The sequence below is a fragment of the Myxine glutinosa genome, chromosome 4, assembly GCF_964187855.1.
Source record: "Myxine glutinosa chromosome 4, kmMyxGlut1.1, whole genome shotgun sequence".
In the NCBI taxonomy this organism is placed as follows: domain Eukaryota; kingdom Metazoa; phylum Chordata; class Myxini; order Myxiniformes; family Myxinidae; genus Myxine; species Myxine glutinosa.
This window is the reverse complement of record NC_136264.1, coordinates 128,999,555-129,130,213: the sequence shown is the minus strand read 5'-3', so window position 1 is coordinate 129,130,213 and position 130,659 is coordinate 128,999,555. Positions and strand designations below refer to the sequence as shown.

Below are 130,659 nucleotides of genomic sequence, written 5' to 3'. Positions count from 1 at the left end.
TACCACTCCTTCCTCCAGGTCATTAAAACAGCTGTTCACCACCATCTCTTATCTTCCCCCATCCAACACCTTGATCTTTTCTACCCCCGTTAATTCACCCCTGATCCACTTTTCTGAAATACCGACTTCTTTCCTGGAAGTCCTAGCAATGTCCATGTGTTTTTTTTTTTCCCTCTCCCACCTTTTTTTACATCTTTTTTTTTTTTTTACCTCCCTCACCCCCCGCCCCCCTTCCCACGCCTCATCCCTCCAAGCCCTCTCCCTCCCACAGATCTCCCGATGTCCCTGCTCTCAAATGTACTTGTGTGTGTTTCCCCCTCTCCCCATCTGGTCTCCCGCTCCCTTTATTTTGTCTTGTGTCCGTTTGTTTGTTTTTTGGTCATTGACGTTAGCTCTTACACGAGCCTCGATCTTGTATCCCAAAAAAAAAAATTCCCTCCAGAACTACTGCTTGGAAGGCAATGGCAAGAAACTGCTTCGACAGCTCCGACATTCTGTAACGAAATACGTTACATCAAACTCGACTATTGCTCGACGACAGAAACAGAAGTAAAGCTTGGTTCAGACGATGTAGTATCATGGTAGCTGTCCCAGGGAAGTCTTCCATACTGCATGACCATCTTTGCACAAAGGAATTCTCAAGGCAACTTGGATGTTACCTGGAAGCTTCAGAAGAAATTGAGTAAAAGGTGTTTGCCCGAGGAAGAAGTTGGAGCAAGAAGCAGATGTTTCTCATGAGCTCTACCTTTGTAAAGTGACCATGAGCATCAAAATCAAGGAAATTAAACGATTTTGTGAAACTGCTATCAAACAAATTAGAAGTGCCCGTGTGGAGATACTTGACAAAGTAGAAAAAATGGTGAGTAATGGGTATCCTGCGATGCTTGCTGGTATCCTTTGGCAATGGTATCCTGCGATGCTTGCTGGTATCCTTTGGCAATGGTATCCTTTTTTCTTTTTCTTTTTCTTCTTTTTTTTGTATACAGAATCGAGGCTCGTGAAAGAGCTAACATTTATCACACAAACAAATCAAACAGACAAACAAACAAAGTATATAAAAAGGGGAGCAGTAGACAAGATGGGGAGAGAAGGGGAAGCACATAAACACAACATTTGAGAGCAGGGACATCGGGAATGTATGGGAGGGAGAGGGCTTGGGGGGAGGCGGCGTGGGAAGGGGGGTGGGGGGGGGGTGCGAGAAGTATAAAACACAAGTACACCATGGACTTCCAGGAAAGAAGTTGGTATTTAAAAAAAGTGGATTTGGGGTGAAATTAGTGGGGGTAGAAAAGATCAAGGTTTTGGATGGGGGAAGATAAGAGATAGTGGTGAACAGCTGTTTTAAAGACCTGGAGGGAGGAGTGGGATTGAAGAGAGTGAGTGAGTTTGTTCCAGAGGCGGGAGAAAAGAGGAATGAAGGAGTGAAGGTGAGCAGAGAGTCTTGATTTTGGCAGTTTAACCATTAGAGGGTTGCAGGCAGTTCTTGTGCGACCTGTAGGAATATTTGGGGGACAGAGCCCAGAGAGAGCTGGAGGAGCAAGGCCGGAGAGGAGTCGGTAGAAGACAGAAAGACCACCAACCTGCCTGCGGTGAGTAAGTGAAAGGCCCTCGGAGTTAGCTTCATCGCGGGAGATTCCAATGATTCTGAACGCTTTAGTTTCAACAGCGTGAAGACAAGCTAGGTGTGAGGCAGGAGCACCAGCCCAGAGGGGAGAGCAGTATTCCATTGAGCTGCGGATGAAAGCCTTGTATGTGGTGAGGAGCTCAGCTGTGCCAAGGAAGGACTTCGCACGACGGAGGATGCCCAGTCGGCGACTGGCTTTGGAGGCCAGATTTGAAATGTGGTTTTCCCAGGAAAGATCATGGCAGATAGTGAGACCCAAAAGCTTGAGTGACAGAACTTCTTGGAGAAGATTTTTCAGAAAGTAGATGGGAGGGTTGTCCAGTCGGTCTTTTCGGAGAGACATCGTAAGAGTGTGAGATTTGTCAGGATTGAAAGACATGTTCCACTTGTTTGCCCAGTCTGTGATTTTGTCCAGGTGTGCAGAGAGTGAGGAGGCTGCAGACTGCCGATCTGAGGGATGAGGGATGGAGCAGCAGAGAGTGGAGTCATCAGCAAAGAGATAGAGGATTTTCAAGAGAGTCAGAGAGATCATTGATGAAGACCAGAAAAAGCACAGGGCCCAGAACACTGCCTTGGGGAACTCCAGCCTGAACAGGAAGAGGAGATGAGAGAAATCCATTCAGGGCCACACGTTGACTACGACTAGAGAGGAAGTCCGCAAGCCAGGCGTGGAGATTTCCATGGATGCCATAGGAGGAGAGTTTGGTAAGCAGAGCTGGGTGCCAGACTGTATAAATGCTGGTATCCTTTGGCAATGGTATCCTTCTTTGCTTGCTGGTATCCTTTGGCAATGGTATCCTTCTTTGCTTGCTGGTATCCTTTGGCAATGGTATCCTTCTATGCATCCTGGTATCCTTTGGCAATGGTATCCTTCTATGCTTCCTGGTATCCTTTGGCAATGGTATCCTTCTATGCTTGCTGGTATCCTTTGGCAATGGTATCCTTCTATGCTTCCTGGTATCCTTTGGCAATGGTATCCTTCTTTGCTTGCTGGTATCCTTTGGCAATGGTATCCTTCTTTGCTTGCTGGTATCCTTTGGCAATGGTATCCTGCTATGCTTGCTGGTATCCTTTGGCAATGGTATCCTTCTTTGCTTGCTGGTATCCTTTGGCAAAGGTATCCTTCTTTGCTTGCTGGTATCCTTTGGCAATGGTATCCTTCTTTGCTTGCTGGTATCCTTTGGCAATGGTATCCTGCTATGCTTGCTGGTATCCTTTGGTAATGGTATCCTGCTATGCTTGCTGGTATCCTTTGGCAATGGTATCCTTCTTTGCTTGCTGGTATCCTTTGGTAATGGTATCCTGCTATGCTTGCTGGTATCCTTTGGCAATGGTATCCTGCTATGCTTGCTGGTATCCTTTGGCAATGGTATCCTTCTTTGCTTGCTGGTATCCTTTGGTAATGGTATCCTGCTATGCTTGCTGGTATCCTTTGGCAATGGTATCCTTCTTTGCTTGCTGGTATCCTTTGGCAATGGTATCCTTCTTTGCTTGCTGGTATCCTTTGGCAATGGTATCTTGCTATGCTTGCTGGTATCCTTTGGCAATGGTATCCTTCTTTGCTTGCTGGTATCCTTTGGCAATGGTATCCTTCTATGCTTGCTGGTATCCTTTGGTAATGGTATCCTTCTATGCTTGCTGGTATCCTTTGGCAATGGTATCCTGCTATGTTTGTCGGTATCCTTTGGCAATGGTATCCTGCTATGTTTGCCGGTATCCTTTGGCAATGGTATCCTGCTATGCTTGCTGGTATCCTTTGGCAATGGTATCCTTCTATGCTTGCTGGTATCTTTTGGCAATGGTATCCTGCTATGTTTGTCGGTATCCTTTGGCAATGGTATCCTGCTATGTTTGCCAGTATCCTTTGGTAATGGTATCCTGCTATGCTTGCTGGTATCCTTTGGCAATGGTATCCTTCTTTGCTTGCTGGTATCCTTTGGCAATGGTATCCTTCTTTGCTTGCTGGTATCCTTTGGCAATGGTATCTTGCTATGCTTGCTGGTATCCTTTGGCAATGGTATCCTTCTTTGCTTGCTGGTATCCTTTGGCAATGGTATCCTTCTATGCTTGCTGGTATCCTTTGGCAATGGTATCCTGCTATGTTTGTCGGTATCCTTTGGCAATGGTATCCTGCTATGTTTGCCGGTATCCTTTGGCAATGTTATCCTGCTATGTTTGCCGGTATCCTTTGGCAATGTTATCCTGCTATGCTTGCTGCCTCGAGAATAAAATACTCCTTTCAGACCTGGCCTTCTGACCTCTTGCACAGTAAACATGTTATCAATGGAATCCTTTCTCCTGTCCTTGTGTAGTTGGAGTCGTTCGAGGTAATTCATATAAATGTGGAATTAAAGGAAAGGGGTGAATACCTTTGTAGGAAACTATAAGCACTTTCCCATCTCTGCTCCCTAAATATTTATTTATTTATTTTTTGTGGTTTATGTTATGTTTATATTTATTTATTTGTTATTTAAATGTAAAGCAAAACTTGTCATTTTAAGGGGCAGTTGGGAGCTATGTCCTTGTTGAAGCCTGACATTCTTGTTTTGAACTAAACCTCTTGCTACTGATTGGAGAATAAGGTAATCAAAGAATGTATTACCGACAACCTCAGCTAAAGTAGTTTAACCATCATCTAATATGAATGGATAAATACTTTATCAGTACTAATAGCTGTGATTTAAATGGCATCCATGGTATGGCAATGGTATCTGTGATTGAAATGGCATCCATGGTATGTGGAAAGAATGGTGCTGCCCAGCTGAGTCATCTCCTCACCTGATAATATTGTCAGCCATAGATTTGTTGTAATGGCAAGAGGCACCTATAGGGGGAAAAAACATCAACTCATTGTTACATCAAAAAGTAGAACGACACGCAGTGGAGAGTATACCTCCACCAGGTGAACAGTTTACGTTGTGTATCATCGAGTAGACCAGAAAATCACAATACAGAATCGTATTTAATCAAAATCATCTGTCCACAACTTTTTGAGATATCCTGCTATGTATCGTTTTTGGTCCGATCTACCAATGGTGAAGAATCACTCAAATTTTTAAAATAATCCTCATATCCGAATCCATATTCAGAACTTCAGCAAAATCGAATCTATTTGTCCTTGTCACACACCCAAGCTCTCCACCAAGTTTCGACCAAATCCGTCCACAACTTTTTGAGATATCCTGCTATGTATCGTTTTTGGTCCGATCTACCAATGGTGAAGAATCACTTTAAAAATTCTACTTGCCGGATCCGAATCCGGATCTACACCAAAATCGAATCTATTTGTCCTTGTCACATCCACGACCTCTCTGCCAAATTCCGTCCGATTCCGTCCACAAGGTTTTGAGATATCTTGTTTACAGACAGACAGGGGTGAAAACATAACCTCCATTCGGTGGCTGTCGTAACCAGTACACAGGAAGCTGCTTAAATGTACTGTATTTGTCCGAGATTACACAACATGTCCATGAGGCTCGTCCTGCGTACTTAATGAGACAAAGGTGAGTTATCAAGTCTCTATGTTCAAGTATGTAATATTCACGAGTGGAGTCGTGCAGGTACTGTATTATATTTACTTTGCTTATCTGCGAAGCAGTGTATTATGTTACCATGAAAATAAAATCCTATTGTATGCAAAAACTCTTTCTTCAATAAATGGGGGGTGTTCATTGGACATTTATCCCCAAAGGGGGGACACGCCCTTTTGCTGCTTTCCTGTTCCAAGTTTGGACGCAAGGCCAGGAACCTGAGGGGTTTCACTTCTCACCAACAGCCCATTTCCTGATAATGACGTCTGTTGAAGCTCTCCCTTATTTCATGACTGCACAGTTTGAGGCTTCGCACTCATTTCTGAGAATACCGACCAGAAAGGTCAAACAGAAACCATGAAATGTTTGTAAAGGGTAGTCATTGTTTACCAAGAACCAACCTTTTGAAAAATGATGATATTTACAGGATTGTTCTCTTATTTTAATACCCATCCCATCATCAAGATATTTGAAATAAAACTTTACTTGATGATAAAACTTTTGTACTCCATTTTATGTTTACAATTCAGTCATTTAATTTCTCTCAGTCTCGTAGAATGTTGGCAGGAATAGCCGAAAGATAGATATTCACATTCACTTCTGAGCTGTCTAGCCAAAGTTCGAATCCCTGCCCAGCTATAAACTACCATCCTGGTGTTTCTCAGGCATTGCGTGCGATACAGTTATGTTTGCACCGACTTTAGCACAGACGATCAAGCTAGGTGTCCTATCTGCTATTATTATACTGTAGTTGGTGTGTGTTAAAGTCACCACGATGTCTTTCACCAAGAAAGGTGAGTTTTCACTGGCATACTACTCAAATTACAAATTCCTACCCTGCCAAACTCTTGACAAACCACCCAGGTAGTAGTAGTAGTAGTAGTAGTAGTACTAGTTGTTCGCTCCACAGGTGGATTCGCTTCTGCTATTGTTTCAAGAGTTTCTTGAGAGGCTTTAGTGTAGGCTGCTATGTCTTAAAAATGGCTGTCGTGTTTTTTTTTTGTTAAAAGCAAAATTCCACTTGATTCCTTGTCTTTGGGGTGTCACATGTTCGAAAAAATAGGTTGTTAATTTTTTTAAACGGATTAAGGGTGTCAAATCCAAGATGGCCGCCAAAATATATAAATTCCATTAAAACTGGTATTCTGAACACAGTATGAGGTCCAAATTAATGATAATACCCATAATTTCAATACCAAGGAGTTCAAAAACAATTAATTTCAATATGGCAGTCAAATTCAAATTCAATGGTGAGAGGTAGAAGAGAAAAATATACTGACAACATCAAATGTGTTCTGTGTGCTGAAGACACAAGAGTCAAGCTCCATGATGTTGCAACCAAGAATATGGGATCCCAGTTTATGGAAATTGGCCGAAACACAAATGATGTAAATCTGAAGGCAAGGCTAAGTAATGTTATTGCAGCAACTGATCCCCTAGCAGCAGTTGCTTATGATATCAGATATCATCTACCTTGCTTTGTAAAAGCAAAGAGGGACATTGCAAGAGCGAAGGAACCCAGATCAGCAAAAAAATTTGGCCAAGCCATATCTGACCTTGAGATACTTGAAGTAATAGCAAATGAACTGAAAACTAGAGAAACTGCTTTGAACATGAATGATATTCAAACAACTTACATCAACATATTAGAAGGAAACGGAGTGCCCTTAACTTCCAAACAAATGTACAAACCGTTCCTAAAGCAGCTGATTCTGGATAACATTCCTGATGTGCACTTCAACAGACCACCAGACAAGACTAAACCTGAACAAGTTCTTCCAACTAAAGTAAAAGAAGCAGCTCTGTCAACTGCCCTAGAGACAGAAGATCTCACAGGAGAATTGAAGATCCTGTTGAAAGCAGCCACAATAGTAAAACGAGATATTGCCAATTCACCCAACTGGAAGTTCCGTGGGACATTTCAAGACTATGAACCACCTCCACTGTTGTACACATTTTGCAAACATGCCATCCAGGGACCAAGACCAATTCAAACTGAAAGGAGGAGAACATCTGTAGATCAAAGTGCCTCCGTTTTAGCACAGCACTTTGTTCAAGCTTACAAATCTGACAGACAGGTGTCATTTACACCAAAACACTTAGGGAGTGACTTCAGAAACCTCTGCGAAACTCCTCTTTCAGTGGGCTTGGCCTTAGACGTGCACAAGAATACAAGATCGAAGACCCTTGTATCAAAGTTGGAACAGCTTGACATTGGCATCAGTTATTCCAAAGTTATGGAAATTGAGACTGGCATCGCCAATACTGTCAGAAAGCAAATGGATTCAGTAGGTGGACTTTGCCTACCACCTTGGCTAGTTAAGGATACATTTGAAGAGCTCTTTTCCAAAACGCTATAAATCCATTTGGAGCATTTTGTGTAAAATGAGAATTTCTGCACAGCAAAGGAAATGAAGCAAACTTCCTTTTTTTTCTGTTTCAATGTTTAATATGCAAATATTAGAACATATCAAACAACAAACTGAAAATCTAGTAATCGTTTTTCACAACTAATTAACAAAAATAATGAAGTTTTTTTCCAAAACGCTATATATCCACTGTGTGACAGTTCTTAAAAAACACCACAAGTCCAATGATGGACGTTTCTCAATGTCAGACTTGCATTGGAATGCAGGTCAGCCCTGTCCGGGCTCGTCATCACTGCTGGCTGCATCAGCCTCGCTCACCACTGACAAAGCAGAATCATAGAACGCCCGGACGTCGTCTGACGCTCCTATTTCCACAAGGAGTGAAAACACATCACGCTTCTTCGCCTCTTTTACAGTGGTCTGCATTGGTAATGGATCAGGTCTGAATTCAGCCCATTTCTTGCCCCGTTTCAAAACACTGTGGTGGCAGTATGCAGCACTGTAGGCGGTTTTAAAACCCACTTGGCCATTTGTGAATTCTAGCATGCGGGCCTCACTAATTTTGAAGGTTTTCTTCGTCCTCACATGATGTTTGGTTGCTCATCGGTAATCAAACGACTGCCAGTCCTTTCCATACACGTAGACATTCCCAAATGTTTTCAAAATTGAGCAGTACTCTTCTGGGAGCAGGATGGTGTCCACTTTCCTAACTCTCTGTTCAATTCTCCCAAATACTCTATCTGCTGGTAAAAAGCTGTGCCCCCTAATTGGAAAGGTGTACTCAATCCTGAGACCAGGAATTGTTTGCTGAAGTGCCAAGAGCATGGATGCCATATTCATATTCTTATTTTGTCCAAAACATGAATCGCTGAACAAGCGAAGGCTTTTTTTCTCCCGAAGCGGACCATTGAGTGGGTGGCGGAAGCAATGATCCAGTGGCAATATCGCGGTTTGGAATAAAAGTGGCATGGCGTTTGTCGCACTTTGCAAAAAAGATCTAAACTGGGCTGCGTAAACTAACGGGAGATATCACGTTTTGAGAAAAAACGAATGTGTGATATTGACCGACTATCTGTTCACGAATGTTGGAGCTGGTAATCGCTTTTTTTTTTTTTTGGCGTTTATAGCGTTTTGGAAAAGAGCTCTTCATTTGTTTGGTATGCCTTAGATAACATTGACTTTCTGGAAGCCACGCCTTGCGGTATGAACACGCTCCATGGAACAGCAATAGCTGTTTACCAGTCCACAGACCACAACAAGCCAGCAATGTTGCCCAAAGTCGAAATTGACCGTACATCAAGTTCTCAAACATTGGTTGATGCCGTAGAATGTGAGTATCACACATGCAAGAAGCCGGAGATTATAAAGAAGAAGTTTCCGTGCAAGCTAAGCAGCTCTCATCCCATCACAGATATGAGCAAGAAGACCGATATGGCATGGATAATTGGCTGTTTAGATCTCGAGGAACATAGCGATGAAACGCAATCACAAACTACTTCGTCAGAAACACAACTCAGGGAAAGAGATGACGAACCTCAAGCACAAAACGAGACTCCAGAAACACATCTCGATACAGTTGAAGATCAAACACAAGCAACACAAGCAACACAAGCAAAATCAAAGTCTCAAGGAACATGGGGTGCTTTTAACTCCCTGCTGTCTTCTTCAGCGAGCCGAACCAACAAAGGTGGGCGGTCCGCTTCGAAAGTCCGCTTATCCGCTTATCCGCTGCAGCGGACTAACGTTTTCGAAGCGGATAAGCGAATCGGAACAACCCCCAGAAACCGAAGCGGATAAGCGTAAGCGGACTACCGAAAAATTAAAGCGCATCGCGATTCGCCAAATCAGCTGTTAGCCTGAGCCGTTACTCTAGAATTGTGAATATTTATTTAAGTGAATAATAAGTGAAAACTGAATATTTTATTGGACGCTAGAGTGGCAATAACGTCAAGATGGAGAGATTTCTGACTCTCCAGCCCAGCGGCAGTGCCAGGGACAGGCACACGAGCGACGCAAACCAGCAGTCCCAGCACAGCGACATCCACAACCCGGCGGTCAACAACAACAACAACATTTTGAATAAATTTTATTTAAATAAAAATGTATATTTTTGATCTTAAAAGCTTTGTTTGTCTTTGTAGTAGTTAGAAATGGCTATTTAGGCTTAAAAAGCATTAAATTCCCTTTAGAAACGTCAAAAATCGCTTTAAAAACGTCGAAGCGCTTTAAAAAAATCGAATCGAAGCGGATAAGCGGTAAGCGGACTAAGATTTTCGGCCGCTGAAGCGGATAAGCGAATCGGACTACACGGGCTGGCGGAGCGGATAAGCGGTAAGCGGACTTAAAATTTTCCGAATCGCGCCCACCTTTACGAACCAATGTCTCTTTAGTTCCACCACTGATACGATCACCACCTACAGACTATGGAACCCTTTATACTGGTCTGATGAGAGCACATAATATGACAACTCAGGTTCTTGGAAAAGACAAAATAACAGTGATGACACTTGATCTCCAACTCTATGATATGGCAATGAAACTATGGGTGGAAAGAGATGAAATGAAGAAGCAGTTCCTGTTTCGGCCTGGTGAGTTGCACGTAGTCTTCTGGGCATTGGCGGCATTAGGCAAATACGTGGAAGGAAGCGGCATTGACCAGGCTTGGGTCGAAGCTGGACTATATTCTCCAACAACCGTAATGCAAATCCTAAATGGAAAACATCTCTACAGGTCCCTAGAAGCACATACTGTAACATTGCTTGCTCTATACCATCTCTACTTTGACAGGTTCCTAACAAAAGCACCAGAAGAGAAAGTGTTCCTAAGTGAAGCGTCCATTGATTTGGAAAAAGCATATCAGAAAGATATCAGCATGAACACAGGCAACCGTCAAAACCTCAGAGATGCCGTCAGAGAAACCATGACCATGTTCGAATCTAGAGATATCCTCACAAAGTTGGGACAGTTTGAAAGCAATCCAGCACCAATTCAACACTACATCCGTAACTACTTGAGGCAGTTTGAAACTATCCTTCAGTATATTAGAGCTACCAGACAACGGGACCTGCTGCTGCATATGGAAAGCACTGAAGCTCTTATCAAGTACTTCTTTGCTCACGACCACCTGAACTACGCACGTTTGCTCCCTTTGTACCTGTCAACAATGCAGCAAACAGAACAAGTTTTTCCAGATGTCTGGGCAGAACTCCTGAAAGGAAATTTCTGTGTGACGAAGGGGATTGCTGCATTCACTTCAATAGGTCCAGATCACGGAATTGAGCAGGAGAACCGCAAACTCAAGGTCATTGGAGGCATTACTGGAATAACCCAAATTGAGAGAGCTCGAGACCGTTTCTTCCTGATTGCACCTGACTTGTCTAATCTAGTAGAGGAGTTTCAAAGAGAATATGGCATGGAAGGTGCTGATACCAGAGACCAACACCACGAGATCACAGGGGGAAAGTCCACCCGAGTAATGAGAAATTCCGCTAGATTGACAGAGGTATTTGTTGTTCATGGAGACCCATTCGTAACCGATGAGAGTGACCTGTGTAACCTTCTTACCAAGAAAGTAATTGATGAAAAGGTAACAAAGGCAGGTCAGATATGTGTGGCAGGTTCGCCGGCAGGACAAAGGACTGGTGTATGAAGGTGTTCATGTCCTGCAATAATATGATACTGGATTCACTTGCTTCACTTGGCAAATCTGCTGCTACACTCTCTCCAAACGCAATTGACCAACTGGAAAGGTTCGTTTGCTTGTTGTACAGATCCAAAACACACACCAAAGTAAATGCACTACGATGGTTCTTGTACTCAAATCGACAGGCCGAGGGAGAGAGTCTGCCTCCAACCTCTGGATCATTGACACCACACATTCTGCGAGCACATTATATTGCAATGATATGGATGCAGGCATGCGAAAGTCAACCGTCCCTCCCTTCTCCCACTGACTACGGATGGAAGTCAGAGGAAAATAGATTTCTTCCGGTGATGTGTTTGAACCCTCCAGCACCAGAGGCCGTGACTAAGCTGGTAAAATGTGGCTGCAAATCAGGATGCAAAGGAAACTCCTGTAGTTGCCACAGCAATAAACTCCCATGCACAGAGGTCTGTAGCTGTTTGAACTACGGCTGTAGCAACAATGAACAATCAGCTCAGAACATTGTGGGAGATGAACACGAGGACTTGTAAGGTAAAACGGATGACTGTGAGACAGGAATATTTAAATATGGTCAAACAGGAAATTACATTACGCTATCATTGTTATAGCAATGTGGACCTTTGTGTAAAACAGTGGTAGCCATATTGGATTTTCTCACTATTTCTCACTATGGCTGGCATCCACCGATTTCAACGAATCAGTAACATGTTTCCCCAACGGCCTAGCATTACTTATGTGGGCATTACCACCAAAATGGACCTATTTCATCATTCACAATTTGTGTTATCAAGAACATTAAGTTTTTGTACTGTGGTTATTTAAGAAGTGGCGGCCATCTTGGATTTTTCCACCATTTTGAATTTGACTGCCATATTGAAATTAATTGTTTTTGAACTACTTGGTATTGAAATTATGGGTATTATCATTAATTTGGACCTCATACTGTGTTCAGAATACCAGTTTTAATGGAATTTTTATATTTTGGCGGCCATCTTGGATTTGACACCCTTAATCTGTTTTAAAAAATTAACAACCTATTTTTTCGAACATGTGATACCCCAAAGACAAGGAATCAAGTGGAATTTTGCTTTTAACAAAAAAAAAACACGAAATGACATAACAGCCTACACTACTTCTTGGATTAAAACAATCCTTGCGTAGTTGCCTCAAGGCTTGTGTCGGTCGATGTCTCTCCCGGCTCCTGTCTGCGTGTCGCGAGATGTCTATCAAATACCTCGTTATTGGGCTTTCTATACAGTGCTTGGAGAACGTCGTTGGCAGTGTCGTATGTTTTGCACTCCAGTTAGCCAGCCAACCCCCCAAAAAGTGCCGAAAAACTGGTTTATGGCATCTCTGTTACAAGCAAACTACCCAGATGTATTCGTTAGGTATCCAGGATCATCACCTGGGTGGATGTCAGTTTCGTAAGTTGTCATTTCCGGTATAAAATGACGTCATTCAAAATGGCCGCCATATGGTGATATTATGCTATATGGCAAAGCAATAATCATGAGATTTTGTAATTTTGACTGACAAAAGACGTGTGTTTGTGTTGTATCTATTATCATAACTTGATTATCATTTGCAAACGCCTAGGTAGAAATTAACTGCACAACATTTTTTTTCAAAATGGCTGCCATATGGCATCAATAATGCGTCTCATACGTAACATAACACATCTTCAATTGTACAAACTTGTTTACTCGTGTCCACATTCTGTTAACGATGATGAATATCACAATGGAGTCAGTACACTTGACATATTGTCCGATTAACATTAGAAAGTCACATTTAAAATGTCAATGTTGGGAGGGGTTGGGGGGCGGGGGGGGGGAGCTGACAATTGAGTCTGTGTTTATTTACTTATATTTACTAGCGACAGTGAGAGAATATAACACGCCGAAAGACCAGCATAAGACTAGATTGGATCGAATTACTTGCACAGCACACCATTTTGTCAGTTAATTGTGGCTGTTGTGATAAACAGCTCGATTCACAGTTACTGATTCGTAGCAGGGTTACAGCAACCTTCGGATTCGCACCCACATGCTGGGATGCACATCTGCCTCGACTTGTGGCATTTGCATGCAGCGGTCCTGCATTTTGTTTTGCAACCACGAGTCATCAACTCAATACATGCCACTGGTACAGCTGGAAGAGTAATCCAGACTACATCAAGTTCCCCTTCAGTTTCTTGCCATCCACCGGAAGATGACGGCAAGCCTACTGCCTTTCGATTGTCACACTGTCCAGCGGCCAACCACACTTTCGCCTGGTAGTTTGCTCTTGCCAAGTGTGACTTGAGAGCATTTTCTGTGGGTGGAAGATTTTCAATTTGTTTCTTTCCTTTTCGGAACAGATCAAATCTAGCCTGTTTGACCCCGCCTTTGGGATCTGGGGCCGAGTATAGGCGACACACAAACTCTTCAACTTCTGCCAATGGTCCATCGCGACCAACTCCACAGAGAAGATGCGGATATTCTACAAAGACTTTCCAACACGTCTTCTTGCCACATCCTGTAAATGATGAAGTTGTGTCTGATCCAGTCAGAGCATGAAACCCCAACAGATTATCCTTGACAGGTTTTGACAGCTTTTTACGAGACTTCGTGAACCGGGTAACATCGTCTATCACGAGAGGTCCCACCAATCATCCAAACAAGGCTTTGTTGGAAGAAATACAGCAGAAGAAGGAAGACATCAGTGTCTCTGCAATGAACAATGACTCTCTCAGATCCGGACTTGGTAGCTTCTAGCCCATGGAGAATAATGCGGGTATCCGCTTCTTCGTGATCACAGCTCAAACTGGTCAGAATACCTCTACTTGTTGATGAGGCTTTCTCGAGAGTGGTGAATCCTCCACCGACTATCAACTCGCAACCGTCAGGAACTTCAGCATGACGGCTCATCAGGTCACCTGAAAGGAATGAAGCAAGATCAGCTTCGTTTTCACCCAGGGATACGAACTGAGCCCAAACTTGCGGAAGTGGAATGTTGCCATCGCTGATTATCTTCCGAATAGGCCTCCTTGCCTTTTGGCCTCGTTTCACTCTCGTCTGGCCTTTGATTGACATGGAGCCAAGATATCTGTCAAAGATGACATCTACCCGTGTGGCACCCCAACCGAAGTGAACAAATACAGCACGGGCGAAGGCGTTTGCATAATCTCCAAAGCATTTACAACCAACAGGTTTTCCTAAACTCTGAATAAGAGCGTGCCCATCAATCAGTACGCATGCACCTTTCATCGGGTCGGCCAGACCCAGTTGTTGGTTGGCCAGACCCAGACCCAGTTCCCAGTTCATGGACGACATGGAAGGTCTGGATTGGCGCGATTATCCCTCACACACTTCTCCGGACGTTTCCATGGGATCGATGGTGCCTGTATTTGATTTCTGGCGTAGTCGTTCCAATTTAGTTTCAGTACTAAAACTGCCACAGCAGGATTTATGCCAAACAAATGTACCGTCAGACCAATCGTTGTCATTCAGATCAGCCAACCTTTGCACTATTTCTGATTCTGGCAAGTCCACGTCTTTTAAGCCTACCAGTTCATTAACAACCTCTCGAATTGGCGTCTTTCCCTGCTCTGTACTCTGTCGTAGTTTGGTCTCTCATTTTCGCGACTTTTTCTCACAGAATAGACACGAATTTCCTGATGAAACGGGAGCCTGCCGCTTGTGCTTTAAAACTCCTACGGGTTCCATGTTTCATCGATCCTCATAGAGCAGATTTAAACCTGTGGAAAGACAAAAAATAAAACTGGGGAAGTCATTTAATTAACACGTGTTCGAAACAAATGTTGTATATTTATTTACAAGACTGACGCAAATATATTGTTGCGGTTGTGAGAAATAAAGATAACCCCCCCCCCCCCCCTCTTAGTTAGTTGCACCACAACATGTAGCCTCGCTTAGTTCAGTTATTTCTTATTAAATGTAAGCATAGTCTCCTTTCCTGTGTTAGTATGCGTTGAAGCAGGCAAGTAAGTGTAGGCTTCATTGTTCATTGGGCTGGAATGCCATGTGCTATGCCCAGAACAAGTCTGGGAGGCCCGAGGGAGGAGCTACAGGGGAGTGGCCGGTAAGCGGCAAGCAGCCAGTGGAAGCTCAAGGGGAGTGGCTAACACCGGCAGCCAGGGGAGGGGCTTGGAACATTCTGATGGGACTCTGGGAGGGGCTATAAAACCATGCCCCCCCCCCTAACTCTCTCTGTGTGATCGAGTCTCTTGGTGGTAACGCCCTCCTCTGTGGCCAATCTCCCAGCGCACTGTCTGTCTCTGAGCTCTCTGTCCCGGGATTCTGAAGCGACTGTGTGTGTGATCGAAAGCACGAACTCTCTGTAGTCTGCGTTCTGCCTGTTATAAGCGCTTTCGAGGACGATCTCTCCCAGGGCCCGAGACTCCAATGATCTCCTTGCCTGGGCTCCCTGCACGTGCCGCGAACATCCCAATGGACGCGCCCAATGAGCTGACCAGGGCGGACGGCACCAACGGCCGCGCTTGAGCACGTTCTCTTCTCTTCATTCCTTTCCCCACGTGAGTGAGAGGGCCCTTGTCCGGGGATAAGTTAAGGACGTTAAGTTTCTGCCCTGTGTCTTTTTGCTTTGGCCATTGTAAATTGTACATTATAATAAACCTGTGTTCTTTTGCATCCATTTGGCCGTTCACATCTCTTCCTACCATTGGCTTTGCATTGTACGAATAAAACCGCTCAATTGGGTTCAGTAAGAATTAACGGCACGAGTCACGTGACACGCAAACCGCTCGGGCGTATCAGACTAGCGTGACTCGTGCGAGGTCCAGTCCCCATTCTCGTTGCGGCGTGTGTATAGAAGGTACTTGGGGATTCGACCAGATACCCTTGTGCATGCTCGCTACGGGGGTGGTGGCTGGAATTGCTCCGCAATCCGCCCCACGAGTGTGAAGTGGGTAGCGGCCCCGTGGACCCGAAGGCCCGAGGGGGAAAAGGGTTTAACCCCCCTCTGTACGTCGACGGGCTCGAGATCCGCAACAATATCAAACAATAACCGTTCGGAATATAAACATTTTGGATTTCACAAATTCTTCTAGCAACGTCCAAATGATCTAAATTACCACAATAAGTAATCTAATCAACAGAAATGTTAAGCTCCTATATTTTTGCCATTTCAAATTACCACAAGAAGTAATCTAATCAACAGAAATGTTAAGCTTGTAGCGGCTACCGCTGGGTTTTCACAATCGCCTTGCACCTATCAAGGACGCGGAGCGATCACCATGCCGGGCTCGTCCAGGACGCCCGGGCAGGCTCGCCCTCAACTTGCCAGGCCGCAGCCAGGACGCTGGGCCACGCCCCCTCTCGCCTTTCCTGGGCAAATGCTGCGGGATAATATGTATATATATTGCTGCCCGATAAACGGGCTTTTCAGAGTGCCTGAGTGTTTGGTTTGATTAAAGCAACTCGGATTAATTCCAGCTTTTTGTCGCGTCCATTCTTCCGATCGACGTGGGAGCCCCAGCTCCTTCATTGGTGACCTACCGACATGGACACGGCAGTCGCCCTTAAACTGCCTACCTTCTGGGAGGCTCACGTGGCGGTTTGGTTCGCACAGGCGGATTCCCTGTTCGCCCTGCGAGGCATCACGGCCGACGACACCCGCTTCCACCATGTGGTAGCAGCGCTCGGTTCGGCCACCGCGGCCCGCGCCCTGAGCCTCCTCGAGAGCCCGCCAGCCGCTGACAAATACGGCGCGATTAAGAAGCTTCTCCTCGACGCTTTCGCCCTCCCATTGGCGGAACGCGCACGGCGCCTGCTCGACCTGCCCGAGCTCGGCGACACGCGCCCTTCCGAGCAAATGGACTACATGCTTTCACTGCTCGGCGAGCACTCTCCGGCATTCCTGTTCCGGGAGCTGTTCCTCCGTCAGCTGCCTAACCCGGTACGCCTCGCCCTGGCAAGCACGACGATCACAGATCCCCGGGCCCTTGCCAGAGAAGCCGACAAGATCTCCGCCGCAGGACAGCGCATCGCAGCAGCGACATGGGACCCACCGCCGTCCGACGCAACACCCATGGCGCCCGAGCACCCGGCACGGTCGACGACCGAACTGCCGACGCAATTGGCGGCCGCTACACCGAGCCGACCACCTCCAGCACGACGACCGGGGCCTCCACCTGACCAAGCATGGTGTTACTATCATGCCAGGTTCGGACAGAAGGCCCGGACATGCCGACCCCCGTGCACCTTCGGCAGGCCGGGAAACGGCCGGGCCGGCGTTCATTACCAGCCATGAGCGCCAGCCACACGGGCAACTTACTGTTCATCACGGATAAAGCATCCGGACGGCGCTTCCTGTGCGACACCGGCGCCCAACTGAGCGTCATACCCGCCTCTGACCAGGACAGGCAATCCGCGGTTTGCGGCCCCTCCTTGGTTGCGGCCAACGGATCGACCATCCGCACCTTCGGCCCGCGCAACGTCACCCTCTGCTTCGGCGGCCAACGCTTTGCTTGGACGTTTGTAACCGCAAACGTGCCCATGGCTCTGCTAGGCGCCGACTTCCTCTGCGCACATGGACTGCTGGTGGACGTCCAACGGCGTCGTTTAATCAACGCCGAAACCTTCAGCTCCCTGGTATGCACATTGAGCAGCTCCGCGCCGACCGAGCTGGCATGCGCCGTCCCGGCGGCGAACGAGTTTTCTCGCCTGCTCACGGAGTTCCCGGCCCTCACGCGGCCGACGTTTTCGGCCGTCGCAGTACGGCATGGGATCGAGCACCACATACCAACCACGGGCCCGCCGGTCTACGCCAGGGCCCGCCGCCTCGACCCAGCCAAGCTCGCCATGGCGAAGGCCGAATTCGACGCGTTGGAGCACCTCGGCATCGTGCGGCGCTCCGATAGCGCGTGGGCCTCGCCACTGCACATCGTGCCAAAGCCGGGGGGTGGATGGCGCCCGTGTGGCGACTACCGCCATCTCAATGACGCTACCACCCCCGACAGGTACCCGATCCCGCATATCCAAGACTTCTCCGCCCGTCTGGCGGGACGGGTCATTTTTTCGAAAATTGATCTCATACGGGGATATCACCAAGTACCTGTCAGGGCGGCCGACGTCCCTAAAACGGCAGTCATCACGCTGTTCGGCTTATTCGAATTCTTGCGGATGCCGTTTGGTCTCAAGAACGCGGCTCAGGCGTTCCAGCGCTTGATGGACGGCGTGCTGCGTGACCTGCCGTTCCTTTTCGTTTACCTGGACGACATCCTCGTCGCCAGCACGTCCCGGGCCGAGCACCTCCTCCACCTCCGAACACTGTTCGGGCGCCTCAGCGAGCACGGCCTCATCGTCAACCCGGCTAAATGCCACTTCGGCACGATGGCCGTTGATTTTTTGGGCCACCACATCACCAAGAACGGGGCCGTGCCGCTGCCAACCAAGGTCGAGGCCATCACCACGTTCCCGCGTCCCCGCACCATAAAGGCCCTGCAGGAATTCCTGGGAATGGTGAATTTTTATCACCGCTTCGTGCCCCGCGCTGCTCAACTCATGCGGCCCCTCTACGAAGCCCTCCGGGGCAAGCCGGCCAAGCACGACATCGCCTGGTCCGCAGCAATGGATGCGGCCTTCCAAAGCTCAAAGCGGGCCCTCGCCGACACAACACTGCTCGCTCACCCGGTGCTCAACGCTCCCATCGCCCTCACCACGGATGCCTCCGACTACGCGGTGGGCGCCGTACATGAGCAATGGGTGAACGGGGTTTGGCAGCCACTCGCTTTTTTCAGCCGGCAGCTCCGGCCGAACGAGCTCAAATACAGCACGTTTGACCCGGAGCTCCTCGGTCTACACCTGGCCGTCCGCCATTTCCGCCACCTCCTGGAGGGCCGACCTTTCACGGCGTTCGTCGACCACAAGCCGTTGGTTTACGCCATGGCCAAGGTCACGGAGCCGTGGTCGGCCCGCCAACAGCGCCACCTCTCCGCCGTGTCGGAGTTTACCACGGACATCCGGCACGTCGCCGGCAAAAACAACGCCGTGGCCGACTGTCTTTCCCGGGCCAGCGCGAACGCGGTCCACCTGGGCGTGGACTTTGCGCTTATGGCGGCGGACCAAACCACCGACACCACGGTGCAAGCCCTCCGGGCGGCGGACACGGGCCTCCGCCTGGCCGACATCCCCTTCGCGGACACTGTCCTGCTCTGCGACGTCTCCCAAGGCCAGCCTCGCCCCATCGTGCCCGTCACCTGGCAACGCCGCATCTTCGCCTCCCTCCACGGCCTTTCCCACCCGGGCCGGAAAGCTTCCCAGAAGCTGGTGTCGGCGCGATTCGTCTGGCACGGCCTTCGTCGGGACGTCCGCGATTGGACCAGCACCTGCACGGCCTGCCAACGGGCCAAGGTCCACCGACACACCCAGGCCCCGCTGGCACCTTTCACCGTGCCCGAACGACGTTTCGACCACGTCAACGTGGATCTGGTGGGCCCCCTCCCCCCGTCACGGGGGTTCACACACCTGCTCACCATGGTGGACAGGACCACCAGGTGGCCGGAGGCCGTTCCCCTCGTCTCCACCACCACCGCCGACGTGGCGCAGGCTTTCATCGCCACCTGGGTCGCCCGCTTCGGCGCACCGGCGGACATCTCGTCAGACCGCGGACCACAGTTCACCTCCGAGCTGTGGGGCGCGGTCGCCCGCAACCTGGGGGTCAAGCTCCACTGTACTACGGCCTACCACCCCCAAGCAAACGGGTTGTGCGAGCGATTCCACCGCTCCATGAAGGCCGCGCTCATGGCCGGCCTTCAAGACGGCGGTTGGGCCGACCGGCTGCCGTGGGTCCTTTTGGGCCTCCGCACGGCCCCCAAGGAGGACCTCCAGGCATCCACCGCCGAGCTTGTCTATGGCCAGGCGCTACGCGTCCCGGGCGAATTCGTGCCCGACGCTACCAGTCCCTGGTCCGCAGCTCACCAGCGCTCGGACCTCCAGGAGGCCGCCCAACGGTTTGCCCCCGTGCCAACATCCCACCACGGTGACCCCCAGTCCTACGTCCCCCCAGCACTTCGCACAGCGGAGTATGTTTTTGTGCGTCACGACGCACATCGGGGGCCACTCCGGCCGCCGTACGACGGGCCCTTCCAGGTGCTGCGACGGGACGACAAGTCGTTCGTCATCGACATCGGCGGCAGGTCGGACCGGATTGCGGTGGACCGCCTCAAGCCGGCGCACGTGGACGTCGACCACCCACCACGGGTGGCCCTTCCGCCGCGGCGAGGCCGCCCCCCGTCCACGGTGCCCCCCACTCGACCGCCCACCACCACACCGGACCCCCTCCCACGACCCGCCAGGGGTCGCTTCGGCCGGGTCATCAGGACCCCCCTCAAATTGACCCTGCCGGTGCAAGTCGATTCTGGGGGGACGTGTGTAGCGGCTACTGCTGGGTTTTCACAATCGCCTTGCACCTATCAAGGACGCGGAGCGATCACCATGCCGGGCTCGTCCAGGACGCCCGGGCAGGCCCGCGCTCAACTTGCCAGGCCTCGGTCGGGACGCTGGGCCACGCCCCCTCTCGCCTTTCCTGGGCAAACGCTCCGGGATAATATGTATATATATTGCTGCCCGATAAACGGGCTTTTCAGAGTGCCTGAGTGTTTGGTTTGATTAAAGCAACTCGGATGAATTCCAGCTTTTTGTCGCGTCCATTCTTCCGATCGACGTGGGAGCCCCAGCTCCTTCAAGCTCCTATATTTTTGCCGTTCCCCCCCCCCCGGCCCCCCCCCCCTGCAGGATTAACATACAATCGCAGGGGAGGGGTTTCTTTTGGAGATCCACAACAACACAAGTGCGAAATATTCATACAAAAACATTTTTCCCGATGCCCCTGCTTTTGAGAATTATATTCTGTCCTTTATGCTCACAAAAAAACAATTTTATACTCACAGTAGTGTTGAATTGAAAAAAACTAATGTCAAAAAGATGATTTAATGGCAGTTTTGGCCGCCATTTTGTTTTTTCGATTTTTGACACTTTAACGGCCAAAGCCAAACTGACATCCACCCTGGTGATGTTACATGATAGGACCCATAGAACGTGCCTGGCTAGTTAGTTTGTTTGTAACAAAGAGATGCCATCAAACGACACAATAGCCTGTGTTGGCTGGCTGACTACCCGGCGAACTGCTCATAGACAGGTCAAATGTGATTAATTCGCATGCCCAGCTTGTCCGGGTTATGAGTGGCGACGGCCGATAGAAAGTTCGAGAAGGTGCGGCGCCAATGGAGCCATTGCTTAACTGCCGTGCTTAGTTTGAGTTCAGGTCAGCGACTCAGCATCAAATCGCAATCTCTCTGGTTTGAGGAACTTGTCCATGGTAGATCGAATTTTGTGCATTAATTTATTGTCGAATAAATTGCTGCAACACATTAAAAAAAATCATGACAATGCTCAGCATTTAAAAAGGTTGAGATAAGAACCATAAGTTGTAATACGACTACAAGCTTTCATGGGCCTAATGTACTCCTTCTGCTTCGAAGTTCCTTTTAAAGGAATTAATATATGATGGCAGTGCCAAAAGTAGGTGATGGAACATTATTAGGGGTGTATTACACTTGTCTTGCTAAACGATGCTGGCTGCTCGGTTCTTCCACGTGGATTTTTTTTTCCTGTCGCTAATATGAAGTACAATTTTACCACATCGGTTTAAATACTTTAAATTTTATAAATGTTTATGTATTTAAAATGAAAGACACAATTACCAATTGATTAAGAAGCGTTTTTTTAACCCCGTCCCGTGTCCAGAGTCCAGACCAGAGGCAGAGGACCAGAAGAGAAATTGGTGCCGCCGAGAGAGGTGGTTTGTATATTTAATAAAATATAAATATTTAATAAAATATACAGCAGTCTCGAATACAAGATAGATATTTATATACGTATTATTATTTATTTTAGAAGATACATATTACATGAAAGTTTGTGTTGAAATTGTTAGAACGGTCGCTCTTTATTACTAATACTATTACTATTAGCATGGAAGTGAGAGGTTCGAATCCAGCCCCGGCCGAATCATTGTCAAGCCTTTAAAGAAATGATTGCGCTGCTTCATCGTTTTATTGGTAGTGATGTTTTGGCATTTAAAAGGATAGAGCATGGACAACCGATCACCTCAGCTGGCGATCTCAGCGCAGGCCTTGATGGGCCTACTGTGTACTTGTAGTGTGTGCGCACTGACGGCCTGGCGACTGGCGTCATCCTGCGCTGAAATGATTTGGCAATGAACATGAAAATTAAACGGCACATCGTGACGACTTGGATCGTTCTAAAACGAAAAGTTAGGAAGAAATGCGAACAAAGATGTTTTATTAAATTTGTGCTTGTTTTATAACTTTGTTAAATCCATGATAATTTTTTTAAAAAGGCAAACTGACTGCCGTTCGATCTTGGGATAAATGTAGAAGTTTGATGTTTTAGCAATTACAGCTCAAGAAGGCAGGGATTTTGTTTCTTCTGATTTGAATGGAAGGGAAAAAGCGCGGGCGATATTGGGGATGGTGGGTACTGCGAGGAGGAGGCGGTGGCAGAGGAAGAAGAAGCCGCATCGCGTGACGTAGTTTATGAGAAGCGAAGAGAAAGGAAGTAGAGTAAAGGTGGGTGTTGGTATTTTTTTGTTCTTATACTCGGCGTCATTGCTGGCCGTTCATTCCTGTTTAAGGTCGACTCCGAGGTGTCCATGGCGTTCCCTGCTAGTGCTGGACATCGAATATTCGAACGAACGTAGTGCCTTGCCGTCTTTGTTTCGCTTTGCAGTCGAACATCATGCGATCTAGGTGAGCCATGCCATTGTTTAATTCACCAAATGTATGAGCAATGGCGTTATTGATTACTATACTTTTTTTTATTTTTTTATTTTTTCACTCAATGTGTGTAATGAGGTATGTACTATGTATGAAGTTATGACTTCAAGACTAGTCATAAAAATCTGTCGACGAGCCACCTGTTTGATATATTTAAACATTTTTACCTCTGCCACCAAAGGTTTTTTCACCCCTGTTTGTGAACAGAATATGTAAAAGGTTGTGGATAGATTCGGACGAAATTTGGTGGATTCGTTGGGTATGTGACGAGGACGAAATGATTAGAATTTGGTGAAGATCCGGATCGGGATCGGGATCTGAGAACCTTCCAAGTGATTCTTCACTATTGAGAGGACCAAATATGATGTATTACACGATATTTCAAAAGGTTCTTCATGGATTAGGACAAAACCTGGGGAACTGGTTGGGTGTGTTTATATGGCAGATTTGATTCAATTTTGGTGAAAGTTCAAATCCGGATACAATAATAAAATTTTAATTCCAATTAATTCGTCGTCATTGAGTGACAGGGCCAAAACTTTAGGTAGCATGATATTTCAAAAAGTTGTGGATGGGTTGTGACAAAACTAGGGCATGAGTTGTGTAAGTGACGAGAACAAGCCGATTCGATTTTGGTTCATGTCCGGATCCAGTTCGGGCCTATCAGTGGATACAAAGCCTAAACTGTAGGTATGCTCCCGACTGAGTGCTGTTCTAGTTTCTGCTTGGACAGCAAGCTTAAAGTTTCCTTGCACCTGCTATGGATCACTATCTGCCATTTTGCTATTTAACGCTCTTGGTGTAACTATGCACCTGAACATGACTTCATCTAGTCAATACAGGATGGTGTCAAATGGTCAAATAAATGAACAGAGCAAGTTAAGGAATTCCTTCAGCTCACTGACTGAAGACCATTGTGTAAAAGTGACTTGAATGCAGTTTTATGAAAACAAATGTTTAAACCTACTTTGGAAGTTGTACACTTCAATGGTATGGATCTTTGATGTGCACCTACTATTTGTTGAAGTTGAAACTCACATTTTTCACTTTTGTAGTTTGCAAGTAGCTTTTTGTGGTGTATTTCTTTTAAATGATGTGCATTAAATAGCAGAGCAACTGATCCTGACATTGAAAGGTTCTGTTAAAGTTGCTCAGTTATTGACTTTATTTTTAAAGTATAAGATGATGGTGATAATTTTGCTTGCATTTAAACTGCAGAAACCTCTTTCCATTTGAGCAAATATCTTGTACCGCAAAAAAGATTATTGAGAATGTCGTTATGATGTCCTGCGTTGTAATCTGCATTGGGAATTTAATACCTGTTTTCTTTTTTTTGCAGAATGTCTCACCCTTTGACTTATATGGAATACCTGAAGGAAGAGGCCAAGCGATTCTTCCAGAATGAGCGATATCAATTGGCACTTCAGAAATATGAAGAAGCGCTACAGATATACCTTGCTCCAAAATTTGGATTCCCCAAACAAGGAAGGTTGGCCTTTGACTTTCGTTTTTATTATCTGATGGTGTCAATAAACAAGTGAATCCACTTGGATTCCGCCCAGGTTGGCACATGGAAATTATTATTCATATGGTACTTTCCATGGTGAAGTAGTTCGCAGCAGAACCGGCAGCATAAATATAGATTTGATGACGTCATGTTTACACATCTGAGCGCCAGAAACTGTCTTCACTTTTGAGCGACAGAAATGAGCTTCACTTTTGAGCGACAGAAATTCCCAGGCAAACGCTATAACGCACCAGGTTTACAACCTGTGCGTTAATAAAGTGAATTTTACTGTCACGAATAGTGCATCTGTGTGATGCAATTTTATTGTGTGTGAGTCATTCATTGACCACTTAGTACTTCACTTATCCATGTGTGGCATGAGTAATGCAGAAACAAGACCAAAAGTCTAACAGTGCCCAAGCTGGGCTTGGAAAATATTACAAACCACAAATACATATTTGCTTTTCAAACAGTCGTTAATGCTGTTTATAACATTAAACAAAGAAATTTGGAGGAATCCCGACCATCCATGAGGTAAGTTTTACTTGCAGAACTGACAAAGATCTATTGTAATCTATATACCCCACAAGGGTTGGAGGTGTGCTCATTTACCAAGCAGCTAGCTAGCGCTTGCCAAGCCAGCCGTTCCTTAAGGGTTTTGAATGGAGTGCTTGCTCGAATGCTTTAACCACTTGACGATCTCTCCACAAGAACCTTGGAAAGGTGAACACACACCAAATGTTCTTCAGACCCGACCATAGAGAGACTGTAATCTACATACCCCAAAGAGGAATGACCTTTCCTGACACTCTCGAAGTGAGTGGGTGTTTATGCCGTAATGACCTAGCATGACGGCCAGACACAAAACTTCCGCTACTTTAATACATATAAGATATTGTTGTGGATCCGGGGGTCGGCGCTCCCCTTACCAAGGGGGGGTTAGTCCCCTTGTCTTTTAAACTGGCCGATCCCCCAGTCCTGGAAATTATAACGCTCCTTTGCGGGGGGTTGAGATTGGCCAGGGTGATTGGTCAAGATGGATTCCCAAATACCTGTGTACCAATCTCTCTGCAAAGCAGGGAGATAATTTCCGCTCGAACCATGGACAGATGGAAATTGCCGAGCCGTTAGCAATAAGACTAACCAGATTCTGAGCGGTTCTAATCGTGCCACCGGTACTCAATTGAGGAAAAGACGAAAGCGATCGAATCAGAGGAAATCAGAGGGTAAGAAAGAACAAATATGATTTATTAACCACTAATGAAAGAGGAAACGAAAGAAGGGCATGTACAGGGAGAAGAGCAAAAGGACACAGGGCAAGCTTACACAGTCTTAAATATCACGCCCAGGACAATACAGACAGACTTACACGAAAGGAGAATAGCAGGAAGGAGGAGAAGGTCCAGGCAGATGGCAGGGTAGGAAGGTCCGGCTCCAGGTTCACGCTCCACTCCGGTCCACGCTTTGGTTCCGTGGCGAAACCCGGCAGGCAGCGCTGTTCATTGATCGCTGAACGCGAGCGGACCTTAGTTATCGGGGTTCATAAATCGGGGAGGGAGGCTTTGAACGTTCCTGACGCGCTGATGTTCGGCAGAAGTCCCAGCTAGAAGTTGTTCGTGCACTCAGCTCTCACGCCAGCTCTCTCTCTCTCTCGCTCCCGTCCTCCCGTCTCATCTCTTCACAAGGCGCCGCGCTTGCGCTTATATAGTGTCCCTTTTGAAATCAAGCCGCCCGCTTTTAGAAACACCCACCGGTGAGCTCGCCTCGGCCCTGGTTGGTCGCGAGGGCTCACCGACTCCTCCCTTGGTGACACGTTGACGGGGCCACGCCTTTGTCCTTGGCGCTCCGCCCTGCTTCTCCAACTTGACCGCGTGCGTAATGGCGTTTGATGCAGTGAACGCTGCTGGGCGAGCAGAGGCGCGTAACCCAATTTGGAGAGAGCCAAGCCGCAAAATGAATGGGAATTGACTGGGATTGAAAAAGGACCTATGTTATTTGATTAATGCAACGCAGACTCAAACTATTGGAAACAGAGCCTTACCTGAAACGCATACTAATGAAATAACTGAAGAAGGTTCCTATGGTGTCCTACGTGTTGCAATATGGCCTAACTAGGATGCGACCGTTGGCCTTTGGGAGATGGGGATATTTACAGGGAATTATTTACAAGGCTTATTATTTTACAAAGTGAAGGTTCTAAAAACCGTAACAATATATATTTAACCTCCAGTAACGTTGCAGTCACTACAAAGGGATTAGTGTTACGATTAGATTTACTATAATAATAACGTTACGTTATTATTACGAAAATATATATTTTAAAAAACCGAGGTGAATTCCTTACTTCCACGGTTACACCTCTTCAATCCATCAACTTTCCATTCACGACATTGGGATTAAAGTGTTATGGTTGTATTTACTATAATATTATTATTATTACGAAAATGATACTACCGAAAGGATACCACTGTATTTAGAAACCTGGGCTTAATTTGTCCGAAGCGGAAGGTGAGTCATAACGCCAAGGCCGATACGTACAGTTTTGTTTTGTTGGAAGAGACGTAACCCCGAAGCTTTCGATATTTGATGATCATTTTAATAATCGGTTTGTTTGTGTTTCACACTGAATTAAAAACGTAAATGTAGAGCATGGCGATTGTGATATATGACAGGTTCGATGATATGTTCGGCTTGGAACGACATATAAATCAAAATGGCGGTGCGTGGAGAGTCAGCTGAAGCACCACCACAATGACATCAGACGTAATCACATCACCCTGTCATGCGACTAGATTCTCAGCTCTTTTTGGTATAAGTTTGAGGGGACATACATACCATACATACATACGGACAAACACTGTTCTAGACGGCTCTGCCCGATGGGCTACGCCGTAAAAATGGACATCATTTTCTCTGAAACCGCTCAACGAAAAACATTTAAATTTAGAATATGTCATTACTCATTACCTCCCCATAGGATATATGGAGTGATGATAATGATGTCATCAGTGAAGTGGTATTCCAGTCATAATTGGTTGAATTGAAATCCTTATCAAAAAATCTGAAACCTCATCTATCTGATGACACGATGTGAGTGAAAAAATAAACTGATGCCATCATTTATCACATGGTATGGAAGCCATATTGGATAAAAGGAAAAATTTAGACATCATTTTCTCCAAAACTGCTCAATTTTTATTTTTAACTTGGCATAAGGCATCAACTCTCCATGGGGTATATAGGGTGATAATGAAATTATGACGTCATTGGTGAAGTGGTATTGCAACCAGAATTGGTTCAATTGAAATCTTTATCCAAAAAAATCTGAAACTTCATATATTTGATCTATGACCCAATGTGAGGGAAGAATTAAATTTATGACGTACATAACCCATGCCAACAAATTATGTGACATAATAGGGTGCGTGGATGCTATGGGTATATGAGCCATAATAGTATCGTGTTAAGTTAACGATGGTATTTTTGTTCAGAATGAACGTGTGAGCTGAGACTATGCGCTCTACGAGTGCCATTCTAGTTGGATTAGTTTTGGTACAAATCGGCCTTGTTTAAAGGTATTTCTGCGTGACAAAAATCCAGCAACATGCTATCTGTAGTCTAAGCTTGGGATCTTGTATGTTAAACATATCCACTAAGTTTCATTAGAATCACTTTTGTTTTAAATATTGATTGTGAAAATTGTTGCAGGTACGATTTACCTCTGGCTTCACACACTTGTGCCATCAACCGCAAACTATGTTGTAAAATGAATTGTTTTCTTATATCAAAGGAAGGGAAATACTTAAACTTGCTTCACTTCTCCCTTTCTGTTATTCGTTTGTGCAGAGACCTGGCACAACTCTTTTCCAACATGGCAAACGTCTTCAATAAACTTCGGAGCTATGAAAAGGCCACTCAGACATCAGTTGCTTCTATCAATGCTGATCCTCAGTGGATTAAGGTACAGGTTTGGTTTGAACTCTCATTTGGTTATTTCTCTATTCCACCAAAGTTAGCAGCCTTGATGTTGGTCATCAGTTTTCGATTTTAATTGGAGATATCGGCTTCAGTGCAATTTTATTTGATGAAAATCCTTTAATATAATGAATTGGTCTAACGCCATTATTCAGTTGTAATCCACACAGTGCATATGGCTTAACACTTCCTCAATGCTTTGAAATGAGAAGGAAAAATTAAACTTGGTGTTGCCTTTACGGTTTATTGGATTATTATTACTATTATTATTATTATTATTATTATTATTATTCTTAACAAACTTCCCCCTCTGCTGTCTCTTATTTAAACAGTATGTTTAAAATCTGATATGCTCACAAGTCCTGCAGTTGTGTGCCGTCATCCCAATCATGCAGCTCTACTTTTATTCATGCCTTTAAAAACCATATTTTTGTCCTGGTGGCCATGATTCCTGTCTGTCTGACAGAATTGGGATTCCACATAATAAATACAGTCTGTAGAGAATGTCAGCTCACGACAGTTAACTGCTCCTTGTCTATATTACACAGGCACTTTTGCTGTGCTACCCCACTATGTGAGCCAGATGCGTGACCACGCATTAGTATACCCCAACCCCCTCCCTCACAATGGGATCCACCAATATTCGAGGTCTCTGTTCTGACAATCTTGATCTCTCCATTCAGGTTGTTACTGCAGCTCCGGACATTGTTTAGCAAACCTTTTTCTCACAGGACGTTTCTGATTCCTCTGTGTCCCCCTGGCAATTTTCTGTTCCACTTTAACAGGTGCTCCTCCACTCTAGTGGTGGTGTTGCCATGTCTGTCAAGAACTCTGTTGCTCATTGTCCATTGCCCACATTAAGCCCTTTGAAATACCTCCGGCTAGCTTCGTATGCCTCTCCGCAACAACCTAATGTTTGTTTGTCTGGCACATGGTGAAATTGGTGAAATATATTTCTCTGGTGAATATCCTCCTTCCCTTCCCCTTGCCATCTCTTACCTCAAATGGCATTACCACTGAAAAGACTATCGAAACAACGTGTTTGCCTCTAAATCTCGTGTGCCCAACCCATCCCACTTTGGCACCATCTTAAACCCCCTTGAACCCACTAGCTGCTGGACTTTGTATCTTTCTCACCGAAGAAGGTCGAGAAATCTTTGTCTAGCCTGAAAGCTACTTCCGCAAAGGTCCCGATGGCAGCATTGCCATTTCTCAAATCTTGCTCTCCCATTCCTACTTCCCCTTTGTCTGCCCTCTAGATTCTGCCATTGTCCTTTGGCTCACTCCCATTGACCTGTAAGTCAGTGAACATCACTCCTGCGTTAAAATAAGGATGCAAAAACCAGTCCTCAACTACAGATCAGTTTGCTCGCTTCCAATTACAATCAAAGTAATGGAATCCATCATTGCTGGTGGTTCCAACTCTTTCCTGTTTTCAAACAGCCTGATCTCTGACCATCAGTTTGGATTCCGCCCTAGTCGCTCAACTCTGGGCATGCTGCTGCTCCTCTCTCAGTAATGTTTGGAGCTGTTAAATCTCAATCAAGAGGTCAGGATCGTCTCATATGTATTTTCCTGCATTTGACAGTCTGGTATCCTGCTTTACTTGCAAGTCAAACTTCCTGAGGCATTCAAGGCCACCTTCATATCTGGATTTCTGACTTGATCCACTCACACAGTTAGCATGTTGCTATCAATGGAACCTTGTCCTCCCCTCTCCCATCCGCCATGACATCAATTCCATCCAGTAAGTATGTGGAGATAGAACGCCTCCAGATGTGAGAGCAGTACTCTATACACGGACGAATCAATCCTTTATTTAGTTGAAGCAACTGTTGAGAGGAGAATCTTCAACATCTGAACAGGACTCGTAGTTTCTTCGAGGCAGACTTGGCTATCTGCGTAATGTTCGGATTCCAGGATTAATTCGATGTTAGGGTAATGCCTGGTAGGTTTATTGTATCGCATGGTGTAATTGTTGAGCTTTCAAAGGAGATTGGAGAGTTGAGAGGAATTTTAGAGAGAGAGGTGAGAAGAAATTGAGTTTTAGAAGCTTTGAATTTAAGTTGATTACATTTTCCCCACCTGGAAATCTTGTCCAAATCCGAATTTAAAGAGTTGGCTCTGATGAAATGAGATGTTGATCGACTGAGGGAAGATGGAGCAGATGGGAAAACATGGAGGAATGTAATGTTGTCATTAGCATACGAGTGCATTTGGTTATTTATAAAGAAAGGTCGTGGATAAAAAGAAGGAAGAGTGTTGGAGGCAGGACGGAACCTTGAGGCACATCGCTGTTGATAGGGAAGGAGGGAGGTGTTGAACCATCAACAATTACGGAGATAGAGTGGTTGGGGAGAAAGCTTGATATGAGAGAGCATAGTGAAGGAGGTAAGCTGGTAGAGGGAAGCTCGGATATCAGACCCCAATGCCAAACTCTGTCAAAGGCTTTTGAGATATGAAGGCCGACAACAAAGGATTCCCAAAAGTCTCTTAGAGAAGATGCCCAGGCATTTGTAATGTGAGAAAGGATATCATTGGTAGATATTGTCTTGTGAAAGCCATATTGATGGTCAGATAGAAGACTGAGATTGAAGATGCTTGAGGTAATGGGAATTGAGAAGACATTAATGTCTTGAAGAAGTGTGACTTTGGAAATCGGAGGAGTCAGAGCAATAGGATGGTAGTTGGAAGGGGTTGAACGATCACCCTTCTTTGAAATTGGCTGTACTAAGGCATGTTTCCAGGAAAGAGGAAAATTTTGGGTTTTTAAACAAAAACAAAACGAATGAGCAAGCACGGGTGCAAGTTCTGGAGCACACTCCTTCAAGACACGAGGAGGAATGCCATCTTGTCCGTACGCCTTGCTTGCGTCCAGAGAGATGTACTTTTTTGACTGCACTGAAAGAGATTATAGGATTGGTAAGGGGAGCATCAGAGGGAAATGGAATGGTAGTCATCCATTGTGGAATGATTTCGAGGAGGAAAGAGAACCAAGAAGAGTTGCTTTATTAGTCGGAGAGACAGATATGGTATCATCCGTATGGAAAAGCGAAGGGAAGGTAGAGCGACAGAAGTTGTTGGAGATACTTTTTCGCAAAGAACCAGAAGGATCTATTGGTGGAAGAAGATGAGAGGTTGTCGTATTTCTTTTGGATAAAGGAATGTTTTGCCTCGCAAATAACAAGTAGCTTGCTTGATGTGTACCATTAGCAAACGGCTTGCTATCACTTGCCAAGCTAGATGTTCTGTATCAACCGCTTTTCAAACTGCTCGTCTAGTTGCTCAGCAAACGAAGCAAAACAATTTCTTCAAGGAAAAATGAGGTTTGACTTTAAACAAATTGCAACAGATTTATGAAATAGAGTACAAACCCACGTAACTATTTGGCTATTTAGCTTGTTCTTATGTGGTTTGTTATTGTATGCTACATTGTTCTCAAGGTGCAAATTACATTATTTATATTATCATGATATCACGATAATCTTGATAATGAGGTCCATTAAAGTGATATAAGTTTTTCTATTATTGCCCAGGCCGAGGAGATACATCTCAAGGATGATCAAAGTAAAGTGGATGCACCTGAGCTCAATTTGGAGTCTCATAGCAAAGGGGTTGAATACTTATTGACTCACGACATTCCAGGTTTTCATTTTTAATTATTTTGAAAATTATTATTATTATTATTTTTTTTCATTTTGATATGGGGTATTATGTGTAGATCAGTGACAAAAAAAATCTCAATTTAGCCCATTTAAAATTCAGGCTAATGCAACAAAATGTGAAAAAGTCAACGAGTGTGCACAGTCACGTGAAAAAGTAAGTACTTTAGTACACCCCATGTAAAGTTTGGATTTTTTCAACATATTTCAACATACAGCCATTTGATCTTCATTTCAACAATATTGATAGATAAAGGTGATATAATATAACAAATATCATGAAACGTTTACATTTTGTAGTCCATTGTATAATTTAAATAAACATAAATGCAAATTTTGCATGTGGAAAAAGTAAGTACACCCTTGGCTCTCATAGGTGGTATTGCCCCCTTTGGCAGAAACAACCTCAAGTTGGCGTTTCTTATAACTGTCTACCAGTCTCTGACATCGACTGGGAGAAATTTTTGCCCACTCCTCCATGCAGAATTCTTTCAGCTGTGCGATGTTTGAGGGGTTTCTTGCATGTACAGCTCGTTTCAAATCCCCCCCACAACATCTCGATGGGATTTTGATCCGGGCTTTGACTTGGCCATTCCAGAACCCTCCATTTCTTTCTTTTCAGCCATTCCTTGGTGGATTTACTGGTATGTTTAGGGTCATTGTCATGTTGCAAGGTCCACCTTCGGTTGAGCTTCAACTTTCTGACAGATGGCCTCACATTATCCTCAAGCACCCTCTGGTACAATGAAGAATTCATAGTGGATTCTATGATGGTGAGCTGCCCAGGCCGTGATGCAGCAAAGCTGCCCCAAACCATAATATTTCCACCACCATGCTTTACAGTTAGTATCAGTTTCTTGTGGTCAAATGCTGTCTTTGGTTTTCGCCAAACATGTCTTCTGGTACTGTGGCCAAATAGCTCTACCGTTGACTCATCTGTCCAGAGCACATTGCTCCAGAAGTGCTTGTCTTTGCCGAGGTGTTCATTGGCAAACTTTAGTCTTGCCCTGATGTTCTTTCTGGACAGCAAATGTTTCCTCCTGGCACACCTCCCATGTAGATCAAATTTGTGCAGCCTCTTTCTAATGGTAGACTCATGCACTTTGACATCAACAGTGGCAAGAGCTACCTGTAGGTCCCGTGATGACATTCTGGGGTTCTTAGAGATTTCTTTCAGCATCTTGCGGTCTAATCTCGGGCTGAACCTGCTGGGGCGGCCTGGCCTGAACAAGTTGGCAGTTGTTTGGAATCTTCTCCACTTGTAGATGATCTTCCGGACAGTCGAATGATTGATTTCAAATTGTTTGGAGATCTTTTTAAGTCCTTTCCCAGACTCATAGGCATCTCTAACCTTCTTTCTGAAGGCCTCAGAGAGCTCTTTTGATCTTGGCATGGTGACGCTGCACACTTTAACAACAAAGAGCAAGCCAAACGAAATGTCTGAGGTTTAAATAAGACAGGTTCCTCCAAGATCCTCTCTGACGATGTTCTAATCATTTGCACCTGAGCTGGTGCACCTGATTCTAATTTTAGGTATTTGAAGTAGTGATAAATGTAGGGGTGTACTTACTTTTTCCACATGCGAAATTTGCATTTATGTTTATTTAAATTATACAATGGACGACAAAATGTAAATGTTTCATGATATTTGTTATATTATATCACCTTTATCTATCAATATTGTTGAAATGAAGATCAAATAGCTGTATGTTGAAATATGTTAAAAAAGTCAAAACTTTACATGCGGTGTACTTACTTTTTCACGTGACTGTTTATGAGATGTTTGGCCAGCTGTCCTGTCTGCTTGCACTCACTTTTGTATTTCAAAGGTTCCACATTACCAGTACTTTTCCAGAAGAGTGAGCCATTGTGTTCTGGTACCCTGGTAAAATCTAAAATTACTGGCTGTATCTACAGTCAGCCACAACATCAGTGGCATGGTCCCAACTCCCAAAATGATGCCTATGATTTATCATTGGTATCTCCCATGATGCAGCTGATTCTGAGGGTCTCTCTCTCTGTCTCTGTCTCTCTCTGTCTCTGTCTCTCTCTGTCTCTCTCTCTGTCTGTCTCTGTCTCTCTCTCACCAGGCAGGTTGGTGGTCTTTCTGTCTTCTACTGACTCCTCTCTGGCCTAGCTCCCCTGCTCTGTCTGTGCTCTGTCTCCCACATTTTCCTACAGGACGCACAAGATCTGCCAGCAACAAGATATCTTCTGGTGAAACTTCCAAAATCAAGACTTTCCACTCACCTTCACTCTTTCATTCCTCTTTTCTTACCCCTCTGGAACAAACTCTGACACTCTCTTCAATCCCACTCCTCCCTCCAGGTCTTCGAAACAGCTGTTCACAACCATCTCTTAGCTTCCCCCATCCAAAACCTTGGTCTTTTCTACCCTGGTCAAAACACCCCAAATGCACCTCTTTCAATTTCCAACTTCTTTCCTGAAATTCCTAGTATTGTCAAGTTGTTTTATACTGTGTACCCTTCCCTCCCTCCACCCCTCCCCCCACCTGCCCTCTCTCTTCCACAGGTCTACTGACGTCCCTGTTCTCTACTGTTATTGTTCTTGTATGCTTTCCTCTCTCTCCCCCTCTTGTCTCCCGCTCCTTGCATTTATTGTATGTTTTATGGGTCTGTGCCTGTTCTCGTGTGCAATGTGATAGCTCTTACATGAGCCTTGACTCTGTATACAAACAATTATGACTGGATATTGTATCAATACAGTGGTCTCAACCAACTTACCATAGTGAGTGAGCCACACTTGCAGCTCTTTTGATGTGTTATGTGGAATGCACCCACACAACTTATCTCCTGTGCATCCATTTTCAAATTTTCTGTATCTGTTATCTGACAGTAATGCAATGCAAATCAGTATTCTGTAATACCTCATTTCTACACTGTCAAATGTCTACAATGACATTTAAAATGAGCAAACTAGGTCAAAGTATATGAACTGTTAAAATATATCTGGTTTGACACTTCCATTAGTGGGAGATCTGACAATTCCCTTTGTTTGAAGTATTTTTTAAATTTTAATTATGATGTCACTTGGGCTGTCAGCAGCCTGCTGATTGGGTTGCACATGGCTTGTGGGTTGAGAACCACTATTAATTTTATTTTCCTTTTTGAGATGTTTCTCGATCGAAATGAGGCTAATGTTGGGAAAACATTGTGTATGTTTCTCTGTTTCAGGGATATTATTTCTTGGCAGTTGCTTTAAAAAACAAACAAGAGTACCACCGAGCATTACAAGCACTGTTGGATGGATTGCGGACATGTACTTGTGATGACGACTGTCTTTCGGATGTTGTTGCCGAATTGTTTTCTGTGACGGAAGGTGAGTATATAGGATGAATGTTGCAAAGGTTTTCCTTCATCTCCACATAGTGGGGATAGAAGAGGCAAGATGAGAATAATAACTGGTGAAAAAACGAAGAACCGGTCCATAATTCCCTCAGAATTTTGGACTGGTTAATTCCCTGAGAATTGATGTATTTTAGTATGATTTCTAATACCCACTACCTCTGGGATTGACATACATATTTACATCGAGAGAATTTTGGGTCCTACCCTCCTACCTGAACCCCAGGTACAAATAATTATTTATTTTACCCCCTGAGACCTTCCTGCGCCACCTCCAAGTACAACTGCCAATTTTAAACTCTTATTGTCAATTTTTGTTCAGTGATTGAGTTCCTTTAATGTCCCACCTCCATGAGTGTTTAAAATAAGACTGATAAAATCTAACGGCCTGGGATCTGCTGAGTGCAGGATCTGCTGTGTCCCCCTGTAACGAGACCAGATCTCAGATCTTCAACTCCCATTGGTGGGCGTTTATGAGGGGCATACAGACAAATGCTCTTCCAGACGGCATTGCCCTATGGTCTATGCTGTAAAAATATGGCTGCTAAACCATGTGACCGATGACTGACAATTTTTTTTTTTTTCTTGACCAATTTATCTTAAGCGTGAAATTATTTCATTTTCACATTTCTTGAATTTATTTCTTTAGCGTGATCCCTAGATCACGTTTAAGAAACGTCATACTGATTGGACCAAGCGTTCTACTTGTCCATTTGTGACATCAAAGTGAAAGCACCTATGGACATCATCATTGACATATGTTATTCCCCTGGGGAATACTTCACAATGAGCCACCTTTGAAATTTTTCCATGGAGTGGTTTTGGAGATAGAGGTGCAATTTTTTTCAGTTTTTCCAAGATGGCGTCCGTCCCACGTGACCTATGACGTCATATTTATCATTAAAAAAATTCTACAGGAGGAGGTGCTTATGTGGTGAAAATTCCATGTCAATCGGACCAACGGTTGCAGAGAAAACAAATTTTAAAGGGAATAAGCATCTATATAATAATAGCGTAAGGACTCGACTTTGTTATCCCTTTTACCCAGTGACCCGATGCCCACGGCACTAATGGATTTACGATCTACGAACCGCGCTCTTTGTTTATCACGTACAGCCATACTCGAAAAATCTGAATTAGCCGACGTTGGGGCCCAAAAGCATCCGATTAACTGCCGATACGACGCCATCTTACGACGCCATCGTATTGGCGTCTGCTGGGCGAAGGCGAAGCAAGCCGTCCGCTGATTGGACAATCCAGAGCATGCATTTGTGCCGGTGTCGGCGATCGTTGTTCATATACGCACTCTTCATTCTCATCTTTTTTCCTAACTCTTACTCGGACAAGCAAATCCCCTATGCCATCCATAATGGTACACTCTATCCATACACCACATCCTCCCTTCCATGGATGTTCCACGGGTTTCGGCTAGTTATATAATAAACTCCTTTCAGCAAAATTACTAAAATAGTCAGGTTCACTATGTTTTTTCGTTCAAAATCATGGTAGATTAGCAAACCTATACATTTTTGGAAACGTTATTACATGGAAAATCTGAAAATCGATGTTTACATTTGCCAATTCCGACCAATTCGATTCGACCAATTCGACCAATCGACCAATTCCATTAGATCCAATTCGACCATTCGATCGACTATTCGACCAATTCGATTTGCCGATCAATTTGACCGACCTTTGCTTGTGTGGAACGGACTGTGAAAACGATGCGGACTATATTGTCTGATACGACACACAGGACAGTGATGACGAACTCTAAATGGCATATTCTGTAATCGTGTACGCTTGATGCCATTGACTGCCTGTGTATATTTTGTCATTGACTGCCTGTGTAGATGTGAAGTTATACTGACTGCATGTGTATATATGATTTTGCTGACTGCCTGTGTATGTTTAGATTGTTTGGTGATATGAATTATTGTGACACATTTTGATGTTATTAACTGCCTGTACAAAATGATAACATGTATTTGATTATGCAACTTATCGCGAATATAAAGACAGTATTTTGCAATTCAAAACCTTTGATTCGTGTCTTACCATTCCCCATAGCACTAATTTGATACTTTGATTGGATTCCTTGTCCCTGAAAATATAGGTTTAGTATATTTAAAAAAGTTTTTAGGGTAATTAGAGGCAGAAATAGAACAAAATGATAACATTTGCCAATTCTGGTCTTCATCAATTCATCAATTTCTGGTCTTCATCAATGATCTCTCTGACTCTCTTGAAAATCCTCTTTCTCTTTGCTGACGACTCTACTCTCTGTCGCTCCATTCTTCAACCCTCAGATCAGCAGTCTGCAGCCTCCTCACTCTCTGCAGACCTTGACAAAATCACAGACTGGGCAAACAAGTGGAACATGTCTTTCAATCCTGACAAATCTCACACTCTTACGATGTCTCTCCGAAAAGACCGACTGGACAACCCTCCCATCCACTTTCTGAATAATCCTCTCCAAGAAGTTCTGTCACTCAAGCTTTTGGGTCTCACTATCTGCCATGATCTTTCCTGGGAAAACCACATTTCAAATCTGGCCTCCAAAGCCAGTCGCCGACTGGGCATCCTCCGTCGTGCGAAGTCCTTCCTTGGCACACCTGAGCTCCTCACCACATACAAGGCTTTCATCCGCAGCTCAATGGAATACTGTTCCCCCCTCTGGGCTGGTGCTCCTGCCTCACACCTTGCTCGGCTTCACGCTGTTGAGGCCAAAGCTTTCAGAATCATTGGAATCTCCCGCGATGAAGCTAACTCCGAGGGCCTCTCACTCACTCACCGCAGGCAGGTTGGTGGTCTTTCCGTCTTCTACCGACTCCTCTCTGGCCTTGCCCCCCCCCCCCCCCAGCTCTCTCTGGGCTCTGTCCCGCAAATATTCCTACAGGTCGCACAAGATCTGCCTGCAACCCTCTTATGGTTAAACTGCCAAAATCAAGACTCTCTGCTCACCTTCACTCCTTCATTCCTCTTTTCTCCCGCCTCTGGAACAAACTCCCTCACTCTCTTCAATCCCACTCCACCCTCCAAGTCTTTAAAACAGCTGTTCACCACCATCTCTTATCTTCCCCCATCCAAAACCTTGATCTTTTCTATCCCCGCTAATTTCACCCCAATTCCACTTTTTTGAAATACCAACTTCTGTCCAGGAAGTCCTTGGTGTCCTTGTGTTTAAAACTTCTCCCTCCCCCCCCCCCCCCCCTTCCCATGCCTCCTCCCCCCGGGTCCTCTCCCTTCCACACATCTCCCTGCTCTCGGATGTTGTGTTTGTGTGCTTCCCCTTCTCTCCCCATCTTTTCTTCCGCTCCCTCTTTTTGGGTATTTTGTTTGTCTGGTTGATTTGTTTGTGAAGTAAATGTTAGCTCTTTCACGAGCCTCGATTCAGTATACAAAAAAAAAAGAAGAAAAAAAAAAAGTATTTGACAGTGGTCATTTTGAAAATCCAAAATGGCCGCCATACAGGTATCTCTCCAAAGGTAAACATTGATTTTTAGTTTCCTTATGCTAAAACCTTTCCAAAAATGTATAGGTTTGCTAATCTACCATGATTTTGAACGAAATATAATTTATTGACATAGTGAACCTGACTAAAATGGAAAAATTTGAGGAATAGCTCATTCTAAAGAATTCTTCAATGGGATCAAAATACATGTGTAGCGAGTATATTAAAAATGCTAACGTTAAGAGGTTAGAATTTGTCAAACAAAAAATTTTCTCCCCCGAAAATGGGATTTTTTCCCCAGATGCTTAGTTAAAACAAACTCAGAATGCAAAAAATTTCGAAGTCATACGTCACATGGTTCGACCGCCATCTTGTTTTTCGTGAAAAACCACAAAGACCCATTTTTCTCCAGAACGGCTGAACGGATCGAGCCCAAACTTGGCATACATATTCACACACCCATGACGAACAGAAAAGCCTCTGAGCTCGATGTCATCCGACACATGGTTTCAGAGTTATGACGTTTTTAAGCTCAAACTAGAAATGGTATCACCTCCATAATTTGTGAAGATATCGAGTGGAAACTTTACACAAATGTTCCTCATGGGGGGATGTTTCAATGTTACTTGAGACGTTTTGATAAGTCACATGGTTGGGGCGCAATAAATAATGGAAGGTAAATTTAAAAAAGCTTATAACTCTTGAACCACTGCATTGATCGACTTGAATTTTTAACGCAATGTCGATCTCATCAAGCGGAACAAGTGTGCAAAATTTCAAGATGATTGGATGTACGGTCTCGAAGCTGTTGGTCTTTATTGTTGAAAGAAGAAGAAACGCACCCTTTTGTCCTTCCAGGACGTGATCACTATCACACGATCTCCCGCGGTCATTTGGACCTCAAATAAAATTACAATTGAAGATTTGTCAATAGAAGAGGTATATTAACAAACGAATGAAACAGATTTGGTCAGATTCTGACTTTTTTAAACTAGATCGCATTTCACACAAAGTTGTGAGAAACTAAAGAAGAAGAAGAATCGTTTAGCTTCTCAGATAAAAGAAATAATTCTGTCTGCAATTTCAGGTTAATTTTTTTTTTTTACAATGGCTTTTTCTGCAATCAGTGCATGGATTGACGGGTGTGGGTGTGGGGAGGGGGAGGGATGTGTGTGTGGGGGGGGGGGGGGGGGGTTCGTGTGTGTGTGTGTGTTAGGGGTGGTGGGGTGGGGGTATGTGTGCGTTTGTGTGTGGTGTGGGGGGGGGAGTCGGGATGTGTGTATATGTGTGTGTGTGTTTGTGTGTGTACGCGTGTGTGTGTGTGTGTGTGTGTGTGTGTGTGTGTGTATGGGGGGGGGGGGTGGATATGTGTGTATGTTGGTGAGGGGGGGGGGTTGGGGTGTGCATGTGGAGGAGGGGGGGTTGGATGTGTGTGTGTGGGGGGAGGGGGAATGTGTGTGTGTGTGTGTGTGTGTGTGTGTGTGTGTGTGTGTGTGTGTGTGTGTGTGTGTGTGTGTGTGTGTGTGTGTGTGTGTGTGTGTGTGTGTGTGTGTGTGTATGTGTGTGTGTGTGTGTCGGGGTTGTATCAAAAGTGGGTGCGAGTAAACCGGTCATCACTGCCAGCAGTTTTAAAGTGGCAGTTCTAGTTCAAATTATTCTTGTGTTTTCGAAAAAATTACACGATTTTCTTTTTCTCTGGTGATTTTTGTTTTTCTTTACCTCATAAGTACTTTTCGCCCATTGTGTTGCCATGTGTTACAGATGCTCAAAATAATCGTTCTCAAGCAATGACCCATTATAAAACGGTCATGAAAGACCTGGAAGACATGGCCTTTCATGGAAGAGTTTGGGAAAAGGTTGTATCTCGCATGGCTAAACGAGGACTATGGAAGGTAAATGCTCTGTGATCTTATTTCGGTGGAATCTTCGTATAGTGCGTGCGCGTCAAAAACTTTACGGTGTGGTCCAGCAAGGCAAAATAGAGTTATAGTATATCCCAAACTTTTTTTTGGGTGTCGTGTCCTAGAAAAATATGATTATTGTAGAAATGATTTTTTTTTTTTTTTTTTTTGCATTTTGCATAATGCTTGTGTAAACAATGTGGCTTGTTTTTTGATGCTTTGTACCCTCAGTTGTTAGTACAATGAAAACTTTGGTTCCCATAATTTTTTTGAAACTTGGCAGCATTGCTTTTTATTTTGCTGGCCGATCACTGAAGGCCAGATGAAAACTTAAAAATGCATCAACCAACTTTAACCAATTCATGTCTGCCTTTTTATGTCTACACAGCAGAAGGCCTGATGCATTATGTTTTTGGGTTGTGTCCCTCCATCCAGCGGTTATCGTTGTTTTGTTACAGTGATAACATGTGAACCCCTGAAGGGATTTTTCACCAAACTCAGCAAAAGTATGCTTTGTAACACAAATACAAACTGATTCAATTCTGGGTTCAACATGTGAAAGGTTAAGTGTTAATGTGCCCTTGGAAATTCATTTTGCAGATCATAACTTGAGTTAGAAGCATCTGATGCTGCCTCCTCTACTTATCTCTCTATCTCTTGTGCTCTCTCTCTCTCTCATCTGAGCTTTAATTTTCTCATGCATGGGTGAACCGATTATTACCCTGCGCTCGTGAAGCGGAAACGGGGTTAAGCATTCAGTTGCGTACGTGTGCCATGTCTGCATTTTAAAAATTCATTTTCTCGTCAACCGTTGGTCCGATTGACACAAAATTTTACCATAGAAGCGCCTCCGCCTGTAGGAATTTTTTATTCATAATTATGACGTCATAGGTCACGTGGTAAGGACGCCATCTTGGAAAAATGTTACACCTTTCGCTTGATCTGATCAGTATGAATAAAACAAAAATTCCTCTGCAACTGTTGGTCTGATGGGCACGAAATTTTCAGAATATGTGCAGCTCTTCCTGTAGAATTTTAAAATGATAATTATAACGTCATCGGTCATGTGGTACAGACGCCCATCTTGGAAAAAATCGAAAAAAGTTGCACCTCTATATCTCCAAAACCGCTTCATGGAAAAAATTGAAGCATGGCTCATTGTAAAGAACTCCATATGGGGAATATGTGTTGTTAACGATGACGTCATTGGTGCCATAATTATGACATCATAAATCGGCGGGACAATGCTTAGTTTGATCAGTTTGAAATGTATTGAGCGTGATCTATGCAACAATTATATTAGAGTATAAATTTATGATGTCATCGCTCACGTGATCTGGCAGCCATATTGGATCAAAGAAAAAAAAAATGTTTCAAAACAGAAGAGTTGGCTCGCAATGCGCAGGGTAAATATTATATGAATACCATATAGTTTAACCCTGCTTTTCACTTTGCTTGCGCAGGGCAATGAAACAATCTTTATTTGGATAATTTTCTATCGTTAGCAAAAGCCATTCTGATCACAGCTCATTTATTTATTTGTTTATTTTATTTTTGTGAGCCATCCATCATCATATATTTATTAACTTGTATACATTCTCTTAACTAATACTTCCCACTTGCAACATTACCATATTTATGTTTTTATGTGGGGATCAGGAAACATTGTTGATCTTCTTCCAAGAGCTTCCCAAGTTACAAAAATCAATTGTTGACAATAATCAGCTAACCTATAAGCAAAAAAATTTGGGGATTAAACTTTATTGTTTGCATCATTTTCTGGAAGTGTGGCTGTGCCACTAATGCAGTTCCCCTGTTGCGGGTAAGCTGGTATTTATTTTGCGGACTTCGGAAGAATAACAGGCTGAGTCAACCCACTTGGTGTTATTTCAATGGCACAACAGGGGCTCAAACTGAAGACCCTGAGATCTTAAGCTAGCCACCAACTGTTGGTTAAGCCAACACCAGGCTTGGGGACGGAGTGAGGTGGAGAGGAGAGGAGAGGAGAGGTGAGGAGAGGAGCGGGGAGGAGAGGAGCGGGGAGGAGAGGAGCGGGGAGGAGAGGAGCGGGGAGGAGAGGAGCGGGGAGACGGGTGGAAAGGGTAGGAATGATGTGAGTGTGTGGGGCAGAAGAGAGGAGGAGGAGGAGGAGGAGGAGGTGAAGGGGAGAGTGGAGGAGGTGAAGGGGAGAGTGGAGGTCCTGAAGTCACATTTTACATTAAGTGGAATTTCCACCAGTGCCTGCTCCTGTCCTATTTGCCACATAATATAGCCTACTCTTTCCTCATCCATTCTTCACTGGATTCTGTTTCTTCTATAATAATAGTAAGAGTGTGTGCATGCATATGAGTCACTATAGGGGGGTGATGCAATCATCCTACATGTAATGTGCTGGTTACTAATGAAATGTGGTGGTTACTAATGAAATGTGGTGGTTACTAATGAAATGTCAGTGCAGTCGATGATACCTCTCTGAAATCCCACTACCCCTGTATATTATTCTTCTGCATTATTCTGAATGATTGTGGTGGTTTTCACCTGCTCTTGTTGGTTCAAGAGTTATCAAGTGACCACTATATTCGTCGTGTGTGTGTGTGTGTGTGTGTGTGTGTGTGTGTGTGTGTGTGTGTGTGTGTGTGTGTGTGTGTGTGTGTGTGTGTGTGTGTGTGTGTGTGTGTGTGTGTGTGTGTGTGTGTGTGTGTGTGTGTGTGTGTGTGTGTGTGTGTGTGTGTGTGTGTCCGTGTCCGCAGTATAACTACCCGATGATATCCGATCTTGATGAAATTTGGGCGAGAGGTTGATATCATGATCGAATTGTGTCCTGCCGCGAGTGGGCGTATTGCGCTCATTGAGGGCGGAGCCACGCCCGAAAAAGATGTCTTTTTAGGGGGTAATCGAGTTCAAGCTACCTCTTCTCCGAGGGGTTTGGTGGAATCTGACAGAGGTTTCGATATTTGGTTAGGCGAATGTCGTGTCTTGCCCCACGGAGCTCGATTTTTTTTTTTTTTCTCATTTCATTTTTCACCGAATTTTCGGTATTGTGTAGCTAACTAACCTCATAACTGATTATACATTATTTTCTATCTCATTTCAAGGTCAGTAACCTTCGTTTTGACATTTCCGGGCCTGGCCTGTCCGGGCCTGTTTCGATTCTAGTCCGTCCTTTGTCATTGAATACCGCTCGCTCGTGAACCTTCGTCGTCTCCTGACTTTTTTTTTTTTTTGTATACTGAATCGAGGCTCGTGAAAGAGCTAACATTTATTTCACAAACAAATCAACCGGACAAACAAAATATACAAAAAGAGGGAGCGGAAGACAAGATGGGGAGAGAAGGGGAAGCACACAACCACAACATTTGAGAGCAGGGAGAAGTGTGGGAGGGAGCGGGCTTGGGGGGAGGAGGCATGGGAAGGGGGGGGGGGGGGGGGGGAGAGGTATAAAACACAAGGGGACCGAAATTAGCGGGGGTAGAAAAGATCAAGGTTTTGGATGGGGGAGGATAAGAGATGGTGGTGAACAGCTGTTTTAAAGACTGGAGGGTGGAGTGGGATTGAAGAGAGTGAGGGAGTTTGTTCCAGAGGCGGGAGAAAAGAGGAATGAAGGAGTGAAGGTGAACAGAAAGTCTTGATTTTGGCAGTTTAACCATAAGAGGGTTGCAGGCAGATCTTGTGCGACCTGTAGGAATATTTGGGGGACAGAGCCCAGAGAGACCTGGGGGGGCAAGGCCAGAGAGGAGTCGGTAGAAGACGGAAAGACCACCAACCTGCCTGCTGTGAGTGAGTGAAAGGCCCTTGGAGTTAGCTTCATCGCGGGAGATTCCAATGATTCTGAACGCTTTGGTTTCAACAGCGTGAAGACAAGCTTGGTGTGAGGCAGGAGCACCAGACCAGAGGGGAGAGCAGTATTCCATAGAGTTGCGGATGAAAGCCTTGTATGTGGTGAGGAGCACGGTGTGCCAAGGAAGGACTTCGCACGACGGAGGATGCCCAGTCGGCGACTGGCTTTGGAGGCCAGATTTGAAATGTGGTTTTCCCAGGAAAGATCATGGCAAATAGTGAGACCCAAAAGCTTGAGTGACAGAACTTCTTGGAGAGGATTATTCAGAAAGTGGATGGGAGGGTTGTCCAGTCGGTCTTTTCGGAGAGACATCGTAAGAGTGTGAGATTTATCAGGATTGAAAGACATGTGCCATTTGTTTGCCCATTCTGTGATTTTGTCCAGGTCTGCAGAGAGTGAGGAGGCTGCAGACTGCCAATCTGAGGGATGAGGAATGGAGTGACAGAGAGTAGAGTCGTCAGCAAAGAGATAGAGAGGATTTTCAAGAGAGTCAGAGAGATCATTGATGAAGACCAGAAAAAGCACAGGCCCCAGAACACTACCTTGGGGAACTCCAGCCTGAACAGTGTCGTGGAAGTGTAGTGAGACTCAAGACTCCAATGATGTCACAGGTTTACAAAAGATCGCAACTTTATTAACTGGTTGTTCACTTCATTCCAATACTAATGACTACCGTTAACTCAATGGACCAGATAACTCTTATCCGCATAGTCCCTTTTTCTCAGCCGATATTCCTCCGCAACGCCGTACTCGTTCATCCCATCGGGCAGGACTTCTGATGGCAAGTGGTCCTTGACTCCAAGTCTCTTCTGTTTATATGGGCAAGCTTCAGTTAATCCTCTGTGCGCTGAAATCGTAATCCCTTCTCCGCTGCTTCTAATCCGTTCTCCGCAAACGTTACTCGGTCGCCTCACTGGCACCAGCTCGCTCCCCTCCTGCTGCGAGTTCCATTTACCAAACAATAGGGGGGTGCTCCAGCCTGGGGCTGTGACCAGGTGGACAAGAGATTACCATGTTCGTGCACATTCCTGACACTCATTTACGAAATCGTCTATCTGCTTCGTTACTAGTCCCAATCAATGAGTTACATTTCCACAATTCCCTCATCTTTTTTTGTTTTTGTTTATATTAACCATTAATCTAAACATCAATATAAGTAAACAATCAATCACTGCAAGTAAACATCAATACAAGTATAAGTAAATAATCAATCACTGCAAGTAAACATCATTACAAGTACTAGGACGTGCCCGTACGTGGGTGCCCGTTCCTTGGTGCGGCCCAGCATCTAGTCGAGACCCAGTCACCCAGGCCGATCACCCATTCCGACCCCAAATTCCTCATCGACGATAACTAAACAATATATTATATGAATCGCACCGTACATACCTCCTTCTAGATCTTGTTCTTGTCTTGATATACTCACTCAGGCTCACTCTATCACGACTGAGTCCTCCCAGCTCCTCCAAATGGCGCCCGCGACGCCTCGAATTACTATCCGTAACGGCGCACGCGCTCTCACATCGGCCACGCCTACGCAACAACGTGTTCTGTGATTGGCTGGCGTACCCCGCTACCTGTTCTGTGATTAGTTTGGTAAATAAATCGCCATAGCTCGGTAACTACTTGTCCGATTAATATGAAACCTTGAAAAGGCACATCCTCAGGTCCCCAGCAATATACCTGGCAAGTTTCAAGTATATCGGACCCGTGGTTGTCGAGAAACAGCGGTCACAGACAAACGACACACACACATATACACACACACACACATACACACACACATACACACAGAGATTACTGGAATTATAGATAGATAAGTAAATAATCAATATCTACAAGTAAATATCAATACAAGTATAAGTAAATAATCAATCACTTTGGTAATCAAATTCCCTTAGGCATACACCGTCATCCTGCAAGAATCACAAAACATTTCGTTGGTCATTGACTCCTTCCATATTGTTCAATCTATTGCATTTGCATCACAAATATCTTTTCAAAACAACACTTCACCATCACCAAGATACAACAATTTCACTTCATTTTCAAGTTTTGTAAAGCATCTGCACCATCTGGCAAAAACGTTTGCCTCCACACAAATGTTGACTTTGTTTGAAAGGAAGGGCTGATCACTTGTTTGAATCCAGGTATGAAACATTTTCTCCTAATGTCTTCATAGCTCCTGCACTACTTCGTGTAAGATTTCGCTGTTGTGGTAACATTGCGGAGTCATAGACTGACCCTGCTCTCCATGTAGCATTCTTGCCACTTTTTTGCTGTAAACCATAGTAATTCCTGAACAAGGCCTTCACCCAGTTGTAGTCGACTTGCCTCCTCCCTCATTGTGAGTGGGCAGCAAGTATTGGTGTGACGTTGATTGGCCAGCAAGATGTGGAACAGGGATGCCGGATGCATCCACAATGATGTTGGGACCATGGTGTTCAGGTCATCCATGGTCCATACCAGGAGTGGCCCGCAGAATCGTGCACAGCTGTTGTGAAAAGGCACAGCCATTGGTTTGCAGCTCCATGCTGGCTCCCCGGAAGTTGGTGAAGTAATAACATATGTCCCCGCATTTCACAGAGGTTGCGGGTAAAATGTCGTTGTCCTGCAACTTCTGATGTGATGAATGTTCGAAGCCTTCGAACAAGAGTAAGTGATCGCCTTTCTTTCATATGTTGCAGTGTGATCCAGGCAAATGGTCACATAAATTTCCTTGGTGAAGGTAAGCATTCATCTCCAAGTTACACGGGAGAATGTCTTCATCATTCTTTGAGAAAGAGGGTGTATGCCACGATTAACTTCATTTTTTACCCACAAATTTTCTTTCTCGAACTTCTTCCCAATTCCGTTAGCACTCCCTTCAAAATGTGATCTCGTCTTATCCTTATGCTCAGTCACATCTGAATCTGCTTTCCACACACACTGAATCAGATAGGGTACATCTTACCATGAAATCAGCATAATCATGTATATCTTCCGACAGTTTCACATTCAACAATTTGTTGTTTTCCCTTACAACATTCAAAAAGTTATATTCATTTATATGCGTCACACAAATAATATTCAATCAGGTATGTATTTCACTACTAAACTAAGAATAGCATCCACAATTGCTTTCAGGTTAATATAGTTCAAAAATTAACTTGTGCAGGTATTTTAGCACTACTCTAAGAAAATAAATTGTATATGATTACAATCACAAACAGGAATATCTAATTCCCAACAACAATTTTCCCAAACCAACAAATTAAGCATAATGTATTATTACCATAATTCCTCTCCACTTTTTCTTTTTCCCTTTTTTTTTTTTTCCCTAACAGTGTGTCACTCGTGGTGATATGAGTTCACTGATATTGTAATTGACACAACTCATAACATTGTCGTTATGCCATTATCTTAATTCTACTGTATTCATTTGCAACATCACTTGATTTAATCTTTTAATCTCAGTATTTATGTCGCCATAAAAGTCTTCCTCTTGTGGTTCCACATTTATTTCCTCATTTGTCACTTCATGCGTTATCATCGTGTTGTTGGTTACCTTGTTCAAACACACCGTCACTAAGGCTTTCAAGCAAGCCACCACTAAAACAATTGCCAATATAACTACTAAACCAACAAACAAGTCTGCTACTCCTTGTATATATTCATACCTACGACATAATTATATGTCGATGACATTCAACATTATATACCAAACTAACAAGCTTCTTAAAAGGTAAATAAAGAAAATCCCTTAATATGTAACATAAATCAGATTATTTGTCTTACCCTGATCCCCCTATCTCCCGGGGTTGAACTCAATCCCCTGATCATGAGTGTAGTTGTGATACATTTTTCACTCATGTTGTATTAATATCAGCAGGTAATTGTATGTCATGTAGGCAAATAAATGTCACTATCTTCCCTAATTCAAGTAGGAATATTAAATGTTGAAATTGTAATGTTTATCAATGCAAGGGGTGTTAAAATGTAATTCAAATGAATGTATATCACGACTATCATTTATCCACCACTGAATGTTCTGCTGGGCTGCTAGGTGCAGCCTCATTTTCTGTGGGATCGTCCACCTTAGCCCCATGTGCTTGCTTGCAATGAGAGGCATGAATCCAACTTTCTATTTTGGGTCCATATTTGTTTCTATTCTTATCAATCTCCTATGGTTTATCAATTCGTTCCAAGATACCGCAACCAAAGGTTTTAACCAAGGCTCTACCAAACTATTTCCAATGTGAACAAAAAATGCCAGTGAAACAATGATTCGAAGAATTAACTTCAAGGGGTCAATAAATTTATTCTATAGCCAGATCTAATTTTTCCATCCAATAGTTTGCCTTGCCACATGTCATATTATAACACTTTAATAAACCTTCGAAAAATGTTTCCCATCTCAACAAATTTCCTTTTTACAAATAGCCATGTGTAACTTACGTATTTAACTACAATTTCCTCTCAATTTGTTTTTGCCTAACTGGCCGCAAAAGTGGCTGCCAGCATGCAGTACCGTTTTTTATCTACCAAGGAAGTGCTCGTCCACACAAGACCTCTACCAAAATGTTGTTTGTAAAAACAAATCTGGGATTTCCGATTACATGGATGCACTCTCAGGACATTTTCAGGCTGCTGTTAACAATCCACTATGATAAATTAATTCCTTTACCCACAATCAAATAATTAGTACAAATTGAGGATATTATCCCTATCACATTCTTTTATAGATTCATTATGTTGGATCTAATTTTTTCCAATAATTTTCCACTGCTGTAAGGAAGAACAATAGCTCTCATAAGTCTTAGTAATATCGTACTTAATTTGCCCAGCATCGAATAATTTATTTACTATCCTTTCTCATCTGTTAACCAGTGACTTTGTTTGAACTCCAGAACTGAAAACCCACAATAGTTCAAACCAGCAAAATTTTCTTTACTATTTTCCCATATCATCTATGCCTAAAACACATCCATACATACAGCACAATTTATATGCTGATAAAATTCAAGTTTATATATATAAAAATCCATGAGCAGAGTACTCTGGGAAGTCAGTGTAAGACCTCTCCAAAATTTGGCTAATTTTGTACTCCCACATTTTTATGAAGCTCATATCCATAAATAGCTTTGATTCTCATATAAATTCGATCACAATGGAATCCCAAGATTACTCCCAATTTTTACTATTAATGAATAGCTGCTCATAACTCAGCAAATCAAATCTTTATTCTCCATCTCCCTTGACAAAAGTGATAATTTTCATAATCAAATTATATTTCTATTTTTATTTTATTTTACGAATTCTCTCGATATGCGATCCCATCCCCATGGAACTATCTATTTTCCAGACAAGGCACACTGTCGGTGTCAACAATCTTGTAAGATTGATACACAAAAACACTAACATTGACACACAAAATACCCACACACACATGCATTATGCGTATTTGTTTGCGTTGGAACCCTTATTTACAGATCCGGATGGGTGTCAACTTTATTTCAATTTCTCAAAATTTGTCCTTCAATTTTATAAGCGCTAATACACAAATGGACCAAAAAGTTTATTCTTAGAAAACCCCTATGACGTCACATTGACATTACCCTTTCAGTTCCCACAATAATTTATCCAAATTTGACTACCCACCCATTTGTATGTCAGTCGACCACTGACCTATCAATCGTGTGGAACAATAGTCCGAAATTCCCACCTGATCATGATGTGACTCTTGTCACTTGGTTTGCCAAAAAAATTGCAAAGCAATTGTTCCAAACTTTGTAAATTTAAAATTTTTGTGCCCAACATAAAAGATCCAATTTCGGCATTTGATCAATTAATTATCAACTTGCTTACAAGCAAAAGAAAAATGAATAATTCTTGCTCCGAAAACTTTTCAGACCCAAGAATCATCGACAGTTATTCATGTTTGTCCAGTAATCTAATTTGTTGAGGCCAATCGTCATTTGGGATTTGTCGCAATGAAGGCCTAATCATTGTCTGAGGTATCGGTCAGCACTGGTACCCTTGATCTTGGTTTACCCTATGAACTTGTCTTCCTTTTGGTATACGGACATCCTCTTTTCCAATGTCCCATCCGTCCACACTTGAAACACCGGTTTCTGTCGTTGCCTGGTCTGTGCACCTGTGCACTTGTATTGCTGGGCTGCATCTCTACATCCCTGAGTTGCCACTGCAATCTCTCGTTATCTCCTGAAACACGAAAAAATTCTCTGTACCGTCCTTTTTGGGGAGACAAATGGGAATCAGATGGGACAACTGTCACTTTCATTCCTAATTTTGAGGGCAGTTGTGCATTTGTCTCCTCCACTGTATCCTGTATCCTTTTTATTTTAAGTTCTAGATCCGTTATCCGTTCTTGCTGTTCCCCTTGTCTGGATTCACCATCCCAAAGATGGAATGCAAGCCAGTCTACCGTTAGATTCTGTCTCTTCCTGGCTTTCAATCTTTGTTCCAATCTTTCCAATCGACTTCGCTCAAATGTACCATCTCTTGGAAACTCCTCATCATGTCCCTTTGTCCACAAATACCAATTCTCGACCTGCCTTATAGCTTCGGCACCATAACGGTCGTACATATGATGTGTACAAGTACCTTTTTGTGGAATCTCTGGTTGTCCTTGTGTATTCTTGCAGGCTCCATTTCCCATTCTGCCTTTTATCAAAGTAGCGTTGGATGTGTTGTAGTTTGTTCCTCTAAAGCTTCACTCGTACCTCCAGGAAGGATCTCTCCACCTGTTCAAACGGTGATTTCCAGAGAATCTCTCTCACCTGTGGCTTTTGCACAATCCAATCTCACAGATAAGTATTTGCAGATGAGCCAGAGGGTCAGTATGAAATGGGTGAATCCTCAGGTGTCCGCTCTGTTGAAGGGGAAATCACACAATGGTAACCGCACATATATATCTATATATAAACTCACCACCTTGCTCAATTTTCCAAGGTTGTCTTCACATTGATAATATCTCACAAAGATATTAAAGCTTCTTTCTTGAGACCGCATTTTCATCAATCAAACGATCAATATATTCAATTTAATTTATTCAATTCAATTTATCCAGTTAAATTTATTCAATTAAATTCAATCAATTAGATTCAATCAATCAACAATTCAATCAATTATTCAATTTCAATTAATTCATCAATATTCATCAATAAATCAAATTAATCATTTTGGATGACTCCTTGCATAAGCCCTTTCCCCAATGATGTCAGGACAGGCCCATCCATTGACTGAGATCGAATCTCATCGGTCGTCACCTCTGGTTCATACCTCATGTCAATTGATGAATCACCGTCCTGTCCTAGGGTCATATCTGACATATTTCCCCATTTTGCCTGGTCTCCACAAATTTTCTTTGCAACCACTAAAGGCAACTCATCCTTCATTCGTGAGACAGCCAAAATGGATGGCAGATATTAAAGTTCTTTGGGAAAAATATCTCATCATTTTTCTTTTAATAGTACCCAAATCTCTTGGCAATATAAATTTCGTAAAACTCCTGAAATAAGACTGTAAAATTCCTTCAATCATGCTAAATTTTGAAACTCCATCGCTTGTAATACCCAATTTATCCCATAGGGCTTGAAAGTTCTTCCCCAAGTTCATGCAATCATTCTGCATTTGAACCCTATGATATCATTCATAATAATCATCATGATTTTATAGTCATGGTCCTATCATAATCATCTATTTAAAACGAACATTTCCTTTATCACCACATCTATGTGGTATAATCAACAATAGAATAAAACTGTACATAGCAACAGGCTACCTCATGGCCACTTAGTATACCTATTGACAATAAGTCATAACAATATCGAATAATCATTGAACAATTAAAAATCGCTTCCACTGCTCCAGCCGCAGCATTCGTCATTTTGTCTGCTCATCCGCGTGACCAAAACGAAATAAAGGGAGCTCAACCATTACACAGCGCTTTTAATGGCGCATGCCATAGGAACTCAACGCAATTTCGACTCGGCCAGAAAAACGAGCAAATTTTGCAGGATGTTAACTGGAATTAGCCGTGAAAATATATACAAAATACACAAAAATACACACCCACAAAAATAAACAACAAAACCCAAACAAACCCAAGGTCGACCATCTTACACAGTAAATTACATCATTTCAGCATCGTATTGATTGCTGAAATATTCCAGGGTTTATACACACCTTAAAAGAGGTATGCGTGGTGTTGCCCCCTCCCACTTTTAATTCCTCATTCCTCATTAAATTACTCATTAAATTACTCATTAAATTACTCATTAAATTACTCATTAAATTACTCATTAAATTACTCATTAAATTACTCATTAAATTACTTATGAAATTACTCATTGAATTACTCATTAAATTACTCATTGAATTAACTTACATAGTTTCAGCATTGTATTGATTGCTGAAATATTCCAGGGTTTATACACACCTTAAAAGAGGTATGCGTGGTGTTGCCCCCTCCCACGTTTATTCCAGGGTTTATACATACCTTAAAAGAGGTATGCGTGGTGTTGCCCCCTCCCACTTTTAATTAAATTACATCGTTTCAATTAAAAACATCGCTTCTACTGCTCCAGCCGCAGCATTCGTCACTTTATCTGCTCATCCGCATGACCAAAACGAAATAAAGGGAGCTCAACCATTACACAGCGCTTTTAATGGCGCATGCCATAGGAACTCAACGCAATTTCGACTCGGCCAGAAAAACGAGCAAATTTTGCAGGATGTTAACTGGAATTAGCCGTGAAAATATATACAAAATACACAAAAATACACACCCACACAAATAAACAACATTTATTCCGTTCAACAGAACAAACATTTCCTATATCATGACATGCATGTCTTCAAAATTATATGACCAAGAGAAAAAGTAAAACTAATTAAAACTGCGGGCAGTGATGATCCGGGGACCATACCGCTCCATCCTGATTGGACGAGTGCGTGCTAGAGTCGTTAACAACGACAGTCCAGATCCGATTGTTCAAAATTTCAACTCAATCGATCGAAAAATGAACGCAGGGATGCATTTTAAAGCTGCAGTGGCACTAACTGAGTTGCCACGAATATGGCCACGAAATTGCCAATATGGCCATCACAAAATATTTTCCTTAATCAATTGGCTCATAGCATAACCAATCTGCAAGTATTTCATCCGAAGATGTATCTCTGAGGAATTTTAATTAAATAAGTCATTTATAAATCAACGAGTTAATTTATTAAATGATTAATCAATAAATCAAAATTTTCCTTGACAGCCACATCACTTGGTCAGTGTCATGTCCAAATATCAGCTTCCTTACTCAAAAGGTGCCTGAGTTAATGTAATGTAATTACTGTAATAAGATTACTGCAATTACTGTAATGATTACTGTAATTACTGTAATTACCGGAACTGTAATTACCTCAGGTAATTACTGTAATGTAATTACTGTAATGTAATAAGAAATGTAATTAATTAAATAAGTACTTCATTAATCGCTAATAATTAAATAACTCGTGAATTCTTATCCGATTTACTTAACATTTGAGTGTCCCCAAAACGTTGGAGCAAAACGTTGCAACAACGAAAGTGAAACGTTGTAGCGACGTTGTGGAAACGTCAGCAAAACCCAACATTTGAATGTTCCCAAAACGTTGGAGCAAAACGTTGCAACAACGAAAGTGAAACGCTGTAGCGACATTGTGGAGACGTTTTACAACAACATTATTTCAATGTTGCAGGAAAGTAATGTGAAAAACGTTGAAACAACGTTGTGGAAACATCAGCAAAACCCAACATTTGAATGTTCCCAAAACGTTGGAGCAAAACGTTGCAACAACGAAAGTGAAACGTTGTAGCGACATTGTGGAGACGTTTTACAACAACATTATTTCAATGTTGCAGGAAAGTAATGTGAAAAACGTTGAAACAACGTTGTGGAAACGTCAGCAAAACCCAACATTTGAATGTTCCCAAAACGTTGGAGCAAAACGTTGCAACAACGAAAGTGAAACGTTGTAGCGACATTGTGGAGACGTTTTACAACAACATTATTTCAATGTTGCAGGAAAGTAATGTGAAAAACGTTGAAACAACGTTGTGGAAACGTCAGCAAAACCCAACATTTGAATGTTCCCAAAACGTTGGAGCAAAACGTTGCAACAACGAAAGTGAAACGTTGTAGCGACATTGTGGAGACGTTTTACAACAACATTATTTCAATGTTGCAGGAAAGTAATGTGAAAAACGTTCCCAAAAATGTTCTCTCTCTGTCTGTCTCTCTTTCTGTCTGTCTATGTCTCTCTCACTTTCTGTCTCTCTCTGTCTATCTCTCTCTGTCTGTCTCTCTGTCTCTCTCTATCTGTCTGAATATCATCTTTATCTCTGTCTGTCTCTATGTCTCTCTCTCTTTCTTTCTGTCTCTCTCTCTCTGTCTCTCTCTGTCTATCTCTCTCTGTCTGTCTCTCTCTCACTTTCTGTCTCTCTCTCTCTGTCTCTCTGTCTGTTTGTCTCTCTCTATCTATCTCTCTCTGTCTATCTCTCTCTGTCTGTCTCTCTCTCACTTTCTGTCTCTCTCTGTCTATCTCTCTCTGTCTGTCTGTCTGTCTCTCTCTATCTGTCTGAATATCATCTTTATCTCTGTCTGTCTCTATGTCTCTCTCTCTTTCTTTCTGTCTCTCTCTCTCTGTCTCTCTGTCTGTTTGTCTCTCTCTGTCTATCTCTCTCTCTGTCTGTCTCTCTCTGTCTGTCTATCTCTCTCTCTCTGTCTGTGGTTCTCTCTGTCTGTCTCTCTTTCTGTCTGTCTATGTCTCTCTCTGTCTATCTCTCTCTGTCTGTCTCTCTCTCACTTTCTGTCTCTCTCTGTCTATCTCTCTCTGTCTGTCTGTCTGTCTCTCTCTATCTGTCTGAATATCATCTTTATCTCTGTCTGTCTCTATGTCTCTCTCTCTCTCTTTCTTTCTGTCTCTCTCTTTCTGTCTCTCTCTCTCTGTCTCTCTGTCTGTTTGTCTCTCTCTGTCTATCTCTCTCTGTCTGTCTCTCTCTCACTTTCTGTTTCTCCCTGTCTATCTCTCTCTCTCTGTCTGTCTGTCTGTCTCTCTCTATCTGTCTGAATATCATCTTTATCTCTGTCTGTCTCTATGTCTCTCTCTCTTTCTTTCTGTCTCTCTCTCTCTGTCTCTCTCTGTCTATCTCTCTCTGTCTATCTCTCTCTGTCTGTCTCTCTTTCTGTCTGTCTATGTCTCTCTCTCTTTCTTTCTGTCTCTCTCTGTCTATCTCTCTGTCTGTTTGTCTGTCTCTCTCTATCTGTCTGAATATCATCTTTATCTCCTTCTGAGAAGCCAATCATCAAATGCACCTGTCCGTACATTTTGCCACGCCACCTTTGATATAATCCTGTTGTTGACTTCTTGCTGCGACAGACAATCAGTGACATGGTTCTTTTAACAAATAAATCACCAAAGTGTAAAAGAAACTCACCAGATTGATATACTGAGTTAAGAAAGTAAACCCAAGTCAAGAAAAAAAATATATTCCATATTAAATGCCAAGTCTGTAGTTCAACCAACAACTATTTTGTTCCACATAGGCCAAAAGTCAACAACAATTTCAAAATCCTCAATTTCCATCCGATTTACTTGACATTCGAATGGGATTTAAATATCAAGCACAGGGAGCAGAGGAAAAACACGAAAAAGCAAAACAGCCCTGGCTTTGCTTCCTGGAAGCTTCCTGGAAGCTTCCTGCAAAACGCTTTGCTTCTCGCAAAACGTCCGCCAATGGGAACTAGAGGGAGGGGAGGGAGAAGGAGCGGGAGCAAGAGACAGGTAGCCGAAATGGAAATGAGGGACATTGAGGGACAGTGAGGGAGTGTCGGTATGCAATTTTCATCCAATCGCCATCTTTCACAATAATTCTGGACCGGCATGAGATGGCGTTGTCTGTCATTAATTTATATTGTAATCAAACGAGTTTTAGACATGGCGGGAAAACTTTAAAAAAATTATTTATTTATTTATTTAAAACGGGTGTACACGATTGTACACGTGTACGGACGGACCTTACCGAACCTTACCGAACCGGCAAACAAATCGCCTCATGGTGCACTTCATGAGCCGATTTGCCTGCAGACCAGAGTAAGGCTCTTAACACCCAGCGTATACCGTACGCATCCTCGCAAGCACACGAATAATAGAATCATTTAAAACGTTCCATCCGTGACTTTTACCTCGGACGGTCGTGACAAAAATACGTTTACACTCCTTGGATTACCTATATCGCGGCCAGCCCCACACACACATCCTCCACCATGTTCAGAATTCGTATTTCATAATGGACCATCCCCAAGACGCCATGCTTACCTTGGCGACGTCCACTCGAAACCCAGCGGTGCCTCCAGATTGTCGTGGAAGTGTAGTGAGACTCAAGACTCCAATGATGTCACAGGTTTACAAAAGATCACAACTTTATTAACTGGTTGTTCACTTCATTCCAATACTAATGACTACCGTTAACTCAATGGACCAGATAACTCTTATCCGCATAGTCCCTTTTTCTCAGCCGATATTCCTCCGCAACGCCGTACTCGTTCATCCCATCGGGCAGGACTTCTGATGGCAAGTGGTCCTTGACTCCAAGTCTCTTCTGTTTATATGGGCAAGCTTCAGTTAATCCTCTGTGCGCTGAAATCGTAATCCCTTCTCCGCTGCTTCTAATCCGTTCTCCGCAAACGTTACTCGGTCGCCTCACTGGCACCAGCTCGCTCCCCTCCTGCTGCGAGTTCCATTTACCAAACAATAGGGGGGTGCTCCAGCCTGGGGCTGTGACCAGGTGGACAAGAGATTACCATGTTCGTGCACATTCCTGACACTCATTTACGAAATCGTCTATCTGCTTCGTTACTAGTCCCAATCAATGAGTTACATTTCCACAACAGGAAGAGGAGATGAGAGAAACCCATTCAGGGCCACACGTTGACTACGACCAGAGAGGAAGTCCGCCAGCCATGCGTGGAGATTTCCATGTATACCAAAGGAGGAGAGTTTGGTGAGCAGAGCAGGGTGCCAGACCGTATCGAAGGCACGTGAAATGTCAAGGGAGACGGCTCTAATTTCCTGTTTGGCGTTGAGGACCTCCACTCATTGTTGAGGAAGCAGAAGCAGCATGTCCAGAGTAGAGTGACCAGGTCTGAAACCAAATTGATGATCAGAGATCAAGCCATTGGAGAAGAGGAAAGATTTCATATCTGAAGCAATGATGGATTCCATGACTTTGCTGATAATTGGGAGAAGGCTGATTGGTCTGTAGTTGCTAGGGTCTGTTTTTGCACCTTTTTTGTGCAAAGCGGTGATGTTGGCTGATTTCCAAGCAGATGGCAGATGACCTTGAGCAAAAGAGGGTGAAGAGAACAGAAAGAGGGAGTGAAAGAGCCGAAGAACATGATTTTAGGACCCGTGGGCTGATGCCGTCAGGACCAGTTGCAGAATCAGTCGAGGGTTGACAGAAACTTTTCCACCTTGTCAGGAGGAAAGGACACAGTGTCCAGGAGCAGCTGGGTACGACTGGGTACGACTGGGTATGGTGGGTACAGAGAGGGATGGGTTTGGGACACAAGATTTAGAGGCAAACACAGAGTTGAGGCATTCAGCTTTTTCACGTGCGGAGTCGGCCGTAAAGCCGTTTGAGGTGAGGGAGGGGATGGAGGGGGAACAAACACCAGAAACAGATTTGACCAGACGCCACCAGGATTTGGAAGAGGGAGACAGATAAGAGAGTTCGGTCTTGAGAACGGTGAGATATTGTTTCCTGGCTCTCCTGAGGGTGGACACACACTTGTTTCCGGCTTTGTGAAAGGAAAAGAGATTTCCTTCCGTTGGATTTGCTTGTTTAGTTTTTTAGTTTTTTATTATTATTATTTATTTTGTTTAGTTTTTTATTATTATTATTTATTTTAGTAGTGGTATTTTGTATTATAACAATGTATACCACCTATAGAGGCCATTTTCACCCGCAGAGCAGGGTTGGCTTTTTTGAGCACCGTGGTCCCCTTTTTTGAAGCAATGTTTTATGGCCGGATGCCCTTCCTCCCGCCAGCCCCGTCATAGTCGCCTCTTGCGACAAACAGGGAATTACCAGTTAACTGGTACTCAATTTGCCGACCTCGGAAGGATGACAGGCTGAGTCAACCCCCCTGGCGTTAATTCAATGATCAGCCGGGATTCAAACCCAGGATCCGAGGATCCCAAGCTGGCATCCTAACCGCTAAGCCAACACCAGGATAACAATGTATATTGTAATAAATATATTTTAATCATCATCAAACTCCCACCACCACCCCAGGCATTGTACATTCTTGTGTGCACACCTGATTCATTCAGCAACTGTCGGTGCCTTCCATTGAAACTCAAATTGCCCCTAGTTTCTTTGGAAAAACTGTTCAAGGTAAGTCACATTTGCATATTTGCTTGAGCAAATGTTGATTTTTTTTTGCCAATGCCAACCTTTATTTTGCTTTTCTTCAGGCTGGCAAACCACAGGATTTATGGATACATACTCTGTCCTGTGCTTTGATTTTTTTTGGAGCTAAAGTGAGCACAATCGGACCATTTCCTGCCCATACAGTTCTGCCATTTGCGATCAAGACGAGTAAGTTTTTGTCTTTTATTCATTGTTGCATCTCTCTGTTTGTTCAAAAGTCAGTGGGGGTACATAGTGCAAATCTTGGTTGGCTGTTTTTTTTTTTTTTTTTTTTTTTTTTTTTTTTTTTTTGATCTCCTCTGAATAATTTCTCTCAAACGTCCTAACCTGTGTTTGATTATACAGCATTGTACATATTGTTACGGTTTCGGGGGTTTGAGGTTCGCCACTAAGGGAGCTCTCAAGTTCGCCCCGACCTTCGACACCTGGAGGCCACTAGACTTGGAACTACCGGCCTGGCAGGGTTACGTTCAGCTGTTCCACGATACTTTTCCGTTAGCACGACAACCTAACGAGGGGACACACCCTCAATAACCACCTGTCCATTAAGTATGGCCGAGCAAACCGTGAAAGGTTATTGGCTAAAACCGGAAGCCATTCACAAGTGGACAACTTCCCGTCTAGCCACACTTATACCTTTCTCAGACCAAAACGGGAAATGACATCAATGAGTTGGTTGGAAATACTTCAAAAAATTAACAAGCACATTTATTTACACTCACAAACACAGAATCATTTATTCACAATCACAGGTAACGAAGCATTTATTTATATTTTTAATTTTTTTATTATTTTTATTTTACCCTAATTTTAGCTCTTACACGAGCCTCAACGTTGTATAAATAAATAAAAACTTGCAAGCAAAGAATCACATATAAAAGATACAAAAGAAAGTGTCTATCTTAATGCTTATGCAACATTAATCACGATGTACACACAGGACATGATGCGTCATTCAACCGGGGAATGGGAGGGGAAGGAAGGAGGGACGGAAGGAGGATTATGATGAGGCATAGGAAGTTTTGGAGTTTGGAGTGGCCCCTGGCACATCAGATGCAGACAATGTGGGCCTGCATGGGTCACAATATGAATAGGGGCAAAGGAATATGTGCAAGGAGAGCAGAGATACGCTAGTTTGACAGACGTTAGTAGTTGAGAGCCACCAGGTTTAGTTTAGTTGAATTTTTTTATTTTTTTTGTATACAGAATCGAGACTCGTGTAAGAGCTAGAATTCGCGAGCTGCGGGAACCGTAAGCCCTTGCTCTAGAGATATGTGAAGGTACCTTTCTGATCTGACCGGGTTGAGCGGGCATGTAACCTCCCGCATCAGACATGGTTGGTTCAGGCAGCAACACGCACTAGGATTAGGTTCCACTTAGAGCAGCTCTTTCTCCTCCCAGCTGCTCTCTTTCTCCTCCCAGCGGCTCTGGGCTCTTTCCTCTAAATGGTGCTGAGCTCTCTGCTGGCGCACACTCGCCTCGTATTTGGTCAAGCGCAGGCGTTGTGGCCTGGTGTTTTCCCCAATCACTTGCAGCATCTTCTGAATGCTGTTTCGTGATGTTGTTTGAAAATACACCAAAAACCTCGCCGTCCGTGGGGATTCCGTTCCTGTAAAACTTCACAAATGGCGAAATCACAAACGGCGAACAGCTTTTAGCATGTTGGTCAATGAGATACGTTTCAGCCTCACAAAATTTAAGTCCAAAAATCATTTATAAATTTAAAAAAATACAAGACATTTAAATATAAAAACAAGAATAATTGAGTAAAACAAGATCAAATAAGTAACATTTACCATGAATTTGAAAATGAGCCTTTGTATATGTAGCATGCAGAAAAGCTCATTTGTTACGGTTTGTGGTGTCAAGACACTCAAGTGTCAAGACAGTCAGGTCTGGCGGTATAAATCGGCATTCGTAGTCGCTTGCCAACCCAACCGGCCGTGGACTTATCCGCGGTGCAGCAGCCTACAGGGCCGGAGTTTGGGAAGTCTGAGAAGTCCCCCCTCGTGGTGAACCCCTCATCCGTAACGATCTATTTGTTTAATACTATATATCGTTGCTATACAACATATCATTTTTTTGCCCCATGTCTCAATGGTGAAATATCACTTAAAAAGTTAATTGTATCCAGATCCGGATTTGGATCTTCTTGGAAATCGAATCAATTTGTCCTTGTAACACACCCAACCTCTCCACCAACCAAGTTTTGTCCGAATCCGTTCACAACGTTTTGAGACATGCTCACAGATAACAGATGGGTTTAAATAATATCCTCCGTCCACCTTTGGTGGTGGAGGTGATTATGATGAATCATGGTTAAAAGATGGTTGCGGTTATCATTTTGCTAACCCGCATTCATCCATGGGCAGCTACAGGCTTCATCCCCCGCAGTGGCCTGACCCGACTATGGGTTGTGCACATCGCCTGTCACTGCACGAGAAAGGCGTAGGCTTTGCTGGTTTACCGCTCCTAATGGGATGCCAATTCGTCCTGTTTGTCCCGCCCGTATCTTGCGTTGGAGGGTGGCGAGCAATGGCCGAATCGGATTCGACAGACAGCTTTCCAAGCTCGTACTGCTATGTGTCCGACCCGAGCTCCCTGCAACCATTTGGTATCTCGCTTTCCTCGCATGCCTGATGCTCTTGGTGATCGAATGACAACGTAGCAAAGCACGGCCAACATTCTGATTATTTTGGCAGATGCTGTGAAGCGCTGGCGATTAGCTCTAGAAACCATGCCAGGATGTTTCGTGAGTCCAGGGAAAACTCACCAAGTGGTGTTTGGCGGGGTAGATCCCAACGTGTCCGTGCTCTGCCTTTTGGCTCGACTCTGGACCCGCAAGTCCCAGGCTGTTGTCTGGGCTAGGCTTGTTCATACAGAGAGAGAGGGAGGGAGTTCCCTGCCACATTTTCTTGTCTTGCAGGAGTGGGGTGGGGGATCGGCCCAACTCCACCTTGCTGTGTCACTGGGAGTTATCCCGTTTGTACCTTGTGGTAGAAACGGGATTACTTTCCCAGAATTATGGACAGAGTAATTATCCCAGAATTTGTGTATTGGTTCACGAGTTATCAAGTGACCACAATATTCGTCGTGTGTGTGTGTCTGTCTGTCCGCAGCATAACTACCCGATGATATCATCTGATCTTGATGAAACTTGTAGTCAGGTTCACTATGTAATTTCGTTGGAATTTTTGGGGGATTTGGAAAACTATATATTTTTTGAAACTATATTGTATAAAATAAAAAAAAACTGTATTGTATAGTCAGTCAGAAAACCAATGTTGCTATTTGCACAGACTCCTGTATGGCGGCCATCTTGGATTTTCAAAATTGCCGCCGTAGAACTAATTTTTCTCAATATCTCAGCTTCTAAATAACATAGAGCTTTGATTCTAACGGCTAAACATACATTTTCAAGGGCCCCGAATCCAATGGTAACAAGTTCGATAAGCTAGACATGACCATAGAGCTCCTAAGTGGCGGCCATCTTGGATCTTTCAAACTGGCCGCCGTAAAACTGATGTAACTCACCTTCTAAAGAGCACAGAGCTTTGATTCATCATTGAGTAAAGTCATCATCATCCTCATCATCGCTTTCGTTCATCACATCTTGAGAGTCCTCATCATTTTGGCACTGGATGTCACACTGACAAAGGTCTGTACAAGCCAAGTTTTGTTTATTCTGCAGGAACATCTAGATGAAGAACAGTCTGTTTTGCACTGACGTCTGACATCTAACCATTTGAATGATGGCCTTGGGGGCTGGAGGCTCCTCAGTTGTGGTTGGTTTCACTTGTCCACCCGTGTCTTTGTAAAAGCCGTTTTGCAGGGGATTCAGCTGAGGATCCTGTTGAGCAATGCTTGCCTGACCCCACACTCTGGCTGGATATGGACTCTAAGGATGTGCTGCTTGAGAGCTCCAAGAGTAGGAGGAAGGCTGTCACCTCCTTTTCCTCCCAGAAAAGGCTCCCCTTTTCAGGAATGGTGGCACGTACAGACCTTCAAACTGCCTGGTGTTTTCTACGACAGCATTTGCAAGAGCAGTTTCCATGAGGAGGGCGCGGACAATCGAAACACAGTAGCCATGTGCATTGAGAAGTCCCATCAGCTTTTTGTTGCGTGTGTCATGATGGACAGTCAGAGCCAATCCCAGGACTTGGGGGTTTTCTCTTGAATGGGGTGGCCTGAATGTTGCAGATTCGCTGCTTGGTTTGTACTTCACCTGTCTGTTGGATTTGAATCCATACATGATGTTCTGACTCACAGTGAGTGTTGATCTGTCAACAACACTGGTCCTCTTCTCATTTTCCAGCTTGTCGACAGGCCCTACCATTACCCAGCGGATCATGGTGTATAGTTCAGCCGGAACATCGTTGATATCGCTGGACACCTGTATGATATTTGCTTCCTGGTCCTTCTTAATGAATTCTGCGATGCTCTTCCGTATCACTTGTGCTGCTTTGTAGATTGTCTTCATGTTGTTCTCGTCATCGCCATCACTTGTGATTGCAGAATGAACCATGCTTTCCTCACATGCATCTGGACAGTAGAGGATGGCCGATTTTCTTCGGTCTTTTTGGAGAACAGATGTCACGTTTGGCAACTCAGTGACGATTCTTTCTTTCAGCCACTTTCTATTGAATGTAGGTACATGCTTTTCCAAGTGTTCTGCGCCAATCATATTGACATAAGTGGTTTCAATGTCATCCATGGAGAGATAAGCTTGGTTTTGTGTTTTGACATCTATCAGGTTGATCATCTCAATCAGACTTGCCCGTTGCAGCAATAGTTCTTTGTCTGCGCTGCTTCTGTTTGCGCTAAGTCTGTCTGGTACTACATGGAACACATGTCTTCTCCAACAAGATTTGTGGTACCGAAGGTCAATTGCGTGTGCATCACCTGGTGAGATACATGTGTTGAATCGTGTTTTCAATAATGCATCTTGGGACTTCTCTACAGCCTCTCTAAGCTCTTGAACAGCATTTTCAGTCCTAACCTGGTAGAGTAGTTGGCCATCATCATTTTGGCAGAAGAAACACTGCTCTTTATCCAGTGGCACTGTACACGAGCGTGTGAACAGAGATGTTGCATCAGATGTTGATGAGCCTGGCTCGTCCATTTCTGTGCTTCCTCTCTTCTGTCCGCGTTTTTTTGCAGTATAGTGTCCAGTTGTTACTGCATGCGCATGGCGGTCTCTGGCACGTTGTATCTCGCTCTTGTTAGTTGCACTGGAGTAACAAGTGCGATGCCAAACTGCCTTCTCTGTAGAGAGTGTTTCTTTTGTGCTGTTTTGGAGTCGTTTATGGACTTGAACGTAGATGCCATCATGCAAACTGGCCCTTTCTTCTATTGTCTTCAATAAATGTTGGTAGGAATCTATTCTGGGGTTTAACACCAAGGATCCTTTCTTGACATCATCAGCCTTGCATAAAATGCACTGCTTACAGTTCGTGGACTCCTGGGCTTGCCCCGCCCCTTCACCATCTTGTTGCATCTCACTCATAATGTGACATGCAGAACCTGCAAAGACAGCAAAGCAAAGGGAACCGTCACCGATATATACAACCACCACCACAGACATATTGATGTATAATAGGCTACAAATACACTACCACCATCACCACAATATCAGGTATATTGCTCAGTATATAAATAATACAAAAACACACGCTGTAAACTAATTATTTTCCTCAGCTGTACCCTGGGGATCAAACTTATTACTTTAGTAGCTTGTCCACCCGTAAACAGATTTTAAGTTCTCATGAACATTAGGAGTATCTGTGTGTTATTTGGCCGTATGCCACAAAGGCCCACAAAGGGCTAAACACTCGCAGTAGAATAGTATTTCTCATTACAGTCAACACAGTCAGGTTCAGCATGTCCAGATTTTAGATTTCGTTGGATTGTTTTTGGGATTTAGAAAAATCAAAGCTCCGTCTTATTTAGAAGATGAGATCCTGAGAAACATCAATTTTACGGCGGCCAGTTTGAAAAATCCAAGATGGCCGCCACATAGGAGCTCTATGGTCATGTCTAGCTTATCGAACTTGTTACCATTGGATTCGGGGCCCTTGAAAATGTATGTTTTGCCGTTGGAATCAAAGCTCTATGTTATTTAGAAGCTGAGATATTGAGAAAAATTAGTTCTACGGCGGCAATTTTGAAAATCCAAGATGGCCGCCATACAGGAGTCTGTGCAAATAGCAACATTGGTTTTCTGACTGACTATACAATATAGTTTCCAAAAATATATAGTTTTCCAAATCCCCCAAAAAATCCAACGAAACTTTAAATCTGGACATACTGAACCTGACTATTGGGTGGGAGGTTGATATCATGATCTAGTTGTGTCCTGCCTTCGAGTGGGTGTATTGCGCCCATTGTGCACGGAGCCACGCCCGAAAATGATGTCTTTTTAGGGGGTAATCAAGTTCAAGCTACATCTTCTCCGAGGGGTTTGGTGGAATCTGACAGCGGTTTCGATGTTTGGTTCGGCGAATGTCATGTGTCTAGCCCCACGGAGCTCGATTTTTAAAAAAAAAAAAAAAAAAAAAAATTTTTTTGTGTTCATTTCATTTTTCACCGAATTTTCGGTATTGTGCAGCTAACTAACCTCATAACTGATTATACATTATTTTCTATCTCATTTCAAGGTCAGTAACCTTCGTTTTGACATTTGTTACGTGGTCCTCCCGGTGACTACCTGGTCTCGGTGACCCCCGGACCGTGAGAGGAACTCCGCCAGAAAGATCTATTATTTATACGCTTTCGTAACGCAATCAATATGAATTCCAGTCAATAAGAAACCCCACACCAAGGATCCGGAATAATCAATAATATATTCCCCGAGCAATCAACAATCAACACCCTCAACAATCAACAATCAACAATTAATCACCAATATTATTAAGATGGCCATCTTATATATGTGTGTCCCCTTTCCCCACTCCCGACCCCTTGGGTACTCACGACCCCTTTGGTCTCTGTCCCTCACAATGTCTCTGGGCCCCTCCTGACCAAGATGATGGTTGGCTTCTCCGCACACGGGCGGTTGAACGAACCCCGGGCGGACGTGCTCCAAACGTGTACGTCGCGCACCGGGGACAGCTGCTGCAGCGCACACCTCCTTGCCAAGCAACGGGGCAAAACCAAGCACGGCTTGCAACACGCGCGAGGCCCAAGGTGCGACCCGTACGCGTCCTTGTAGACGGTGCGGCGAACTGTGCCGGACGCTGGGTTCCGTGCACGAACCCATGGCAACTTGACGTGTCAAGGGGTAAGTACCCCGCGCAGGTAACTCCTTTTGTCAGACGGGCTTTCAAACGCCGTGTCCTCCACACTGCTCAATATCGATACCAACTCTCGTCGGAGCTCGGCGAGAAGAGGAAGAAGATTGTCGCTTCTCCAGGACCTCGTGTCTTTTCTTCTCCCGTTTCCGGTCTCCTTTTTCCCAGAAGGGCTCCTGCCCCTTTAATCACAACAACCGTTACTCGACTACACATTGATAAGCAAAGACCTGAATAGTAATTCACATAAATCCACATAAATCCGTAACACTCCCCCCCTTCAAGAAAGAAAGTTTGAACCCAGCGAAGACTTTCTTTGCCGGCCAACTTGGATAAACAAACCAGATAACTCACCCCCCCCCCCCCCCCCCCAAATCATCAGTTCCCCCCGGGCACAGTCATCACTTAAAAATAAAGCAACAAAATTTCACACAATCCCCTAGATTAATTCCCTCTGGACCAAGCGTCAACCACTTCTAGTTTCTCTTGAATGACGGTTAAGAGGTGGTGACCAAAGCCCCCAAATTTAAACCTCTCTATAGCACTTTTTCGGGAGGCCCAGCGGAGTATTCCCTACATGGACGCCTTAAGGAATGTGGAGTTCACAGTTAGTCCGGGGAGGAAAGTTCATTACATGGACGCCTTTAAGAACGTGGAGTTCACGGTTAGTCCGTGCAGGAAAGTTCACTACCTGGACGCCTTTAAGAACGTGGCGTTCACGGTTAGTCCGTGTAGGAGCCCCGGCTCGGCGGCTCCACCGTATATAGGGCTTCAACTTCTCCAGACTCCTAACAGTTACGGTGGGACCCCTTGTCCCAGCCGTTACCTGACTGGCGGTCTCCTTCTCGGCCAGTGCTCTGACCTTCATTCTTTCGGGAGGTGCCGTAACTCTGGGAGCCTCCATAGTAATATCGGCTGCTGCCCACACCAAAACTACCGCCAAGTGGTCCTCTTCTGTAGACCTCTCGACGCCTACGAAATGCCTTCCTTACTGTTATGGTCCGACCTTCCAAATCCTTACCATTCCAATTCTTCTCTGCCTCCCTGGCGTCTCTTGTGCTTGCAAACGTGACAAAGCCGAACCCTCTTGACCGTTGCGTTTCCCTGTCTTTTACCACCCGCACTTCCACCAGCGGCCCATATCTGTTGAAGACAGAGGTCAGAACTTCTTCCTCTGTGTTGAAGTTCAGTCCCCCTACAAATAACTTGGAACTTTTGTCGCCATCCCGAGCTGGTGTGGTGTTATTTTCCCTGCTGTGCTCTTTACCAACCCTCGGGTTACCATAAATTTGCCCCCCGGCCAAATCATTCCCGATAATCACAGATACTCCCTCTACAGGAAGCGTGGCTTGTAAACCGACGGTGACCGGTCCTGACACCAAATCGGATTCCAAATGGATGACATGAAGTGGGGCACTAACACAGCCACCGATCCCTTGTAACCGAACACTATCACCAGTTGCGGTACTCTTTTACAATGGCAAAATGCCTTCAAGCATTAAGGATTGATGGGCTCCTATGTCCCTCAAAACCCTAACCGGTCTTGGGTTAGTCAAGTCTCCCTTGAGTGAGACCAACCCCTCATAAATAAATGGTTGGTAACTCTTCTGTGGGCGATTTCTTACGCTTGCCATCGCATTCGGAGTGGTAATAGTCGGACTCCGCTCTGGGTTTTCCCTTTTCATGAGGTAACAACTGGACATCAAGTGTCCAGGTTTCTTGCAAAAAGCGCAAGTAGGCCCGGAGGAAAAACTCGTGGTCTGCCTCGGGCCCCCTGAAAAATAAGTTTGTCTTGGGCCCATAGCCCCCTGATTTCGAACAGTTCGGGTATCAGCGTTGTCCCCATATTCATCTCGAGGCCGCCGCCATGTATTGTCGTTCTCCGCACCTGCTGTTCCACACCTCCCCTGCGGAGATCTAGGCGAGGAGTTAGGTTCGTGGACCCCTATCCGGTGTGTTAAGGCATAATCATCTGCCATGGTGGCTGCGTCCCACAACTTCGGTACTTTCTTTTCCTGCAGGTACACTTTGATGTCCTCGTGGACACACTGTTGAAATTCCTCCACCAGCATCAGGTCACGCAATGCTTCGAAATCGTTCCCGACTCCTTTTGACTCACACCACCGATCAAACATATTTTCTTTCACTCTAGCAAACTCCACATGGGTCTCACTCTCCCTCTTCCTGGCATTCCTGAATTTTTGCCGGTAAGCTTCCGGAACCAACTCATAGGCTTTGAGGATGTGCTTCTTCAATACCTCATAATCTGCACATTGGTCCATTGGTCGTGCCGAATAAATCTCTTGAGCTTTTCCCACCAGCACACTTTGCACTAGTATGATCCAGGCCTCCTCCGGCCAGTTTAACTGTCGAGCCACTTTCTCAAAGTGTGGAAAAAATTTAGCGACTTCCTTTTCACTGAAGGGTGGATCCAGCCTCACATGTCTGCCCACATCCCAGGTGTTCTGGCTAGGTGTTGACCCCGTCAGCAAGGGTGGTACCTCTCCCCGTTCTCTCATTAACTCCAGCTCCTTGAATTTAATTTCTTGCTGAAGCTCCATGTCACGTTCCTTTAATTCCCTTTCCGCTTTTCTCTCCTCTCCTCTGCTTTTCTCCCTTCTAACCTTTCCTGGAGTTCTCGTTCCACTCTCCTTTCCTCTGCTTGTTTCTCTTCTCTCCTCTCTTCTGCTTTCCTTTCCTCTTCTGATCTTTCCTTTTCTGCTTTCCTTTCTTCTTCTGCTCTTTCCTTTTCTGCTTTCCTTTCTTCTTCTGCTCTTTCCTTTTCTGCTTTCCTTCTTCTGCTCTTTCCTTTTCTGCTTTCCTTTCTTCTTCTGCTCTTTCCTTTTCTGCTTTCCTTTCTTCTTCTTTGATCCGTTCCTGGCTCCGTAATTGCAACTCCAGTTTCCGGAGCTCAACGTCTTCTGGTTCTTCGGGTAGCCACTCCCAGGCTAACTCGTCCCATGTTCCTAATCCCACCATAGACTGTATCACCGTGGTCTGCAACTCTGCCTTCCTCAAATTAGTTCGGACCTCCAAGTTAAAATGTTTGGCCAATTTCAGGAGGTCCGACTTTAGTAACACTCGGAACTGTGCCTCACTCGGGGTTACCGCAAAGTTCTGTGCCACAAACACCTGTTAACCTTCACCCAAGACTTTACCCCCAATTTCCCCAAAAATTTACCAATTAATACTTAATTAATAAATTTTAATTAATAAAAATATTATTTTATTATTTTATACAATTTTAGATCCCGGACGTAGACCCAATTGCGAATCCGCAAATCGTAATTTGGACGAGCCCCCAATTCTGTTACGTGGTCCTCCCGGTGACTACCTGGTCTCGGTGACCCCCGGACCGTGAGAGGAACTCCGCCAGAAAGATCTATTATTTATACGCTTTCGTAACGCAATCAATATGAATTCCAGTCAATAAGAAACCCCACACCAAGGATCCGGAATAATCAATAATATATTCCCCGAGCAATCAACAATCAACACCCTCAACAATCAACAATCAACAATTAATCACCAATATTATTAAGATGGCCATCTTATATATGTGTGTCCCCTTTCCCCACTCCCGATCCCTTGGGTACTCACGACCCCTTTGGTCTCTGTCCCTCACAATGTCTCTGGGCCCCTCCTGACCAAGATGATGGTCGGCTTCTCCGCACACGGGTGGTTGAACGAACCCCGGACAGACTGACTGACAGACTGACTGACTGACGGACAGACGGAGGGACGGAGTGCAAACCTATAGTCCCCTCCGGTGTACACCGGTAGGGGACAAGTGAAAGAGTGAAGGTGAGCAGAGTTTTTATTTTGGCAATTTCACCAGAAGAGGGTTGCTGGCAGATCTTGTGCGACCTGTAGTAATATTTGGGGTACAGGGCACTGACAGAGCTGGGGGAGATAGGCCGGAGAGGAGTCGGTAGACGACAAAGACCACCAACCTGCCTGCGGTGAGTGAGTGAAAGGCCCTCAGAATCAGCTTCATCGCGGGAGATTCCAATGATTCCGAAAGCTTTGGTTTCAACAGCGTGAAGCCGAGCTAGGTGTGAGGCAGGAGCACCAGCCCAGAGGGGAGAGCAGTATTCCATTAAGCTGCAGATGAAAGCCTTCTATGTGGTGAGGAGCTCAGGTTTGCCAAGGAAGGACTTCGCACGACGGAGGATGCCCAGTCGGCGACTGGCTTTGGAGGCCAGCTTGGAAATGTGTTTTGCCCAGGAAAGATCATGGCAGCTGGTGAGACCCAAAAGCTTGAATGACAGAAGTTCTTGGAGAGGATTATTCATAAAGTGGATGGGAAGGTTGTCCAGTCGGTCTTTTCGGAGAGACATCTTTTCGGAGAGACATCGTAAGAGTGAGAGATTTGTCAGGATTGAAAGACATGTTCCACTTGTTTGCCCAGTCTGTGGTTTTCTCCAGGTCTGCAGAGAGTGAGGAGGCTGCAGACTGCCGATCTGAGGATGAGGAATGGAGCGACAGAGAGTAGAGTCATCAGCAAAGAGATAGAGAGGATTTTCAAGAGAGTCAGAGAGATCATTGATGAAGGCCAGAAAAAGCACAGGGCCCAGAGCACTGCCTTGGGGAACTCCAGCCTGAACAGAAAGGGGAGATGAGAGAAATCCATTCAGGGCCACACGTTGACTACGACCAGAGCGGAAGTCCGCAAGCCATGTGTGGAGATTTCCATGGATACCATAGGAGCAGCGTTTGGTGAGCAGTTGCAGAGCGGGGTGCCAGACCGTTTCGAAGGCACATGCTATGTCAAGTGAGACAGCTCAGATTTCCTGTTTGGCATTGAGGACCTCCATCCATTGTTGAGACAGCAGAAGCAACATGTCCAGAGCAGAATGACCTGGTCTGAAACCAAATTGATGATCAGAGATCAAGCCGTTGGAGAAGAGGAAGAATTTGATATCCGAAGCAATGATGGATTCCATGACTTTGCTGATAATTGGGAGCAGGCTGATTTGAAATGATTGAAAATGAGGACGTCATGCTCACGTATGACCTGATGATTCCATCGAGCGTGAACATAGAAAACAAAGCATTGCATCTGGACATTGTGCTCAGGCAAAAATGGAAAAGACAGCATTGATGATTGAGATATCAGTACCTTGCGATTTTGGCCTCAACAATGCAGACATCACGAAAATGACCAAATACGAGGACCTCAAAATTGAGGTGAAGAGATCTTGGAAGCTGAAGCGCATCAAAATTGTACCAGTGATAATTGGAGCAACAGGAATGATGAAGAAGAACCTCACTGATATTTTTAAAAACATCACCGGGAATATTAGCACAAATGAACTCCAACTGGAGGCAATCCGGGGTTCGGTGACGATCCTGAAAAGAGCCCTTGGAACAAAATTCTGATAAAGTTGAACAACTTGGTCCATGAACCGTGATCCTTTACCAAAGAGGAGGTGGATTCTTTGGGTCTTGGGAAACCTCCGTTCCGTCTCCTTTAACCCGCAAATGGAGATAACGACCGACGATCCACACACAAACTTAATCAAAATATGGCACAATTTTGGTGAGAATAGCGACTGTCACCGTAATCCCTATCTTTCATGTATGGCCCCTTGTAGTGTGTGTTTGCTGCATTCACATACTGGGGTTCTATTTGTAAAGATTTCTATATTTGGAGTGTTTTCTTACAACTGTCTCGTTTTTTTTCCCCCACCTCCCCTTTTCTTTTTGTGTTACAGGGGATTTCTTTGTGGTGAAAGCTGTTTTTGAGACAACATCCACAAGCATTAACTTGCAGAACAAATGTGGAGAGACTTTGATGCATATTGTGGCAAAGACGAAGTATGATGTGAATGGTAAGTTTTGTTCACGACTGGGTGATTGACATCTTGTGTTGTGTACAGACCATCAGAATGATGTTTGCCATCTTACTTGGATTGTATTGTTTTTATTTGCTTGGACAATAGTTTGCAGCAACAATTGAAAACGTTATTAGAAAATAGAACTTGCTTTCAAAGCAAACTTGCTGTGCTCTATAAACAATATTGTTTTGTTTCAGCAATTCAGGCAGAAGATATAAAAATGCTCCTTAACTTACATGCAGACCCATGCATTGCTGACGGCCATGGAAAGCTTCCAAAAGAGTATTTGGGCAAAAACATAGAAGCTTTGAAACTAATTGAGAGACATTTGAAGCTACCAGTTGTGTGCAAACAGCAGCCCACTGACACAAACTCACAAAAATCGGCCACAAATTATGCTGATGTCAGTGCACGAAAGACGCATGGAATCCCTGCTGGTGCACGAAAACCACAGGCCACCAGCGGCGATGCACAGAGACCAGAAGCCACCAGTGATGATACACGGAGAACGCACTTGCCCGATGCTCGGAAAACTCGGGCCGCCAGCGTCGATGCTCGGAAAACTCGGGCCGCCAGCGTCGATGCTCGGAAAACACAGGCTGCCAGCGCCGATGCTCAGAAAACCCAGGCTGCCGGCGCCAATGCATCAAAACATCAGGTACCAGCGAAGATTCATCCTGTTGAAATGACATCAGGAAAATCAACTCCTCCAAATACACACAAGCAAGGTACTGAATAATATTTAGTGTTTAATTATTTTTGTACAAAGCTGATTACTTGAAATAATAATGATTGAAACTGTTTTAAAATGAAATACCCATTTTCTGTATTATTATATCCCCATGCTGAAAATAACGGGGGGATATTGTAGTCTGGCTGTCCGTCACGCTATCTCCTCCTAAATGGTTGTGCAGAAATTCATCATACTTTGTAGTTATTATCACCACATGGCAAGAAGTTACTTTGTGACGCAAAGGATTTTCCTATCACACAACCCGGGTTACACTCCCCCTAAAATAGATTAATTAATTATGTAAAATGATTTAAAATCACGGGGCAACCCGGGTTTCCGCGTGGTGGATCATATATATATATATATATATATATATATAAATAAATATGTGTATATATATTAGGCTATGAGCCGAGGGGTCGACCATGCTCAATCAGAGGGAGGATGGCTAACAGTTATTTTTGGCAAGGCCAAGGTCCCTAGTGCTGAAATAAATGTGATAGCAGTGTGAAACTCGTAGCCGTATCTGTGTTATCATCACATTTGTCAGATCACCCATTTATCGCTTTTCGGGGCATTTTTCCCGCTTAAGATTTAGGGGGTGGGGTTAGTTTTTTGGCTCTCAAATAATATCACGTGTATATATCAGCTAGTGTGGTATATCAGGTAAAAGGTTATTGAATTACCTTTCAAATGATGTATAGAAAGTGCCTGTGTGATCTATAGTAACCTCTTTATAATGATTATTAAAACATAATTATTTCCACCAACTCTCAAAACTTCATCACAAAATCCCCAATTTTAGGAACAAAAATAGGCAAAAATCAAAAGGTATGTAAAAGGTATGTTTCGATTTGAGACACACATACAGTATAATTAGAGTCAATATCCTCACACATATGATCATGATGTGCTATGAAATGGACCATGATCATGATGTGCTATGAAATGTATGGACCACACCTTCCAAAGGAGCCACTTCCGAAGATCGAGAAGCTCAAGCAAAGAACAGTCTGCATAACAGAAGAAACACTGCCTGTCTACATTGCAGGTGAACGTGTTGGGCCTCATCCACTACAAACATTATCAACAGCTGCAGCGGAAAACAAGATGGCTATGGAAGTTGCTCAAATCAAGAATCTTCTTTGGGCCATTGCCCGTCAGGTGGACCCAGTAACACAAAAAACACCAAGTTGGACAGGATTCAACATCACCGTCAGGGCATCTATCAGCGTCTCTCAGGATATTGTTAGATATATGCCGACAATAAATGCACCAGCTACAGAGATGTCCACAGTCGCAGAAATCTTGAAGCAGTCTGAAAGCGTCCGACAGATCCTACACTTGCAGGACATCGTCGTCGTCATGGATCAGGCCCTGTATGCTAAGGCTGCCGAGATCGTCTGGAAACACACAGACACATATGCTAACATCGTACTTCGCCTCGGCACGTTCCACACAATCTGCAATGTGATGTCGATTCTTGGTGCTCGTTTCCAAGATGCTGGTCTTAGAGACTTTTGCATCGAAACAGGAATCGTCGCAGAAGGCTCACTCAATCGGGTTATGGAGGGGAAGATGTACAACCGAGCAGTCCGTGTACATAAGAGCATCTACGAAGCATTCATGAGGCTTGCGTGGATTGAATTTCTCCCTTGGTTGGAAAAGATGCGACCAGAGGCAACACAGACGGTCACTACGTTGTTAGCAGAAGTTGCTGAATTGGGACAAGATGTGAGCCAGTGGAACAACCTGTTGGAAGATCAATCGTGTGAAGAAGTTCAGGCTGTTTGGAAGCAATTCCTGCATCACCTTCGTCATGATAATGGTGAATTGTCGTCATTCTGGATGTCGTACGTGGATATCGTTGAAACGGTCTTGCTTGCTCTACTGCGCGCTTCCCGAGAAGGTAATTGGCCATTACATCTATCTGCTATCCAAGCCATGATTCCTTGGTGCTTCGCATACGACAAAATCAACTATGCACGGTATTTATCAGCATACTACGCACAAATGACAAACCTTCCAACGCAGCACCCTGGCATCTTCCAAGCGTTCTCGGATGGGTACTTCTCAGTTCAAATGTCAAAAAGCAATCCGTTTGGACGCATTCCAGTTGACCACACACACGTACAACACGCGGACCAAACTACTGAGGTCACTGTCAACAAAGACACACAGACACCAGGTGGCACTACCAGGTTCAACTTGAAATCTGGAGCAGTGAAGCGCTACTATGTCACATCCGAACACAGGAGTGCGTTTCTCCGCCAGATGAGGGAAATGGTGAATGTGAGCAACACACACGTACAACACGCGGATCTGCAGCAAACACGGATCAAGAAAGATGAGGACGCTGTATCATCACTGATAACTCTGATCCAGAGTTGGGTGAACCCATTCACTATGGCCAGCTCTCTCATCAGTATTTCCACCGCACGCGCAGCCCCTCCAAATATTGCCAAGGATCTGGAGAAAGCATGGGAAGTCGGACACAAGTGCTACACAAACTTCAAGATTGAGCGACTTGAGAGCAACCCACCAATCAAGAAATTCCACGACCCTTTGCAACTGAACAAGCTGAAGACTTTCAGCAACCTCACTAAGAAGAAGGAATGCAGAAGCAATGGCAGGGCAGTAATTCTTCAAGCAGACAGAGCTCTATTTGGTAGAATTATCGTGATGGCACAGGGCCGAGATCTTCACATGGCAGAGGTGCTATCTCATCCTCTAGGTCCCTTGCCATGGGCCCTGGCGACACCCGAAGGCCTTCTACGGAAAACCAACAAAGCTGCCCTAGCCACGGCCTTGCAAAGGACTGTGACCCCGGCTGAAAGGATACCCGACAATTCGGCAACAATTATTGACGGCATGCTCCTTATACAGAAGGTGGCAGGTGATCAAACTACATTTGCCGAAGTGGCCATGATTGTCCTATCCATGGCCCTGAAGGATGGATGCAGTAGCCAGAGGATCGATGTCGTCTTTGACACCTACAAGGAGACTTCCATCAAAAACAGCGAACGGTTAACCAGGGGGGAAGAACTTGGACTTGAGCTGAAAAACATCACGGCATCTCAAATTGTAAGGCAATGGCGCAAGTTTCTCAGCTATGTTGGGAACAAGTCAAGTCTTATCATGTTCCTGGTCGAAGAGTGGAAGAAACCAGAGTACATCAGACGCCTACAGGGAAAGGTTCTCTTTGTAACATGCGATGACAAGTGTTATCAGATCACATCTGATGCTAGCCAAGAAGTAGTGGCCCTGGAAAGCACACACGAGGAAGCAGATGGTCGTCTGTTCTTGCATGCTGCCCATGCTGCCGCACATGGATACCAGTCTGTGCTTATTAGCTCAGATGACACCGACGTACTTGTCATTGGCTTGGCATTTCATACCAAGATTCATGCCAAGTTGTTTCAGAAATGTGGCACCAAAGCAAGGGCTAAAATCCTAGACATAGGGAAAATAGGAAAGTCAGTCGGCACAAATGTATGTCAGGCCCTAATTGGAATGCATGCCTATACCGGATGCGACACAGTCAGCACGTTCGCTGGACGAGGAAAACTGACTGCACTAAAACTCATCAGAACCAACAAAGATGTGCAGGATGCATGTACACAGCTGGGAGAGGACTGGGACGTCATGAGTGAGGAACTGATGGATAAATTGGAGAACTTCACTTGTCTCATGTACGCACCGAAGTCGGGGACAGTGAAGGTGAATGACTTGAGATATCACCTGTTCTGTGCCAAGAGGGGAGAGATCGACAGTCACCAGCTACCTCCGTGCAAAGACTGCTTAACCAAACATGCACAGCGAGCCAACTATCAAGCCGCTATTTGGAAGAGGAGTCTCAAGATGGATCCAGCAGTACCGAGTCCAATCGGGAAAGGATGGCACTGGGATACCCAGGATGGTCGCGTGCAGCTGGCAGTCGACTGGATGCAAGGACAGCCCGCACCACAGGCGGTTCTGGATTTACTGGCATGCACCTGTTCGAAAAGATGCACACTACCCATGTGTGTCTGCATGGCCAGTGGTTTGAAGTGCACAGACATGTGCAAACTCACCACATGTGACAACCAGAGAGTGTATGGTGAGAGTGATGACAGTTCGGCAGAAGACGATGAAGAAGACGACGACGATGACGAGGATAACTTCTGAATTGTAGAACTGTATGGAGAAAGATCATGTACATATGTGTAACAAATATGGTGTACGCTGAATTGATAACTCGTGTACTTTATGGTATGATGTCTATAAATATATGTTGCTTAAATAGAAAGTACATTGTTTTCCTTTGGTTTACTTTATGTATAGCTGGTAATATAAGAGAACCATACAACACTACAAGACTAAAAACGTTTGCATGAATATGATGTAAATTATCTCGCCAAGTTAGGGTACATCAGGATACATACATATATATGGAGTAGGTTAATCATCACATGCATCATACGTCTGTGGTATATTCAAGAACACCACATACAGTTTGGTCATAATGCCTTCATATTTTTAGAATTAGACATTTCTGACACCAATTTCAGTACTTTTTGGCCTATATATGGCTGACATCCCAATATTATATATACTATTTTTAGACCAATAATGGTATACAAACTATATACATGCTGTCGGTCAAAAATCGTAAAATGTAAATCAATATATCATAAGAGCGGAAAGATATACATTTATGGATTTTAGGTCATGGTTACAGCAACTACTGTATATTGGATTTTCTCATCTTTATCAAGGTGTATGAGATTTAAGGCCCAAATTTGACTTTAATCATACTGTGTGTTTCTCAAATTCAAAAATTCATTTAATATCCGCCAAACTGAATTTTTGCCTAATTTTGTTTTCATTGGGGATTTTGTGATAAATTTTTGAGGGTTGGCGGAAATAATTATGTTTTAATGATCATAAAGAGGTTACTATATATCACACAGGCACTTTCTATACATCATGTGAAAGATAATTCAATTACCTTTCACCTGGTATACAACACTAACTGATACATATAGGAGATATTATTTGAAAGCCCCAAAACGAACCCTACCCCCTAAATCTTAGGCGGAAAAATTACCGAAAGCGTTATTGGGGTGGTCTGACAAATGTGATGATAACACAGATACGGCTAAGAGTTTCACACTGCTATCGCATTTATTTCAGCACTAGGGTCCCTGGCCTTGCCAAAAATAACTGTTAGCCATCCTCCCTCTGATTGAGCATAATGTCGAAAATTTGAGGGTCTGGCTCATAGCCTATATGTATATATCCATATATCCATCTCAGGGGGAGTTGAGGTGAACCTCTACTGGCTGGAGGACCTTGTTCAATCCCTCAGGCATTTTTGCAAAATAAATATAGAATACCAAAATCCCAGGAGAGTAGGTGAACCTCTGCTGACAGGGGTCCTTTTTTTTCTGGAAGAATGACATCAATATTGTTTTTATGAGATGTGGATATTATGATATAGATTATAATATTATAAGGATATTATGTAAAGGATATAGAGTCATTGGACGGAGGTTATGCTTTCACCCCTGTCTGTTTGACTGTGAGCAAGATATCTCATCATGGTGTGGATGGATTGAGATGAAACTTGGGCAAATTGGGTGTGTGACAAGGACAAATTGATTAGATTTTGGTGCAGATCTGGATTCTAGAATTTTTTAAAGGGATGCTTCACCATTGAGTGATGTAGCTAAAACTGATATATAACATGATATCTCAAAGTTGAGGACAAGTTCTGACAAAACTTGGTGGATGAGTTTGTTCGGTGACGAGAACGAGCCGATTCGATTTTGGTTCAAGTCGGATACAGATCCAGATCTGGCCCATCATTGGGATACAAAATGTAGACTGTTCAGCCTGACAGAGGTATGTGCTCAACCAAGTGCCATTCTTATACGAAGTTATTACACCAAGACTGGAGGTTCAAAAACAACAAAAAAAACTCTCCCCCAAATATGTCTGCCAAATCGTATTGGGAGATGCACCAATAATATGCACAACTCATGCAAACTGCTATTTAATTTGATTAATTAAGAGGGTTTGCTGATGCAGGCTATCTGATCCAGAAGTCCAAAGACCACTGCGAATGCTGAAATGATGTTTGAGGTTACTGCTTTCAATATTTACGAATATAATCTACTGGTTTCCCATCTCCCAAGGATCACCCAATTGATAAACCAAATTTGACGGTTGATCATGTTGGGAACAGGAAGGCAGGAACAAAATATGGAACTAACCTAGTGGTCGACAGACACATCGGGGTGATGGAGAAAAGAAACACCATCTTGTATACAAATAAATCAAATAACCCACTAATGGCTCTGGCAATACCAGATACAAACACACACAGACAATGGGGATATCTGGTGAAGACTTTTGGACTGCCACAAGCTAGTCTGCTGCACCACGACCCTTAGTCAGGGATGTCGTGCCGGCTGGTGATAGGGTGAAGTGTGGCTCAGGTAATGATGATGATGGGACCAGGAGACAAGGAAGGCAGCCATGCAGAGAGAGGGAAGTCTTCTCCTCTAGTCTCAAAATGTAATTTCCCAACTACTGCAAGCATGTGTAGACATGGCCTTTTCCTCCTTTGGGACTGCCTTCATAGGTGGTGGGTCTCGTCTTTGGCTACCCACTGTCTGTGGGTGATGCCATCTTCCGGGCTGCCTTGTAAGGCAGCCCCTCAATGGTGTTCCACCCCTCTCCTGGGTCCTGCAGCTCACTTTGACGCCCTGACCCGTTGTCTTCTGGCTCAACGGCCCATGTTCTCAATAAAGTACACCAAGCGCTTCCTAGTGCCTTTGTGCCTACAAGTCCTCCACCTGGCCTCGAATGTACCGGAGGTTTCACATAACACACCCTTACCTTATTCTGATCTATTGTTTACAATCATTGCCCGTCAGTGCACATATTACGTTCGACTTTCCTCTGACAGATGCCCAATAAAAAAGTAATTCTACCCTACCCAAACACATTGTCCATACTAATCTTAACACAATCTATCCCACTACCCTCCTCCTCCTTCCACGTAACAATACTTATGAAATACGTTTATGCCTCTGCACACTGCCCCCAAAGGTGGCTGGAGGTATTGTGTTTTTGGGTTATCCGTACGTCCGTCCATATGGTTAAACCTTGTTTTTCTCAACAACCACATGTTTGATTGAGACTAAACTTTCAGGGTCGGAGTGACACCGAGGCAGAGTGTTTTTGTGATAATTGTGACATCATAGGTCACGTGGTATGGAAGCCATCTTGGATTAAACGCAAATAATTAAAAAATTATTTCTCGGAAACCGCTGAATGGAAAAAGCTGAAACTTGGTACATCGTCAAATGCTCCCAATGGGGAACAAATGTGTGATAATGATGACATAATTGGTGAAGTGGTATACCAGCCAAAAATGTTTTAATCGAGTTCCTTATCCGAAACATCTGAAATTGTATACACATGATCGATGACCCATTTGTATTGAAATATTAAATGTATGACATCATGGGTCGCATGGTTTGGTAGCCATATTGGATTTAACCTAAAACCTTTAAAAAACATCCTCTCCCAAACCACCAAATCGATTGACTCAAAACTTTACATGTGTCATTAACTGGGCATGGCGATTAAAAGATGATCATAAAAACATCATTGGTAACATGGTGTGGCAGCCATATTGGATTACAACAGCATGCGTTTTAAGGCCATTTTCCCTGCTGGAGCGGGAGTTAGCCTTGTGGTCCCCATGACAATCTTCTCCATTTTGCCCTATTTTCTGCGTCTCCCCTTGTGTACCCCCTTGCCCGCATTTCTTCTTCCACCATCTTTAGCCAAGTCTTTCTCGGTCTTCCCCGTCCTCGACTTCCTTCTACATTCATTTCCATCACTTCTCAACTAGTCACTTTCATCCTTCCTCAACACATGACCAAACCATCTCAACCTGTTCCTCTTCACAGCATCAATCACAGGCTCTATTCCCATCATCTTTCGCAATTCATCATTTGTCTTCCTCTCTCTCAACGATACTCCGCACATCCACCGAACCATTCGCATTTCCACCCTTTCCAGCCTTCGTTGCTGCTCTACATTCATGACCCATGTCTCGCTCCCATAAATCATAACACTTCTCACACATGCAGCATACACCTTTCCCTTCAGCTTCAACGACACTCCCCTCCTCATCAGCACGCCACTCAGTTCCCGAAACGTCTTCCATGCACATCTCACTTGAGCAACCGTTGCCAAGTCTGATCCACCTTCTCCATTCAGCATGTCTCTGAGGTAGCAAAATGTTTTCACACCTTCCAGCTTCACGCCGTCTCCAAGATCCAACTCAACATTTCCTCCATCTGCAGCTCCCTCTGTGCACACCTTCCACTTGAATGTAGCTGCCACACTGGTTAATGACCCTCTCAAACCACTACATTTTTGATGAACCCACTCAGCGCACATTGTACATTGAATGGAATTCACTCCGACACCCTTCCTGCACACAGCACATGGCCAGTTCCCAGTTCTTTTCACCTCACCACATGCTTTGCCACTTGCCATCACCTTCATTTTTCTGATATTCACCTTCAGACCTTTTGTCTCCATACATTCCATCCACTTGTTCATCTTCTCCTTCAGTCCATCCATACTTTCTGCAATCAACACCAGATCATCTGCACACAACTCCCACGGTAAACCCTCCTTTACCTTCCGAGCCAGCACCTCCATCACAGCTACAAATAGTAGTGGACTTAGTACCGACCCCTGATGCACTCCCACCTTCACCTCAAACTCACCACTGTCCCCGTCCTTTGTCCTTACAGCTGTGCGTGCTCTTTTGTACATTGCCATCACCACTCTGATCAACCATTCCTCCACTCCTAACTTCCTCAATGCCCATGTCAATACTTCACGTGGAACCCTATCGAATGCTTTCTCCAGATCAACAAACCCAAGAAACAACTTCTTCCTCTTCTCAATGTACTTCTCCTGCAACTGCCTCACAATAAAAAGCGCAACTGTCAATCCTCTTCCTGGCATAAATCCAAACTGCATTTCGTCAATCTTCACTTTCTTCCTTATCCTCCTCTCCAACACCCTTTCCAATACCTTCATTCCATGCTCCACTAACTTTATCGCTCGATACGAGCCACAGTCCAGAGGGTCACCTTTCCCCTTGTATCGAGGGATGAGGGTACTCGGTTCCCAATCCACTGAATGCGGCCTTCTTTCACCACCAGATTGCAGATCTCTGTTATTCTCTTCACACCCCAATTTCCCGCTGCCTTCAACATATCTCCCACAACTCCCGTCGGCCCTCCCACTTTTCCACTCTTCATTGCTTTTATCTGCCGGTCCTAAAACTGGGTTACTCTCTATGTTGCCATCCCATTCATTCTCTGCATTCAACAGTATTTCCATATATCTCTTCCATCTTCCTTTAATTCCATCTGGGTCCACAACGATTTGTCCCACTTCATCCTTCAAGCAACTCACCCCCATCACATCACACCTCTCTTTTGCTATCTGCTTTGCAATCCTGAATACCACTCTCTGACCCTCTTCCAAATCCAAGCGTTCTCAGTACATTTTCCTCCATGCCTTCTGCGCCTTTGCTGCCTCTTTCTTTGCAGCCTTCTTGGCTGCCTTATAACTTTCATGCCCTGCCTTTTCTGCCCCCATACCCTTCGCCTTCTGCCACTCCTTGAACTTCTTCCTCTTCTCGTCGATCTTCTTTCCAACTTCACCATCCCACCACCATGTTTCCGAGTGCCTCGGTGGTCCTTTTGTCCATTCACATACCTCACCAACGGCTCCCAACAGACTATCTTTCATTGGCATCCAACCACGTTCAAGCTCAACCACATCAGCCTCTACCATACTCAGCCTCTCTTTTAATGCCTCCCTTACTGTCACCTCTTTCAACCTCCACACCTTCATTCTCGGTTGGTACCTCACCCGCCGAGCTCTCCTCGCACCTTTCACCCTTATGCCGCAGACAGCCAAGTGGTGCTGTGAAACAGCCTCCTCCCCCGGGATCACCTTTGTGTCCCGGAGGTGCCCCCTATCTCGCCTACGCACCAGCAGGTCGTCGACCGTTGTCGTCAACCGTTGTCGTCGACCCATCTGACGTGTATGTAACAAGCTTATTATCCTCTTTCTGGAACTGAGTATTACAAATGAACAAATCAGCTCCATCAGCAAACACCAAAATCCTTTCACCTTCTCCATTTCTCACACCATATCCGTAACCCCCATGAACTCCCTCAAAACCGTCCATACTCCTTCCCACATGTCCATTTAGGTCTCTTCCTACCACAACAACTTCCTCATCTTTCACGTTTTCCATCAGCTTCTCTATCGCACACCAGAACTTGTCCTTCTCTTCATCGCTCCGACCAACCTGCGGAGCATATCCCGAGATGACAGGTATGTATAATGATGTGCAGATTAACTGATTAGATTTTGGGTTCAAGAGGTCAAATGTTAAAGGTCAAAGTCTGTAATAGGTCTGTCACTTGAGAATGTCTGAAGGGATCTAATTCAAAATTGGTGTAAAAATTAACTGATTAGATTTTGGGGGTCCTGAGGCCAAAGGTCAGAGGTCATGCCAGGTAAAAATGTGAGAACTTGTGAACAGCTGAAGGGATTTAAATTAAAACGTGGTCCAGGTATGTATAATGATGTAAACATGAACTGATTAAATTTTGTGGTCAATAGGTCTGAGGTCATGTCAGGTAAAAATGTGCTAACCTGGGCACAGCCAAATGGATTTAAATTACACTTGATACAATTATAATATAATAATGTGGGCGGAGGCATATCAGTCGACGTGATGTTGAAGAGTACCGTTCTAGTTCTTGTGTACAAAGTACAGGATCGTGGAAGAGCCATAACGCATACATGGGTGAAACTCCTGCCCTATATTAAGGAAATCTTTTTTTTTTTTTGTAACGACCCATATGGAGATATCTGTATTTTCGTCAGAAAAACATGCCGCGATTGTCGGGAATAGAGGTTCTATTCCGATGTGCTCATTCGATTCTTAACACATTTCATCTGGACTGGGTGCAATGCTAACGTATCATGATCACGATTATGTGAATTACTCCCCAGGTATTTTTGTAGAAGTTAGCCGGGCACTACAGCTTACAAGCACTTTACCATGATGAGATGTCTGCCAGACAGGAGAAAATGTATGTCGGTAAATAATGAAATACAGTAGTGTCCATTGTTGAATTTTCCCATTACCGGTCCCTCTTCTGAACTTCATGGAAAATAAGGAAGTGCCGTCTTTACATTGGGTGGAGTATAGATTCTACTGCACATAAATACAAAACCTGATAATGTCTGTTGGTTACGGTTTCACATTTGTGACCACATCAATATGAGACCAATAAATCTTAACAACAAATTTTTATGCAGGAGGCCATTTTTTGACCCATCATGCCTGTGTTCCACAACCACCGCGTAAAATAAATTTGTCAGGCTTTCAACTCGGTTTCATTGGGTGGGGAGTGAGAATGAGAAAAGTGTCAGGCACAGAGACTGGAGTGTTATAAATGCAAATAGAAGATAACATTTTAAAACTTATTTGTTTAATACGACTTTCCCTTGTACACGTAGCATGGTGTGTGTTTACTGACCCCTTCTTCAGAGAACATTGCCAATTTTAACCTCACCTGGAGATATGCCAAAAAAACCACACAGAAATAGTTTCTCAAGTGCTAAATTTGCAATGGTCAGTCACCAAACCAAACGTATGCTTGCAGAATAATAGTTTATTATCAGGGATTTAAATTGAAACTTGGTACAGGTATGTATAATGAAGTAAACATGAACTGATTAAATTTTGGAGTGAAGAGTTCAAAGGTCAGAGGTAATGTCAGGTAAAAATGTGCTTACTTGAGAACAGCTGAATGGATTTAAATCAAACTTGGTACTCGTATTATAATGATGTATTAATGTGGGCGGGGGCATATCGGTCGACGTCGTGATGTTGAAGAGTGTCGTTCTAGTTTTGTATGAAGAGTTTAGGCTTGTGGAAGAACTATAGCACAGAATGGATCAGGACACTACATAGCCAAAGTAAAAGCAGAAAGGGAAGGGGGAAATGCCAACAACAGGGAAGAGGGACTATATAGACAGAGAGGGGCAAACTAGGGATGTGGGTAGCAGAGAACACAAGGGGGTTGGACAAGATGGATACAGAAGAAAAAATTGGTGGAGTGGGGATGGTTTTACTTAACGGGTGTTGGAAATGACATTATTTTGGATGGAGGATGATCTGAAATGGTGGTGAACAGTCTTGGAGATCTGGAGGGAAGAGTGAGAATTAAGGGAATGTGAACGTTGGTTCCACATGTGGGGGTGGGGGCGTTAGTGGGGGGTTGGGGAAGAGGAACAGACGAGTTTTGTCAGGATAGATTTTTGTTGAGCTGCAGTTGGATGTCGAATGTATTGAGATGAATACATTATTTATGTTGGTGTATCTGCAATTGGTGAACATTTGTTTGTTGTCCCCCGTCGCACCGCAGAGCGAAAGGGGGACTATGGTTTGTCCGTCCGGGCGTGCGTGCGTACGTGCGTGTGTGCATGCGTAAGCGAAGGACCGCATTCGAATTTGGTGTGTGGGTGCAACCCACGTCAAAATCGAAGATGGCCGCCGCCATGTATGTCTGAACCTTGAGTGGAATATCTTGAAAAATAAGCGAAGTACCAACTTCTAATCTGGTGTGTGGGTGTATCTACGCATCAGGAAGAACGCTATTGAAAATTGGGTCTCCACGTCAAAATCCAAGATGGCCGCCACCATATATATATGTCTGAACCTTGTGAGCGAAATATCTTGAAAAATAAACGAACTACTAACTTCTAATCTGGTGTGTGGGTGTATCTACGCATAAGGGAGAACGCTATTGAAAATTGGGTCGCCACGTCAAAATCCGAGATGGCCGCCTTGCGTCTTCCACTTTGTCAACTCGCATCACTTCACCGACGGGGGATCTAGGCGTAACGCTTGTTTGTTTTTGTTTTTTCAGAGGAAGTTTTGGAAAAATCCGGGACTTCTCTAATCGTAGAAGAAGTAGATCCGCTGACTGAAGCATTACAGCGTTTCACAGCTGTTAGTAAAAGGAGGAAGAAGCCCTCAAAACTCATTGACCATCAAGATGTACTTCCATTGCTGACCTATGCTGCTCAGTATGAAGGTAATATGTGAATTTGTTACGTCAACATTTACATTTTAATTGCATGCAAGTAATAAAAAAAACATTTACAAATGCAAAAGGATGCAGGGATGCTACTCCAAAAAGTATGTAAACAAGGTAGAGATGATCACAATAAATTATCATGTGAAACCATCCCGACATCTTTCTCTGACTAATGGTTGTTCCTCGAAAAGTGTGTGTGTGTCGAGTGTGTGAGTGTGCCGGAATGTACTTTTTTTTCCTTTTTCTTTTTTAACCCAAATATCAAACGAGTCTTGTTTGTTCTTTTCAATGAAGATATTTGGATGATTGTTTTAGATTCAGAAAGTACTTGCTCATGTTAATGCTCACAGCGTTGTGTTGTGCAACAGTTGGCTATATATGGGTGACGAATTAGAACTTTTAAATGTAATACAGGTTTATCTGTTTTAGTACCTCTGCCCTCTGAAGGTGGAAGGAGGTTGTGTTTTTACCCTGTCTGTGGCCGTTCTCGTTTTTATTGTGATATGAAATCAAATGTGAGTAAACGCGCCAGTATAATCTATTTCATTTATGAGTACCTGCTTGTGCTACCTCTGAATATCTTTTGCATTGTTTGGCACAACAGCTGGCTACATATGGATTATATATTAAATAAAATTGTAAGTGGGAGATATCATTGTTTTGGTCTTGTATTCATATCATGTATCATCTATATATCGTCACCTTCGTGCCATTCTTGCTCAAGTCGAATTTTATCGAAAATGACATTTTGTTATCCGGTGATTGGTTATTGTGTCTAGTTACTGTCAATTCATAATAGAATGTCTACACACGTTTTTTCGCCGGGAAAAATGTGTTTGTTCAACTCCGTGCCATTTCCGCTTATCGAGTGTTTGTGCCATTTCCGCTCATCGTATATCACCGAAAAAATGACTCCTCCCATTAAATTCAACGAACCCTAACCCATCTCAAACTCTAGTCAGAGATGAACTAAAAAAACTAGTGTATAAATGAAAACAAAGTCAATGTATCAACAACAACAACAAACAACATGCATTTTAAGGCCATTTTCCCTGCTAGAGCGGGGGTTAGCCTTGCGGTCCCCATGACAATCTTCTCCATTTTGCCCTATTTTCTGCATCTCTCCTTGTTAACCCCCTTGCCCCCATTTCTTCTTCCACCATCTTTAGCCAAATCTTTCTCGGTCTTCCCCGTCCTCTACTTCCTTCAACATTCATTTCCATCACTCTTCTCAACCAGTCACTTTCATCCTTCCTCAACACATGACCAAACCATCTCAACCTGTTCCTCTTCACAGCATCAATCACAGGCTCTATTCCCATCATCTTTCGCAATTCATCATTTGTCTTCCTCTCTCTCAACGATACTCCGCACATCCACCAAACATTCGCATTTCCACCCTTTCCAGCCTTCGTTGCTGCTCTACATTCATGACCCATGTCTCGCTCCCATAAATCATAACACTTCTCACACATGCAGCATACACCTTTCCCTTCAGCTTCAACGACACTCCCCTCCTCATCAGCACGCCACTCAGTTCCCGAAACCTTTTCCATGCACATCTCACTCTAGCAACCGTTGCCGAGTCTGATCCACCTTCTCCATTCAGCATGTCTCCGAGGCAGCAAAATGTTTTCACACTTTCCAGCTTCATGCTGTCTCCAAGATCCAACTCAACATTTTCTCCATCTGCAGCTCCCTCTGTGCACACCTTACATTTGAATGTAGCTGCCACACTGGTTAATGACCCTCTCAGACCACTACATTTTTGATGAACCCACTCAGCGCACATTGTACATTGAATGGAGTTCATTCCGACACCCTTCCTGCACACAGCACATGGCCACTTCCCAGTTCTTTCCACCTCGCCACATGCTTTACCACTTGCCTTCACCTTCGTCTTTCCTATATTCACCTTCAGACCTTTTCTCTCCATACATTCCTTCCACTTGTTCATCTTTTCCTTCAGTCCATCCATACTTTCCGCAACCAACACCAGATCATCTGCATACAACAACTCTCATGGTAAACCCTCCTTTACGTTCTGAGCCAGCACCTCCATCACAGCTACAAATAGTAGTGGACTTAGTACCGACCCCTGATGCACTCCCACCTTCACCTCAAACTCACCACTGTTCCCGTCCTTCGTCCTTACAGCTGTGCGCGCTCTTTTGTACATTGCCATCACTACTCTGATCAACCACTCCTCCACTTCTAACTTCCTCAATGCCCATGTCAATACTTCACGTGGAACCCGATCGAATGCTTTCTCCAGATCAACAAACCCAAGAAACAACTTCTTCCTCTTCTCCATGTACTTCTCCTGCAACTGCCTCACAATAAAGAGCGCGTCTGTCGTTCCTCTTCCTGGCATAAATCCAAACTGCATTTCGTCGATCTTCACCTTCCTTATCCTCCTCTCCAACACCCTTTCCAATACCTTCATTCCATGCTCCAATAACTTTATCTCTCGGTACGAGCCACACTCCAGAGGGTCACCTTTCCCCTTGTATAGAGGGACGAGGGTACTCAGTTCCCAATCCACTGGAATGCGGCCTTCTTTCACCACCAGATTACAGATCTCTGTCATTCTCTTCACACCCCAACTTCCTGCTGCCTTCAACATATCTCCCACAACTCCCGTCGGCCCTCCCACTTTTCTACTCTTCATTGCTTTTATCGCTTCCTCAACTTCCTTCTCAGTTATCTTCTCTGCCGGTCCTAAAACTGGGTTACTCTCGATGTTGCCATCCCATTCATTCTCTGTATTCAACAGCATTTCCATATATCTTTTCCATCTTCCTTTAATTCCATCTGGGTCCACAACAATTTGTCCCACTTCATCCTTCAAGCAACTCACCCCCATCACATCACACCTCTCGCTTTGCAATCCTGAATACCTGCTCTCTGACCCTCTTCCGAATTCAAGCGTTCTCCGAACATTTTCCTTCATGCCTCCTGAGCCTTTGCTACCTCTTTCTTTGCAGCCTTCTTGGCTGCCTTATAACTTTCATGCTCTGCTTTTTCTGCTCCCGTACCCTTCGCCTTCTGCCACTCCTTGAACTTCTTCCTCTTCTCGTCAATCCTCTTTCCAACTTCATCATCCCACCACCATGTTTCCGAGTGCCTCGGTGGTCCTTTTGTCCATCCACATACCTCACCAACGGCTCCCAACAGACTATCTTTCATTGACATCCAACCACGTTCAAGCTCATACACATCATCCTCTACCCTACTCAGCCTCTCTTTTAATGCCTTCCTCACTGTCACCTCTTTCAGCCTCCACACCTTCATTCTCGGTTGGTACTTCACCCGCCGAGCTCTCCTCGCACCTTTCACCCTTATGTCGCAGACAACCAAGTGGTGCTGTGAAACAACCTCCTCCCCCGGGATCACCTTTGTGTCCCGGAGGTGCCCCCTATCTCGCCTACGCACCATCAGGTAGTCAACGGTTGTCGTCGACCCACCTGACGTGTATGTAACCAGCTTATTATCCCCTTTCTGGAGTATTACAAATCAACAAATCAGCTCCATCAGCAAACTCCAAAATCCTTTCACCTCCTCCATTTCTCACACCATATCCGTAACCCCCATGAACTCCCTCAAAACCGTCAATACTCCTTCCCACATGTCCATTTCGGTCTCCCCCTACCACAACAACTTCCTCATCTTTCACATTTTCCATCAGCTTCTCGATCGCACACCAGAACTTGTCCTTCTCTTCATCGCTCCGACAAACCTGCGGAGCATATCCCGAGATGACGTTCACCAAGAGCTTTCCAATCATCATTTTCACCATCATCAACCTATCACTCACTCTAGTCACACTCACCACACTGTCTACAAACTCCTCAGAAAACAGGACACCAACACCATTCACGCCCTCTGGGCACCCTTGCCACACAAACTTGTATTTCTGTCCCTGCCTACCCTTCAACATTCTCACACCACTTCCCTTCCATCTCGTCTCTTGCACACAACATATGTCCACTCTTCTTCTGACCAATACTTCCACCACTTCTCCTGATGTCCCTGTCATTGTCCCTACATTCCATGTCCCAAACCTCAGAAACCGATCCCCACTTCGGGCTGTACCCTGCCCATATGTAGTTGTAATTGTCATGGTTCTCTTTTTGAGGCAATGTTTTTATGGCCGGATGCCCTTCCTGATGCCAACCCTCTTTGTCGCCTCTTACGACATGCAGGGATACGGTGTACCTATTCTAACCAGGGTACACACCGGTATAAAGCTTTGAATAAAACCAAACGGGTTTAATCCCGAACAAATAAACGGAGAATGAAATCAATAATAACTATATACAATAAAGTAAAATAATCCGATAAAAACTAAGGCTTAAAGTCACAAGCACAGACGGGGCGAGGGACACAAAATGGCGACTTATCTCTGCTCTTTCAGATGACACAAGCTTCCCAAGAGAAACCAGCACCCACCTCTTTTGCCAAAGCATTATTTGTTCCAAAGGGTCGTCAGCATTTAGGTAGAACCGTGAGCAATATTGTCTCCAGCACTTCTCCGTGCCATAATTGCCCAAGCCAAAATTGCTCACGGTGATTTGCCCAAGCCAAAATTGCTCACGGTGATTTATAATCTGTTATTTATAAATTTAGCTTAGTAACATGTTTCTCTACAATTGCATGCATTGATAATCGAGGTTTTCTTCACCTAACAGAATTTAAAATCAGTACTGATCCAGATGGGTGAAAAAAAACCGTTTTTTGTCATTATGTCATAAACGCTTTTTTCGACTTGAGCAAGAATGGCACGAAGGTGACGATATAATGGAGTGCATGTCTGTATGTGTGTATGTATGTCCGCTCTTCACCCATTGATTGGACAGCTTACCTGACTCCACCTACAAATGTAACCTGAAATACGAGCACTTAATCGAAAGTGCCCAGAGGGCCCAAAAGCCCCCCCCCCCTCCCAACACCCCTAGGACCCACAAGACTGAAAAGAACCCGAGGACTCTAAGTACCCCCAAAAGACCCTGAGGGCCCAAAGGAACCAAAAGACCCCGGAGACCCAATGGACCCCAAAGACCCTTAACCCTGAAGACCCAAGAGAGCCAAAACACCACGCAGACCTAAAAGACCCCGAAGACTGAAAATATTCCAAAGACCCTTAACAACCCCGAAGACCCTTAAAGACCTTGAAGACCCAAGAGAACCGAAAGACCCCGATGACCCTTAAAGACCCAAAAGGTCAAAGACCCTGAAGACCCAAAATACCTTAAAGACCCTGAAGACTCTTAAAGACCCCAAATATCCTTAAAGTCCCAAACAACTCCAAAGAATGAAAAGACCCCAAAGACTGAAAAGACCCTGAAGACTCTCAAGACCCAAAATACCCTTAAAGGGGAACCCAAACGCAATTTTTTTTTAAACCATTGTCAATCATTAATCACAGTCTAATTTGAAGGGCATTTTTTTTTATTTGCCAATACAAAGTGCCGAAAAAACCCTAGACTGTCGATTTTCGAGATTGCCAGTGACGTTGTGAACTCTGCTTGATCCTCCTGGCGACAGTACATTGAGAAACGGCGCATTGCTAGCTCGGATTCCGATACTGATTGTGGATGATGAAGGGGAAGGGGGGGGTGCGTGTGGGGTGGTAGTGGGCTATTGTTAGCTCGGGTGATGGTTGATGGGGATTATGAGGGGATGGTGGAGTGGGGGGGGGGGGGGGCGCGTGGGTATTGTTAGCTAGGTTGATGGTTGATAGGGGATTGTGTGGAGTGGGGTGTGGGGTGGTCATGGGTATTGTTAGATAGGGTGACGGTTGAAGGGGGATTGTCTGGGGAAGGTGGAGTGGGGTTCTTGGGGTATTGTTAGCAAGGGTGACGGTTGACAGGGGATGGTGGAGTGGGATGAGGGGTGTGGGGTGGTCATGGGTATTGTTAGCTAGGGTGATCGCTGATGGGGGGATCGTGAAGGGATGGGGGAGGAGGGGTAAGGTGGTCATGTGTAATGTTATCTAGGGTGATGGTTGAAGGGCTATTGTGGGGGTAAGTGGAGTGTGGGGTTGATGCTTGATGGGAGATTATGAGGGGAGGGGAAAGATGGGGGTGTGGGTTGGTTGTGGGTATTTTTAGCTAGGGTGATGTTTGATGGGATTTTTTCTGGAAAATTGAGATGCCTCAAAAACCAAGGCCACCTAAGTTGAACATAAATCAGCAAGAGCAATATTACCAAAGGAAACCAGCAAGAAATCCAAGTCAAAGTAGTTGTGTCAGCAGAAAATATCAAATGGCAGAAAAATGTGTTGCACGCTTGGAACAAGATCGCCCGTAGGGTCGCCCATAGGGCGGGTACTGCTCGGGAATTCTAATAATATTCAGTGCACTTAAATATCAGGGGGTGAGGCGTTGGGTCAGAGATCGGCTCGTTAGGGGGGAAGAGGCAGTAAAGCTCAAGAACCACTGGAATAGACAAATATGTCAGATATTTACCTCGGTCTCCTATATCATGCACCAGATATTCAGATCGGAACACTAAGCTTAGCTGAATTTCAGTGAAACAAGACTGCTTAGTTCATCAAATTGGTTACTTGATTCCACTTTTATTTTTGTTGTAGATGTTTGAGAAATATAACTATTGCTTCATTGTCACCTGGTTAACATCCTCACACAATCATTGATTACTCTATTGTTTTGCTAATTTTAATAATGGAATTGTAGCAGCTGAAAGGTAAATATTGGAAATGTTATTTCTTCTGCATCTACCTTACACTCCCCCTCCACGTCTTTGCACCCATCACTAGAGCTGTCTGCTAGTGCTCGTTGCGAAGTTCCCATAGCATTTTGGAGGCGCTTGCTCACTGAGTTGTTGAATGTCTGCCGGTGGCAAGAATGCTTGGTCTTGCTTCGTGGTGGTGGAAATGGCAGACAAGTCAGAAAAGGCGGGCTGGCTTCATGTATAATTTTGGACAACTTGGATATTGGAGCAGTAGTGGAACAGATGTTGCAGGGTTCGGTTGAGATCCCAATGGTAAAACTAGTGAAGGCGCTGCTGGAACAAGGAAGTGAGTATGTTGTAATGATTATATTGTTTTGTATGTGTGGTGTGACCTGGTGCACAGTTTTTTGCGGGTAATGGTAAACACATCATGTTTGTAGAGTTAAAAGAAAAGAAGAAACCACTCTACTTATCTTCCCTGCTGAAATTTCAAGAATTGTTTTTAATCCCACACACTGTATTGAAAATTTATTGCATGAGTTCCTCCACCTTTCCCTTGTCATTTCACTGTAATTGGACCAACTCTAACTCTCATCCAATCTGGACTAGTTTTCGTATCAGTAACACCTGGACATTCCATTGGGTATTATAAAATAGAAAGGATGAATGATTTGGTTCTGAAAGTTGCCAATCATGCAACGATTCAAGATGCATTGAGGTCAAATTCAAAATTCCTCTGTTGGCTGTATGCACCCTTGTTCCACTATATCAGATGATTCTTCAACCCAAAAAGCAGCAAGATCGGAGCAAATTTAGAGGTCGTGCCAGACTGTTTTTTGTTATACAATCTATATATTTTTTCAAATTTGGATCGCAAGCATTGTTCAGTGTTTTAGCTTTGGTCAAAAGTTATCTGCTGATTTGCTTCAGACCAAGCCCAAAATGTACAGGAAGAGTGGCTGTTGCAGAAGGAAACATCTTTTAAAAGATGGTTGTTTATTTAAAAAAAAAAGTAAACTTGTGGTGTGATCTCTAAATGTTATCGAAATAAACTAAAATGTGGCACAAATAGTTATTGGGCGATACCTAACGGGTGACTACAGCCAAGATTAAAATTAGAATTTCATTTTTTTTTGGACCATCAAGTGGACGCATATGATCAGTAGTGGGTAAGGGGATTGGTTATTTATTACATACTGGCTATTTTTTTTTTGTACTGCTTTGTGCAATCCCTGCCGTGAAGATTGTTTCTTTTATTAACTATACCTGCTCTCGGGGTGAATTCTGGCTGTCTTTGTTCACCTGGGGTGATTAAGAAATACCATTGAGGACTAATTGGCTTCACCACAAAGTCGGACAGTACTCTGCACCTCCCAGCATCGCTTGGCCATAAATGGGAATGAGGCATACAGTACCAATAGGCATAAGGCTTTGCTGGTTCGCCACTATCGGAAGTGGAAAGACTATTATATAATCCAGCTTGGGAACGCCGACTCCGCTGATCATTTTTCGCTTTGACGCGACTCGCTAGATTTGTATCAGTCACTGGTCAAACCGTGTGACTATACCAATATCTTACAGTAAAGGTTTGGTTCTAGTTTTATTATGAGCTCTCCTTATTTAATTGTTTGTCGTGTGTGTGCGCGCACGTCTATTTTTGGTTTAAATTTTTTTTTGTCTGCAAATACTTGTTCGATCGATGCAAACCTTTAAGCATTAGAGGATATTTATTTTAGAGGATATTTATTTAAGCATGGAGAATATTTATTGCTAAGTCTGTTGTCATAGTTCACATGGTATGGCAGCTATATTGGATTATCGGGAAAAAATTGGATGTCATGTTCTCCAAAACAGCTCAATGAATTTTTTTTTTTATTTGGCATATTTTCTCAACTCCCCAGGGAGTATGTAGGGTGACAACGGTGGCGTTGTCAGTAAAATGGTATTCCAGCCATATTAGTTGAAACAAAATTCTTATCTGAAAAATCAGAATCGTCATATATCTGATTTTTGACCCATTGAGTGAAGAATTAAATTTATGACGTGATGGTTCACATGGTCTGGTGGCCATATTGGATTGAAAATAAAAATGAAAAAAAAGCTTCTTCTCCAGAACTGCTTAACAGATCGATGCAAAACATCATGCATCTGATCGACTAGCCATGAGGAATGTACTTTGAATTTTTTTTTACATTTTCACATTCATTTCAGCAATTTAGCCTTAATGTGTACAAAAGGAGTCGTTAAGTATCCTAATAATCGATCAAAGCTACAGATAATAGCAATGTGACCCGACAGGGTGCATAGATGGTATGGGTATAAGGGCCATAATCGCAGTGGGCCCAGTTAACGATGGTATTTTTGTTCAGAATGAGCACGGGAGGCAAGACAATGCGCTCTCCGAAGTTCAGTTCTAGTTTGTTCTGAGATTCTCAATGAAATGTTTGGTGTTTGTATGAATTCTTACCGAAGTGATCAATGGAACATTTGTCTTAGGTGTATCAAAAGGTGCAGAACATTTGAAACATTGCATGGAGAAAGGTGAATATGATCTGGCATCATTGCTTCTGGAGTACGGGGCTGACGATGTTGGACTCATCCTGAATCCGGGAGATACTCCTCCCCATGTGGCCTTGTCTATTGCCCTGGGCAAACGAGGTACTGTTATCATAGTCCATCCAAGTATTCATTCTTCTCTTTAAACAAATATGTAATTCACCTCGGCAGTTGCATAAGTGGAAGAAATTCTTCAATGATCAAAAAAAAATAAAAATAATGTCGTTGCTGGGACCTATTGCTTCACTTTTTAAAAATAGCTTTTTGACATTGATCACGGAGCAGCTTGTCCATAAATCACATGCAGGATGATATTGGTGGACATCAGTGTAGTTTTCGATTATTTATAAGGACGTTGGGAGACTGGACAAACTCATATGGTGCATTGAATTTGAACCTGGTTCATTTGCATTGAGCCAGGGTTGAGAACACATAACTGACGGGACTTTTACTGACCGGACGATTTCCACTTGCTTATCTTCGAATTGGTCAATTTTAAAGTAGGACTGGCATTGGTAGCAACAATCGGGGATTCCAAAGAGTAACATGTTAAGTACAAAGAATGAGAGTCCTTCAAATTTAGCATCTTTTAAACAAGACCTACGACACAAAATGTTTTTCTTGTTAAAATAGGAATTTGTATCTCTGTTGTTATGGACACCTTAGTTGCCTGGACACCGTGGAATATGGGTGCAAGTGTTCAAATTGTACATACAGTATACCAGTTTTCTCCAATAAAATGCATCAACTTCCTGATGTTGAAAAATGGTCAGTTTTGATTGACCTTTGCCAGCCATTTTATTTTTTGGAGATGCGTACTGTTTATTGCTTCTGCAGAAGATATTTGAAAATTATTTGGGGGATAAAAACAATAATTCATAACCCCAAATAGATTTGCAATCAAGTTGTTGGTGTTTTTTTTTTTTTTTAGGGACCAAGGCTTGTAAGAGAGCTGCATACACAAATTAGACACGCACAAACATGTAGGGAAATATATTGGACAATATCAGACAAACAGACACTGACGTAGCTTGGTTGAAGTGACTCGCTTCTCAGGGCACTCTGTACCAGTGATGCCATCTTTATGAGATCGCTTTTTTCTTTGCACTCAGCAGGGCAATTGAGGATTTTCCTCCTCCCCATAAATGCCAACCTATGTGGTTTGTCCGTGCTCTCTCCTTTAAATGCTGAACGTCAAGCAAAGAAGCAGCACACACCATTTTTTAAGAATGTCAAAGTCTGTAATAGGTCTATAACTTGAGAATGGATAAAGAGATTCAATTCAAACTTAGTACAGATATGTAGAATGATGTAAAGATTAACTGATTAGATTTTGGGGTCCTGAGGTCAGAGGTCATGTCAGGTAAAAATGTGATTACTTGTGAACAGCTGAATGGATTTAAATCATACTTGGTACAAGTATTTTCATGATGTAATAATGTGGGCGGAGGCATATCGGTCGACGTTGTTCTCGTTTCTTTCCTCTCACAATTTTATAATTTCCTCTCTCAATTATATATTTCTAAATTAAACTCTTCCTCCCCACACTTTCCCCTCCCGCAATTACCCATTATGCCAATGCAGGCAGTCTCTATGAAGTTAACACCTCCACCCGCTCCTTTCTCACAAAAGTTTTCCTCTTTTTCACAAATGGTGAAATGTATGCAAAATATTTATAAACACTTTGTTTGTGTACACTTTAATTCGGAGTATTTTTTTTTTTTCCAGATGATTGTGGGATTCACATGCTGAAGTTCCTTTTGCAGGAACGTGGGTATGTAAATATCCAGGACAACGATGGAAACACCCTTTTACATCTGTTTTTCCAGTTTCCTTTTTGTAGGCTCCATTCAGATGCCATCAAAGTCCTGGCTGATTACCCAATTGATTTGTCAATTCGAAACGATGAAGGGAGAGATGCTTTTTGGGGTGTGAAGGACAATGACCCCCGGAAGAAAGTTTGGAAGGCAGCAGCACCAAAGCAGTGCCCCAAAAAGAAGGTGAAAAAAAAACGGGATGTTGCAACACCACCCAGAGGTTCTGCCAATGCATGTGGTCAATTGGCCACCCATTCGTCTTTGTCTTCGCCACAGCCAAATTGTGTTCCTGAGAGTGACCAAGTAGGCAAGGTCACCGAGATGCCACATACAAAAAATATTTCTTTTAAGCAGGCCTTGGTCATGGATGTTAAGAATCTTATTTTGGATATTGATCCAGCAATGATTCAGGCAATGCGTGCCATGAGGCAAGACTCGATGCAGAAATCTGTGGGAATTTGCCCACAGTCACCTTCTGAAGCCGAAACATTTCAGCAATTTCTAGCATCTGCGGCTCAAGCATCGAGTGACATTTCTGAGGATGATGATGACGAGCTCTTGAATGGAGAAGCAGACCTTGCCAATTCCTTTGGTTCTGGGGACTATGATGACTTTGATCGACTGACTTGGGAGATTGAATGCACCAGGGATGTACTGCGAACCTTGAATGATAAATTGCTGCCAGCAGAAACGAAAAACAAGATATTGAGAATCATTCATTTTCTTGGCACTGGAGATTGGAGCAAGCATCGGATCAAGCGAGTGAAAGGAATCACAGACAAAAGTGACATCAAACTTTATGAAGCCAAGATTGACAAGGCTCAACGGATACTTTGGGAAATTGCTGTTGACTTTTCACCAAGACTAAGTGATGTACCAGAGAAAATTATTGAAGAAGAAGAATCCTCCAGTGGGGACCAAAAAGTCAGTAAAGTGTACAGCGAAATTATCCGAATTTGGGATATTGCTCTGGATCACAAAGACATCAATCGGATAATCAAAAAGATTGTCAGCTCCTACAATCGGGGAATTGGCTGCATGCTACGTCGGAAGCTGAAAGGTATAGACAGGGCCAAATTCAAATCCTTGAACGCTGTCCAGCAGCGCTTTCCACTTTGTTACATTGAATCCAATGATGTCTTACAAACTAATGTTGATAAGTCTCCTGAATATATTCCTCCGGCTAGTTCAATAGAAACTGAATACAATATCATGAAGTTTCACACGTTCAGCACAGCAGTGGCTCTCAACATACTGCAGAGTCATGAAACAGGGTCCCATGTTGAATACCCCTTTCGTGTGGGTGAACTGGAGCATGCTGTAATCAATCTGAACCCAAACCCAGCAGAGGCTATCATCCTCGTGGGTCGTTCCGGCACTGGAAAGACCACATGCCTTGTTTACCGCTTGTGGAAAGTGTTTCTGAGCTATTGGGAAAGGGCCATGCAGGGTGGAGATCCCTGGATTTGCAAGCTGGTTTCTTCGGTGAGAATGTGCTCGCTCGAAGATGCTCAGACTGATGAAGAAGATGGTGTAAAGGAACAAGGAGGAAGTGAACAGGAACTACCATGCAGTTCAGAGCACCTGCAAAATGATGAATGTGGAACAAACACTGTGGCTTCTGAGGATTCATGTGAGGCTGTTGAAATGTATGAGCATCTGCATCAGTTGTTTATAACGAAAAACCATGTGTTGTGCTATGAAGTCAAGCGCAACTTCACCGAGCTTTTCAAGTCATCTGGCCTGAGTTGCCAGTTTACTCCATTGGATGTGAATATTCACAGGCTTCAGGAGGTAAAGGATGAGAATTTCCCATTGTTTTTGACGTCACGGCAATTCTTGTTGCTGTTGGATGCCTCTTTACCACAGCCATTTTTCCCAAGAAATGAAGATGGTAGCCTCAAAAAAACGATCAAAGGCTGGTCCGTTGAAGAAAGTGATGTCATGTTGGATGATGAAGACCTTGATGAGGCTGAGCTTGATGAATCTTCAATAGAGTTTGTTAAAGAAGACAAAAAGGAAGACAGTCGAAAACTGGTGACATACGAAACATTTACTCATGATATATGGCCTGCAATGATTAAAGGAAAGCAAACGTGCAGCCCATCTCTGGTGTGGATGGAAATAAAGTCATTCCTCAAGGGTTCTGTGGAGGCATTGAACAGCCCGCAAGGCCATTTGAACCTCGCCGAATACAAAGAAATGGGTCAGAAGAGGGCACCAAACTTCAGTGGCGATCGAGATGAGATTTTCCATTTGTTTGAGAATTACCTCCATGTAAAGTCCCAACGGGGTTACTTTGATGAAGAAGATTTGGTGTTCCACATCTTCTCACGACTTCACAAGTTGGAAAGCCTTCCATGGTCAATCCACCAGGTTTATGGCGATGAGATTCAAGATTTCACACAGGTAAGCTGCAAAGATATTTATTCTCAGTTTCTCAATTTTTGTGGTTATTATTATTATTATTATTACTATTATTATACAGTAATACCATGATTTACGTCTCCCCTTTTTACATCATTTCGCAAATATGTCATCACGTTATTAATACCACTACCCAACTTGTGTCGCCTCAACTCACACTTGCATCACTTTAAAAGCTATACCTATACTTATCGAGCGGTTTAAAAACTTACAAGACTGATAGACGCCAGAATACATCACTGAAATACCAAATCGGGAGATTGCAAAGTTGCCGAAACAACTAAGTACTTTGCTTCGCATTGTACAGAAATGTCATGTACTGTAAAATTGGATGTAAGAGTGTTACCTTGGAAATTAAATTGGATGTCATTCGTCAAATGGATGTTGGTGAACATGGTGTTGTCGCTGGGTTATTAAGTTTGCCTTCTACTGCAATGCATACCATCTATAAAAATGCTTCCGGCCACCTTCAGGGGCGGAGGCATAAAAATGCATTCTTGGGTAAAATGCCAGGGGCATAGAAAAGGCCCCTTTATATAAGGGTATGCACCATGTAGCAAAGTATAGAAAAGAAGGGACATTCCATAGCTTGTAGAAAATGCTAAACAATACAAAATAAGGGGCATTCAAAAATCTCATGTGCATGCTGGACTACCCTTGTGTTCTGAGGAGGAACCAAGTAATGCTCTGGAAAAGTTCATATAAAGGGGCGCCAATTTGATTAATATAGCTGCATGAAGAAGTAAATGTATTGTTGTGTCCCCGGGATTAACACCCTTGGGTGACAGATGGCCGACCGAGCTTTAACTCCGAGGCGTATACTCAACTATGGTGATAGTGACAAGCACGGAGGGTAGTGGAGGGCAGCGAGAGCTTACCTGGATGGTCGAGCGCTGCACGGGGGGTTTCCGAACCATAAACAAATAAACAGGGCAGGACAAGGAATTTACAATGTAACAAATAATTAGTTTAATAAAATAAATGCCAGGATGACAAAGAACGTGTGGTAAAATCGAATTGCTAAATGAGGATCCTCCATACGGACTCGTATACAGACACAGGGAGAAATAAACGAAAGTAAAAATGTGTGTGGTGAATTTACCTGCTACTCCGCCTGGCCTACTTGACCGGCCGGGGCCGTCAGAGGTTCCGCGCCCCTGCGCGGGAAAACACGCCTTGACGTGAAGTCGCGTTCCCCCCAACCACTGATGTGAAGTGAACAGGCCCTTGCTCCTTCCTCGTCCCTCCTGATCGGCCGCACCGAGCCCTGACGTTCTTCCCAGGCGCACACACGGCACCAAGCGCCGCCGCCACAAGCCAACGCCAAGGAGAGAGTGAGAGAAGAAGAGAAGCATGCGTCCGCCCTTCCCGTAGCCCGGAACAGAGGGATAGAAAATGCAACTGCTCACAGTGAAGGCCAGCACGGAGAGAGCACAAACTGCGACCGCCTGTGACCAAGCCCAGAACGAGAGAGAGAAAGATGGCGGTCGCATTGCCTTTTTCTCCCTGGTCCTGGAATGTTCTATGATGACGTCACGTGCATGCCAATCAACGAGCACCAATCGCATCAGTCCATGGCCATGACTAATCATCACTTTTTGGAGCGGGGCCTCATGGCCCTTCTTGCCGCTGCTTGAGATGATTCGGCTGGTGGCGTCATTGGTAGTGTTCGGTTCTGGTCCACTGATCATGTTATTTTTAGTGTAGGTGCGGAATGCATGGCTGGTGTTGCAGGCGTCATAAGGAACAAAGGGAAAACCACAGAGGCGACTACATACAGGGAAAGTTACCTTATACCCTAATAATTAGCATAGCTCCACCCCTCGCATGGAGACACATATACGATCTTACCGGACATGCGGGCTGACGTAGTTACAAGAGAGTTTCTTCTTCTTCGTGACATTCAGAGCACACGACCTTATATAATCTACCTGGACTAAGGTATTCCATTGCCTACCCCCATAAACGTTACAGTATTCTATTTGCCAGATGTCGGGCACCCTCCCTTTGATCCATTGATAGAGGAAGAAGAAGAGGTGCCGCCAAATTTGACCTTTTCCAGTAGAGGTTTATTTTTATTCAAATATGTCTGGTGATTGGTTTTTATTTGATTTTTTTTTTTTTTTTTTTTTTTCTATACTGAATCGAGGCTCGTGAAAGAGCTGACAACCGCGAGGGAAAGACAGCACATGGGGACCACGAGGGAAAGACAAAGACAGCACAGGGGGACCACGAGGGAAAGACAAAGACAGTACAGTGGGACCACGAGGGAAAGACAAAGACAGTACAGTGGGACCACGAGGGAAAGACAAAGACAGCACATGGGGACCACGAGGGAAAGACAAAGACAGCACATGGGGACCACGAGGGAAAGACAAAGACAGCACATGGGGACCGCGAGGGAAAGACAAAGACAGTACAGGGGGACCGCGAGGGAAAGACAAAGACAGTACATGGGGACCGCGAGGGAAAGACAAAGACAGTACATGGGGACCGCGAGGGAAAGACAAAGACAGTACAGGGGGACCGCGAGGGAAAGACAAAGACAGTACAGAGGGACCGCGAGGGAAAGACAAAGACAGTACAGGGGGACCGCGAGGGAAAGACAAAGACAGTACATGGGGACCGCGAGGGAAAGACAAAAACAGCACATGGGGACCGCGAGGGAAAGACAAAAACAGCACATGGGGACCGCGAGGGAAAGACAAAAACAGCACATGGGGACCGCGAGGGAAAGACAAAAACAGCACATGGGGACCGCGAGGGAAAGACAAAGACAGCACAGGGGGACCGCGAGGGAAAGACAAAGACAGCACATGGGGACCGCGAGGGAAAGACAAAGACAGTACATGGGGACCGCGAGGGAAAGACAAAGACAGTACAGGGGGACCGCGAGGGAAAGACAAAGACAGTACATGGGGACCGCGAGGGAAAGACAAAGACAGCACATGGGGACCACGAGGGAAAGACAAAGACAGCACATGGGGACCACGAGGGAAAAGAAAGATTTATTACATTTAAAGCAAAAAGTATAGCACTTAGGTGGAATTTGTTTCAAAAGCCATTGATTAGACCTATTGGCCATTGTATATTCCAAGTTTCAGCTAGTTTCAATGCATATATAGTCCTTGAGATATGAACACCAACACATTTTGGGCGGACGGGCGGACAAGACACCAATGTGATTTTTTTTTTTTTTTTTTTGTATACAAGATCGAGGCTCGTGAAGGAGCGAACATTTATCACACAGAAAGACAAACCGACAAACCGACACATAACCGACAAACCGACACATAAAACAAAAAGCATCGGGAGCGGTAGACAAGATGGGGAGAGACGGGGAAGGACACAAACACAACATTTGAGAGCAGGAACCGAAAGACATGGAGACATCGAGAGAACTGTGGGAGGGAGAGGGCTTTGGGGGGGAGGCATGGGAAAGGGGGTGGGAGAGGCATAAAACATATGGACACTGCCAGGACTACCAGGAAAGAAGTTGGAATTACAAACAAGGTGGATCTGGGGTGAATTAGTGGGGGTAGAAAAGATCAAGGTTTTGGATGGGGGAAGATAAGAGATGGTGGTGAACAGCTGTTTTAAAGACCTGGAGGGAGGAGTGGGATTGAAGGGAGTGTGGGAGTTTGTTCCAGAGGCGGGAGAAAAGAGGCATGAAGGAGTGAAGGTGAGCAGAGAGCCGAGATTTTGGCAGTTTAACCATCAGAGTCTTGCTGGCAGATATTGTGCGACCTGTAGGAATATTTGGGGGACAGAGCACAGAGAGAGCTGGGGGAGCAAGGCCGGAGAGGAGTCGGTAGAAGACAAAGACCACCTACCTGCCTGCGGTGAGTGAGTGAAAGGCCCTCAGAGATAGCTTCATCGCGGGAGATTCCAATGATTCTGAAAGCTTTGGTTTCAACAGCGTGAAGCCGAGCTAGGTGTGAGGCAGGAGCACCAGCCCATAGGGGAGAACAGTACTCCATTGAGCTGCGGATGAAAGCCTTGTATGTGGTGATGAGCTCAGGTGTGCCGAGGAAGGACTTCGCACGACGGAGGATGCCCAGTCGGCGACTGGCTTTGCAGGCCAGCTTGGAAATGTGGTTTTCCCAAGAAAGATCATGGCAGATAGTGAGACCCAAAAGCTTGAGCGACAGAACTTCTTGGAGAGGATTGTTGAGAAAGTAGATGGGAGGGTTGTCCAGTCGATCTTTTCGGAGAGACATAGTAAGAGTGTGAGATTTGTCAGGATTGAAAGACATGTTCCACTTGTTTGACCAGTCTGTGATTTTGTCCAGGTCTTCAGAGAGTGAGGAGGCTGCAGACTGCCGATCTGAGGGAAGAGGAATGGAGCGGCAGAGAGTGGAGTCATCAGCAAAGAGATAGAGAGGATTTTCCAGAGAGTCGGAGAGATCATTGATAAAGACCAGAAAAAGCACAGGGCCCAGCACACTGCCTTGGGGAACTCCAGCCTGAACAGGAAGGGGAGATGAGAGAAATCCATTCAGGGCCACACGTTGACTACGACCAGAGAGGAAGTCCGCAAGCCATGCATGGAGATTTCCATGGATACCATAGGAGTAGAGTTTGGTGAGCAGAGCTGGGTGCCAGACCGTATCGAAGGCACGTGATATGTCGAGGGAGACAGCTCTGATTTCCTGTTTGGCATTGAGGACCTCCATCCATTGTTGAGACAGGAGAAGCAGCATGTCCAGAGTAGAGTGACCTGGTCTGAATCCAAATTGATGATCAGAGATCAAGCCATTGGAGAAGAGGAAAGATTTCATATCCGAAGCAATGATGGATTCCATGACTTTGCTGATAATTGGGAGCAGGCTGATTGGTCTGTAGTTAAAAGGATCTGTTTTTGCACCTTTGCGAGCGATTTCAAGGGTTTTCTAAATAAAACTCAAGAATGCATAAATGGACGTTTCTGAAATTTGGAACATATTACCTCAACATACAAAGCATTTACTTCTGAAATTTGCAGCCGATGTCGTCCAGTAGAAGCCGAGAAACGTATTTTCGGTCCCCATGTTAAAGCTGCATCCAGAGAAACAATTCCTTATATAAAGGGAGGGGCGCCCTCCCTTTGATTAATTGATGAAGGAGGAAGAAGAAGAAGAGGTGCCGCTAACTTTGACCCTTTCGAGTAGAGGTCTATTTTTATTTAAAGGTCCACAGACACGGAATTTCACTCAAAATGCATTTGATGTCATCCAAATGTCTTTTTATGGTGAATTCAAATATGGCATTGATTTTTTGTTATATTCACTCTGAAACATTAAAAATGAAAGAAAACCGAACCACTTGGGAACGCCCCTAAAAATTCTGCCCCTTACCTCAAAGCCGATGACGTAATCCATGTGACGTCACCTCCAGAACGCAGCTCGCTCGCAAGCATGCTCCACGTGCATTTGCTTGATACAAATCAAACACATATTTTAACTCCAATTTACATTCTGTTTCCACTTTTAGTGAGAAGTAGGGGTCTGTCAAACCATTCATAAACTTTATTTGGTGCAAATCGGATAATTCATAGCCGAGTTACCTCAGACCGTGAGTTGTTAATTATTTAATTCACCCATAGTTGAATATGTGCAGGCTACTCCACGGAGCGACCTTGCGGGCTTGTTTTAACTCCAATTTACATTCTGTTTCCACTTTTAGTGAGAAGTAGGGGTCTGTGCAACCATTCATAAACTTTATTTGGTGCAAATCGGATAAATTTTAGCCGAGTTACCTCAGACCGTGAGTTGTTATTTATATAATTCACACATAGTTGAATATGTGCAGGCCGCTCCACGGAGCGACCTCGCGGGCTTATCAACGAGGCGAGGCATGACACACATGTGACGCAGCATACCTCAGATCAAGATCAATCAAATCAAAAGTAGAGTACGTACAAATTACACGGAACGGATCGCGGGCCGAAGCATAGCGAATCGAGATGGCATGGACTTCGTTCTGGAGACGACGTCACCGGTCACGTGACCTGCTGTCGCTGAACTCCACTTTTTTGAGGGGCAGGGCATAGCAAGTTGTGAAAAACACTACAAATGTTCAAAATATTGGTCTAATTATCCCATTGTTGATTTAAAAAAAGAAACATGGGTGATTTCTTCACTAGGAAGGTCAAGTTAATATATAAATAACCAGAAACTTTTGAATTACATGGGACCTTTAAATATGTCTGGTAATTGGTTTTTATTTGATTTATACCGATGTGTACTTGCATATAATTGTCAATCAAGAAAAGGTAATGTCCATTTATAGGTAAAAAGCGAAATATAATACGTGAAGTGTCGACATTAGGAATGCATTCCCTGCTTATTCCATTAATTATTGTGAGAAAAATTGCTTTGATTTGAGTCATTTCGAAGTACGTCGCACGTTTCACGAATGCATCCCCAAAGTAAATTTGGGTCTAACAGTAATAATGTTTTAACCTGATCAGGTATTATTAACCTTTCTGCTTTGTGAGTTTATATTTGTAAAAAATAAAAGTTCCATCAAATTAGCTTGAATGATGTGGGGTTGGGTATGTTGTTTGTCATTTTTTTAACTGCGAAAAAATATTTTCTCCAGGCTGAGCTCTCTTTGCTTCTGCTCAGCAACAATGACCCCAACATGATGTTTCTGACTGGGGACACAGCTCAGTGCATTATGCGTGGGATCTCGTTTCGTTTCAACGATCTTTGCTCACTCTTCTACTATGCTGCCAATGCGAAGGTGGGATCCTCCAGGCTGCACAATGTTCGTGTACCTCACCGGATTTATCAGCTCTACCAGAACTACCGTTCCCATTCTGGTACTTTTATACCCTCACCTTTATTGAACATTATTATCAGTGGGAATGTTTGACAATAATGCAGAAGGCGAAAAACATAGAATCATATGATAAAAATAAGTAGTTATCAATGAAGGTACTAAAATGGAAGTACTAAATTTTGGTATCAGAATTGCCTGTTGCATATTGTATCGAAGGAAGCTCCTCCATGAAACCAGAAGATGTGCTGTCCTCATAGCGGCTCTTGCTCATCTGGAAATATGTCATGGATGCCATTGTGAAATAAAATTAAATGCAGTTGGTGTGTGCTGAAGAGGTAACGCATCACATGGAGTCCTCTTTACACGCTCGTTCAAGCAATATTTTTCACATTAACGCTTTTCACCCCTCAGCCCAAATTGGGCTAATGGGTATTGTCGTCCGGGCATCCGTCAACTTTTGGTTTCCATCAATTTCAAGGAGAACGGCTTGTCCGATTAAATCCATTTTTGCAGTGTGTGTTGGGGTTGAGTAGAGGAAGGTTCCTTTCGAAAATGGGTGCGCTGCGATTTTCAATATGGCCGCCACAGCAGCCATCCGGGCGTCCGTCAACTTTTGGTTTCTGTAAATTTCGAGCAGAATGGCTGGTCCGATTAAATCCATTTTTGCAGTGTGTTGGGGTTGGGTAGAGGAAGGATCCTGTCGAAAATGGGCCCGCTGCGATTTTCAATATGGCCGGCACGGCCTCTATCTTGAAATTGGTTTCCATCAATTTCGAGCAGAATGGCTTGTCCGATTAATTTCATTTTTGCAGTGTGTGTTGGGGTTGGGTCGAGGAAGGGTCCTTTCGAAAATGGGCACGCTGCGATTTTCAATATGGCCACCACGGTAGCCATCTTGAAATTGGTTTCCGTCAATTTCAAGCAGAACGGCTTGTCCGGTTAAATCCATGTTTGCAGTGTTTGTTGCGGTTGAGTAGAGGAAGGTTCATGGGCACGCTGCGATTTTCAATATGGCCACCACGGCAGCCATCTCGAAATTAGTTTCCATCAATTTCGAGCAGAACAGCTTGTCCGATTAAATCCATTTTTGCAGTGTGTGTTGGGGTTGAGTAGAGGAAGGTTTTTCGAAAATGGGCGCGCTGCGATTTTCAATGTGGCCGTCACGGCAGCCATCCGTGCGTCCATCAACTTTTGGTTTCCGTCAATTTCGAGCAGAACAGCTTGTCCGATTAAATCCATTTTTGTGTGTGTGTGTGTGTGTGTGTGTGTGTGTGTGTGTGTGTGTGTGTGTGTGTGTGTGTGTGTGTGTGTGTGTGTGTGTGTGTGTGTGTGTGTGTGTGTGTGTGTGTGTGTGTGTGTGTGTGTGTGTGTGTGTGTGTGTGTGTGTGTGTGTGTGTGTGTGTGTGTGTGTGTGTGTGTGTGTGTGTTTTTTTTTGGGGTTGAGTCGAGGAAGGTTCATGGGCGCGCTGTGATTTTCAATATGGCCACGACGGCAACCATCTTGAAATTGGTTTCCGTCAATTTCAAGCAGAACGGCTTGTCCGATTAAATCCATTTTTGCAGTGTGTGTTGGGGTTGAGTAGAGGAAGGTTCCTTTCGAAAATGGGCGCGCTGCGATTTTCAATATGGACGCCACGGCAGCCATCTTGAAATTGGTTTCCTCCATGCATGGGCTGAGGGGTTACGCCCACTTTGCGGTGCTATTTATTAAGAACTTACACCAGTTTTTGGTGATCGCGTCGTCATTTTCATGTTGACGCTTTTTCATCGAGGCAATTTTAAAAACTTCTCCCCGCTGTAACCTCTCTGCTCACTTTTTCATGACAGATTAAATGTGTGTGTTTTCGAGCACTTGTTTTCGATGTCAGAGAAGCATAAGACACCATTAATACGAGCAAGTGATGCTCGTGCATCGAAGAAACGTAAAGACCCTTACGTTTGAAATGAAATTCAACATTATAAAACTGTTTGAGAAAGGGGAAACTCCTTTGCAAATCGGACATTCGCTATCCCTTTTAATTAACCGTTGTACAATCGGGACGATACTCGAGCACAAGGCGAGAATTCTCGAACGTGTGAAAGGATCTGCACTGATGAAGTCAAAGGTTACCAAGAAAAGGAGTGAAGTGATCGCTGAGATGGGAAAACATTTGATTTTGTGGCTCGAGGACCAGACAACAGAAACAGCATGTGTTGATGTTTGTTGCATGCTGTTATGGGCATGAAGGTACAATGACTGTTTTGTGGGCTTTGTTATGTTGTACACCGCACCTTTCCTGTGCCATCTCCAGGCACTGCATAATGTCATTGCCGGGCACCGAAGGGGCTCGGCAATGACGCACGCTGAAAGGGAGTACTCGGTTTTCACTCTGGTTGTTTTCTTTCTTGCTTTCTTGTTTTCTTGTTTGTCCGGGCGATATCTCAGCCATCCTTTGAGCTAGGAAGCTGAAATTGTGGCACAATTGTGAGCAAGTCCTTTGTCAAAAACTTAATTTTTTGGTTATTTTGATTAATCAATTAATTGATGAGTTATTTAATTATTAGCAATTAATTAAGTACTTATACCTTTCCTTTCTCTTCTGGCCATTATCTCAGGCACCTTTTGAGTTAGGAAGCTGATATTTGGACATGCCAATGACCAAGTGATTTGGCTGTAAAGGCTATTTTGTATTTATTGATTAATCAATTAATCGATTAATTATAATTATTTGATTAATGACGAATTTTTTTTTTTTTTAAGTTACATATTCTGATGAAATGGTGGTGGTGTATGTGTTATATTAGCGAATTGATTCATTATTTCATTTTTTTATGATTATTATTTATTTATTTTCATTATTAATTAATTATTTATTTTCTTTCTCATCTGGGCAATATCACAGGCACCTTTTGAGCTAGGAAGCTCATATTTGGACATGACAGTGACCAAGTGATGTGGCTACAAAGGATATTTTTTGGTTTGTTGATTAATCACTTAATTGATTCATTATTTATTGATTAATCAATTAATTATTTAGTTTTTTTTTATTAATGCCTTATTTAATTAAATTTCTAAAAGATACATCTTCGGATGAAGCACTAGTGGTTTAGTTATGCAATTAGCCAATTGATTAAGAAAATATTTTATGATGATCTTTTCTTGATTTTAATTACGTAATTAATCAATCAATTTATTGTGCACCTCTCCCTCCAAATACCATCTCTATGAGATGCACAGCATTGCCACCCGAAGCCTCCCACCATCCCTCCCCCATAACTGAATAGAAGAAAAAGATACTTATTTAGTGATTATGCCAAAACGTACAAATTATTTGCAGGGATCCTGAACTTGGCCTCCAGCGTGGTTGACTTGCTCATCGAGTTCTTCCCCAGTTCATTTGACCGCCTTCCTCCAGACCGTGGTCTCTTCCATGGTCCGCGTCCTGCGATCCTCGATCTTTGCACCTCCGAGGACCTAGCAATCCTTCTCCGAGGAAATCGCCGAGAGTCCCAGCCAATCGAGTTTGGAGCACATCAGGTATTATTGAGTTCTTACTTTTATCGAGTGTCCATGTTTATATGTTCGTTTTTTTTGTTTTGTCATTTTGAGAATTGTGTTAAATTTTTACCTGCAACATGTAGCAGGTCTACAAGAGCTTTGCGTTGTTGTTGCTGTTGTTGTTGTTGGGTTATTGGTGGGGGTCTATTTTTGAAATGTGCACCCATTGGTCGGAAAGCTTCTGGACCACACCCACATCTGTCACTTGACTCAACCCACCATAGCACCGAGATGAAATATGGCCACCATCTTTGTTTTCTGGTGGGCCTAACACCTTAGGCCTCTGCTGATTTATACACTGCCCGGGTTTGTTGCGTCATATTTTCATGGACTTTGCTTGGGTTGAGTGTTATTCACGTCTCATGATGAGGGACCCTGTAAAATCTAATCGTATGTTGAATAACAGCAAGGTTTAATCAAGCCAGTCAGACCACAAGTATGTCAGAACACACGGTAATCAAGCGTTATATTACGCAAATTACAAAGAAAAAACGCGTTACTTAATTTTTGAATGGCCCTATATTGGGGTTAAACAATCTGACCGTGTGACATATCAGCTCGTTCTGATATAATCGTGGGGGTGGTGACATGGATAAATCAAATCAATTTTATTGTCCTATGTATAAAATATCCAATTTAATTTGTTTTGATCTTGGTGCCACAAAAAAGAAAGAAATAAACAAAAAAGGTTCTTAACATTGATAACTATAAACAACAAAAATAAATGCAAGTACAAATACAAAAGCAAGTAGAAGGAAAGCATTCAATCATTTTCCAGTTATTATACATACTACCACCGTTTTAGAGGCCATTTTTCCCCGCAAAGCGGGGGTTGGCCTTTTCGGGGACCGTGGTAGTTGTTGTTTTTTGGTCCCCTTTTTGAAGCAATGTTTTACGGCCGGATGCCCTTCCTGACGCCAACCCTTTTTGCCGCCTTCAACGACAAACAGGGAATTACCAGTGAACTGGTACTCAATTAGCCGACCTCGGAAGGATGACAGGCTGAGTCAACCCCCCTGGCATTATTCGGCGATCAACCGAGATTCGAACCCAGGATCCTAGGATCCTAAGCCGGCACCCTAGCCGCTAGCCCAACACCAGGGATTTGGATAAATACTGCCATTGGATAAATATTATTGAGGAAACGCTTAGACCGGATCCCAATAGCGCAGCGGGGCGCAACCTGGGGGCCATTTGGGGTTTTCCGGGGGTCATGAAGGGGTCATAAATAACATTAATTTGTTGAGCCCATTTTTAGGAACCTAATGCCTAGGTCACACATAGGCGGATTTGTTGGCGACTACTGGCTAGGGTGCATCAAACGCCCAACTATTTTTAAAAAGATGTTGGATTGATCGGTCCCAAATTTTATTTTGTTCCAATCATAAAATAAAGTTGCTATGCAAAATTTGGTAAGGTTTGGACATCATCTTCTGGGTCCACCTCACCATTTCATATTGTGAGTCGGTGGTATCAGAGTTGGAAATTTGACACGCAGCTGTTTTGAGGCCCATAAATAAAAATGAAAGGATTGACTGATTGCTACATATAATAACTCATTGTAAAGGTATTATTGTGCTCTGTAGCAATATATCATCATCATAGGGATAGGGATACAATTCATTTATATACAAATAGTCAAAATAATGATTTTTTTCAAAATATGGATATAAAGCTAAATGAAGAGTATTTTTAAAATATAATATATAAATTAAAGAATATCCTGAATGTTGTAGTCATCTTGTCTTTACAGAGATCTTTTAACTAGACAAGATGATTAAAACAATTATTAGGCTATACTCTAATAAAATTGGATAATTGATTTATTTGTTGTACATAATTATGAAATGACATTATTGTTACTAATACTACCTTTTTCTTTCAGATAAAACAATGGATGGCACAGTAAAGAAAGCATCTGTTGCAACAAGAGAGTCCACCAAGGTGTTTGGTCTTGGAAGTGCCATAACTGAAAAAGATTCCCAGATCAATGGCACCAGACTTCCAACTTGTTTACAAGTACTACGTTGTTTCATGTGGCACACGGAAGATGGCAAACTTGAACGACGCTCTCGGTGGGAATCAGCAAAGCTTGTACTGCAGAAAGTGACACCATTTTATGGCAAGGCTAATATTCCTATCATCTCTGAACGCAAGGCTATTGAGAAAATTATCAAACTTGCAGATGATAATTCCAAGCTTAGATCAATCCCTATCAACCGAAGAACAACTCCAGCAAGCATCACAAAGGTGAATCAAATGGAGATGAAATTTATGGAGACATTTCCCTTGTGGCCCAATGATGCTAGTTCTCACATCAAGAATCCTGAAGACTTAGCATTCCTGGAATCTATGAAGACAGATCGCTGTGCAACATTTGGCTGCCAAGATAAACTGTTGGCAGATAAGATGCAGCGTAAAGTGAACCGCGAGGAAAAAGAATCAGAGAGGCGAGCAAGTATGGAGCTGGAGTTCAACATAAATACTACAACCACTGTGTATAATATTAGTGACAGTAATGAAGAAGTAACTCTTGGACCTTCAACAAGCACACCAACAACCTCAAGAAGTCATCATCGTTTAGTTAGACCTGGCACATCAGTTTTCATTCCACATGACATCCTGAAGAGGCCCAGTCTTGTTTCACTGGCAACAAGGATGAAGATGACACCAACCCAACAGGCTGCTTTCACAGAAGCTCTTATTGAAGAAACAGGAGGGGATGTAGCGAAGGTGTCAACATCATATGCTACAGCAGATAAATCAAGACGCAAAATTGGACAGCATATTGCTACTACCTGTAAGGACAAATGGATACCTCCGAAGCTTGCTACGTTGCACTGGGACTCAAAGCTGCTTCCATGCTTAACTAACCAAAACACTTTTGAAGAACGCCTGGCTGTGCTTTTGGGTTCTCAAACTGATATGAAGCTGCTGGGTGTTCCATCCTACAAGCCTGGAACAGACCGTAAATCTGGAGATATAATTGCTCAGCTGACTAATAACCTACTTGAATCATGGAACTGCCAAGAGAATGTTGTCAACTTGACATTTGACACAACTGCATCTAACACCGGCCACATCAGTGCAGCGTGTGTAACAATTCAACAACGGCTTAACAAAGCTCTTCTGTGGTCAGGCTGCAGACACCACATTGGTGAAGTCATTCTTACGCACATTTTTACTGATCTTAAAGTTGAAGCATCTAAGTCACCAGATATCTTCCTCTTCTCAAGGTTTTGCAAGAACTTTGAAATGTTTCCACACACATTCAATGAACCACTTTCACGATTTGATCCATCTCAACTAAATGAAGCAGCAACAAGTTTGACAAGTGACTGGCAAAATAATGTTCTCAGACTCTGTCACACCGAGCAATCTCTAATACGTGATGATTATTTGGAATTTGTTGATCTGTGTACTGTATTCCTTGATGGTGAAGTAGCTGAACATCAAATAACCTTCAAGCGTCCTGGTGCACTGCATAAAGCCAGATGGATGGCGAAGCTCCTCTACTCAATCAAATTATGTCTCTTCGAAAAACAAATCGCTGATCTTCCAGCAGGTACAATTACCACAGAAAAACAAGCGCCAAAGATCAGAGAATTTGTCACGTTTGTCACTCTAGTATACAGCTCCTGGTGGATGACATGTACCTCTGTCACCGATGCCCCATGGAATGACCTGCAGCTCATCTCCAAACTGAAACAGTATGAAGCTGTCAATGCTGGAATCTCAAGAAGTGCCCTGAAAGCCTTCAAACGACATCTCTGGTACCTCACAGAAGAGATGGTTCCACTTGCCCTCTTCAGCTCAGTTGTTCCTCATGACCATCGCCATGCTCTGGCAGACAGACTTCTGGAGGTTCAGCCAGATTTTCCAGTAACCAACCCACAAGGACGGTTTGGTACTGGGTTTGGAAAGCCCAGATTTCCTGATGACTTGACTGAGAAGACCACTCTGGCTGATTTTGTTGGACCAGATTCATGGTACCTATTTCATCATCTGAAGCTTGACTGGGCATTTCTAGTTACCGATGTTCAAGAATGGACTAACTCTGCAGCCTACCAGACATCATGGACTAATGTTGAAGCCTTGAATGTGGTGAATGACTCTGCAGAAAGGGGAGTTAAGCTTAGCTCTGACTTCCTTTCAGCAGCCAGAAGTGAAGACCACTACCAAAATGTGCTACAAGTTGTTGAGCACAACCGCAAGGAGAAACCGAATCTTCGAAAGCGAGCAGCTCAAGACTAAACTGTCAGAAATATCCATGAAAACTACAGTATCTTTGTTTTGTTTCTATTTTCATGTTCATCCATACCCATAGTCAGATGTACTCGTATTAAGATGATAAATGCTAAGATTGTGTATATATGATTCTACTGTAATAAAAATTATATCATTCTGGTATCTATAATACATATGATTATACCAATAAAATCATGATTTTGACTATTTGTGTATAAGTGAATTATATCCCTATCCCTATGATGATTATATATTGCTACAGAGCACAATAATACCTTTCCAAAGAGCTATCGTATGTATGTAGCAATCGGTCTATCCTTTCATTTTTATTTATGGGCCTCAAAACAGCTGCGTGTCAAATTTCTGACTCTGATACTACCGACTCAAAATCTAATTTGCTGAGGTGGACCCAGAAGATGATATCAAAACCTTACCAAATTTTGCGTAGGAACTTTATTTTATGACGAACAAAATAAAATTGGGGACAGATTGTTTTCTTGACATAGGGGCGTTTGATGCACCCTACTACTGGCGACTGAAAAAATCGCCACCATCCGCCGACAATCGTAATGAAACCGTAATGGACGGTCGCCTGTAGTTGCGGTTATCCTCCCCAGGTCGGCTGCAGTCGGCAAGAGTCGCAAAGGGGCCAAAAAGTTTTTTAAATGTTTAAAAACGGCGCGCTCAGTCGCAATGGAAAAAAATCCGCCATGCTGTTGTGATGGAGCCGCCATGCTGTCGTGATGGAGCCGCCATGCTGTCGTCGGTATCCGTAATAAGAGCGTAAAGCGGCCGCAACCCAGTCGCTCATATACATAGTCTTCCGCAATCGCCCCACCAGCTAGCACGGCAGAGATGCGAATGCCATACGGCCTTCCTGCGGCATCTTCCCGACTACGGGCCGACACTGTTGCAGCTGCATATCGACTACAGAAGAACTGTCACGTCTCCCCTGCGGCTATGGGAGACTGACGACGACAGCAGTAGGACTAGTGGCGGCCGAGTTACGGCCATTGGCGACAGAGATAGTACTGCCTGGCGACTGCATTACGACATACCACGATTCCATGGCAAGACAGGATGGTGTGAGGGTCTCCGTGGAGTGAGGTCCTGTGGTGCCGACAAGGATATGGCTTTATTGTTTGGACTTGGGACTTTTGGGAACGTTATTTTTGGGACTTTGGTCCTTTGGAAACTTTATTTATGGGACTTGGGACCAGTGGAAATAATTTGTTGGACTTTATTTCCATTCTCTCTCCCTGCAGAAAAGTTTGATTATTATGTTGGAACCCATCTGTGGATTGGTCCCATCGGCCGATGGGTCTGACCCATCCGTGGATGCACGAGAAATGACAATGCAGACCCACCGGCCGATGGGTCCGCGCCATCCGCGGATGTGCTGCCCACCTCGAAGGAATGTGTCGACAGAATGGTGCCAGGAATTGCCATATAAACGATGGAGAGCGACATGATCTTATTTAAATGGAGCGACATTATCTTATTTTTATCTTATCGACAAACCACATGTCACGGACTGCTTTATAAACATTTATGACATCAATTGCTTATTTTTAGGTTCAAATAAACATACTCATCCACCATTGATGCATACACATTCCTTCAAGGTGAACAACACATCCGCAGATGGCGCAGACCCATCGGATGGCGCATAATGTCGCTCCATTTAAATAAGACAATGTCGCTCTCCACCGTTTATACAGCAATTCCTGGCACCACTCTGTCAACACACCCCTTCAAGGCGAACAACACATCCGCAGATGGCGCAGACCCATCGGCCGATGGGTCTGCACCGTCATTTCTCGTGCATCCACAGATGGGCCAGACCCATCGGCCGATGGGACCGATCCACAGATGGGTTCCAACAATTACATTACAATGATACATCTTTATTAACTTTATAAATTGTACATCAAACATCTTTATGCTTCATGTCATACATCATTGAAATGAATAAAGTGAAATGTAAAATAGAGACATAAAGATTTAAAAAGTTGTGTGAATCGTCTCCAATCGCCGGCGGTCTTATTGCAGTCTTGCGGACGTCGGAGTACACCGCCACCCGGCCCCAATGCAGTCGCCGCAATCCGCCATCGGTCGTAATCTAGCCGCCAGACTGTCGCCACGCTGCCACCGTGCATCCGCAATGCAGTCGTCGTCGATCTTCGACAGTCGCCATCCCACTCGGGGCGTCGTCGCAATGCAGGCGCAATGTGGCCGCCTGCAGTCGCCATACTGCCGCCTGACCATATTTGACCGCCCGAAATCGCCAGTAGTCGCCGAAAAATCTTGATCGCCGGCAGTCGCCGGTAGTCGCCAAAATATCCGCCTATGTGTGACCTAGGCATAACAAAGGTACATACCACACACAGTATTTTGTTCGCGTATGGGCGTACGTCACGACCCGGGGGTTAAGAACTGCTGCAATAGAGCAATAACGCTCCCCAGAAGGAAGAAGCTCAAAAAGATTTCCCAGGTGATATTGGTCCCAAACTATATCAACAGCTTGGCCAATTTCCTGATTGTTACACAAGGACTGCACATTACGCAGTCCACCGCCAAAAACGCTGTGCAGTTTGCACAATTTTGTCATTCCGGCATTGATCGTCCTCCACAGCATTAGCAACAGCCAAGACACTCTCCACCACTGCCCCATAGAACTTAACCAACAGTGAACAATCAACGCCGAAACTCTTAAGGCATCTCAAAAAACAAACAAACGTTGTGTGCTTTCTTAACACAATAATCAATTTGGACTGACCATTTCAGATCTGCTGAAATACAAATTCCAAGGAATTTGAAAGATTCCACAATTTTGACTCCATTCCCATCGATAATAAATAGCACCGCAAAGCGGGCGTAACCCCTCAGCCCATGCATGGTGGAAACCAATTTCAAGATGGCTGCCGTGGTGGCCATATTGAAAATCGCAGCGTGCCCATTTTCGAAAGTAACCTCCTCCACTCAACCCCAACACACAATGCAAAAATGGATTTAATCGGACAAGCAGTTCTGCTTGAAATTGACGGAAACCAATTTCAAGATGGCTGCCGTGGCGGCCATATTGAAAATCGCAGCGCACCCATGAACCTTCCTCTGCTCAACCCCAACACACACTGCAAAAATGGATTTAATCGGACAAGCAGTTCTGCTCGAAATTGACAGAAACCAATTTCTAGATGGCTGCCGTGGTGGCCATATTGAAAATTGCAGCGCGCCCATTTTCGAAAGGCACCTTCCTCTACTCAATCCCAACACACACTGCAAACATGGATTTAATCGGACCAGCCCTTTCTGCTCGAAATTGATGGAAACCAATTTCAAGATGGCGGCCGTATTGAAAATCGCAGCGCGCCCATTTTCGAAAGGAACCTTCCTCGACTCAACCCCAACACACACTGCATGCAAAAATGGATTTAATCGGACAAGCCATTCTCCTTGAAATTGACGGAAACCAAAAGTTGACGGACGCCCGGACGACGCCCGTGATGACAATACCCCTTAGCCCAATTTGGGCTGAGGGGTGAAAAGGGGTTAGATTTTGGAACAATTTCACTGAAAGTCTGCAATAACTTCCTTGGTTTTCACAAAATTTAACTCCAGATTGTTTTGAGAACACCAGTCAACTATAATTTCCATTTGCTTCTTTCTGTTAGTTACCCTCACTTGTGTCAAGAAGGCCAGCAATAGTATTATGAGCAAATTTCGTCATGGAACAATTGCTAAAAGACAATTTACAGTCGGTCATATGTGAAAAGTGAATATAATGTTACATTTGTGAGGGGTAGGCATTACCTTAGTCCAGGTAGAATTGTATAGGTAGTGTGCTCCGACTGTCGTGAAGAAGAAGAAACCCTATGTATCATAAGTCGGGATCCGGTAGACCGTATGTGGTGCAAGTGCGCATCTTCGTTCCCATCACGAGGGGTGAGGTTATGTTAATTAGTTAGGGATTATGGGTAATTAATCCCCTGTATGTATTGGACTCTGTTAGTTTTACTCTGTTCCTTATGACACCAGCAGCACACACACAAAGCCAGGCAATCGCACATTTATACACTAAATAAAAGCGACCGGAACCGGGACATTCAACTACCGCTGGTGCCGCAGCCGTCGCATCGCAACACAAGCAGGCATGTCCGAGAGACCACGCCCCGAAGAGCAGTGATTGGTCCAGGATTGATTGGCGCAAGGACCACTAAGATGGGATTGGGGGAGCAGGCACGGATGACGTCAGAGCGTTGAGTATGAAGGAACGCTCTCCCCGAAATTTTCTCTTCTTGGCTGTCCCTCTTGACTTCCTCGCATCTTCTGGTTTTGGTGGTAAACGGTCATGATTTGATATCTCGCTCTACTTTGGGAGTTCACGGCGAGTGGTCGGAGTTCATAGCGCTCCTGCACGAGGGGAATTCATTGACGAGCAGGGCCGAGTGGAACGGGCGCGGCCTGCTGACATCACGCTCGGCGGCGAGAGACGCGGACTGCACAGGAGGCCAAGTTCCCGCTTGCGGCAGTGCAGCCTGTGGTTCCCGCACAAGGACATGGGGGCCTGGACGATTCCTGGCGAGGTTCAAGAGCTGCTCAGAGCTAAGTGCCTACAAAATAACGCATTTATTTTCACAGTTATTTTTCCCTTTGTCTGTATTCGAGTCTGTATGTGGACGTCCCGGTTAGGAATCATAGTTTTTGTTGTGCATTCTTTGTTACCGGCATTCTTCAATAAAGCCGGAAATTTTGTACATTTTAATTCCGTGTCGGTTTGAGTTAATTGATTATCCAGGTGCGAAGACGTCGGGTGGAAGCCGTCCAGGTAAGTTCGTTATCCTCCTTTCCCTCGCGTGTAAAGAATACCGTCACCATTGGATTGAACGCCTTGGAGTTAAAGCTCGTTTTGTCATCCGTGTTGCCCTGCGGTGTTCACTATAGGGCAGACACACATCAATAATAAATGAGAAAGAACACAACCTTGGGGCATACCTGAGTTCAAGGTGATCGATTTTGAAATCGACAAGCCAATTTTAACCACCTGCGGCTTTTATAAAAGAAAGTCCAACAGCCAACTACATATCGATCCGTCAAGACCGAGTTTAAGTTTAAAATACACTACTCACAATAAGTTAGGGATATTGGCAGGTTCTTTGGTGTGGTTGATTTTGTGTATTAATTATGTTGAAAAAAGTTGTTGGTCCTAATTCTATGGTTATTAATGAGTGTGAAAAAACAGCATTCTTGATTTCAATACGCCAACCCTAACCCCTATAAAAAAAATCAACTCACTCACACAATATCCCTAACTTATTGTGAGTAGTGTATATTTACCTCCGCCACCAAAGGTGGATGGAGGTTATGTTTTCACCCCTGTCTGTCTGTCTGTCTCTGTCTGTCTGTCTGTCCTGTATGTATGTATGTCTGTCCGTTTGTGAACGAAATATCTCAAAAAGTGTTGGATGGATTCGGACGAAATTTGGCAGAGATGTAACATATGTGACGAGGACGAAATTATTAGATATTGGTGAAGATCCGGATTCGGATCCGGCTACTAGAATTTTTAAAGTGATTCTTCACCATTGGGATATGGGGCCAAAAACGATACTTAGCAGGATATCTCAAATAGTTATGGATGGATTTGGACGAAACCTGGTGGACCAGTTGGGTGTCTGACAAGGATGATTCGATTCGATTTTGGTAAAGATCTGAATATGGATTCGTATACGAGAATTATTTAATTTTTTCAAGTGATTCTTCACCATTGGGAGATGGGGCCAAAAACGATACATAGCGGGATATCTAAAAAAGTTATGGACGGATTTGGACGAAACTTGTTGGACAGGTTGTGTGTTTGACAAGGAAAAATCTATTCAATTTTGGTGAAGATCTGGATCCGTATCCAGCAAGTAGAATTTTTAAGTGATTCTTCACCATTGAGTGATATGGTCAACCAGGTGGAAGTATGCTCTCTACTGAGTGCCGTTCTAGTTGACTGTAATCATAGTTACCTCCGCCATTATATGATGAAATAGTTGTTTGCACAAGGATCTTTTTCTTCAAAGATGGCAGCGCGCACAGAAGCAGCGCAATTTGTGTCTCCCAGACTCTTTGTCTCCCGTGCGCACGATGCTATTTACGGGCAAACATATTTGCAGCCAAACATATTGTTACGGACGCGGTTAAAGATGTTATTTACCGAGCGGTTGGTATTACCGCGACCGAACAGTTATTCCCCGACTAATACCCGATTTGCCCCAAACTTTTTTTTTTCTTTTTTTTTTTTTGTATACAAGATCGAGGCTCGTGAAAGAGCGAACATTAATCACACAGAAAGACAAACAGACACACAAAACAAATAACATCGGGAGCGGTAGACAAGATGGGGAGAGAGGGGGAAGGACACAAACACAACATTTGAGAGCAGGGACCGAGAGACATGGAGACATCGAGAGAACTGTGGGAGGGAGAGGGCTTTGGGGGGAAGGCATGGGAAGGGGGGGGGGGGGGTGGGAGAGGTATAAAACATATGGACACTGCCAAGACTTCCAGGAAAGAAGTTGGAATTTCAAACAAGGTGGATCTGGGGTGAATTAGTGGGGGTAGAAAAGATCAAGGTTTTGGATGGGGGAAGATAAGAGATGGTGGTGAACAGCTGTTTTGAAGACCTGGAGGGAGGAGTGTGATTGAAGTGAGTGTGGGAGTTTGTTCCAGAGGCGGGAGAAAAGAGGAATGAAAGAGTGAAGGTGAGCAGAGAGCCGAGATTTCGGCAGTTTAACCATCAGAGGGTGGCTGGCAGATCTTGTGCGACCTGTAGGAATATTTGGGGGACAGAGCACAGAGAGAGCTGGGGGAGCAAGGCCGGAGAGGAGTCGGTAGAAGACAGAAAGACCACCTACCTGCCTGCGGTGAGTGAGTGAAAGGCCCTCAGAGATAGCTTCATCGCGGGAGATTCCAATGATTCTGAAAGCTTTGGATTCAACAGCGTGAAGCCGAGCCAGGTGTGAGGCAGGAGCACCAGCCCATAGGGGAGAACAGTATTCCATTGAGCTGCGGATGAAAGCCTTGTATGTGGTGAGGAGCTCAGGTGTGCCTAGGAAGGACTTCGCACGACGGAGGATGCCCAGTCGGCGACTGGCTTTGGAGGCCAGCTTGGAAATGTGGTTTTCCCAAGAAAGATCATGGCAGATGGTGAGACCCAAAAGCTTGAGCGACAGAACTTATTGGAGAGGATTGTTGAGAAAGTAGATGGGAGGGTTGTCCAGTCGATCTTTTCGGAGAGACATAGTAAGAGTGTGAGATTTGTCAGGATTGAAAGACATGTTCCACATGTTTGACCAGTCTGTGATTTTGTCCAGGTCTTCAGAGAGTGAGGAGGCTGCAGACTGCCGATCTGAGGGAAGAGGAATGGAGCGGCAGAGAGTGGAGTCATCAGCAAAGAGATACAGAGGATTTTCCAGAGAGTCGGAGAGATCATTGATAAAGACCAGAAAAAGCACAGGGCCCAGCACACTGCCTTGGGGAACTCCAGCCTGAACGGGAAGGGGAGATGAGAGAAATCCATTCAGGGCCACACGCACGTTGACTACGACCAGAGAGGAAGTCCGCAAGCCAAACTTTGGCCGGATCGCGCCACCGCTATTCAATCGGGAAAACTCTAAAGCGACCGAATACAAAGAGGAAAAGGAATAAGACGAGGAGACGTACAGAAGAGTAATTGGATTTATTATTTACACATATAATCAAGAAGAAAGTAGTCACGTTTATTTACAGACGAGATTAGATACACAGTGCAACGCTAGCTTACCTACAGTCTTAATTAACCCAGGGACAGAACAAACACGGACAGACTTACGCGGGGAATGATGATAGGGATGGCAGGTGATGGATGGCTTGCGGGATAGGGAGGTCCAACTGGTCCTGCAGCTGATCGACTAGTGGGCAGCCGCCGCTCCTTCGCGGCCCTGCTCCAAACTGCCGTCCAGGCCTCACGCTGCTGTGGCTGCAGTTTCGGTGGCTCCAGCTGCAGCAAATGCAGTTTCAGTGGCTCGAGCTGCAGCAAGTGCAGTTTCGGTGGCTCGAGCTGCAGTGAGTGCAGTTTCGGTGGCTCGAGCTGCAGTTCAACCCTGGACTTCTTTCACAGTTTCTCTGTCGTCAAAGCTCATCTCCCTTGTCTGCTCTGTAAAGGCTCATCTCTCTTCTGCCACTTGGGAAACGCCCTGCCGTGGGTTATATAGGCCCCACCCCTCAACCTTCGCGAACCTCCTCGATGTTTCTTTCCACACCCTCTCCAAGTCCAACCCCTTGTTCGTGGTTGGTTGAGTGGGGCTGACTCACTCCTCCCCTCTATGACGAGGTGGGGACCCGCCTTTCTTCCCCAACCCTGCCTCGTGGTCAATGGCGGCAATTGGAGCGGAGGTAGTTTCCAATCGACGAAAAGGGGGAATGGAGGTTTTGGGAATGGGAATGAAGGGAATCTATCTCTTTCACTTGGTGCAATGGAGTACTTCTATTAATGGGAGACACAGCCTTACCCGAAAACACAGAATAAGATATAACTATTGAACAGGGGTATTCTATGATTGGCTGACGTGTATGCTTGTGGACTAATTATGGGATGCCCTTTTGACCTTTACACAGCTCCGGAGGCAGGAGGCGCAGACTCGAGCAATATTCATCACCAATTTACCACAATACAACACAATCAAAAAAAATACAGTCCTCATATCCGCAACAATATTTTACAGACGTCAGGCACTTTGTGACACTGGAGCTGAGTGTACACTACCCAAATTCAGCAGGAATTATTTCATCTCCAACATAGCCAGAACACCGGGATCAGCGCTGCGAACATCCCCAGCCGGAAATCAATAGCTAACATCCCCAGCCGCTCCGATAGAACAGCTGACCGGTATGAGCAAAGGAGGTGGATTGTGCATTTATATAAACAATGCTTGGTGCACAAACTCAGACATTGTTGAGAGACACTATGCTGCTGATCTGGAATTCCTTATTGTTAAGTCTCGGCCTTTTTACTTTCCTCGGGAAATTACGGCTGTTTACATCCCACCACATGCTAATGCTCGGCAAGCACTGAAGGACCTACACAGTGCCATTAGCAAATAAACAGACCGCGCACCAGGATGGAGCCTTTATTGTCGCGGGGGACTTTAACCAAACAAACCTCAAAACCGGACTCCCTAAATTCCACCAGAATGTTTCCTGCCCGACAAGAGATGAGAATACACTGGACCATGTTTACACCAACATTGCAGACGCATACAAGGCCACACCCTTCCCCCATCTCGGGCAGTCGGACCACCTCTCTTTTTTTTCTTTCTTAACCCTGGCATACAGATCTGTCATCAAACGAGTCAAACCATTTGTAAGGTCAGTTAAAGTATGGCCAGAGGGGGAAGTTTCAGAACTGCAGGACTGTTTGGAACGCACTGACTGGAACATGTTTGCTCGGAAAGCCACACAGGACTCTCACACTGACATTGAGGAATATGCTTCCACAGTTTTATTCTACATACAGTTGTGTAGAGAATGTCACAACCCAGAAGGACATACGGACATTCCCCAACCAGAAACCATGGATGAACGGGGAGATCTGCTCGCTGCTGAAAACACATGACACGGCATTCAAATCCGACGACATTGTGGCATACAGTGCAACCAGGTCTAACCTGAAAAAGGGCATCAGGAACAACAACAAACAACAACATGCATTTTAAGGCCATTTTCCCTGCTAGAGCGGGGGTTAGCCTTGTGCTCGGGAAGCACAAGTCAAACTTGTGCTTCCCCATGACAATCTTCTCCATCTTGCCCTATTTTCTGCATCTCTCCTTGTTAACCCCCTTGCCCGCATTTCTTCTTCCACCATCTTTAGCCAAGTCTTTCTCGGTCTTCCCCATGACAATCTTCTCCATCTTGCCCTATTTTCTGCATCTCTCCTTGTTAACCCCCTTGCCCGCATTTCTTCTTCCACCATCTTTAGCCAAGTCTTTCTCGGTCTTCCCCATGACAATCTTCTCCATCTTGCCCTATTTTCTGCATCTCTCCTTGTTAACCCCCTTGCCCGCATTTCTTCTTCCACCATCTTCAGCCAAGTCTTTCTCGGTCTTCCCCGTCCTCTACTTCCTTCTACATTCATTTCCATCACTCTTCTCAACCAGTCACTTTCATCCTTCCTCAACACATGACCAAACCATCTCAACCTGTTCCTCTTCACAGCATCAATCACAGGCTCTATTCCCATCATTTTTCGCAATTCATCATTTATCTTCCTCTCAACGATACTCCGCACATCCATCGAACCATTCGCATTTCCACCCTTTCCAACCTTCGTTGCTGCTCTACGTTCATTACCCATGTCTCGCTCCCATAAATCATAACACGTCTTACACATGCAGCATACACCTTTCCCTTCAGCGTCAACGACACTCCCCTCCTCATCAGCACGCCACTCAGTTCCCGAAACTTCTTCCATGCAAATCTCACTCTAGCAACCGTTGCCGAGTCTGATCCACCTTCTCCATTCAGCATGTCTCCGAGGTAGCAAAATGTTTTCACACCTTCCAGCTTCACGCCGTCTCCAAGATCCAACTCAACATTTCCTCCATGTGCACTGTGCAGCTCCCTCTGTGCACACTTTACATTTGAATGTAGCTGCCACACTGGTTAATGACCCTCTCAGACCACTACATTTTTGATGAACACACTCAGCGCACATTGTACATTTTATGGAGTTCACTCCGACACCCTTCCTGCACACAGCACAGGGCCACTTCCCAGTTCTTTCCACCTCACCACATGCTTTACCACTTGCCATCACCTTCGTCTTTCCGATATTCACCTTCAGACCTTTTGTCTCCATACATTCCTTCCACTTGTTCATTTTTTCCTTCAGTCCATCCATACTTTCCGCAATCAACACCAGATCATCTGCATACAACAACTCCCACGGTAAACCCTCCTTTACGTTCTGAGCCAGCACCTCCATCACAGCTACAAATAGTAGTGGACTTAGTACCGACCCCTGATGCACTCCCACCTTCACCTCAAACTCACCACTGTTCCCGTCCTTCGTCCTTACAGCTGTGCGCGCTCTTTTGGACATTGCCATCACTACTCTGATCAACCATTCCTCCACTCTGAACTTCCTCATTGTGCATGTCAATACTTTGCGTGGAACCCTATCGAATGCTTTCTCCAGATCAACAAACCCAAGAAACAACTTCTTCCTCTTCTCCATGTACTTCTCCTGCAGCTGCCTCACAATAAAAAGCGCGTCTGTCGTTCCTCTTCCTGGCATAAATCCAAACTGCATTTCGTTGATCTTCACTTTCTTCCTTATCCTCTTCTCCAACACCCTTTCCAATACCTCCATTCCATGCTCCAATAACTTTATCGCTCGGTACGAGCCACACTCTGGAGGGTCACCTTTCCCCTTGTATAGAGGGACGAGGGTACTCAGTTCCCAATCCACTGGAATGCGGCCTTCTTTCAGTGCCAGATTACAGATCTCTGTCATTCTCTTCACACCCCAACTTCCTGCTGCCTTCAACATATCTCCCACAACTCCTGTCGGCCCTCCCGCTTTTCTACTCTTCATTGCTTTTATCGCTTCCTCAACTTCCTTCTCAGTTATCTTCTATGCCGGTCCTAAAACTGGGTTACTCTCTATGTTGCCATCCCATTCATTCTCCGTATTCAACAGCATTTTCATATATCTTTTCCATCTTCCTTTAATTCCACCTGGGTCCACAACGATTTGTCCCACTTCATCCTTCAAGCAACTCACCCCCATCACATCACACCTCTCTTTAACTATCTGCTTTGCAATCCTGAATACTGCTCTCTGACCCTCTTCCGAATCCAAGCGTTCTCCGAACATTTGCCTCCATGCCTCCTGCGCCTTTGCTACCTCTTTCTTTGCAGCCTTCTTGGCTGCCTTATAACTTTCATGCTCTGCTGTTTCTGCTCCCGTACCCTTCGCCTTCTGCCACTCCTTGAACTTCTTCCTCTTCTCGTCAATCCTCTTTCCAACTTCATCATCCCACCACCATGTTTCTGCCTCGGTGCCTCGGTGGTCCTTTTGTCCATCCACATACCTCACCAACGGCTCCCAACAGACTAGCTTTCATTGACATCCAACCACTTTCAAGCTCAACCACATCATCCTCGACCCTACTCAGCCTCTCTTTTAATGCCTCCCTTACTGTCACCTGTTTCAACCTCCACACCTTCATTCTCGGTTGGTACTTCACCCGCCGAGCTCTCTCTCCTTGCACCTTTCACCCTTATGTCGCAGACAACCAGGTGGTTCTGTGAAACAGCCTCCTCCCCCGGGATCACCTTTGTGTCCCGGAGGTGCCCCCTATCTCGCCTACGCAGCATCAGGTCGTCAACGGTTGTCGTCGACCCACCTGACGTGTATGTGACAAGCTTATTATCCTCTTTCTGGAACTGAGTATTACAAATCAACAAATCAGCTCCATCAGCAAACTCCAAAATCCTTTCACCTTCTCCATTTCTCACACCATATCCGTAACCCCCATGAACTCCCTCAAAACCATCCATACTCCTTCCCACATGTCCATTTAGGTCTCCTACCACAACAACTTCCTCATCTTTCACGTTTTCCATCAGCTTCTCTATCGCACACCAGAACTTGTCCTTCTCTTCATCGCTCCGACCAACCTGCGGAGCATATCCCGAGATGACGTTCACCAAGAGCTTTCCAATCATCATTTTCACCATCATCAACCTATCACTCGCTCTAGTCACACTCAACACACTGTCTGCAAACTCCTCAGAAAACAGGACACCAACACCATTCACGCCCTCCAGGCACCCTTGCCACACAAACTTGAATTTCTGTCCCTGCCTACCCTTCACCATTCTCACACCACTTCCCTTCCATCTCGTCTCTTGCACACAACATATGTCCACTCTTCTTCTGACCAATACTTCCACCACTTCTCCTGATCTCCCTGTCATTGTCCCTACATTCCATGTCCCAAACCTCAGAAACCGATCTCCACTTCGGGCTGAACCCTGCCCATATGTAGTTGTAATTGTCATGGTTCTCTTTTTGAGGCAATGTTTTTTTTTATGGCCGGATGGCCTTCCTGACGCCAACCCTCTTAGTCGTCTCTTACGACGCGCCGGGATACGGTGTACCTATTCTAAATCCAGGGTACACACTGGGAAACGTTTAAAACATGGAAATTCTGGGGTGGGGGGGGAGGGTCATCACGGCTGCGGGTGTCCCGTCAGCACCACGCCACGTTTGCCCGGTCAGCACCACACCACGGCGGCCCGGTCAGCACCACACCACGGCAGCCCGGTCAGCACCACACCACATTTGCCCGGTCAGCACGACGACGGCCCGGTCAGCACCACACCACGTTTGCCCGGTCAGCACCACACCCCGTTTGCCCGGTCAGCACCACACCACGTTTGCCCGGTCAGCACCACACCACGTTTGCCCGGTCAGCACCACACCACGTTTGCCCGGTCAGCACCACACCACGTTTGCCCGGTCAGCACCACACCACGTTTGCCCGGTCAGCACCACACCACGTTTGCCCAGTCAGCACCACACCACGTTTGCCCGGTCAGCACCACGGCGGCCCGGTCAGCACCACACCACGTTTGCCCGGTCAGCACCACACCACGTTTGCCCGGTCAGCACCACACCACGTTTGCCCGGTCAGCACCACACCACGTTTGCCCGGTCAGCACCACACCACGTTTGCCCGGTCAGCACCACACCACGTTTGCCTGGTCAGCACCACACCACGTTTGCCCGGTCAGCACCACACCACGTTTGCCCGGTCAGCACCACACCACGTTTGCCCGGTCAGCACCACACCACGTTTGCCTGGTCAGCACCACACCACGTTTGCCCGGTCAGCACCACACCACGTTTGCCCGGTCAGCACCACACCACGTTTGCCCGGTCAGCACCACGGCGGCCCGTTCAGCACCACACCACGTTTGTCCGGTCAGCACCACGGCGACCCGGTCAGCACCACGGCGACCCGGTCAGCACCACCCCACGGCGGCCCGGTCAGCACCACACCACGTTTGCCCGGTCACCACCATGGCGGCCCGGTCAGCACCACACCACGTTTGCCCGGTCAGCACCTCGGCGGCCCGGTCAGCACCACACCACGTTTGCCCGGTCAGCACCACGGCGGCCCGGTGAGCACCACACCACGTTTGCCCGGTCAGCACCACACTGAACCTATGCCTCTCGTCACCTCCGCTGCGTCCGTCCCACGCGTTGGTCATGCCTCGTTCAAGGGCTGAGTGAGCTAATGGCGTCACGGGATGGTTCATGATGTGTCCAGGGTGCTCATTCTTATCCTCGTGTTCTTATCTCTCGAAATCACCAAGGGTCCAAGACGCTCCTTCGCAGGCAAAACCTCCCAATACTCCGCCAGATGCCTGCACCAAGTGTCTGAACCCGCGGTTCCTCTCGGACTAAATAATAAAATAAAAACCACACAGTGACCGAGGAGCCTCTTCAACACCTTCAAAAAGGGCATCAGGAACGCCAAACGGAACTACACTACAGATTGAGGACCATTTCCACAACAATACAGGCTCTCGGCACATGTGGCAAGGCATTCAAACCATCACGGACTATAAGAGCAAGAACACCTGCCCCCCAAACCAGCGACGCATCTCTCCCTGACGAGCTTAACAACTTCTACGCTCTCTTTGACATGGACAACAGGAGCTGGCTATCAAAGTCCCGCTACCATTGTACGACCGCGTGCTCACACTGACCACCTCTGATGCAAGGCTCCCGGCCCGGACGGCATCCCTGGACGGGCACTTAAGGCATGTGCTGACCAGCTGGCTGAGATCTTCACTGACATCTTCAACCTGTCATTGGCTCAGGCGGTTGTCCCTACATGCTTAAAGTCTACAACCATCGTTCTGGTGCCTGGCCTGGCTCATATAAAAGCCACTGTCCCGCCACCCTTGACCAGCACCAGTTTGCCTATCGTGCAAATAGGTCAACGGAAGACGCCATATGCACTGCTCTTCACTCCGCTCTGACCCACTTGGAAGGCATTGACATCTACGTCAGAATGCTGTTCATCGATTACAGTTCAGCATTCAACACTATCATCCCCACCAAGCTTGCCACCAAACTTCACATCCTAGGACTTAATACCTCCCACTGCAACTGGAACTTGGACTTCCTGATTGACAGACCCCAGTCTGCTAGGTTTGGCAACCACACCTCCCCCACCCTAACTAACCCCGAGTACCGGGGCTCCACAAGGATGCGTGCTGCGCCCCGTCCTCTACTACCTCTTCACCCATGACTGTGTGCCTCTCCGCAACTCCAACACAATCGAGTTTGCGGATGACACCACGGTGGTAGGCCTGATCACCAACAATGATGAGTCATTCAGCCTACAGGGAAGAGATCCAACACCTAGTGATGTGGAGCAATGAAAATAATCTGGCCCTCAACACCAAGAAGACCAAGGAGTTCATTGTTTACTTCAGAAAGTCGAGATGCAGCAGACTCACCCCCATCTACATCAATGGGGCCGAGGTGGAAAGGGTCTGCAGCTTCAAGCTTCTGGGCATCCACATCATAGACGACTTTCATGGTCCCTCGACTCCTTCTCTCTGGTGACGAAGGCTCATCAGCGTCTATACTTCCGGAGGAGGCTGAAGAGAGCCAATCTGTCCCCCCAGCTTCTCTGCAACTTCTACCATTGCACAATAAAGAGCATTCTGACAAACTGCATTACTGTGTGGTATGGCAGCTGCTCCACCTCTGACCGGAAAGCTCTGCAGTGGGTAGTTAAAACTGCCCAGTATATTGTCATGTGATTGCCCCTCGGTGAAGACCGGGCAATCACGGATGGAAATGAGCTTAATGAGGCGATGGCGGATTTACTATACATGCGCAGGAGGGAGGAGAAAAGAGGAAGAAGAAGCGGCGAGATTTACCTCACGGTCCGCGCACGCCAGCGTCTTCACCCTGTGGAAAGTAACTCACGAACGAAAAAGGAATTATGTACAAAAATAAATATTTATTAAACGGTACCCGACCGATAACAATGGACGCGCTGGTAAATAAATGTCCTAAATTGAGACGTCCCCCCACCAGACTTGAACACACAGACAAATGGGAGAATTTACGAAAATAACCGCATCGTGTGGTGTCAGCTTATCTCTGTCTGGCGGTGTCAGGGATGGTCTGGCTCCGAGCTCATCGTCCGACGCAGCTCCGGTCGGCGGGAAGAAAGGCCTTGATGCGCCTCCGTTCACCAGACCTCGATGCATCCCTGTTCACCGCTCCGTCAG

The 130,659-nt window shown here is 44.5% G+C and overlaps 1 protein-coding gene across 2 annotated transcripts; it reads left to right on the top strand.

The window, feature by feature from the left end:
* Positions 1 to 21,961: 21,961 nt before the first annotated feature.
* Positions 21,962 to 112,030, top strand: TRANK1 (tetratricopeptide repeat and ankyrin repeat containing 1). 2 transcript variants are annotated; one of them, XM_078776414.1, is made up of 17 exons: positions 21,962 to 22,008; positions 22,867 to 22,981; positions 24,348 to 24,497; positions 28,362 to 28,476; positions 35,347 to 35,491; positions 40,733 to 40,863; positions 59,046 to 59,147; positions 59,228 to 59,351; positions 72,190 to 72,306; positions 72,510 to 73,040; positions 86,089 to 86,256; positions 93,041 to 93,301; positions 95,452 to 95,613; positions 97,240 to 99,737; positions 106,338 to 106,560; positions 109,838 to 110,037; positions 111,944 to 112,030. In XM_078776414.1, the coding sequence occupies exons 2-17, from the start codon at positions 22,971 to 22,973 to the stop codon at positions 111,965 to 111,967; spliced, it is 4,962 nt and encodes a 1,653-aa protein (XP_078632540.1). In that variant the 5' UTR covers positions 21,962 to 22,008; positions 22,867 to 22,970; the 3' UTR covers positions 111,968 to 112,030. The 2 variants fall into 2 exon arrangements, with proteins under 2 accessions (XP_078632540.1, XP_078632539.1); XM_078776413.1 differs by lacking the exon at positions 21,962 to 22,008 and having other exon boundaries at positions 22,762 to 22,981.
* Positions 112,031 to 130,659: the final 18,629 nt, after the last annotated feature.

What these genes read in the sequence shown, in the direction of transcription:
- TRANK1 (XM_078776414.1), top strand. An exon ending in TCCAAATACACACAAGCAAG is followed by an intron (nt 73,041 to 86,088) that starts GTACTGAATAAT and finishes TTGTTTTTTCAG; the next exon opens with AGGAAGTTTTGGAAAAATCC. An exon ending in CTATGCTGCTCAGTATGAAG is followed by an intron (nt 86,257 to 93,040) that starts GTAATATGTGAA and finishes ACCCATCACTAG; the next exon opens with AGCTGTCTGCTAGTGCTCGT.